Consider the following 144,179-nt stretch of genomic DNA (forward strand, 5'->3'; position numbering starts at 1 on the left):
ACCCTGAGAACACCATCCCTACAGTGAAGCATGGTGGTGGCAGGATCATGCTGTGGGGATGTTTTTCATCTGCAGGGACAGGAAAGCTGGTCAGGACTGAAGGAAAGATGGATGGCACTAAATACAGGGCAATTCTGGAGGAAAACCTGTTTGAGTCGGCCAGAGGTTTGAGACTGGGATGAAGGTTCACGTTCCAGCAGGACAATGACCCTAAACATACTGCGAAAGCTACACTGGAGTGGTTTAAAGGGAAACATTTAAATGTCTTGGAATGGCCTCATCAAAGCCCAGACCTCAATCTAACTGAGAATCTGTGGCATAACTTGAAGATTGCTGTACACCAACACAACCCATCTAACTTGAAGGAGTTGGAGCAGTTTTGCCTTGAGGAATGGGCAAAAATCCCAGTGGTGAGATGTGCTAAGCTAATAGAGACAGACCCCAAGAGACTTGAAGCTGTAACTGCAGCAAAAGGTGGCTCTACAAAGTATTGACTTGGGGGGGGGGGGGGGGGGGTGTGTGAATACCTATGCACACTCCAGATTTCTGTTGTTTTTTTTCCATCTTGTCACAATCAAAAAATTATTTTCACCTTTAAAGTGGTCGACATGTTGTGTAAATCAAATGGTGCTAACCCCCCAAAATCCATCTTAATTCTAGCTTGTAATGCGACAAAACAGGACAAACACCAAGGGGGATGAATACTTTTGTAAGTGACTATGTTCAGATGTCCTGCATTTAACTTTATGTACCGTACGCCTTTCATTTTAACTCACCGTTCATTAGCAGAGTTCAGTAATTGTTCACTATTTAGACTATATTGAGAACTTTTTTTGCTGACTGTGCAGTATGTTGCGAGTGTGTGGGCTCCACATGCATGGGTCACTCAGATCACATTCCCGGGCTGAAAACCAACCTCTGGGAGATTTCTTCCAATGTTTCCAGGGTCATTGTGGCAAACATTTCTAGTTTAAGCCACCCACTTGAGGTTTAAATCCCAATACAGACACACTTTGAGAACTAAACAGATCCGTACACAGATAGAGACATTTTAAACCCCTAAATGATTGTAGATGAGTGTCGTCGAGATTTGTTGCCACTGTTTATCTTCTGTGTAGTCGCTCCTTTATCCAAATCTCCCTTGATTTAATAGAAGTCATGGAGTATCATGAGAAACAGGATGGGGTTTTTTCTTCCAGCATCATTCTTTCCTCAGTGGAACATCCTGCTTTCTCAAGAAAGTTATGACCACTCTGGTGATCAGTGAAGTACACTGCAGGTCTTCCCAAAACGTTTCCATCCAGCACTCAATCAGCTTCCCAGAAGCAACATCCGCTTTCACAAAAAATACACATTTTAAGTTAGTGACTTGCAAAGTGAGGTTTAAAATCACAACAAGCACATTGAATTGGATTTTGTCCTAAATAGAGCTTGGAAAAAGAAGAAGTGTGAGAAGCGCGAGACACATGCACCGTCACATCGCTGTGAACAGCTGAGCCCTGTTTCCAAAAGAGTCTCCTGGTAATGGAGTGCTACATTCAGCACTGGGATGATAAATTCTCAACACAATTCGCCAAAAAGCACACGCTAAATTCTCAACAAAAAGGGAATAAACAATCAGCGGCTCCGAGTCTCACGACTGATGGATGGGTTTGTGTTTGACTGATGATACTTCTAGAAGATGAGCAGTCTGAGTTCTCTGGTCTGAAGGTAATTCATTCTCTCTCTCAAACCCAGAGCCTGCTCAAAGGGCACCAAGATTATAAACAAGACTGGCACAGATTAAACAGATGTTTATTCGCCAGCCATTCTTTTATTCATCTTTTTTAAAACTGTCTCCATTCAACTATTATTCCATCCTTGTTTCAGTTCTGTTAGTTGATCATCCATCCATCCATCCATCTTTTTTTTTACTGCCTCTATCCATTCATCATCTATCAATTATTACATTCTTTTTTGGTTTGATCAGTTTGTGGTGCATCCATTCATCAATCCATCCATTTTTTTCCACTTCTATCAGTTTATCATCCATCCATAATGCCCTCCTTTTTCATTTCTGTTTATTATGCAGGCATCTATCCATTTTTTAAACTTATCAGTTTATTATCCATCCATTCAATCATCCCTTTTTCACTTTTATCAGTTTATCATCCAGCCATAATTCCATCCTTTTTGGTTCTGTTTTATGCAGCCATCTATCCATTTTTATTTTACTTCTATCAGTTTATCATCCATCCATAAGTCTATCCTTTTTGGCTCCATCAGTTTATCTATCCATCCATCCATTTTTACTAATCAGTTTCATTCATCTATAATTCTATCCTTGTTTAGTTGACTAGCCATCCATCCATCCATCCATCCATCCTTTTGTCAGTTCCATCAGTTTATCCATCCATCCTTTTTTAGTTCAGTTTCTCATTCAGTCATCAAAAACTGATAAGAACTGACAAGTTATAATCTATCCATCCTGTTTTGATGTTATTTTTCCATTACCTCACCTTGTTTTCAGTCAGTTTGTCATCCGTCACTCATGTTTTCAGTTCCATCAGTTTATCCATCCACTCATTTTATTCGTCAGTTTTATCAGATCATCCATCTTTCCATCCTTCCAACTTTAACCATTAATATACTCATAAATCCATCCTTCTACCCCTGCTATATTCCATCACTCTATACACCAAGTCCCATCATTTTATTCATTTTTTCTTTTCTCTCTTCATAATCCATTCATCCATCTATTCATTCTTCAGTTTATCAATCTTTGCTGTAACAATTTTATGATCCATTTTGTCAGTGATCAATTTTCCACCCAACCAATTTTCGTCCATTCTCCCCCCAAACCATCCTCACCATGTCCAGCATTGGACTTCCCCATCCTTCCATCTCCATTCCATGAGTGAGAGAGAGTGAGTATGCTAATTTGTGGCGGTCACGGTTTTCTGTTCTCCATCTTTGCTTCATTAGTCTTTCCAAAATGTTATTTTGGTCGATTCAAGTCTGGTACTGCTTGTATAAAAACTCCAAGCATCGACCTTGTTGGTTTTTTAACCTATGAATTTGTGGCAACTCAAGATATTTCACATTTAAAGTTTTGGCCACTTGAATCTTGGATAGTTCGCTACCGCGGGCCTGATGAAGCCATTGTTCTACATCTATTGTCACAAGGTTTAAGAACTGTTACTAATGGAGTTTCTAATATAGCTGTTCATGGTATGAAACGGAGGCGCTATAAGTGTCCGTGTGCTTACTATGCGAATTCCACAGTGACATTTCACGCACTTTTAGAGAGAGATTTGGTGTTCAAACTAAATCCTGGGCCTATTAACAAAGAGATTGGTTCCATTGTTACAACGTGGCGCAGACAACAAAAGATGGTGTCGGCTTTAACACGCAATCCTGTGAACCTTGTAAATATATGCTGCGAACCCTGCACTAGAGAAGATAATTATCACATCCTTATGTTTGATGAACACTCAATCTATCAGAAACAAAACAGCGGACTTCGTAGATTACGTTTGTGAAAACAAATTTGATCTAGTTGCAGTTACTGAGACCTGGCTGAAGACGATCGATGATTCTATTAGAGTTCAGTTGTGCCCTATTGGCTACAAGTTTCTGGATAAACCTCGTGAGGGCTGTCGAGGCAGAGGAACTGCTCTTCTTTATAGAGATTCTCAGGGTGACTATGGCCAATTGCGGTCAGACGGAATCATTTGAGTAATCAGAATGGATAGTTGCATCATCTATTGCTAACAATCTCAGAGTCATTATTCTCTACCGACCGCCGTACTCAGAAAACCACAGGGTACCCATGAGTATGTTTTTCAATGAATTCTCTACTTACATGGCATCAGTCATTCTTACAAAAGAACACCTGTTGGTCCTCGGAGACTTTAATATCCATGTCGATGAGCCCAATGATCTTGACGCCATGACGTTTTTAGATCTAGTTGATTCATTTGGATTCCAACAACATGTTAACAAGCCAACGCACATCCATGGTCACACGTTGGACCTAGTTATTACTTGCAAGTCAAGTGCTATCATTGAAAGTTCACCAAGAGTTGGCCATTGTTTCTCGGATCACGCCTCTGTTATTTGTGACCTGAAGATCAAAAAACCTGTTGCTAAAGTAAAAAAAGTTAGCTACATGAAAATCAAATCTGTCAACATGGACCGTTTCCGTAATAGCTTGGCTTCTTCTGACCTGTGTAACAAAGTCTACAGTGAAGGGCGTAGCCCGGCAGATCTTGATAAGCTTGTTGAAAACTATGAGACTACATTGTCTGATCTGATCAGAGGTGATTTTTCTCACCAGGCAAGCCAATCAGCTGCTTGGGGCCCCCACCAGGTGGCGACAGAGAGTCGAAATTTGCACAGCAGTTGATAGAGAAATTTGCGAGTCGAGAGTGAAGAAGAATCGAAATTTGCGTTTTGAAAATTCATTCGCTGAGTCTCTCACGGGTTTCCCGTTTACAATAAGCTGTTGGGAGGAACAAAATGCTAAGCAGCCAATTGTGTGACCACATTTTTGAGTGACAAAAGTCTTCAAGCAATCAGCGCTTGCAGTCTGCAGAGGGATCCCTTCCTGCGCGTGCAACCACGTTTGCACAAATCGGAAACCCTGTAGGCTATTAACGTGCACATATTGCGTGTTGGTAGACCTCCATGGCTAAATTATTATGAAGAGAAACTATCCATCCGGGAGTGAAAAAAGAAAGAAGAAAAAAGAAGACGAGGGGAGAAGAAAGCAAGATGGTAGTAAGTCAGTAGCAATAATAATGAACAGAGACAATAGTATTTTTCCCTACCGTTGATAATGAATGATGTAGTGCAAATGGTGCTAGTCTTGTTTCACTCACGCTAGCATGACCATACTTTATTTATGTTGTTTTTTTTTTTGTTGTGGGCGGGCGGTGGTGGGGCCCCCCAATGAATTTCTGATTGGGGCCCCACTAGACCTTAGAATCGCCACTGCTGATCAACCACTACGCACCTATCAAGACAAAGAGTGTAAGAAGTAGGCCTCAGGTTCCCTGGTACAATGAGGAGATTGCAGAGGCGAAAAGACATCGCCGTAAAGCGGAGAAGACATGGCGGAAGTCTAGACTAACATCTGATTTTCTGCTCTTTAAGGAAAAGAAAAATTACATTACATTTATTATCAACAAAGCACGAAAGGCCTTTAATGCTGACTTTATGGATAATAATAGCTGCGATCAGGGTAAGCTGTTCAGAGGGATGAAAAAGCTCCTTTCACCAAAGGACAGTCTTTGTTTTCCTGATTATAATGATATGCGCTCTCTGGCTGACGATATTGGTGAATTCTTCTGTCGTAAGATAAGTAATATCCGTAAAGAATTTGATGTCTCCAGAGGTGCTGTGGAGAATAGAGACAGAGTCCCTGATGATCCTGTTGTAGAGGATAGCCAGCGATTATCTGAGTTTCGACGTCTCTCTCGTGATGATGTTCGCAGCCTCGTACGGAAATCAGCTAAGAAAACCTGCTGCCTTGATCCAATGCCTACATCTATGGTTGTGGTATGCCTCGAGGAACTTCTACCTGTAATCACATGTATACTTAATTCCTCTCTCTCCTCAGGTCACTTCCCATTTAAATGGAAAGGAGCTATTGTTGACCCACGCCTTAAGTCCGGGAAAGACATCTCATCTCATCATCTCTAGCCGCTTTATCCTGTTCTACAGGGTCGCAGGCAAGCTGGATCCTATCCCAGCTGACTACGGGCGAAAGCCGGGGTACACCCTGGACAAGTCGCCAGGTCATCACAGGGCTGACACATAGACACAGACAACCATTCACACTCACACCTACGCTCAATTTAGAGTCACCAGTTAACCTAACCTGCATGTCTTTGGACTGTGGGGGAAACCGGAGCACCCGGAGGAAACCCACGCGGACACGGGGAGAACATGCAAACTCCGCACAGAAAGGCCCTCGCCGGCCACGGGGCTCGAACCCAGGACCTTCTTGCTGTGAGGCGACAGCACTAACCACTACACCACTGTGCCGCCCTCCGGGAAAGACATTTCATTTCAAAATTTACGACCAGTAAGTAACCTTCAGTTTATATAAAAATTAGCTGATTCTGTGCTGTATTCAATCAGATACATGAGCACATGATGAGTTTTGGGCTCTACCCACTATTGCAGTCGGCTTACCGTGCTGGTCACAGCACAGAGACCGCTCTTATGAAGGTAAAGAACGATATCTTGATAAACATGGATCATCAAAGAGTGACACTGCTAGTACTTCTCGATCTGAGCGCAGCGTTTGATACAGTTGACCATCAAGTGCTATTAAAATGACTGGAATCAAGTTTCAGAATAACTGGGACTGCACTGCAGTGGTTTAAATCTTATCTATTTGCTAGATCTCAGTGCATCTGCTTCAAAGGCGGTTATTCCAAGAGTTTTGATTTGGTTCATGGTGTTCCTCAGGGTTCATGCCTTGGTCCATTGCTGTTTACGATATATGCTAGTAAACTGTTTGAAGTAATCAAGGCTCATCTACCTGATGTACATGCATATGCGAATGATACCCAGCTGTACTTCTCCTTCCAGCCAGACTCAGAGGTCAGTCAGAGGGATGCTGTACAGACTGTGCAGGAATGTATTGGTGACATAAGAACCTGGATGACTGTAGATAGGTTGAAACTTAACGAAGACAAGACCGAGATTATTTTAATTGGCACTCGGCCACAACTTGATAAAGTGAATATCAGGCAACTAGATATAGGGCATATAAATGTATCAATAATGGACTCTGCTGTCCGCAATCTTGGTTTGATTCAAACCTTACAATGACTACTCATATTAATAAGATCTGTCACTCAGTATATTATCATTTATTTAATATTAGGCAAATTAGGAAATCATCATATGACAGTACTAAATTGCTAGTCCAGGCGGTGGTTATGGCGTGAATTGATTACTGCAATGGACTCTTGTATAAAGTACCAGCTGTTCATCTTTCTAAGCTGCAGCATCTCCAAAACTCAGCAGCGCAACTTATAAGTTATACGTCTAGATATTGTCATATATCACCAGTGTTATAGGCGTTGCATTGGCTGCCCGTTAGGTTTAGAATCCAGTATAAGATTGCTGTCATCACCTTTAAAGTGCCATTCCACCATTGGATGTATTTTTTTGGCATAAAATACAATATATTTTATGACAACATGACTAGACAGAGAAATCTTTTAGCTTCAAAATGATATATCAAACATAATTTTTTGACAACGACAAGTATATTAATTTTGCGACCAAAGTCACCTACCCTTTTAATTTCCGCGCGGAAGTGAAACGTGATGTCATCGGCAGGTTCCCCTTCTTGTGTACCACGTCATGTGTGATGTGGCACAGATTATCAGCTTCGGAAAAGAAGCGAAGGAAAATAGCAAGTGATGCCCAAAGGAGACGGTCGATGGTGAATATCGGCACAGCAATCGACAAGTGGAAATCGCGTTCTATCCGCCATTGCTGATGATCTGTGCCACGTCCACAAGAAGGGGAACCTGCCGATGACATCACGTTTCACTACCGCGCGGAAATTAAAAGGGTAGGTGACTTTGGTCGCAAAATTAATATACTTGTCCTTGTCAAAAAATTATGTTTGATATATCATTTTGAAGCTAAAAGATTTCTCTGTCTAGTCATGTTGTCATAAAATAGATTGTATTTTATGCCAAAGAATACATCCAATGGTGGAATGGCACTTTAAGGCAATTCATAATTTAGCCCCAGCATATTTAAGCGATCTTATATGCATTAGGCAGAGCGCGTGTTATAATCTGCGGTCCAATTCTAGTATTGTATTGCATGACCCTACAGTTAAGTTCAAGCAAACGCTTGGAGATCGATCATTTACAGCAGCTGCTCCTAAAACTTGGAATATTTTACCTGAACATATAAGGAAAGAGGGAAATTTTGGAAAGTTTAAAAAACTCTTAAAGACACATTTTAAAGAGGCTTATAGCAACTCAACTTCAAAGTATTAGGATTTTATCATTATTATTATTTTGGTTAATTGACTTAAATTTTTTTTTTATTTTTGTATGCATTATTAACCTAGGATTGTTATAATTGCTTTTATTAGTAGTATGCTTTTATATATTATATTTTAAGTATTTTTAGTGTAATGCGCAATTAATCTCATCTCATCTCATTATCTGTAGCCGCTTTATCCTGTTCTACAGGGTAGCAGGCAAGCTGGAGCCTATCCCAGCTGACTACGGGCGAAAGGCGGGGTTCACCCTGGACAAGTCGCCAGGTCATCACAGGGCTGACACATAGACACAGACAACCATTCACACTCACATTCACACCTACACTCAATTTAGAGTCACCAGTTAACCTAACCTGCATGTCTTTGGACTGTGGGGGAAACCGGAGCACCCGGAGGAAACCCACGCGGACACGGGGAGAACATGCAAACTCCGCACAGAAAGGCCCTCGCCGGCCCCGGGGCTCGAACCCAGGACCTTCTTGCTGTGAGGCGACAGCGCTAACCACTACACCACCGTGCCGCCCTTGCGCATTTAATCATATTAACAAATGTTAAAATGCGCAATATAAGTAATAATTATTTCTTAATTCACTCACTCTTCCTTCCATCCATCCAATTGTCTTTTTATTCTCCAATCCATCCATCTTTTCTCCTTTCTACTCCATCACACATTTATCATCCATTCTCCACTCTGTTTGTTCCAGGTTAAAAAAAAAGTCTCAATCTTTCCCAGATGTACAAATAAACTGCCCACATAGGCATCATAACTCGTATAAAACAAGATGAACTGTGAGCGACTGCTCACTTACGTACTGAAGGAATAAGACACTTATTATGAATGTTGACCAACAAATAATGAACCCTGAAACCAGTGAAGAGCAGTGTCTCGCCCCAGGGATTTCAAACAGCATCAAATTCACTGTATAATCTCTTATAAAATGAACACAGATAGCATCATATTATACCCTGATGCTCAAAGGCCTTGGAGAGAATACTTACCGAGGAGTACAAACCATTCACAAATCTATCTTTTTACTTTAAAAAAAAAAAATTTTCAATCATTTGTTGATTAACATGTCATTTAGAGAGAAACACAGGGGAATAAAATGTTCATCTGAATCCACTGGAATAAATCGTACAGCATTTTACTGAAGTAAGCTGGTGAGCCTCTGACATTCTGAAGAAAGTGGAAACTAAGATCAGTACGTGCAAGTTCTCTCATTTCCTCTACATCCTTTGCTGCTGGTGTTCGCCTTTACACTTCCTTAGTGCAATACTAAGGCAATCCACCATTTCTTTTGCCTCACACTGATATTGGGAATAAAACAGCCATGCTGTCGATGACGCAAATCTGGTGCCACAGTTCAAAATCCTTTAACTGAAGTATTTTTTCATAGACAATGTTTTCTCACATTGGCAATCAAAATCAAATGACCCCTTTGGGAACAGAGTTGGGAAAGCCATCTCTCCTCTTTGTGTTTGTCTGCAAACATTTCAGTTTTTTTTTTGCCTTCACCAGGTGCCAAATCTTTGAAAACAGGAAAACTGTATTAAAAAAAAAAAGCAGGCTGAAACTCAGTTACAAATATCAAGCAGTTGTGATTTGTACACCTGTGTTCAAAATAATAGCAGTCCAACACGACTAACCAGATGAGTCACTGTTTTTGGTGCAAATTATATTACTACATGGCAAATAATTTACCAGTAGGTGTAGTAGAGTCATAGAAAACCAACAGACCCAACATTCATGATATGCATGCTCCTGAGTCTGTGTAATCGAATAATTAAGTGAAAGGGACGTGTTCAAAATAATAGCAGTGTGGAGTTCAATTAGTGACGTCATTCATTCTGTGAAAAAACAGATGTCAGTCAGGTGGCCCTAATTTAAGGATGAAGCCAGCACATGTTGTACATCCATTTCTCTCTGAAAACCTGAGAAACATGGGTCGTTCCAGACATCGTTCAGAAGAACAGCGTGCTTTGATTAAAACGTTGATTGGAGAGGTAAAACGTATACTGTAAAGAAGTGCAGAAAATGATGGGCTGCTCGGCTAAAATGATCTCCAGTGCTTTAAAATGGACAGCAAAGCCAGAGAGACGTGGAAGAAAACAGAAGACTACCATTCGAATGGATTGAAGAATAGCCAGAATGGCAAAGACTCAGCCAATGATCAGCTCCAGGGTGATCAAAGACGGTCTGAAGTTACCTGTGAGTACTGTGACAATTAGAAGACGCCTGTGTGAAGCTAATCTATCGGCAAGAAGCTCCCGCAAAGTTCCACTGTTAAAAAAAAAAAAAAAAGACGTACTGAAGAGGATACAATTTGCCAAAGAACACATCGACTGGCCTAAAGAGAAATGGAAAAACATTTTGTGGACTGATGAAAGTAAAATTGTTCTTTTTGGGTCCAAGAGCCGCAGACAGTTTTTCAGACGACCCTCAAATACTGAATTCAAGCCACAGTCCACTCTGAAGACAGTGAAGCATGGTGGTGCAAGCATCATGATATGGGAATGTTTCTCTTATGGTGAGGATACACGGGGCAACTTTTTGGGCAATGTTGCCGAGCAATGTTGCTGGGCAATTGCGTTTTGACTCTTTTCTATTGAGATTGGGCAACATTGCTTCTTTCTTTGAATGGTTTTGATAATCTCTGGCAACTTTTTTGAGATAAGCCAATCAGAACGCGAGTATCGAGTCATGTGACCTCCGGTGAGGTTCGGATCAGAAATTTCAAACAAATATGGCGGCTGCAGTGTCAGTGGAGTGAAGAGATGGAGAGACTCCTCATCTGTTTTTACGCCGGTAAGTTATTTTAATATTCTATATGGAGGAATTTACCTCACCAAAGCTCTAAAAAACAACAGAGAGCTTGATTAAATGGTCACAGCAAAAATTAAGACATCGATTTTTTTTTTTTTAGCTAACTGTAAACTGCCATTGCTAACTGTTGTTGCCCTGAAAAGTTGCCCTGTGTCTCACCTAGTTGCCCGTTGCCAGCAACTTTGCTCGGCAACATTGCCCAAAAAGTTGCCCTGTGTATCATCACCATTACTGTGGTGTTGGGCCCATTTATCGCATACCAGGGATCATGGATCAATTTGCATATATCAAAATACTTGAGGAGGTCATGTTGCCTTATGCTGAAGAGGAAATGCCCTTGAAATGGGTGTTTCAACAAGACAACGACCCCAAACACACCAGTAAGCGAGCAGCATCAGGGTTCAAGACCAACAAAATGAAAGTTACGGAGTGGCCAGCCCAATCCCCGGACCTTAATCCGATAGAAAACTTGTGGGGTGACATCAAAAATGCTGTTTCTGAGGCAAAACCAAGAAATGCAGAGGAATTGTGGAATGTTGTCAAATCATCCTGGGCTGGAATACCTGTTCACAGGTGCCAGAAGTTCTCAGAAACCGTGGTTATACAACTAAATATTAGTTTAGTGATTCACAGGAATACTAAATCCTTAAGATTTTTTCAGTTTATACAGTAAATATTTGAGTTTGTAATGAAAAATGCAGACACTGCTTTTTTTTTTTTTAACAGCCCAATGTTCATTTTTCTTCATTTTCTGTAAAGTAATTAAAATATTCATACATTTTTCTTTATGTTTTGATGTCGAATATAATGTGCAGTGCTCCCAATGCATGGAAATAAAAACTATTATAAGGATTTTGAGCTTTACTCACGTTTTTAAACACACTGCTATTATTTTGAACACAACTGTAGTTGCTGAGAAAAAAAGTGTTACGAAAATTTTCTAAATCCACCCTATATATGTTTCGCAAATACATTACGTCGGTAAACAGGAAGTCGATGTGCAACAGACCTGAAGACGGTAAACACGGTAGAGAACCCCAAGCTGAAGTTTGGTACCAAGTGGCTATGATTTGTGGTTGCTGAGAAAAAGGGTGTTTTGGACGGATGGAAATACAGAGATATGGATGGACGGACAGACAGAGGTGAGTAAACCAGTATATCCTCCTCCTTTAGAGCAGGGGTATAATAATAAAAACATTTTACAAAAATATTGTGCTGCACAAATAAACGCAGAGCTACATGTACATGGACTTTATAATTCAGACACACTGCCTGGCTATAAAAAAAAAAAAAAAAAAAAAAAAAAAAAAAGCTTTGATTACGGTACACATTCCCCATGGCACTGTTTCGACAACCTTATGTAACATCACAACATTCTCAGTGGGGTTAAGGTCAGGACTCTGTGGTGACCAATTCATGTGTGAAAATGATTCCTCACGCTCCCTGAACAAATCTCACAATTTCAGCCTTAATTTTATGCCCGTGCCATCAAGGAAGGAAAACAATCCATTGATGTGATAACCTGGTCATTCAGTACATTCAGGTCATCAGCAGACTTCATTTTATTGCCCCGTAACATTGCGGAGTCTCGACCTGACCAACTGAATCAACCCCAGATCATCACACTGCCTCCAGAGGCTTGGACACTGTGCATGATGGGGCGGAGCTTCATGATCTTCCTTCCTTACCCTGACACGCCCATCACTCAGGAACAAGGTCAATCTGGAATCTTCAGACCACATGACCTTTCTCCATCGCTCCAGAGTCCCATCTTTATGCTCCCTCGCAAACTGAAGTCTTTTCTCCTGATTAGTCTCACTAAGTGTTTTCTCATGACCATGCAGCTGTTCAGTCCCAATCCTGTGGAAATGCTCTTCATTTCATTCTTAAACAAACATCGCTACGAGTTCCACTGTTGATTTTTTATGATTTGGCTTCACCAAGCGTTTAAGTGATCTCTGATCATGCTCAGTCAAGATTTTTAACCCCCCCAACCACATTTCTTTAGTGAAGTTGACCACTCACCACTATCCTTCCAGGCTTTAATAATGCCCTGGACAGTTCTTAACCCAATTCCAGTCATTCCATCAATCTCTTTCGTTGTTTTCTTTGCTTGATCCAGGTCAATATTTTGACCTTCTGAAACACAGTAACATCTTTTCATGACCACAGGATATGTCTTCCGACATGGTTGTTCAAGAAATGAGAAGCTACTCACTGCATCAGTTAGGGATAAAAGAACTGTTGCCAGCTGAAACACTTACAGTAAATCACTGCAGTCATTAACCTTTGCTTATTTAAATCAAATACCATAATGCTTCTGAGTTCTCAATTTTCATCATTTCAGAAGCTATGGATAGCTTTTCTTTCACAGCAGATCTGCAAATAGTTCCAGCTGCAAGGCAAATCGTTAACGTTATTTACACTTAATATCAAGGCACTCATTCTAATACATGATGGTTTCCTTAGTAATTGTTTCACAACCATTCCCTAACATTAAGTTTAATTATAAAAGCATGTTCTTTAATAAATTAACATTATTTAGGAACACGCTGTGAGGAATAAAACATGCTGTTCGAGGAAAATAATCAACATTGGCATGGTAACAGTAACTCCACCACTCTGTCATTCATTATTTTCCTACAATAGCATGGCCTCAAGAGTTTTATTCCTTATTTACATAAACATAACACGCTTCCATTTTGTTTCTTCGATGTTTTTAATGGTCAGATTTTCCGATGCATCATTAACAGTGTCCGTGTATTTGCACATCTGGACACTACAAAAGTTGACATTAGCCAGCTGCTCTGATTACAAGCTGGCGCTCTCGACATTCAACTAAGTTTTCTGAAAAAGCTAAAGCAAATCAGTGTGAACTGGCAGCAGGACATAGTCCTTTACTAATTTTCACCTCAGTAAGGGTGGGATGTGCGCATAAATTTTCACTTTGGTGTCAATGTGGCAGACTGGATATGAATATGGAAACGCAGATACTTTTTACTCAATTTGCAATGTCATTACAGATACTAAATTAGAAAGTTTCCAGCTGTTATGTGTCCATTTTATTTTGTTATATGGTTCATTCTACGTATATTCAGGGTCATATTTCAGATACAAATGACTCTATTCATCATGTGGTTATGATTCGTTTCCATCCATTCATCCAATGTGTGAGATTTCATGATCCATCCATCCATGCAAGAAGATGCCATCATTCATCCATCTATTCAGTGTGCAAGGTACCATCATTCATCCATCCAATATGTAAGAAGATACCACCATATACCCATCTACTCCATGTGAAAGATACCATTATCCATCCATCCATCCATCCATCCATCCATCCATCCATCCATCCAATGTGCAAGATACTATTATCCAGCCATCCATCCAGGAAGAAAATACCACTATCCACTCATCCATCTATCTATCCAGTGTGCAAGGCATCATCATTCATCTGTCTGTGAGAACATTCCATCATGCATCTATCCATCCAGTAGAAAGATTCCATTATCCATTCATTTTTCCATCTGTCCTTCATCCAAGAAGATACCATCATCTATCTAACCACTGGGGGAGAACATTTCAAACAATCCATCCACCTTCTTGACTTTTTACCAATTTAATCTCTCATCCATCCTTCCATTTATTACAATTCTAACAACGACTTCAAATCAATCCATTCATTTACTGTAAATGCTTTCATCCATCTATGAATTAACATGCTCTACTCCATTTATCCTGAACTCCTCCATCCAGTAATTTGTCAACTCTTAAATCTATTAAGTTGTGATCCATTCATTTATTGTAAATGTTTCCAATGATCCATCTATTCTACCCATCTGTACTTCCATCTCAAAACCTCACATCAACTCTTCCACTTCATCTTTCAGTTTTTTAAAACTCATTCTTTCATCCTCCAATTCATCTTCCCATCAATCAGAGATCCTTCTTTCTATCTTCCCGTCCCTTCTTGCATTTATCTACCCTGGCATCTATTTATGACAAACCCTCCCCACTGTTCTCATATTGATCATTTTTTAATCACCCATTCTCCCAGACATCCACTTATCCATTTATCTCCCATCTCTCCATCCATCGCTCTGACTGACTCCAGTACACGTTGTTTACCGTGCACACATTTATACACAGTATTCAGTGTTTTACTTTATGTTCTACTTTCCCCATGAGGAATCAATCGCGTCTTTTTAACCATCGTTCCTTCTGTTTATGTGAAAGGCTCAAGTCGTCAATCGTTCTTGCTCTCCTGCTGGCACACACTACACTCGTTTTATGCACTTTATACTCTGTATTGCACACAAATTACACCATGGGGATCAATGGCGTCTTCTATGGCATTTATCTCTGAATTCTGTTGGAAGGTAGAGCTCAAAAATGAAGCATGCTGAAGAAAAACGTAAAAGACGACAGAACATTTTCATCTGTGGTATCTACTTTTGCACTGTAAACCCAGAACCCAAACAGGGACGTGTCTCAAAGAGAGACACTGAAAATGACTTCCACTGGGTCAGTGAAGTCCATTTATCTGACCATCAATCAATCCACAGTGCCTCTGCTCTCTTGTGCACATCCTGCACTCTAACTAGCTGCTGCGTGATCACAAAACACAATCTCCACCCCATTACAGACCGCAACAAAGACGGGATGCGTTTCTAGGTTAGCCATTCGACTGTTTACCCTCTGTGAGGTGAACGAGGGCTTTATTAAAGCGCAGCCGTGTTCGTTCTGAGCTCCTGGAGGGCAGAAAGGATGCATCAGCGTCAGCACTCGTCAGATTAGAACTGACAGGGTCGGTTTGTGCGTCATTTTCTTTACAGAATGACCAAGAACAGGAGAGACAGGGTGTCTTGTAGGCTGAACATCATTTTTCCTTTCACAAAGCAAGGGAATAAACCGACCAATATTTAACACAAAATATTACATTTTGTTTGCATATTCCTGGGAACCTTTTGCACTTTTAGAATAAAGCCTGTCCCGTTCAGGATGCAGAAAATAAACAGTGCTCTAACCGTAGGGTGCATCCTGATGGGTGTGGTCTCTTCCAGGATGGCTCCGCCCCCACCTACCATACTGAAGGAGCACAAGGGCTCACTGGACGGTTGTATGCAAATCATACAAGTGTGCTCGTACGCGTGTTTATATCCAGATTTGATAGCAAACCTTGAAGTGTTAGCAAACCTAAAGCTAGCTACGTTTCCCAAGTTGCAGGTTTGACGGATTCATAAACCTGTTCAGCCACTCGCATTTCTAAACTGATATAATTTTGCACATGAACACACAAGATATTGTCGAAAATGTCAAGCAGGTCATCGATATGTTGAAAGCCTTGAGACAAACTAGCTCTACTTAGCATTTTGTAACTATAGTTACCACGCTCCAAATTCTACTTGCGTTGGGGAAGAAAAAAATAAATAAAAATGCGAGCAAAACACTCGGACTGTAGTACCATGATTAAAACTTCCAATAAGATCAGTTTCAGCTAAACCTTCCAATGTCCCAAAGGCCTAAGACTTCATGTCCCGCATACTACCATCCCAGTATGTCTATAGCATGCCCCGCCCACACCTAATCTTTCCCAACGTGCAAAATGAACCTAACAGAGCCCAGAATGGATTCAAGGAAGTGACCGGATGCTGTTTATTCCTCTGCTGCATGTAAACACAGTTGTAGACTCGACACATTACTAATCCCAGTCCACACTCCAAACTTAACACCGAAGCCAGTCATTTAATCGATTATTTTAATGATCATATAAAACACAAAACACTTTTAGGGAAATCAAAATACAAAATATCCTCCAGGGGACAAACACTTTGCTCACTTTCCTACAGTCCAGAGGGAATCTAAAACTGCTCCGATTTCCCACAATGCACTGCTAATTTGTCCAGAAACGCTGCATTTTCAGTGGTCTGAAGTGAAGGTTGCGACGCAATAACTGATGTATTGATGTCTCTCGTGCTGTGGGCTATCTGCGTCTCCTGGGCGACCTCTCGACACTCCTGTCCTCTCTCCTCCTGGACTCCCTGTACCGGTTTTCCTTGTCCTCTCGCTCCATTCCATTCTTGTACAAGTCTCTGGAAGACACGTCCTTGCTGCTTCTCTCGTGCGATTTTGACTTTGACCTCTCTCGGCTGCGCCGGCGCTCTCTGTCTCTCTGCAAGTCACTTTTGGTGTCCTTGATTTTGTGCCAGTCATTCTCATTCTCTCTGTTTTTATATCTCTGGTCCTTACGTTCTGCCCAGTCCGGGGAGTCCCGGCGCCCTCGCACGTCCGGGGAGTCCCGGCGCCCGCGCACGTCCGGGGAGTCCCGCCGCCCGCGCACGTCAGGAGAGTCCCGCCGCCCGCGCACGCCAGGAGAGTCCCGCCGCCCGCGCACGCCAGGAGAGTCCCGCCGCCCGCGCACGCCAGGAGAGTCCCGCCGCCCGCGCACGCCAGGAGAGTCCCGCCGCCCGCGCACGCCAGGAGAGTCCCGCCGCCCGCGCACGCCAGGAGAGTCCCGTCGCCCGCGCACGCCAGGAGAGTCCCGCCGCCCGCGCACGCCAGGAGAGTCCCGCCGCCCGCGCACGCCAGGAGAGTCCCGCCGCCCGCGCACGCCAGGAGAGTCCCTTCGCCCGCGCACGCCAGGAGAGTCCCTTCGCCCGCGCACGCCAGGAGAGTCCCGTCGCCCGCGCACGCCAGGAGAGTCCCGTCGCCCGCCAGGAGAGTCCCGTCGCCCACGCACGTCAGGAGAGTCCCGTCGCCCACGCACGTCAGGAGAGTCCCGCCGCCCTCGCACGTCAGGAGAGTCCCGTCGCCCTCGCACGTCAGGAGAGTCCCGTCGCCCTCGCACGTCAGGAGAGTCCCGTCGCCCTCGCACGTCAGGAGAGTCCCGCCGCCCTCGCACGTCAGGAGAGTCCCGCCGCCCTCGCACGTCAGGAGAGTCCCGCCGCCCTCGCACGTCAGGAGAGTCCCGCCGCCCTCGCACGTCAGGAGAGTCCCGCCGCCCTCGCACGTCAGGAGAGTCCCGCCGCCCTCGCACGTCAGGAGAGTCCCGCCGCCCTCGCACGTCAGGAGAGTCCCGCCGCCCACGCACGTCAGGAGAGTCCCGTCGCCCACGCACGTCAGGAGAGTCCCGCCGCCCACGCACGTCAGGAGAGTCCCGTCGCCCACGCACGTCAGGAGAGTCCCGTCGCCCTCGCACGTCAGGAGAGTCCCGTCGCCCTCGCACGTCAGGAGAGTCCCGCCGCCCTCGCACGTCAGGAGAGTCCCGTCGCCCGCGCACGTCAGGAGAGTCCCGTCGCCCGCGCGCTCGCACGTCAGGGGAGTCCCGTCGCCCGCGCGCTCGCACGTCAGGGGAGTCCCGTCGCCCGCGCGCTCGCACGTCAGGGGAGTCCCGTCGCCCACGCGCTCGCACGTCAGGGGAGTCCCGTCGCCCGCGCGCTCGCACATCCGGGGAGTCCCGTCGCCCGCGCTCTCGCACATCCGGGGAGTCTCGTCGCCCGCGCTCTCGCACATCCGGGGAGTCTCGTCGCCCGCGCTCTCGCACATCCGGGGAGTCTCGTCGCCCGCGCTCTCGCACAATTGGTGAATCCCTTCGCACACGTTCTAGCTTATCAGGAGAGTCTTTTCGTGATTTGTTCTGTTGTCTTTGTCGGTCCTCCTGGTTTCTGCCTTGTCTCTGGCTCCTTTTGCTCTTCTCCTTATGTTTCTTTCCACGCTGGGACCCCTTTCTCCGCTTCGCATCAGAGTCTGAATCTATGGAAGAGCGGAAATAGTGACAACAATTAGAAACCAAGTGCATGACTCCAGAAAACCGAGTGAAATAAGCATTAATACAAGTGATGAGTGAGCAGCCGAGTCATCCTTTTCTTGTCACGTCACCCAATTATTTAGTAGAATACTTTAAAATTTGCAAAACACTTCAGTATTATCATCGTCATAATCTCCCAGCACGTAAACAACTCGTGAACAGTACGAGTGATAGAAAAGTGTACAGGAACAATGCTTGTACAGTCAAGTGCTTTAGTCGAGTCATTGTGTGTGTGGTGTATTGGCAAGAAGCTAATCATGAAAAACAAGTTAACTGGGGCTGTAATTTTGAATTTGTGGAAGTAAGTTTTAAAGGAACGGTATGTTCGCTGCACTGCAGTGATGGGATCCAAACGGATCTGTCAAATCACTCGGGTTATAAATTATGGTGGAAGAAACTGAGGGAAATTCAAGGAGGGGAAACAAGGTCACTTGATAAGCGTTTTGAATTAGGACATGACTCGAACCTGGTTCAGGCTGTGTGTGTGTGTGTGTGTGTGTGTGTGTGTGTGTGTGTGGTGACAGAGCCTGCTGCTGAATTCCCTGAAGAGTTCAGCCTCAAAACCAGGTCACCACTGTCGAGTTTCCATCTGCGGGTGTGTACGAGTTCAAGAGAAAACTGCAGCATATCTTGCATCCATTACTGAGTAACTTTCATCAACAGCTGGACACTAACACTCAGTCAGGAAGAGAAACGTGTGTATGAGACACCTGAAGTCCTTTTACACAACGCACTGTTAACAAGCACAAGAAGCTAATTAAAGCAAATGTGCACAAAACACACCCACCCCACCCAAGCTAAAAAACAAACAAAAAACCCACCACCACACAGGCTACTGCTAGTTGAGCTCTCACACACACACCAGACAGAGAGAACAACTCACACCTGATTCAGCACCACAACCCTTACTGCCAGCTTCATTTCCAGCAGACTGCTAAATCCCGTCTAGGGATGGCGAAAACTAAAAAAAATCTTGACCGACCACCGAGTCTCATTAGCCGGTTAAAGTCGGTTAACCTATGAGTTTAAAATTCAAGAATTGGAATTATTAGAATCTATTCTAAATCTAACCGCGAGCATCCGCACGTTCAGTCCCAGTCGCTGCCCTCCACTCACATTACCTTTTCTACAGCGCGAAACATTTAGTCAAACGCGGCACTGATGTCGAGGGGTTTGTATCGGAGCGGAGGACAAATGGCTCCAGTTTAGAGACAGTTTCAGTTGGCCATGACGGCGTTGAAAATAAAGTCAAGTGCTAGAAGAAGTACAGAACATTCAGTGATGGGAATAACGGCGTTAAAATAAAGGCTGTTATAACGCCGGGTAATCTAATTAATTAGCTACAATCGTTATAACGCCGTTACCAATATCAACACGCCATTACTGCATGGTATCGAAGTTGCTCTGAAGCCGTCACCGACTTGGCTCACAGACACAAAAGCTGCGTTTGTCACTCCCCCTCAGACACCGCTGTCATTTCATTCTCTCCCCTTCCCTCCAAAAGTCGGCATCTGCGCCTTTAGTTTGTGTGGAGAGATATGATCTGCAGTAACATGCATTGTTGGCTACAGACCGAAACATACTTTCAGAATGCACTGGCCGAGGCAGGACTAAACTCCATGTGCCTTCTAATAATAATTAAAAAAAAAAAAAAAACACACAATAGTAATTTGTAAGCTAAAAAGCCTGTGTCTACACTTTTCTTTCGCCGAGTGGCAGCTGTGTTCAACTGGGGCGGGAGGGCGGGACATGACTGAATGGGGGTTTCTGATTGGTCAGCTGTCGTCCTTACACCGCATAGCATGCCCCAAGCGTTTACAACACACAATTCCAGGTTCTCCGCTCCAAAATCGGCAGCTTCAAAATGATTGATTTTTTTTTTTTAACCGACAACCAAAAAAAAAAAAAATTAACCGGTTGACGTTGATTCGGTCAAACGGTCACCGGTTAACATCCCTAATCCCGTCACTGTTTTTAAAGCTTTAAATAACTGAGCACCTGACAGGCTGGAAATGAGCAGGAAATGAAACACTCACATCAGCTCATGTTTCCCATTTCTCCGGAACCTGATCTCTCGCCCGCTGCCCTTTTCCTCCTTTATATTACATGCCTTTAAATGGTTAATACAATTTGGAAGCAGGACTGGTGTCACTGAGGTGGTGGTGGTGGTGGTGGTGGGGGGGGGGGGGGGTCAGTGTACAAACGAATAGACGAGTGTACTGAGAGAGGGACGAGTGTGTACCTGAAGAACTGGAGCTGCTGGACGAGTCATCCGAGTCACTGGAGGAGTCTGAGTCACTGCTGTCACTGGCCGAGGACGAGGAGTCTGATGATGAGGACGAGGAGGAGGAAGAGTCAGACGACTCGACATCCTGGTTCTGAGTCATGATCATCTTTGGCGCGTTCTTCAGGTGCTCTCTTAGCTCATCTCTGTGTGCGTGTGAGAGAGAGAGAGAGAGAGAGAGAGAGAGAGAGAGAGAGATACATTAGAGATTCTCTCAGAGTGGGTGTAAACCAAAACCCCTTTAACAAAAGTCCACGGGCGCCGATAGGTCAAATAATCTAACACACGATATTTTATTTATTCTCTCCACATTCACTGTATATGAGCAATCATGCGCTCTGATTGGCTACTCTACTACTAGGATATTAACTCATATACCGCAAGGAGAGAAAAACAAAATGGCGGAGCGTGTTGCTGAACCAATCGAGGACGAAATAAAAACTCTACTCGAAAACAAAACCCAAAAAATACAAAAGAAGCAACAAAATATGGAATAAAAGTATTTGATAAGAATGTCTTTTTTTTATTTTTCAAGAATTATCATTGCATTTTCCATAAATTGCTCCTGTCATTTCGCTGGTTTGTTTACATTCTAAGCAGAAATTATTTTGTCGGACGTTTTGTATCAAGTTTTTATTTATCGAATTTGCAAAAAATAAAAATCCAGTGAATGTGGAGAGAATAAAACAGTTATTTCACTTGTACATAATCCATGTCTCATCATACATGGCTTACAGACAACTCGGTGCTACGTGCCACATCAGCTATCAGCTCATGTACGACCCGATTTCAGGGAATAACTTAAATATTTTATAAGGACACGAGTGTTTTCGTGTGAAATTCGCCACTTGTACTTTTCATCTGAGCTCCATCTGGGACATGGAGAACCAAAACCAGGACATAAATCTCTGTCACTCATGAGGAAATCAATGAATTGTTCTGATAAATTTGGGGACTTTGTTTGTGAAGGTGTCGATATAAAAAGAGGGGGAAAATAAATAAATTAAAAAAAAAAAAGTCACACGTTAGTTTGAAGATATGAAGTTTATCTTCTCGTGTTGAAAAACTTGCATTTTTCATACAAAATACATCACGGATCTGAGTGACGTATTTAAATAATACTGGCTGGTGTTGAGTGGTTTATCAAATATATTCAGATGAGTAGCTGAATGGAATATATCTGACAGACCATGAGAAAAGCCATTATTATTATTATTATAATACATATACACATTCCTTTCAGGTGTTCAACGCGTCTTTCTCTTTCAAAATTCTCTCAAAATCTTCCATATTTTGTAACGAAGCAAACCTGGTGGCCATGTTTCTTTACAAATCGTCACAGTCACTCGCTAGCGTGGAAGTTTTACATCTCCGACGTGTGACCTCATGTTGCCTTGACAACCATGCAATAACGTAAACCATATTCAACATAATGCTATGCTAACACTATTGCATGCTATCAAACCAAATGAATGAAACCCGCTAGAAGGGAATAAAACATGTTTTTATTCCAGCGAAAGTGTCCTGTATGGATAATAATTCCTGATATTTCAATCCGATGACATCACTCCCAGTGTTTTCCCGCTGACTAGACGCGTGTTGTCAAAATGGTGAACCGGTTCAAAATTAAAATTCTTTTGATTAATTTGTGTGTGTGTGTGTGTGTGTGTGTGTGTGTGCGTGCGCGCGTGTGTGTGTGTGTGTGTGTGTGTGTGTGTGTGGGCATAATATAAAGAACGTTACACAGTGACATGAAGATATGAAGTATATCTTGTAGTGCTGAAAATATTTTCAGTGAAGGCGGTTCACTGGCGCCTTAAAACCAGTTGCTCTGGGCAGATAGAGCTCATCAGCCTAGGAGGGCAGTCCACCTAGGGGACGGAAAACCCCGATTCCAAACCTCCGCTGCCTTGCAGCCATATTCATCCATGGAAAAGGCTATGAAAGTTAATCCAAACAAAATTCGGAGTGGAGACCCGAAGGCGGATGGCTGTCATTTTTGGCTTCCTTCCGGCAACTCCTGTAGCCTAGCCGGTCCCAATCATAATGCTCTGCATTCCGTTGGATCTTGCCGGGGTGGCCGAGAGGGGGGCCCTGATGACTGGGCAACGCTAGGCCTCCAGACACTTTGCCCAGGCTTGCGCCCTGGAGAGGTCACTCCAGTCTTACAATCTGAGAGAGCACAACATGGAAGACAGCAGTTACAGGTTACAGTGGGGCAAAAAAGTATTTAGTCAGCCACCAATTGTGCAAGTTCTCCCACTTAAAAAGATGAGAGAGGCCTGTAATTTTCATCATAGGTACACCTCAACTATGAGAGACAGAATGGGGGGAAAGAATCCAGGAAATCACATTGTAGGATTTTTAATGAATTAATTGGTAAATTCCTCGGTAAAATAAGTATTTGGTCACCTACAAACAAGCAAGATTTCTGGCTCTCACAGACCTGTAACAACTTCTTTAAGAGGCTCCTCTGTCCTCCACTCGTTACCTGTATTAATGGCACCTGTTTGAACTCGTTATCAGTATAAAAGACACCTGTCCACAACCTCAAACAGTCACACTCCAAACTCCACTATGGCCAAGACCAAAGAGCTGTCAAAGGACACCAGAAACAAAATTGTAGACCTGCACCAGGCTGGGAAGACTGAATCTGCAATAGGTAAGCAGCTTGGTGTGAAGAAATCAACTGTGGGAGCAATTATTAGAAAATGGAAGACATACAAGACCACTGATAATCTCCCTCGATCTGGGGCTCCACGCAAGATCTCACCCCGTGGGGTCAAAATGATCACAAGAACGGTGAGCAGAAATCCCAGAACCACACGGGGGGACCTAGTGAATGACCTGCAGAGAGCTGGGACCAAAGTAACAAAGGCTACCATCAGTAACACACTACGCCGCCAGGGACTCAAATCCTGCAGTGCCAGACGTGTCCCCCTGCTTAAGCCAGTACATGTCCAGGCCCATCTGAAGTTTGCTAGAGAGCATTCGGATGATCCAGAAGAGGATTGGGAGAATGTCATATGGTCAGATGAAACCAAAATAGAACTTTTTGGTAAAAACTCAACTTCTTGTGTTTGGAGGAGAAAGAATGCCGAGTTGCATCCAAAGAACACCATACCTACTGTGAAGCATGGGGGTGGAAACATCATGCTTTGGGGCTGTTTTTCTGCAAAGGGACCAGGACGACTGATCCGTGTAAAGGAAAGAATGAATGGGGCCATGTATCGTGAGATTTTGAGTGAAAACCTCCTTCCATCAGCAAGGGCATTGAAGATGAAACGTGGCTGGGTCTTTCAGCATGACAATGATCCCAAACACACCACCCGGACAACGAAGGAGTGGCTTCGTAAGAAGCATTTCAAGGTCCTGGAGTGGCCTAGCCAGTCTCCAGATCTCAACCCCAGAGAAATTCTTTGGAGGGAGTTGAAAGTCTGTGTTGCCCAGCGACAGCCCCAAAACATCACTGCTCTAGAGGAGATCTGTATGGAGGAATGGGCCAAAATACCAGCAACAGTGTGTGAAAACCTTGTGAAGACTTACAGAAAACGTTTGACCTCTGTCATTGCCAACAAAGGTTATATAACAAAGTATTGAGATGAACTTGTGTTATTAACCAAATACTTATTTTCCACCATAATTTGCAAATAAATTCTTTAAAAATCAGACAATGTGATTTTCTGGATTTTTTTTTCCTCATTCTGTCTCTCATAGTTGAAGTGTACCTATGATGAAAATTACAGACCTCTCTCATCTTTTTAAGTGGGAGAACTTGCACAATTGGTGACTGACTAAATACTTTTTTGCCCCACTGTACAAGTCCATGCTTGATTGGCGTAAGAGCCGGACGCCACGGGTTGTCTTCGACAGTGGGAGGGATGATCACGTCCTATTGGTCAACTACTGCCCGCCTTAAGCTGGGCAGCCCCCAGCCAGGAAGGTGTTGACCCGTCACGATCTGCCTGCTTCAGTGGGTGCCTGGAGCTTTGCACTTCTTGCTCAACAAGCGGATCGTTAAACACTGCTCCAGGCAAAAATTGGAAGAAAACGAAGACTCCAGCTCTTCGCATTGCAAGCTGGAATGTGCACACAATGCGTACTGGACTGTCAGACGACCTCCAACAAATAGACAACACTCGCAAAACCACAGTGATTAACCGCAAGCTGTGCAGGTTGAATACTGACATTGCAGCCCTGCAAGAGACCCGACTTCCAGACAGGAGATCACTGAAGGAGAAAAACTATACCTTCTTCTGGCAAGGGAAAGTGCAGAAGAAACCAGGGAACATGGGTGTTGGTTTTGCAGTTAAAAACATATTGCTCTGCATGATTGAACCTCCAACAGGTGGCACTGAGAGAATCCTCACCGTGCAAACCTCGTTTGTATTTACGCACCAACACTAACAGCCATACCTGAAGCCAAAGATCAATTCTACGAACATCTAGACAGCGTTATCAAAAGTATCTCAGCAACAAAGCATATCTTTCTTATGGGCAATTTCAATGCAAGGGTGGGCACAGATCACGAATGCTGGCCAAACGCATTAGGTCATCATGGCATAGGCAAAATGAATGACAATGACCAGAGGCTCCTGGAGCTTTGCTGCTACCACAACCTATGTGTGACGAACACCTACTTCGAGAACAAGTCATGCCATAAAGCATCTTGGAGACATCCTAGGTCGAGTCATTGGCATCAGCTTGACTTGATTATTACTAGACGCGAGTCTCTAAACAATGCCCACAATACCAGAGCATACCACAGTGCCAACTGCGACACTGACCACTCTCTGGTTGTCTTGAAGGCAAAGCTAAAACCAAAGAAACTATCATTCCAAGAAAAAAACGTAATCCAAAAATGAACATGAGCAGGACGGCTTACCCTGACAAAAACCTGGAATTCACAGAACGGCTTAAGGAGTCTCTGACCAATGACCAACCGCTCGATGCAGAAGGAAGATGGAAATCTCTTCGGAACACTATCTACAGCACTGCAGCAAAGACGTATGGCAAAAAAGAGCACAAGAACACTGACTGGTTTGAAGCTAACATCTCTGTGTTAGAACCAGTCATTGATGCCAAGTGTGCTGCACTGATCCATTACAAGCGTGACCCTAGTCAGCAAAACCTACAAGCATTGAAAGCCGCTCATAGCAAGGCCCGGCAAACTGCTCGTCGCTGTGCAAACATTTACTGGCTTCAACTTGCAGACAATATCCAGCGCACCTCAGACTCTGGTAACACCAGAAGCATGTATGAGGGTATTAAGCAAGCAACAGGCAAAACAACTATGAAGACTGCACCCCTGAAAGCTAAAACAGGGGAAGCGATTACTGACAGAAACAAGCAAATGGGTTGATCATTATCTAGACCCCTACTCCAGAGAAAACTCAGTTTTTCAGGAAGCACTTGACGTCTTAGAAGACCTTCCTGTCTTGGAGGAATTGGACTTAGAACCCACCGTAGAAGAGCTTAGTAAAGCCATTGATGCTCAGTCCAGTGGTAAAGCACCGGGTAACGATGGTATTCCATGAGAGATCATCAAATGTGGAAAACCAGCCCTGCTGGAACCACTTCATGAGCTCTTGCTTCTTTGTTGGAGAGAAGGCAAGGTACCTCGTGACATGCGTAATGCGAAAACAGTAACCCTGTACAAGAACAAGGGTGACCGCAGTGATTGTAATAACTATTGGGGTATCCCCTTGCTGAGCATAGTTGGCAAAGTCTTTGCCCGTGTGGTCTTGAGGCGTCTCCAAGTCCTTGCTGAACGCATTTACCCAGAATCTCAGTGCGGTTTTAGGGCTAAAAGATCCACAGTAGACATAATTTTCTCTGTCCATCAACTCCAGGAGAAATGTTGAGAACAGCAGATGCCATTATACATCACTTTCATTGACCTCACAAAGGCATTTGATCTCCTGAGTAGGAAAGGTCTGTTCCAACTGCTGAAGACTGGCTGTCCTCCACAGTTGCTCAGCATAATTACCTCTTTCCATGAAGACATGCAGGGTGTGGTAAGCTATGAAGGTGAAGTTTCAGAACCCTTTGCAATTCAGAGTGGCATGAAACAAGGTTGTGTACTTGCACAAACTCCGTTTGGTATCTTCTTCTCGCTGCTGCTTGACTTCACAGGGTGTCCATCTACACACCAGAAGTGACCGAAGGTTATTCAACTTGGCACGTCTGAGGGCCAAGACAAAAAAAAGTGTGCACAGTGCTCATTAGAGAAATGTCGTTTGCTGATGACGCTGCCCTGACCTCGCACACGGAAGAGGGCCTCCAAACCCTGATCAATCAGTTTGTTCATGCTTGTAATGAGTTCGGGCTAACTATTCGCATTAAGAAGACAAACGTCATGGGCCAGGACATCCGTGTATCACCCTCGATTAGAATTGATAACGAAGTGCTTGAAGTCACTGATCACTTCACTTATCTGGGCTCCATCATCACCAACAATCTATCCCTTGACTGAGAAATCGACAAACGCATTGCAAAAGCTGCAGGCGTGTTGGCAAAACTGAGCAAGAGAGTATGGGAAAACAACCAATTAACATTAAACACCAAACTCAAAGTTTATCAGGCATGCGTTCTGAGTATCATGCTTTATGGTTGCAAAACCTGGACTACTTATGCCAGACAGGAGAAACGTCTTGAAAGCTTCCACCTTCGTTGCCTACGACAGATTCTTGGCATCACATGGCGAGACAAAGTCACAAACACTACCGTGTTGCAACAAGCTGGTTCCTGGAGTATGCATCTCCTCCTTTGCCAGCGCCGTTTACGCTGGCTGGGGCACGTGTATCGTATGCAGGACGGCCGCATTCCAAAGGACATCATATACGGAGAGCTGGCCACAGGACACCGCCCAGTAGGCCGCCCAGCACTGCGCTACAAAGACTTCTGCAAGCGCGATATGAAACTCACAGAAATCGACCCAAATAACTGGGAGTTACTTGCTGAAGATTGCAGTTGCTGGCGGCACGCCATATTTGAAGGTCTCAAAAGGGGTGAAGCGCTTTACCAACAGTCAGAGGAAAGAAGACAACGGAGGAAACAGAGAGAGCAATCCCAGGTCCCCAGCCCACACTCCAAGTTCACCTGTAACTTATGTGGAAAGGACTGTCATGCAAGGATTGGACGACTGAGTCATTCCAAACGCTGCTCTCCACAAGGCTGACTTTTTACCATGGCGCTACCGTTATCTTACGAGATTGAAGGATGCCCACTAACAGTGGCACGGAGATATGAAGTTTGTCTTCTAGTGCTGAAAATATTTTCACTCAAAATACATGTATATTCACCAAAGATAAAATTCATTGCTTCATGCAACTGTATAATATTATTTCTACATCATAATTTTGTGCTGTGTTTAAACGTGTGGTAAACTGTTGTCTGAAACTTGAACAGCAGTTGCGTCCTGTTTTGAAATCCACAGTCATTTGAGCTCCCTCAAGCTCGTTAATATTCATTTTCAAAAAGATTTTATACTATGTTCATAAGACATTAACAGATGATGCATTAATAATGCAACACCTGACCTCACCTCATAACATATTCACAAGGCATTATTAAAATGCGTTCATGTTGAAAACTTTCCTTCAAAAACATGCAGTATTGCTATTTATTACCCCATGTTTTTTTTTAACGACCTTAAAATAAAATGATTTTTCTCTCACTATATTAAATGATAAACTTCAGTCCATAGCAAAATACTGAGGATTTTCAACCTTGTATATTATCCACTAACATGAACTCATAATATATTGAATAATAACGATACACAAATAAAAAGCATGACTTTCTTAAAAATCAAAATCAAAATCAATTGCTGGCAAATTGCTGTACTCCATGTGTAATAATAATACTCCAGGACATGCTGTTATTGGAAAATAGTGCATCAGGTCACCATCATTGATTGTTTTACGAGAGCAGCATGACCCTGAATGTTTTATTCTTTACTTAGATTATTTCTCCCCAACGTTGCATTCTGGAGATTATCAAAATACAGCGAATCTTGCATCCAAAACCATTCCGCATCAAAATGTCCCGTCATCCATCCGTCAACTTCCTCCATTATTTATTTTATTCTTTTCACAGATGCCATGCTAGTTCGTTTACAAAGCGATTCCTTCCTCGATTTAAAGGCAGAGTTGGTCGTTTTGGAGAAACCAGCAGATGGAAGCTAGATTTTGAAATTATCCAACTGGAAGGAAATAAATAAATAATCCCACCCTTCCCTCCAAAGCCACTCCTCCAGAACACATGAACACGCCCTGCCCGACTGCTGCAGAAGGGCGAGTCCATGAGTGTGCTGGGGGAGGAGCGGAGTATGTTGTCACGTCCCACTCCTTCATGTCTCATTCACATGTCAGAAAAACACCTAACATTCTGATAAGGAATGCAAACAACGAACATGGTCACTGTTCATACTCTCAGCTGTCAACTCGCTCGCTAGCTTTGGCGATGAGTGCGCATGAAGAGGAAGGCACGTAGGCCATCCAAACATTTTATTCAGACCAACTGAAATGACTGGACGGGAATTTTACAGTCCTCTAACTGCCACACATTACTTTTTTTTTTTGGTCAGAGTACTTTGTGTGCGTTTGTGTAGTTTGGTGTTTGAGTGTTTTGTCCGCCGGTTGTGGTGCAGCTCCGGACCCAGTTTGGGGCGTCGGTTCCCTCCAGGCCTTGGTTCGCTGTGGGTGATGCCTGTGCTCCCAGTAATGGACTGCAGTGAGCTCGTTGCTCATTTTACATCGTGGTTGTCCATCACTCTGCGCTTTAACGCTTGGCGTGATGTTCCGAGCGATTTTGCTCGGTGGCGTCGCAGCGGCTGTGCAGGCGGTTTGGGACACACCAGCGCTCTGCGTGGCGGAGCTTCTCTGCTCGCTGTGTGGATCCACGGCGTGGTGTTCGAGCGATGTTGCTGACGGCGTCACGGCGGCGGTGCTGGAGATGTGGGACTTGTTTCCGTGCGCCTTTTGGTGGGACTGTGGCTGCTACACCACGGGAATTACATCCTGACCCCTACTTGGTGGACTTTTTATTATATTTTTATTTATTTAATTTTTTCTTTCCTTGTCGATAATTGTAAAGCGTCCTTGGGTTTTTTGAAAGGCGCTATATAAATTTAACATTATTATTATTATTATTATTCATGGCCATCAGGATTAGGGATGGCAAAAACTAAAAAAAAATCTTGACCGACCACCGAGCCTCATTAGCCGGTTAAAGTCGGTTAACCGATGAGTTTAAAATTCAAGAATTGGAATTAGAATCTATTCTAAATCTAACCGCGAGCATCCGCACATTCAGTCCCAGTCGCTGCCCTCCACTCACATTACCTTTTCTACAGCGCGAAACATTTAGTCAAACGCGGCACTGATGTCGAGGGGTTTGTATCGGAGCGGAGGACAAATGGCTCCAGCTTAGAGACAGTTTCAGTCGGCCATGACGGCGTTGAAAATAAAGTCAAGTGCTAGAAGAAGTACAGAACATTCAGTGATGGGAATAACGGCGTTAAAATAAAGGCTGTTATAACGCCGGGTAATCTAATTAATTAGCTACAATCGTTATAACGCCGTTACCAATATCAACACGCCATTACTGCATGGGATTGAAGTTGCTCTGAAGCCGTCACCGACTTGGCTCACAGACACAAAAGCTGCGTTTGTCAGTCCCCCTCCAGACACCGCTGTCATTTCATTCTCTCCCTTCCCTCCAAAAGTCGGCATCTGCGCCTTTAGTTTGTGTGGAGAGATATGATCTGCAGTAACATGCATTGTTGGCTACAGACCGAAACATACTTTCAGAATGCACTGGCCGAGGCAGGACTAAACTCCATGTGCCTTCTAATAATAATTAAAAAAAAAAAAAAAAAACAATAGTAATTTGTCAGCTAAAAAGCCTGTGTCTACACTTTTCTTTCGCCGAGTGGCAGCTGTCTTCAACTGGGGCAGGAGGGCGGGACATGACTGAATGGGTGTTTGATTTGTCAGCTGTCGTCCTTACACCGCATAGCATGCCCCAAGCGTTTACAACACACAATTCCAGGTTCTCCGCTCCAAAATCGGCAGCTTCAAAACGATTGATTTTTTTTTTAACCGACAACCAAAAAAAATTTAACCGGTTGACGTTGATTCGGTCAACCATCGGTCAAACGGTCAATCGGTTAACATCCCTAATCAGGATGTAAAGAGAATTTCAAGAAATATAACAACCAGAACGTCAAGGACGTAGTCACTCTTCTAACCTGCCATCAAAACAACCCTGACGACCAAAACATCAAACAGAACTGAAATGTGACGATGTGAGAGAGGACCAACCTCCACAACAAACTGTTTACAACAGGAACAAAGGACTACATTTTGTTCCCCGAGTGAAGATCGACCAAGTGTTGTGCAGAAGGTCAGGTTCTTTCAAATAAAACAATCAGAACTGAAATCCAGTGAGAACTGACGGAGGAGACACGATTTAACTGGAAATCAACCAAGTTGTAAACAAGTTGTTTATAACAAGAAAATCAACAAAACAAACAGCCAAGTTTTGTTCCTCAAGGGAAGATCGACCCAAAACATCAATCAGAACTGAGAGAGGAGATACAATTCTAGTGAGAGGCCTGGAAAATTCATTAATTTGGCCTAATTAGGAACTCGTCAGCAAAAAAATTGACAAAAACAACCACGTTTTGTGCAGAGTGATGAATTCTCTCAAACAAAACAAATCGGAATGGAAGTCTGTGGAGAACTGACGGAGGAGATACGATTTAACGGAATTGTGGACGATGGACACCGCGCCATGGAAACAGATCATCGACCTGATGGACAGATGAGCTCAAAAATGTTTCTAAAACAATTACCGACCCTACTTTTAATTTCAAGTCCCGTCTTTTTCATTCGGACTGGCCTCCATCAGGTCGTTATTCTACTTTAAGTCCACCGTGTTATCAGTTGAATGATGACATCATCAGGCTGCGTGTTTGCTTGGCAAGTGAGGACATTTATTCAAGCAGTCAAATAGCAACTTGTCCTTTTTCCCCGTTTTAGTCTTGATATCTGAATGGAACGGTCCTGTGAAAGGTGACGATAATCAAGGTCTAGAAGACAAAGAGCCAGACTGTGGCGCGAGAGATTATTGGGCATGTCCTCAGAATGGACCAGAACCGTATACCAAAGCTGGAAAACATAAACCAGGTCGGTCCAAAACAACTGATGGGGATCCGTCACGGGATGAGACCCAACACCAGTCCAGACAGAGGCAGGTCACTGATACCTCATGGCCCTCAAGGGACGAAGACGATTAAGGATCATCAAGGAATGGAGATGGAACAGCTGCACATGGCCTACAGAGAAAACAGGAGGTTCTTACGTGAGTCCGCCGAGGCCGATGGAGGTGAAGAAATTGATGGCGAATCTGGTGTTCCTTGGGTTATCGCGAGGGAACAGGCCTTCGAAGAACACCTGCAGAGTCCTGCCGAAGAAACACGGAGCTCTGTTTACACACTTATCGTTTATATTCTGTTTATAAAGCACAAATTCATCTGGGGCAACTCACATGTCCTTGAGTCTTTCATTGAGCTTCGGAAGCCCCATGTAGGCGCACAGCTCCTGGAAGAGGATCTTGACAAAAATACGGCTGGAGGACGTCGTCGTCTCCTCGCTCATTTTCATGCACTCTAGAACCTGCGGGGAATTACAGAGCAGTTCAAAGCAAAGCAGGAAAAATAAGACCACAGAATATGCCTCGCTACAGCAACCAAAAATGGTTTCATCTTTCTTCAAGCTGGGAAATACACCACTCGTATTTTTCATACAAACTTCATCCGGGATATTGAGAACGGCAACTGGGACATAAATCTCTGTCTGTCACTCGCGAGGAAATCGATGAATTGTTTTAATAAATTTGGGGACTGTGTGTTTGTGAAAGTGTCGATATAATGAACAGAAAATCACACATTAGTTTCAAGATATGAAGTTTATCGTGTGTTGAAAAACTCGCATTTTTCATATGAAATACATCGTGGCTCTGAGGGACATATTTAAATAATATTGGCTGGGTTTGAGTGGTCTATCAGATATATTCCATTCAGCGAGCATGATACTGAACGAGTCAAAGACAAGGAGCTGAATGGAATACATCTGACAGACCATAAAAATAATATTGGCTTTTTTTTATTATTATTATACACATACACTTCATATCAGCATTCTCGAAGGCCAACGCTAGCTTACCTGCAACTCTGTGCTGTTAGCATGGCAGTCCAGTTACCTTCTAGCTGATGTAGTGCTAGCACAGGCCAATGCTAGCGCAGTCAAGCCGAATATCATTCATCATTATTATTTTCCCTGTGTAATTTACTGAGTAACTTTTAAAAATCAACATTGACAGCTACACTACCGTTCAAAAGTTTGGGGTCACTCTGAAATGTCCTTATTTTTGAAAGAAAAGCACTGTTCTTTTCAATGAAGATCACTTTAAACTAATCAGAAATCCACTCTATACATTGCTAATGTGGTAAATGACTATTCTAGCTGCAAATGTCTGGTTTTTGGTGCAATATCTCCATAGGTGTATAGAGGCCCATTTCCAGCAACTCTCACTCCAGTGTTCTAATGGTACAATGTGTTTGCTCATTGCCTCAGAAGGCTAATGGATGATTAGAAAACCCTTGTACAATCATGTTAGCACAGCTGAAAACAGTTGAGCTCTTTAGAGAAGCTATAAAACTGACCTTCCTTTGAGCAGATTGAGTTTCTGGAGCATCACATTTGTGGGGTCGATTAAATGCTCAAAATGGCCAGAAAAATGTCTCGACTATATTTTCTATTCATTTTACAACTTATGGTGGGAAATAAAAGTGTGACTTTTCATGGAAAACACAAAATTGTCTGGGTGACCCCAACTTTTGAACGGTAGTGTACACAACGGTGTGACCTGGCAGCCAAAACTCTCTCAAAATCTTCCACTTTTAATGAAGCAAACCTGGCCGCCATGTTTGTTTACTAACGGTCACAGTCACTCGCTAGTGTAGAAGTTTTACGTCTCTGACGTCTCTTTTCCAGTTTTTCGATGCGTGTTGGTATGTTTTTCTCTTGTGAAGAATATCTAATGAAGTTTTGGTCGCCTTTTCAGTTTATTTATTTTGTGCTTAAACCTAGCACTGGATTAGACTTGTATTCTCTCTTTCCCGGCCAACAAAGAAACGACTGTGCACATGCGCAGCAAAAAAGTTGTCTCATGGGATATCCGCATGAGCGCCGATGTGCGACATCGTCTTGTCTTAACAACGTGTAATATAATAATATCGCACGCTCATTCTCCATTGGGCAGAGTGGCGTAATACACTGAGGATAAGCGATATGATAATACTGCATGCCATCAATAAACCCACTAGAAGGGAATAGAACATTTTTATTCCATGGAAAAAAAGTGTCCTGTATGTATAATAATTCCTGATATTTCTCTCCAATGACGTCACTCCCAGTGTTTTCCCGCTGATAAGGCTCACACTGTCAAAATCATGAACCGGTTCAAAATTAAAATTTTTTTGATTCACTTGTGTATTTCTTTGTTTTGGGCGGATGTGTCCATATAAAGAACATTACACGGTGGGCGAAGATATGAAGTTTATCTTCTCAGGCTGAAAATATTTTCCACTCGTGATGTATATATTCACCGCTTGAAGATAAACTTCATATCTTCACACCACCATGTAATTTCCTCTATAAAAATACAATTATAAGCTGTTAAAGGCTTCTACGCATATTGGGGATCTTTTGGCCGAACACCATTTCAAATGAGGACCTTCACAGCAGAACAGGAGTGGCGCCCCTGGAGAAAACTATTGCAGCCCGCAGATGGATCTGGTTGGCCACGTATGTCGAATGACTCCCAACTCAATAACAAGGAGTGCATTAAAGTGGACGCCAGTTGGATAAAGAAACAGAGGCCGCCCCAAAGAGACCTGGCGAAGAGCAATCGAACGAGACCTAAAAGAGAGAGGACTGACTCTGGATACAGCCCCAAGTATTGCCTCAGACAGGGCCAGATGGAGAGCACTCTTCCTAACGCCTCAAGGACCACTAGGCCCAGAAGAGGATTGAGAGAGAGAGAGAAAGGCTTCTACGCTCAATGCAATACCAGGAGTCATTTACTTAGCTTAAACCGCACATGATGCAATTTTTTTTCAACTTACTTCAATAAACATACTGTTGAAATGTGCAAGTGCAAAAGTTTGAGACTAATGCTCTAATGTAAAAACTCGTGTTTTTAATGGGGCAAAGAAGTTTCATGGCTTTACGAAAAAATTTGTACGAAGTCTGTTTGCAACTCGCAGCCAAAACACATCACACTGGTTGCAAACTTACCATTACAGTTCACTACGGCAGACAGTAAATGCAAACAAAAATAGGAGGTTGATGCGTCACCAGACCACCAAATAATGTGATTTGTATGAAGAACACAACTTTTACCCCTGGGATAATGATGCACCAGTTCCCAACCGATCCGGCTTGGAGACGAAACTGGGTTAAATGTGAGCGGTGGCGGCAACGCCCAGACTTTCGCAAACACACTTTGCTATGCTCAGCACATTTTGAAGACAGCCGTGATGAAAGAAGGTATCCTGCTTTAATGGTTGGAGAAAATAAACTACGCGCCATCCTGCGAAAAGGGTCCATACCAACCGGAGACTCCATCGCGATAAAACCACCAGAAATAGTCAGTGAACACCAAAAAAGACCAAGTTTAAGCACCAGAATGTTGTCAGTAGCGAGCGAACAACCTGCATCGCATGATTTATTGTTTGTTTCACAGATTTTCATCGCAAGAAACACTATTCTTGTCGTGATGGAATAATGAATAAACATTCAGGCTGGCCTATTTATTATTCATTATGCAACAAAACCAGGTCTTGCTTCATAATGATGGCCGATTCCTCGGGTTCAAGGATCAGTTGGAAGATTGTCATTGGTGACACGATTTCTGGTGGCTATATAAACCAATCGTGGACCTGGAAAACCTTATGCAGGAGGGTGCTGGCCCACAGCAGCTTTCCTCTGGATACGTTTGTCTTCGAGGGCGGTTTTCCTAACTGATTCGAAGAGGTTGCAGCCTCGATGTAAGGCTGTGCTCCACCTTGCCTTGTCCCCGGCGATATTCACCCAGTCCTTTTCAGGAATTCCCAGTGCATACAGCTGATGCTTAAGCTGGTACTTAAAATGCTTACGTGGAGCAGCCCTATCACACTTGCCCTGATTCAGCTCTCCATAAAACACAAGTTTGGGCAGACTGGTGATCTTGGCTCCCTCAAGGACTTCATAAAAGATCAATATCACTAAAAGTTCAAATGAAAACTAAAAGCTAAGTTTCATGCCGTTATGCCAGTGGTATAGCTCGGTCACGTCACAGCACTGATCTCCATATAGAGGTCAGTCTATTACAGTTATACACACGGTGCTGCATACGACCAGGCTTGTAGTACTTGAGTTCAGGACTCGGACTCAAATCTGACTCGTGCCCTAATTTTAAGGACTCATGACTTGACTTGGACTCGGATTCGTAAATTGGAGACGAGGACTCAGATTTTTTTTTTCTTTATTTTTTGGAACATGCCATAATGTGGCATAAGATATTTATATCTACATTAATTTTTATGCTAATTTTGTGCAAGAAAATGCACATTTGCCTGTTCAGGAACAAGCGAATGTTAACGGCGCTAAAACGCCCGGAGAGACGCCCCTAGGATTGTCCACGCTGCAAAGACAGACTTTTCATGCAGTAGGAAAAAATGCACTGCTACGTGTTCCATATGTAGAAGAACTATCGAGGAGACGACCTTGAACTTCAATCGTCATTTGGTAAGACTCCACCCAGAGAAGGAAGTGACGCGCTATGTTCATTGCTCTGTTGATAGTGGGCGGGGCTTGCTGAGTGATGAACAAGCTTTTTATCTGTAGCCTGTTAACTAAGGCCCTGTCCACACGGCAACGGATTCAGGTGAATCCGATAAAATTGTTTATTGTTTCGGCCTGGCGTCCACACGGCACCGGCGTTTTGGGTGCCCAAAACGAAATCTGTTGAGAACGGGTTCCAGAGTGGAAAGATCTGGCAACGGCGCCATTGCGAAGTCGTCTGGATGAGTAGAACGGATTTGTTTACGATGACGTCACAACCACGTGCTTCACGCCGGGTAGAAGTGTAACGAACTCGATGCGAGTTGTCAACAAATCCTATAACTTGGTTCATGAAACGCGCTTACAAAATATTTTCACTGTGAATATTTATTGTGTAATGGTGCAAAGTGAGAGAGAGAGTTAGGGCAGAGTCAATCCCGCCAGCAAAAATAGGGAAAAAAAAAAAGGAGCAATCTCACCTCTTCAGATGTTGGTTTAAGTCCTACAATACATTCCTCAAAAAGGGCGTAGAACAACAAATTAAACCATCAACGTGTAGCATTCAATTTATTCTGGACCATTAAAGACGCCGCCTTCCGCGTAGAATCATACGTCATCCTCGCCGCCATATTGGATGGGTCAAAGCGGAGAATAAAGATGCCTCATTCATGTGCTGCGTTTAACTGTACCAACAGGTTTACCGTCCAAACGAGATCACATGGGATTACCTTTCACAGGTGAGACTGGAAAAATACTTTTCATTGTATTTGGTCATTATAATGTAATTTTACGAACAGATTTTTCTGACTTTGTGGCTAATATGAAGTCTCGCGCATAATAGTTTATGCGCATGCGTCCTTACTTCTTCTATTGTTCTGGTGTCTCCGAAGGGACCATCTTACAGCGCCCCTAGAGGTGTGGCAAGCGTTGCGTTGCCATATGTACCTGATATTTTACTGATCCGTTGCCCATGTGGACGCGATATTTTTTTTAATAACATCTCGTTGCCGTTGTCGTGTGGATGTAGCCTAAAATGAGGCAGTGGAGCAGTAACGTTAGTCCAATATAGTAGCAGAGACACTTTCACATAAAGGCAGCAACAGACACCGTCACATGGTGCAGCTGGAGTCTTGTTCTCGGACTCGACTCGAAATTTTCTTAAATGACTCGGACTTGAACACTGGGGACTTGAGACTGGACTCGGACTCGAGGTTTAGTGACTCGACTACACTGCACATGACAATTTACATTTTGCTTTTCCTTTCCTTCAAGGAATCATTTGATTTAAATAATGGAGTTTCAAACTTACCAAGCCTCGACTGCTACCGTTCTTTCCTAACGCGCTTCTTTCTAATACTGTTTCAGTCAGACCATCAAGATCAGTTTGTTCATCCATATCACTGTCTTGGTGTTGCGAGTGGTCGATCTTTGTATGGTGCGGACTGGCTGTTAAAAACTTCGTTTGCTTCTTTTGAACGACCTTGAGCGCCAGAGACTGGGGATTCACTCCACTCAGAATCGCAAGACATCGTTATGAAAAGGCAGACAGTGTGCGTTCTACAGACTACCGTAAACAAAGCTTTGTGAAAAACAAGCACTTGGCAACCAATGCGATGTCATTAAAGTACATCCCACCATAAAACTCCACCCAGTCCTCTGGACTTTTTTGGGGGGGGGGATATAGCTGGGGCTTTGACTCAAATTTAAGTTTGTATATTTTGTTTTTATGGATTTTCCACGTACAAGTGTTTTTTTGCGTATTGCACAGTCGGTTAAAAAACTGCTTCATATGCACTTGGATTATTAGGCAGGACTGAAAGCAGAAAACGATCAACGCCACTCACACTCCAGGGGATGGAGTCGGTGTAGAGGAGGTGTGCAAACATTCTCGCCACATTGCGCAGCTTGTTGGTCTCCAGCCTGTGAATGGTTTCGTACTGCTCCTGGAAGATGGCCTCAAAGCTCTCCATGTACTCCTTCTTCAACAAGCAGAACCTCTGCAGAGATTCAGAGAAAGAGAAAATAAATGGAGAGACTGAGAGCAGGCAATGAGATGAATAACGAGATGAAGTGCAGGCTGGATGGAGGAAAGGAGAGACGGATGGATGGAAACGGAAGATCAGAGAGACAGAAAGGAGAGGATTAAAAAAAGTGAAACATGAACCCTGTTGTCTCAGTGTGCCGTCTGAAATAAAGAATCTGCATGTTTCCTCGTACGTGATAAAACACTCAGCCCCAGGCAGAGTTTCAAACAGCTTTGTTTTCAAGAGTGTTTTAAATTCTCTGGATGCAACAGAGACGAGACCGAAGTTAGAAATGAAATAACTGGGATATGGCCGAACCAGCTGGAAATAAAATCACCAAGCAGCAACCGGAAGGTAAAAATATACTCGGAGAAAACAGTTCATGGTTCTGGGTTTCTAAAGAGAGTGAACTTTTAATCTTTCCTCAGAAGGGAAGCCATCTGCTGTTGGATCTATACAGAACCTTTTCCACCCAGAGGGAACGATCGAAGAACATGGCAGGTTCTAGAGTCAACCGCTTCTCCCCATGAGCGCAGAGATGTATATAGACATACACAGGACGACAATATATAGATGGGTGGATAACTAGACAGGACAATAAACAGATACACAAATAGGCAGGGAGATAAGCAGGGAGGCAGACAGACAGGTAACCGGAAGGAATTAATAGGAATTTAAACATCCGGGTCATGAGCAAGAAGTTACAAATAAAAGCAGAACGGTAAACAGAAAAGCACAGAAATAACTGGATAAATAGACCAAGCAGGGAGGAAGATGGCGAGGTACACAGCCAGGTTGGTAAATAAACACATTTTAATAGACTTGCAAAAATGGCAGGTAAGTAGTCATACAAACGTGGTGGGAAATGCAGGTGAGTACGAGTGACAGGTACACAAACAGATGCTTTACAGAAACTATTTAAAAAAAAAAGGGGGGGGGGGGCACAAATGAAGTACAAAAAAAATAAAATTAATCAAACCTATCATGTTGTAGGTATGTAACGAGTCACCCAATTTACGATTTGATTCCCTTCACGATATTGGGCTCACAAGTCAATTTTCCCACAATATTCCCCCCCCCCAAAAAAAAAATTTTCCCTACTCATCAACTGAAATATTCTTCTTCTTAAGAAACACAAGAACTCGTTTCATTTTCTTAATAACCACCAATACCATTTACCCACATCTGTAAAGGTTGGAGTAAAATATTATAATCGATTAATGAAAGTATTCCTTTGATTAAAATTAATTACAAATAGGCCGTTTCTTAATAAACCTTTGTACTTCCTCCATCTGCTTCTCGTTTCTTTATCTTTCAGCAGTTTGCCGAGAGAGTCTGATTTTTTTTTTTTTTTAAGGCCCCGTCCCACAATACCGACAACTATAACTACAAATAAATGGGTCCCCCCCCCCCTGCAGTTTATGTGGTCGGTGCTCACACCAGCGTGATAATGATCCCTATAGCCCAGGCCTGGGTTTATCCGTATCGCTGAGTGCTTCTGGATCGATTTTTTTTTTTTCCCCAGGCCTGGACCTGATCCGATAAACATCTGACCAATCAGATAATTGTTTACATGTGACGTTGTCCAAGCGTGTGCTATTTTTCCCCGAGCATCTTTGTACATCCTTGTTGCATCATGGAAGAGAAGTGTTGAAGATGAGCCTCAAAAGCAGCTCTTCCTCGCTGTCACTGTCAGCCACTGGGTGCTGCTGAGGGCACTGGGTGTGGGCACACAAGCAGCATTCAACCGCTACATTTTCCCAAGAAAACCAACAACCACATATTTCCCTGAGTGTCAGGACCAAGCGATATTACAGTGGGGATTATAGTTGTGGTGTTTCTGCTCCAGACTGGAACTCAATCCAGGTAGAGGGAGAGTCAGAGTTGGAGTTACAGATATATAGTTATCGGAGTTGTGGGACCGGACCCTAAACCTGTTTGTACAGCCAATTGTGCAACAGCTCTTTCCCATTTTAGATCTATTTGAGTGTTTTTGCTGCATTAGAGCTGCGTTACTTCCACTGAGGGTGAAATCATGTGCATTCCCGCTACTATACACAGGGTTTCTGCAGGCTTGAACAAGTTCAATTTAAGACTTTTTAAGACCTTTTTAAGACCATAACAGGTTAAATTTAAGACTTATGCCGCACAAAAAAAAAAAAAAAAAAAATTGGGAGAGCCTGAATTACTTTCAAAATAACAAAATCTATTATCATTCACCAATGAACTCATTACATCCCTAGGGTGCGCTCTTGCATTAATGAGGAACTAAGTTGCAGTGGAGCCAAAGACATCCCGCAAATCACTTGAGGATGAGGCATTCGATTCCGTACGGTTTGCGTATTGTAACGTTACAGTTCGCACGGAGTTCGCTGATACACCGTCTCGAGATGTGCTTGGACCTGACAACGGTGAACAAAATTGAGCGATGGCATGCGATTGCTGCAGACTTTTATGGGCAGCCTGGTGCTTCTCCGCTTTCGCGTGCGATTCCGGTGCCTTTACACCCAGGGTGCCGAGTTTGAGTGTTCTTTTGCACAATGTGCAGTACGCCTCAAACGGATTGTTTGGTACACGTTTTAACCAGTCTACGAAATCATTGCGTTCAAGCCAGCAGTCGTTAAACTTGCGTTTGCCCATTTTGCTACAAACCGTGACGATCTCCCTCGCTTCTTTTAGGCTCTACTGCCCAAATGCGCGCGTGCCATGCCCTGTGCATCACCATGCCAACCGGGCTAGACGCCGGATTCCACTGTCTCATTTGTAGTTTGCAGCGTAGCCTACTGATACTAAGTAGGCCTAGCCTATATGACTAATTATGAATATCACCAACGCATTTAACAAAAAAAAGCGAATGGGGTAAATGGACGTAAGGATTTAAGACTTCACAAAATTACATTTAAGACCTACAATGCAAAATATGCTCGTATTTTAGACTTTTTAAGGCCTTAAATTAGGATTATCAAATTTTAGACTTTTTAAGACTCCGCGGAAACCCTGTATACATTATTGTGCCCTCTGCTATCTAAACATGATTACAGCGAGGAAAAACTAAGATTAAGCAGCCTGATGATAATCATGATTCATTTTTTATTTCATCGATGCAAATTTAAGATTCTGAATCATTGCACAATTTGTTACATGCCTACAGTAGAGAGAGAGAGAGAGAGAGAGAAGAAAAGAGGAGCCTCACCCCAGCAAGAAGACCAAAGAACTTCTCGTAGGTTCTCTGTTGGGCGCAGCAGTCCAGGATCATGTTACACAGCAACTTCTGCAGAGACACACAAACACTGATGAGTACCATGATTACTCTGTATCCACACACACTGCACCATCAGAGATAAACAGCCTCAAGTCATCTAGTGCAACAGACAGATGTTTGACAGTGTAGCATCTGTTCCAGTCATTGACAGAATGAATGAATGAATGACTAAAAACAAACACCAAATCAGATAAAGTTGGGACAGTATGGAAAATGCAAATGAGAAAAAAAAAAAGCAGCGATTTCAAAAATGTACTTTCACTTGTATTCCATTGCAGACAGAATGAACCCAAAATATTCCATGTTTTGTTGGTCAACTTCATTTCATTTGTTAATATACGGTACATCCATTCCTGCGTTTCAGGCCTGCAACACCTTCCAAAACAAGTTGGGACGGGGGGGTAATTTAGGGCAAAGAATGAGGTTCAACAATGAAATAAATAATGATGTATTTTGAAACAGGTAATTGTAATCATGATTTGGTACAAAATCAGAATCCAGGAAAGGCCTGGTCTTCGAGGAACACAAGATGGACCAAGGATCTCCAGTTCGTCAACAAATCCATGAGATATTAGTGAAATGTTTAAAAACAATGTTCCTCAAAGAAAGATGGGAAGGGATTTGGATATTTCCCCCTCTATGGTGCATAATTTGAAATGATTCAAGGAATCTGAAGGAATTTCAGTGTGTAAAGGGCAAAGGGCTCAAGCCAAATCTGAACACCTGTGATCTCCGATCCCTCAGACAGCATCAAGAACCATCATTCATCTACAGCTGATAGAACCACACGGACTCGGGATTACTTTGGAAAACCTTTATCAAAAACACTTTGATATGACGTTATATCCACAAAAAGCAGTTAAAACTTTACTGTGTGAAAAGGAAGCCTTATGTTAACTGTGTCAAGAAACGCTGTTGACTTCTTTGGGCTCGGAGGCTCTGGAATGGACCATCACACAGTGGAAAGGTGTATTGTGGTCAGACAAATCAGTGTTCCAGGTCTTTTTTTTTTTTTTTGAAGAAATGGATGTCGTGTGCTCCAAACCAAAGCCAAAAAGGACCATCCAGACTGTTAGCAGGAACAAGTCCTAAAGCCAGGGTGTGTCATTGTATGGGGTTGGGTCCAGGGCTTTGAACCGGTTCAAGGAACGAAAACGAAAACCGGGAACTTTTTCTATTTCACATGGAACAGAAACGAAACCAGAAACTTTATTATTTTTTATGCTCCAGAACAGAAACGCTTATTAAAAATAATGGTAACCAGTTAATACCGGTTTTTATTTTGTTCCTCAAAGTTTCCGTAGCCTACAAATAAAAAAGTCATTCTTCTCCTGCGCAAGTTTCTATGACCCGCTGGGGTTCACTTCCTGTGTGACGTTCACTGACTGAATGGAGAGAGCGGGAGGGTGGACTACTATCACGTCTCCACATCTTAAATAAGAGGTAAATATTGCAGTCTATTGTTATTCAAAAACGTCAATTTCAAACACGATATCAAGATATTTGTCCACGTTAATGAGAGGCTCGCGAACATTAAATGACGTTAACCTCTGTTAGCCTATCAATGCATAGGGCCTGACTAGCCTTTGGTAACACACTAAACGAATTCTCTTTCATTTTTGGCACTTTTTCTGTTTGTGTAGATGGGAAGACATACTGAGAATCCAAATCGCCAACATTTGAAATAATAATTGTTTTGAATTATTTCTTGTCTTATTTAATGAAGGTTGTAATAGAATTAGCCTACATTTGGCTTAAGCTGGATGAGACAGACACATAATTTTATAGCCATTTGTTAAACAGCTGACAGGGAACGTAATTAACCGTTCCGGGAACGAAATTTTTTTGTTCTAACCGGTTCGGGAACGTCTATTTAATGGTGGAACCCAAAACCGGAAACGTTAAAATTCCGTTTCTGTTCGGAACGAACCAATCGGAAAAAAATTCTGGTTCAAAGCCCTGGTTGGGTCAGTGGCCTTGGCAAAGGTAACTTACACGTCTGTGATGGAGCCTGATTGCAGAAAAGTACACTGAGATATTGGAGCAACATCTGCTGCTTTAAACGGGACGTCTTTTCCAGGGAGATTTCAACAAGACAATGCAAAACCACATTCTGCTCACATTACAAAGGCGTGGCTGTGGAAGAAGAGGGCGTGTCCCCCCTGTCCCCAACAGAGAATGTGTGGAGGATTTAGATAATGACCCTGTACTGTTACACACCTTCAGACCTGTTTACAGCAAGAATGGGACAAAAATAACACCTGAAACACTTCATCACTCGGTGTCTTCAGTCCCTGAACATTTAAGTGCTGGGAGAAGAAATGGCAGCATTATATAAAGTGATAAATGCTTTACTGTCACAACTTTATATTTTTAAAATGTGTTTATTCTGAAAAAATAAAATAAAAATCCTGAGGTAAAACGTCAAATCATGTGCTGTTGTATTGTTTTGAGTGCAGTACAGCGCACAGATTATTTACAGATCATTGTTTTCAGTTTTAATTTCAACATACTGTCCCAACTTCTTCTGATTTGGGGTTGTACACAGCCACGACGCAGTTTTAAGCTCCTGCAGAAGTGTATCTTGTAAATGAAGTTAGTTATGAGCACTATGTGCCTAATTCCAGGTTTAGAAGATGCATTTGTTTTTATGCTCATTGCCATCTGCTTTTATTCTACACAGCAAACCATCATGCCTGCACTCTGGTGGGGTTTTTTGCCTAACTGTTTCCAAGTTGCTCACAATTGAGCGCTTCCAAGGCTTCACGATGCCTTCTTAAAGACGACACGGAAATTAATAGAGCATCATGGCTTCCGTTATTTTAGCCGTTTCTCTCGCACTCTCCGACTCTAAGCCTGGTTAATTAAATCATCCCTGAACACACTGAAGCTTGTGCGTGAGATTAAATGGCTGGGCTTTTCTCGGCCTGTGAACAGGTCACCGAGTCCCTCATTATCCGCCCTAATGCTCCGGGCATCTCTACAAAATGCAGGCATGTGGAAGTCAAGAGAAAATCTGCCTGAGGAAGGAGACAGAAAAAGGGAATCTATTATTTAAACAAACAAACAAACAAACAAACAAACAAACAAACAAACAAACAAACAAAGGGGATAATCTCTAACACCAGAGACGGGGGCTTGAACACAACATTAAACCCACGGCAACATGAAGGTAAATATACGTAATATTACTGTCCACGTGACTGCTGGAAGGAAGGAAGGAAGGAAGGAAGGAAGGAAGGACGTCAGCAAAGGAAGGAAGGAAGAATGTCAGCAAAGAAAGGAAGGAAGGAGGGAGGGAAGAACGTCAGCAAAGGAAGGAAGGACGTCAGCAAAGGAAGGAAGGAGGGAAGAACATCAGCAAAGGAAGGAAGGAAGGAAGGAAGGAAGGAAGGAAGGAAGAACGTCAGCAAAGGAAGGAAGGAAGGAAGAAAGGAAGGAAGGAAGGAAGGAAGGACGTCAGCACAGAAAGGAAGGATGTCAGCAAAGAAAGGAAGGAAGGAGGGAAGAACATCAGCAAAGGAAGGAAGAACATCAGCAAAGAAAGGAAGGAAGGAGGGAGGGAGGGAGGGAAGAACGTCAGCAAAGGAAGGAAGGACGTCAAAGAAAGGAAGGAAGGAGGGAAGAACGTCAGCAAAGGAAGGAAGGAAGAACGTCTGCAAAGGAAGGAAGGAAGGAAGAACGTCAGCAAAGAAAGGAAGGAAGGAGGGAAGAACGTCAGCAAAGAAAGGAGGGAAGGACGTCAGCAAAGAAAGGAAGGAAGGAAGGAGGGAAGGAAGGAAGAACGTCAGCAAAGAAAGGAAGGAGGGAGGGAGGGAGGGAGGGAAGAACGTCAGCAAAGGAAGGAAGGACGTCAAAGAAAGGAAGGAAGGAGGGAAGAACGTCAGCAAAGGAAGGAAGGATGGAAGGAAGAACATCAGCAAAGAAAGGAAGGAGGGAGGGAGGGAGGGAGGGAGGGAGGGAGGGAGGGAAGAACGTCAGCAAAGGAAGGAAGGACGTCAAAGAAAGGAAGGAAGGAGGGAAGAACGTCAGCAAAGGAAGGAAGGAAGAACGTCTGCAAAGGAAGGAAGGAAGGAAGAACGTCAGCAAAGAAAGGAAGGAAGGAGGGAAGAACGTCAGCAAAGAAAGGAGGGAAGGACGTCAGCAAAGAAAGGAAGGAAGGAAGGAGGGAAGGAAGGAAGAACGTCAGCAAAGAAAGGAGGGAGGGAGGGAGGGAGGGAGGGAGGGAAGAACGTCAGCAAAGGAAGGAAGGACGTCAAAGAAAGGAAGGAAGGAGGGAAGAACGTCAGCAAAGGAAGGAAGGATGGAAGGAAGAACATCAGCAAAGAAAGGAAGGAAGGAAGGAAGGAGGGAAGAATGTCAGCAAAGAAAGGAAGGAAGGAGGGACGAACATCAGCAAAGAAAGGACGTCAGCAAAGGAAAGAAGGAAGGAAGGACGTCAGCAAAGGAAGCAATTCACCAAAGAAGGAAGGACAGAAAGGGAAAAGGATGAGTGGAAAGAAGCAATGCAGAAAAGGAAGGGAGGGAAGGAAGGAAATGTCCAAGAAAGAAAGGATGGAAGGGTGAAAGGATGAGAGGAAAGAAGCAAGGCAGAGCAGAAGGGAGGGAGGAAGGAGAGGAGCAAGTAACAAAGAAAAACAATGGAGGAAGGACAGAAAGGGAAGAAAGATGGAAGGCTGAAAGAAAGACTGATCCAGAAACAGTGAGGGAAAGATAGAAAGAATACAAAGGATAGAAGGAGAAAGAGAGCCAGACATGATGGAAAACGTAAAAAAGTGTGAGTGAGAGACTGAGAGTGCAGAAAGAACACCACCATCTGCTCCACTCATTTCCATGAGTGTGTACTCCAGCATCATTCATCCCTTTACAACCCTCGCTCATCTCTCTCTCTGCCAAATACACCATTTCATTTTCTCCTCCTGAACTCTCAAACGGCCCACGAGGACCGAGCCCTGAAGCAGACGCTCATCACACTGAGGATCGATGAGAGGTCGAGAAAACACTCGATTCTCAGTTTTATTACCAATATTTAGGGGAAAAAAAAAAAGAGTCATTTCTGAAATAATCAGTAGTTATTAATAAATCATGAACACCTGCCTCTAAACAGTGATGGGAAATCACATGAGCTGAATTACTGCACGCGTGATTCTGGTTTGAGCAAAAGAGTTTTACTCAAGGTGTAGAAATGGAGAGGATTATGGGTCAGTTCAGTGCTTATTGCTCTCCGTGTGGCTGCTGTTCCTGCTGCTTTCAGGTTGTCCTGCAACTCTTTTCCAGTGACTGCTGGATGCCCTCTAAAGGTCTCACATAGCCGAAATCACTTCACGGTAGACGCCGGGAGATGATTTTGAGCCTTTCGGGGGTCAACCGGCACGCGTTCTGGGCCTGTCCATCGGAATACGCGAGAGCTGGGGAGCAACCTTGACAACTGGGAGGGCATGGCTTCCATCCCCAGACAGTTTGGTCATGTTGAAAATTGCCGTGGATCAACCGTGATGGCATCCCTGAAGCTCCAAAGAAGGCGCTCAAAACACCTGCACGACTATTAACCATTCCAGATTCCTACATCGACTGGCTCATCTAATGTTATTGCGTTACAATGCCACGATCAGACAAAAGTTTGTAGTGAAGCTTGAAAATTGTAAAAAGTAAAATCTCAAGTTTTTCAAGTTATTAATATCTATTTTTTGACCATTTTATTTTGCAAGTAATTTATTTTTGTCCTTTTTTCCTGCAAATTTATTAATGCACCACTGTTTTCCTCAAGCTTCATCAGCAAGGCTGTACATCAAGATACATACATCACATATCGTATCGCCCAATCCTACATCCAAAGTCATAGGTTCTGATTTTTTTCTCTTAAACCACAATAAGCTTAAATTACTGTGTGAATTCAATCAGAATCCAGCCGCCATGAAGCACTGATCAGTACGACGGAGTCATCGTCCCGATTTAACATTTCCATAAAATGCCCCGAGAGCCGTAATGCGATTTCCTTTTGAAACAGGAAGTCAGGGATGGATCATGTTGAACAGCACGAGTGATTTCAGCCAGGAGAGTTTGGGGAATCTATCTTGCAGTCACGTGACCGGAAAGTACACAGCCGCCATCTTGTCGGTAAAAAACACCGCTGAATACTGCTGCACTCGTGTACAAAATGGATAAATTTCAACCGACGGACTACACGGCTCCTTTTTCTAATGAACCGATAACTAGATACATGTCTAAAATAAACGACCTACAGATTAGTGACCCTTATCGTTTACCGGATGTAGTTTTCACGACCGTGTCAGTGGATATTGAACTGCCAGAGGTGGAATACCCAGACGTGTATGATTACCTCATTAACTTTCCCTCGCTGTTCAGTGGTGAAGCACTGCGTGTTTATAAATCTCTGGACAGTTATCTTTACAGAAATTCAGGATTTGTCAGCGACTCAGATGTGGCATCTTGTAAACAAGAAAATAACAATCCTCATTGGACGGGTAAGTCACTTAAGTATTACTAGTACTGATACTAGATACATCAGTAGTATCTAGTATAGCACTGAGCAGCCGATTATAGAATAGAATAAGGTAATTCCAGCTGTAATTCCAAATCGTCCGTCTTGTTTACCATGGATCTGGCGTTGGAGAGGTAGAGGCTTGGCAGTGGAGATTTGAGTGGCTGTTTTCTGAGCTTAGTCAACAGGCCGGCTCTGCCTGCAGCCTCACTTTTGCTTCCTCTCCCGACGCCGCCTCTTTCACCTGCCAGACCCGATAACAATCCACGGAGACCCCGCTGGTCTTGCTATCTCGTCCGGAATGTTGTGCATGCGATGGAAATCGCTACAAACCGTCATCTTCTGCTAGAAACCAATGTCCAGTAAGTCCATCCGGTTGTAGTGGATATTGAAGTCCGGTACAGACGAACAACACGCAAAAATGCACACAAAAAACGTGCACAGGTAGGGAGAGCTTGTAGCCGCAGCCGTTGTAGTAGAATTGCATATAGTAGGGTTTTCCAGAAGAAAAGGTAGAAGTAGAAGCAGAAGGCGGAAATGTGGCGTTTGACCGACAAGATGGCGTCTGTTACAATCTGGATCGGCTGTGACGTCACATGCAAGATCTCTATTAGCAAAGGGACTAAACAGTGCAGTGAGAGTTTATCTCAGAGCCCGTTTCACACGTGTGGGGTTTCTCACGGTCGAGTTTGGGAGGGTTGGAAAGGAACTTTATCCACCTGCGACTGTGGATTCCAAAATCTATTGGACACTCAGTTGTTTTTTTTTTTTTTTTAAAAAACACTTTCTTGTTTTCACTAAAAGTGTGGAACTGCGTGTGAAGAGCTGCAATACTCAAGCGTGATTATTTTGGTCAATAGGCAATTTTATTTCATAAGTTAAATCTTTGGCCTGAGGAAAATACTGACATTTCTCTCCCTCTCTCAGGCACGCACACTACTGTGAAGTGATGAAAGTTACATTTCATGAATTGGGTAGATTTAATTAAAAAAAAAAAAAAAACCCACCAGCCATTCACAGCACTCCCCGTTGTTGGCTTTTCTACACTTCTCATAATATATAAAGTTGACAAATATATACTGGCAACTTCACAAATAAATGAAATTTATTTTATATATATCACACACACATACATATACACACAGTGGTGTGAAAAAGTGTTTGCCCCCTTCCTGATTTCTTTTTCTTCCAAAAAATCCTGAAGAAGGAGAATGTCCGGCCATCTGTTCGTGACCTCAAGCTGAAGCGCACTTGGGTTCTGCAGCAGGACAATGATCCAAAACACACCAGCAAGTCCACCTCCGAACGGCTTCAGAAAAACAAAATGAAGACTTTGGAGTGGCCGAGTCAAAGTCCTGACCTGAATCCGATTGAGATGCTGTGGCATGACCTTAAAAAGCGGTTCGTGCTCGAAAACCCACCAGTGTGGCTGAATTACAACAATTCTGCAAAGATAAGTGGGCCAGAATTCCTCCACAGCGCTGTAAAAGACTCACTGCCAGTTATCGCAAACGCTTGATTGCAGTTATTGCTGCTAAGGGTGGCTCAACCCGTTATTAGGTTTAGGGAGCAATCACTTTTTCACACAGGGCCGTGTAGGTTTGGATTTTTTTCCCCTTAAAGGATATGGGACATGGATTTTTACCTGGGCATAATTATGTATAAAGGACATAAGAAATGCCATCTAAATCATTGCAGGGCGTCAAAAATGTGAAAATCATCACATTATTCAAGTTTTTTTATACATCAGCGTAAAACAAGGATTCGTTAATGAGCTGGGTGGTCACGTGACCCGTGACGTCACAAAAACTTTCCAAGGAGCCAGCGCTTGGGAATCTAATGTAAACAGGTTACCGAAATGGACACCATCGACAGTGACATTCCCGATGTTTCACAGAGATGTGAAGTTAGACCCTATCAATTCGAACCGATAGCTGGAAATTCACATGAACATGGATCTTGTCTTTACTCTGACGGGTCAGATGATTCTGAGAGTGAGAGTTCATTCAGCCCTCATGAAACTGAAAGCGGTCGGCTCGATAACACTTCCTGGTAAGTTAAAAACAATTCTGCTCAAAGGCTAATGATCTGTTGAAAGAAGTATTATTTTTGGATCATACATTGAAAGTTCATCATAGATCTAGCTAAAGTCCGTTGCAAGCTAGTTTTTTTTTTACTGATATTTTTGGAGATTGATTGAGATACAATGCTTCCAGAGTCCGAGATGAAAACATTCAAAATGGCGAAACGAGTCAGAATTATGATAATCAATAATTGATACACCCAAAATTATAATACTAATCCTTACCTTGGCTTTCAGACGCTTAGCGCAGAGGTCTTCAACGGGGGGGGGGGGGGGGGGGGGGGGGGGGGTGTCACGAAATCGCACCGGATCACTCATATCAACAAAAATATTCCTGCCCTGTCCCCTGGCCTCCGTGCAGGGATGCAAACAGCGCGCCTTTCGGTGGATGCCGCCTTTTTCACGGCTGAATCGCGCAGATCCGATTAAAAAAAAAATAGCGATATTAATTCATGAAACATGAAGTATAAGGATGAGAAAAAAGCAGTTTAGATCGGGAAGCTGCGCACATTTGTGCAGCCTGGTGCAAATGTGCGCAGCTTCCTGATTTAAACTGTTTTTTTTTTTTTCTCATCCTTATACTTCCTGTTTCATGAATTAATATCGCTCAGTACCTGAGTATTAATGTTGAAAGAATCCTCAGTGAAATGGTCCGAACACAGTTTGTGGGAAACAGTAGGTGCAAAGTTTTTTCAACAGGTGTTCTGTAAAGTTGTCCTACCTCTTGGATTTGTCCTACCAAGCCTACTGCACATGCGCAGGTGAGCCCACACTTTCCTCAGCTTCGGGTCCTTGGGGAATGCAAAAAACTTACTCCAGGGCATTTCCCATTGGAATTACTGCAACCATAAGCAGCACAATACACCATGATGTCCAATGTATGATGCCCAATGTACGTTAAAGACTATAAAAACAATTTTCTTGTCATCCACTTCTCCATTCATCTACCCGCTTGTGCTGTGCCCGAAAGTTTTTGTGACGTATGATCACGTGACAGCGACTCTTCTGGTTGCAAAAAATGCATATCGGAAGTCGAGCAGAAATGCCATATAATCATCACGAATATAACGATTTTGCTGAATTTAATAGATGATTTTGTATTTGTTGATGCAATTAATTCATATTTTTAATGGAAAGAAACTGATATAGCGTGCTTTTATGTTTCATGTCCCATAGCCTTTAATAATAAAAACCATTTAAAAACTGCATTTTGTGTTTACTTGTGTTATCTTTGTCTCATCTCATCTCATTATCTCTAGCCGCTTTATCCTGTTCTACAGGGTCGCAGGCGAGCTGGATCCTATCCCAGCTGACTACAGGGGAAAGGCGGGGTTCACCCTGGACAAGTCGCCAGGTCATCACAGGGCTGACACATAGACACAGACAACCATTCACACTCACATTCACACCTACGGTCAATTTAGAGTCACCAGTTAACCTAACCTGCATGTCTTTGGACTGTGGGGGAAACCGGAGCACCCGGAGGAAACCCACGCGGACACGGGGAGAACATGCAAACTCCGCACAGAAAGGCCCTCGCCGGCCACGGGGCTCGAACCCGGACCTTCTTGCTGTGAGGCGACAGCGCTAACCACTACACCACCGTGCCACCCTGTTATCTTTGTCTAATATTTAAATTTGTTTGATGATCTGAAACATTTAAGTGTGACAAACATGCAAAAAAATAAGAAATCAGGAAGGGGGCAAACACTGTCACACCACTCTGTCTGTGTGTGTGCGCGCGCGCGTGTATATAAACAGTTATCCCACAAAATTGAGTCGTACATGAGCTGATAGCCGACGAGGTGCGGAGCACTGAGCTTGAACGAAATAACTCTTATTCTATCCACATTCACTGGATTTTAAGAAAACGGAGGATTTTTATTTTTTGCCAATTCGATCAATTAAAACTTTATACAAAACGTTCGACAAAATCATTTCCACTTAGAATGCAAACAAACCGGCGAAATGACAGGAGCAAATTTGTGAAAAATGCGATAATGCTTAAAAAATATGTCATTTAAAAAACAAACGACGTTCTTACCAACAAATACTTTCATTCCATATTTTGCTGCCTTTTGTTTTTGTATTTTTTTTGTGTATTTTGGGTTTTGTTTTCAAGTTTTTATTTCGTCCTCGATTGGTTCAGCAACACGCGCCGCCATTTTGTTTTTCTCTACTCACGGTATATGAGCCGATATCCTCATAGTTGAGTAGCTAGAGTGCACGATTCCTCACATCCAGCGAATGTGGATACAGGTCCTGTCCTGTCCAACCCTCTTTGGTCTCCTGGGGGGTGGGGGGTGTCTCTGCAGACCTCCTCACCACTATGATGTAACATTTTTTGTTTGTTTGCTGCAACGCCAGGCCGGGCTGCTCGACCCGAGGGAATTCTCTTTAACCATCACTCGCTAGTTAGCATTCTATGCTCAAGCTGCCACAATGAATCCGAGTCTTCTTGTTTTACTCGGACACTTTAATGAAGAGATCGTGTCCTCACTCAAGTGTCCGAGTGGAACAAGCAGACTGTCGATTCAATCTGCGTTGTGGAACGTCACAAATACTTCTGTTCCAACTGCATTATTTCTTTGTATCTGCGACTTTTATTGACGCCGCTATGGCTGGTAGGTTGAGAAAATTCACCCACCATGACGCAAAATCCCCCACATTAGGCGGGTAGCGTGTGCGGATTTCCAACACCGGAGTTCGGTGTCCTGGAGCACAGGTTTCCAATCACGGAGCCACAAACTAGCACAGCGACCGTGTCTCAATCACGCCATCACCTGATGCATGACATGACAGTTTAATGATCCTGGGCAATTTCTAATTTCCCACTTCCTCACAAAATCACATCCTTCAGAAATCACGTTACGACAGGAAATACTGATCAGATCTGCAGCACGCTTCAACTCGCACAGCTGGGAAGTCTCTCTCTCTCTCGCTCTCCTCTCAACCTCCGTCAATTACATTATTAGCCTTAGAATATGAAGGGGTTCATTCCAAAATCCCACTTTTTAGCAATTTTGATTATTACATTTATTTTTGCACAGATGTGTACGGATATGTACACTGACAGGAATAAAGATGGAAAGGTTTTCACAGTAAAGTGTGACAAAAATAAATAAAGAATCTGAACTATTAAAAGGATGGATAAATAATAAATAATAGGGATAATAAGGATCTGAACTCTGTTATGATGTGACAAATATTTTGATAAATTCACAATATCACTTTGCTTTTCCGAGATATTGTGGACAGCGTGATAAATTTTTAAAAACAAACTTTCTTTTTGTTTGTTTAACAAAATGACACAATGCAGCTTTTGATGATTAATTCCATGGATTTTTTAAAAATTTCTTCTGATTACTCGCTTTACAGATTTCTTTCATTATTTTGATTCTACGATGGATTTTTAAAAATCATGATTAAATTATTTTATTATTCCCTTTGTACTTTATTTTCTCATTTTCTTTTTCTCTCTCTCTCATTATCTCTAGCCGCTTTATCCTGTTCTACAGGGTCGCAGGCGAGCTGGATCCTATCCCAGCTGACTACGGGTGAAAGGCGGGGTTCACCCTGGACAAGTCGCCAGGTCATCACAGGGCTGACACATAGACACAGACAACCATTCACACTCACATTCACACCTACGCTCAATTTAGAGTCACCAGTTAACCTAACCTGCATGTCTTTGGACTGTGGGGGAAACCGGAGCACCCGGAGGAAACCCACGCGGACACGGGGAGAACATGCAAACTCCACACAGAAAGGCCCTCGCCGGCCACGGGGCTCGAACCCAGGACCTTCTTGCTGTGAGGCGACAGCGCTAACCACTACACCACCGTGCCGCCCTCATTTTCTTTTTTTTTTATTTTTAATGAATAAAAACGCTCCAAAAATAATTATTAAAAATCGATATTTCTTGAAATATATTTAAAAGATGTATTTTTGGAGATATTAAAATCTTTTTTTTTTGTAAATACAAAATGTATACAAATGCATAATTTTCTTAAAAAACAAAAACCATTTCAACTGTTTTCCTTGCTTGAGCACTTGATTATTACATCAGTGAGCATGTTTATATTTATCATCCCATTGTGCAGAAACAGTCCTGGAAATAAGTGCAATATTTGCTGGGTGTCAGTTTGTTTATATCTGTTCTATCCTTCACTGCACATCAAGCTAAGAGAAACGCAATTTTGTTCTGCTGTGCACGGACTTGCTGGATGGTCTGAATGACAAATCAAGTTCACTTTGAGGTTTATCCAACACTACTGTAGCTCACAGTTTGTAATCAAACCTGTATATCATGATCGAAAAGCCTGAGAGAATCATGACAAATATATTATTTTTCCATCAGTCACCATTAAAGCTAAGTAATTTTGGAGAAACTCGAGATTTTCAAAGTATCCAAATGAAAAATTCCGCTCCCTCACTTCAGGCCTCCTTCCCAAACCACTGCTCCAGAACACATGAACGCACACTGCCCGACTACCGCTGGAGGACGAGTCCACAAGAGAGAGTAGCGCATCACGGTCATATCCAACTACTCCAAGTCTAAAGGCCAATTTATGCTGACAACTTAGTCCTCGCAGATGGCGTCTGCGTAGCCCCCCCACCTTCGCAGACGCTCTGCGTGCACCTCCCAAAAATTGTGACCACCGCAGAAGCCTCGCAGACAGCGTCGCAGACGAGAGGGCTCTGATTGGTCCACTCTACATCTGCTGTACACGCACTTCCGCTTCCCTACTTTCCCGTTTTGGTTTGTCTTCACGACCGCCATTTTTAAAAACACAAGCGAAGATGGAGCAGCACGAAGAGCGGTTGATCGAGGAAGTACGTACATCCATAAACATAGGATGTCTATGCGTACATCTATACGACTCCAGTTCTAGTCATTATAAGTAACCGGAGGATAAACGCTCCAGTAACCACACCCACCAACTACTCCTAGCGATTTCGCGACTTCGCGCCCCCTTGCGTTGTGGCGGTGAATAACATCGCGCACGCCTATTACTCCCCGCTCAACGATAAATTACAACTGTCTGCGAAAAGCTATCTGCGAAAGCCTTGTCGCAAGAGCATGCAGAGGCCTTTATTCACATGGAAGAAGACATCCAACCTTCGTGTGATAAACGTAAAATAAAAAGGAGTGCATAGGCAGAATCTGCGCAGGTAGAAACGTAGTTCATTTCATTTGGACCGAAAGAAATGATCAGACGGTGTTTTTTTTTTTTTTTAAACAGCCCTCCAACTGCTACAGATGACCGATTTTCTTTTTTATTCTCAGAGCATTTTATGTATTCATCGCTGTTGGAATGTTCAGAGAATTTCAAGTTGCCTTTAAGGTAAAGCATATTATTACATCACAAAATGGATAATTAATTATTCACCGATATTCACTGAGCCTGAGGTGGATAATTGTTTCACTATAAATACACAGGTGATTATTGAAAAAAAAAAAACCTGCATTAAACATTTTTCAAAATTCAAAAGCAGTGTGTAAGTGTAATAACTTTGCGGTGCAGACTTGTGTCACTGATCGACGCAGAGTCACATAAAATACTTTGTTGTGAAATTGATAAAATAAATCCCAACCCCGCCTTCCCTTTCAATAGTTTTAGACCAAACTTCGGAGCATCTTTAGCGCTTTTAGGAACAGCGTTTTCTTTCATCATTAGTAATTCTTCCTCACTTATGGTGACAAAGCGATTGGAGCCGTTTTGCCGAGTCGCTCGAGGTGATTACTGAGAAATAGTCTGAATCTCTCGGCCAATCAGCACACTCGATTTTCTCTAAAATCACCTGCGTGTTTATACTAAATAGCATTACTGTGATAACATAACCGTCACATAACAACAACATGAAATCTTAAACTCGGGCCAAATCAGAAAGATGTGAAGAAAGGGCTGTTAAAAAAAACAAACCTCCATTCCAGTTTAAAATACACATCCGGGTCTGAGGATGAACTTGGATGTGTTCATGAGCAGCCTCAGGATTCGATCTGCTGTTCACACAACAACGTGTCCTCGTTCAACATCTCACAAAACCTGCTCTTGAAAACGTTGTGATGTTTGCAGTCTTGTAATGCTGTTGTGGGGAACCGAAATGTAAAACAGCTGTACATGAATGAAGCAAGTGTTTAGCGCCCCCTAGTGTCCTGCAGTGTTGAAAATATTACACCCATGAATTTATGGCTACAGAGTATTTAAGGAGACCCGAGTGCTTCATCACTGAAATTCTCAGAGTGGGTCAGATTATAACTGCGAGTTATATTTCACACCCTGTAACACACACACACACACACACACACACACACTGTTTGTCTCGCTCTCTCACAAGCTGTTAACCCGTTCCCTCTCTTTATAGCTCTGTTCTTCCTCCTGATCCAGCGCTGACTCTGCCCTTTGGTTATGTGTAGCAAATCCTCCTTATATCTTCCTGTGGAAATGCTGGAAATATCGAGTCCTCGAGATAGAAGCCAACTTTACTCATCGTCTAATGCTTTTAGTGTTGATTCATCATTCATAAGTTTGTCTTTCAAATTGGTGATTAAATTCTCAACATCATGTTTTACCAGAGAAGAAAAGTTCACCAAAGCTTGTGACCTGAACACCTTCTCTCCCTCTCTCTGTCTCTCTCTCACACACACACACACACACACACCCAAGGAGAACTTGTACAGATGATCCTCGACAAAAATGGATCTTTAAAAATATATAATTTAAGGAAGGAGTCTCCAGTGTCAGTGCTTTATAATGGTTAAAAATGACATAATTGCTGGGATGTGATTAGTTATGTTAAAGATAACCGGCAGGAAAAAGAAAGAGGGAGGGAGGGAGTGGGGGAGAGAGAGGGAGAAAGAGCACGACTAAGAGAGAGGGAGGGAGGGAGGGAGAGCGAGCGCACGCGGGAGGGAGGGAGAGAGACAGACAGAGGGAGAGCGCGAGGGAGAAAGAGCAACCAAGAGGGAAGAAGGGAGAGAGAGACAGACAGAGGGAGATGGAGGGAGAGGGAGATGGAGGACAGGGAGAGGGAGATGGAGGGGCAGGGAGAGACAGACAGAGGGAGATGGAGGACAGACAGAGGGAGATGGAGGGGCAGGGAGAGACAGACAGAGGGAGATGGAGGACAGACAGAGGGAGATGGAGGACAGACAGAGGGAGATGGAGGGGCAGGGAGAGAGCGAGGGAGGGAGGGAGGGAGGGAGGGAGACAGACAGAGGGAGATGGAGGGGCAGGGAGAGAGCGAGGGAGGGAGACAGACAGAGGGAGATACAGTAGAGGGGCAGGGAGAGAGCGAGGGAGGGAGACAGAGGGAGATGGAGGGGCAGGGAGAGAGCGAGGGAGGGAGACAGACAGAGGGAGATACAGTAGAGGGGCAGGGAGAGAGCGAGGGAGGGAGACAGAGGGAGATGGAGGGGCAGGGAGAGAGCGAGGGAGGGAGACAGACAGACAGAGGGAGATACAGTAGAGGGGCAGGGAGAGAGCGAGGGAGGGAGAGAGACAGAGAGGGAGATGGAGGGGCAGGGAGAGAGCGAGGGAGGGAGGGAGGGAGGGAGGGAGGGAGGGAAAGAGACAGACAGACAGAGGGAGATGGAGGGCAGGGAGAGAGCGAGGGAGGGAGAGAGACAGACAGAGGGAGATGGAGGGGCAGGGAGAGAGCGAGGGAGGGAGGGAGGGAGGGAGGGAGGGAGGGAGGGAGGGAAAGAGACAGACAGACAGAGGGAGATGGAGGGCAGGGAGAGAGCGAGGGAGGGAGACAGACAGACAGAGGGAGATGGAGGGGCAGGGAGAGAGCGAGGGAGGGAGAGAGACAGACAGAGGGAGATGGAGGACAGAGAGGGAGATGGAGGGGCAGGGAGAAAGACAGAGGGAGATAGAGGGGCAGGGAGAGAACGAGGGAGGGAGAGAAACAGACAGAGGGAGATGGAGGGGCAGGGAGAGAGCGAGGGAGGGAGAGAAACAGACAGAGGGAGATGGAGGGGCAGGGAGAGAGCGAGGGAGGGAGAGAGACAGACAGAGGGAGATGGAGGGGCAGGGAGAGAGCGAGGGAGGGAGAGAGACAGACAGAGGGAGATGGAGGGGCAGGGAGAGAGCGAGAGAGGGAGGGAGACAGACAGAGAGAGATAGAGGGGCAGGGAGAGAGCGAGAGAGACAGACAGAGGGAGATGGAGGGGCAGGGAGAGAGCGAGGGAAGGAGAGAAACAGACAGAGGGAGATGGAGGGGCAGGGAGAGAGCGAGGGAAGGAGAGAAACAGACAGAGGGAGATGGAGGGGCAGGGAGAGAGCGAGGGAAGGAGAGAAACAGACAGAGGGAGATGGAGGGGCAGGGAGAGAGCAAGGGAGGGAGAGAGACAGACAGAGGGAGATGGAGGGGCAGGGAGAGAGCGAGGGAGGGAGGGAGACAGACAGACAGCACACAAATTGAACATGATGCTCGCTCGACCATTTAATGATATTTATGGGAAGCCCAGACTCAAGAAGGTCTGTCTGTAAAATATCCTCCTCTGTGGCACTAATGTAAGCCTGCAGTTACTAAATTAAAGATCTGCATCAGCGGCACACACACATGTAAAGCAGACGGCGCTCTCTGCTCGTCCTCTGTGCTCTCATTACACCAGATGGAAGACTAAACTGGGTCTGAATTCCCCGAGTAGCTCCAGTGCCACTTCTGGAGGAAAACATGACATCAGTTATAGTACAGGAAACGAAGGAAACACCCAGAGCTGAGGAGAAACGCCTGGGGGTTTTCACAGGTATTAAGATGACTAAACCATTAACGACTATAGATATTCATCTGAGGCTAAAACAGTTCAGTAATCAGGCGAACGTACCGTCTGGCCTTCAGGGAAGTCCATCTTGATCAGCTTGTGAGCACATTCCTCAAAGTCCAGGCTGCGAAAACAGAAAAGGAAACGAAGGTGAGCACATCATGATGCACTAAACAGCATTAATCCTGAGAAACGTTTTAAACAGCCCTCAAAAAAAATCAAAAACATTCTTCGGGAAAGCAAGCTGATTGATGACTAACTCTATTCTGCCCCTTTAATCAGGGTTCATATCTGACTTCTCATCCAGAAGCAACACCAGCAGCCTTGTTCATACACACACCTGAGTAACGTTCATACACCTGGAGAAATAAAACTAATATTCACAGGATGGGTCACTGCCAAAACAGCCGAGCGTCAGATTTCCAGGTTGAACTGTAATGTTGAAAGTGTGTTTCAAACGCAGCTCCATTAAATGCACTCACAAGCTCCATTTCTCTCTAAAACATCTGCGGTCTTCTTGACTGACGCCATGAACTGTGTCTCAATGTGAAGACCCAGAATGTATCTTCAAAATTATCATCCACACAGGACACCTTTTTGATGGAATAAAAACACGTGCTCTATTCCCTTCTAGCGGGTTTCATTCATTTGGTTCGATAGCATGCAATATTGTTAGCATATCGCTTATCCTATGTGCATTATGTCACTCTACCCAATGGAGAATGAGTGTTGAATATGGGTTACGATATTGCACGGTTGTCAAGACAACATGACGTCACACATCGGAGACGTAAAACTCCACACTAGCGAGTGACTGTGATAACTTGTAAACAAACATGACCACCAGGATTGCTTCGCTAAATACGTAAGATTTTGAGAGAATTTTGAAAAGACCCGTTGAATACCCAAAAGGAATGTGTATGCATCTCTCTCTCTCTGGCCATCCTCATGTTTGAAGGTCGATGATCCTCGGGGACGCACACGCACTCCTCCAACCCTGCCTGCCCCATGCCAAGGTAGAGCACGCGGCACCGGTCAAGCCCGTCCAGTCTTGAATGTCATCCATCCATCTCGTCCTAGGCCGACCTCTTGAGCTAGTCCCCTCCACTTGGCCCTCCAGGATACTGCATGTTAGACCTCCAGCTCTTATGTGGCCAAAATAGGCTAGCTTATGCTCCTGCAGAAGGGACTCATTAGTTCCATGTTCTACCCGGCTAACCCGTAAAATCCTACGGTATCCAAACAACTCAAATGCCTCGATGCGCTTCATTTCCTCTTTTCTGAAGGTCCAACTTTTGGCACCATAGATTGCGATGGGCCAAATGAGTGTTTTGACAAGTTTGACCTTCAGGGATTTACTGAAGGCACAGTCTTTCCAGAGTTTGGCTAAACCTTTGATGGTTGTTCAAGCTATGCCAAGCCAATGATGGATTTCCTTGCTGCAGTTAGTGTCCTGGTAGGTATACATCCCAAGGTACTTGAACAAATTGACTTGCTCAAGTAGCACCCCATCGCAGTAGACGCTGATCGCTTCTACCTCTCAGGTCGCTGCCACGGTCTTCGTTTTGGCGGCGTTGATCTCGAGGGAATATTCTCGAGACCGTATCAACCTTGTCTACCAGTTACTGCAGCTGTTCCGGTGATGTAGCAGTCAGAACATGATCATCCGCATGACGAAGGTTGTTGATTGCGTGGCCACTGACCCAGACACCCACCCAGGCTAGCTCATCAGCAGATTTCCTCATTACCTCTTCGCTGTAAAGACTGAAACAAAGCGGTGACAGAAGGCATCCTTGCTGTACCCCTTTCTTCACTCTGAATGGATCGGTGAGGGTTTATTCCACCCTCACTGCTGCTTGCTGGTTTTCATATCGGCATCGAATGATGCAGACAGCGCCGTTTCCTACGCCCATATGGCGGAGTACTTCCCACAGCTTATAGTGGTTAACAGTCAAAAGCTCTCTGATAGTCAATAAAAGCAAGGTATAATGGTTGGTTGGTTAAACTCCCTTGCCTTTTCCATGATCGTACGGAGGTTGAATAACCGATCACGTGTGCCTATTCCTTTCCTGAAACCTTTTCCGCGATTGGGGACAGGCGTTTCAATGTGTATGTAAAATAATAATATTATGGGTTGGCTTTTTTTCATGGTCTATCAGATATATTCCAGTCAGTTACTTGTCTTCGACTCGTTCAGTATCATGCTCGCTGAATGGAATCTGATAGACCACTCAACGCCAGCCAATATTATTTAAATAATAACTAAACTAGAAGATCCAGAAGAGTGGAACGCAAAACAGACCTTTGGAAGGTTCCAATATTTGAAGTTTTTAAAATTCAAAACATTAATTGTAATAAGAAAACTGTTTAGTGTTAGTACTTGATCATGAACTAGAAAAGTATCCGATTTGAGACTCAATTTTAGTTTGTTTATTCAGTGACAGACACTGGGTCACATGTTGGCAGCCATATTGTGTATACATACATATATGTAGTTAATAGCAAGTTTGAGCCTTATTGGATTTACAGACAGGTTTGAGCTGAGTGTTGAACTGGCATGACCCTAACGGGACAAAAAACAAACTTTAGACGGAGGAGGCACTGCCTATTATTTTCTCATATTTGGCACACGCCACATTTGCGCTCTTTTTCTGAAGGAAAGCAGCATTAAATCTTCATGTCATCTACAGTATGATTCCTTATTTTATATTCCTTCTCATGCATTGTGTGAACATTTCCGCATCAACACATGCCTTCATGCCACATTTGCTAATTCTGTAACATGCTTTTTTTTTTTTAAACATAAGACGTTATATATTTAGCTTTAGTGACTTCATAAACTGCAGTTATTTGAATTCTCCAAATTTCCATACATACATATTCATTAGCTTATTTCTGTCACCACAGGGTTAAAATAAGCTCCGTGGTGTGCGAATCCTACAAGTGAGAGGCTGCTGAAGAGAGAACAGATGTTTCACTGGTTTTGGCACTGAAATAGCTTCATGCTGTGGGAGATTAGGGCACAACGGCCCTCCCCTCTCCCTTTCTCTCTCACCCACCACAGGTCTGTAAGAGCCACCAGGCAATCAAAGAGCTGGCAAAATCCACCTCTCGACCACAAAAACGCAGGCACACGAGGCATTTTCAGCACTAAAATCTGTCCTGTAATTACAGTGTGCATATTAAAGACCACGCAGCCCACGTCTCTCGCCTTCACTAAACAATTCCATAATTTTCATCACTCCAATGTTCTCAAGAACTTCAACCCACCCTCCTGCCCCTTTTTACTTTTTTTTTTTTTTTACAAAAAGACATAACCCCGATTCCAAAAAAGTTGGGACAAAGTACAAATTGTAAATAAAAACGGAATGCAATAATTTACAAATCTCAAAAACTGATATTGTATTCACAATAGAACATAGACAACATATCAAATGTCGAAAGTGGAACATTTTGAAATTTCATGCAAATTATTGGCTCATTTGAAATTTCATGACAGCAACACATCTCAAAAAAGTTGGGACAGGGGCAATAAGGCTACGTTCACACTGCAGGCTGAAGTGACTCAAATCCAATCTTTTCGCCCATATGTGACCTGTATCCGATCTTTTATTGACAATATGAACGACACAGATCCGATTTTTTCAAATCCGACCCAGGCCGTTTGGATATGTGGTGCTAATTCCGATTCCTATCCGCTCTTTCAATATGCGACTTCAGTCTGAACTGCCAGGTCGCATTCATCCGACTTACACGTCATCAACAAGCCACAAACGTCACTATTCTGCGCTGAAGTAGGCGGCGGGTCTCTCAAAAAAGTTACAACAACATGGCGCATAATCACGGGCGCAGATAGAGGGGGGGACGAGTCATATTTAAATTCACCTCGTTCGGTCCCCCCCACTTATAGGGAGGAAAAAACGTCTATGCTGTCTTTCTTTGCATAAGGCAAACCTCACGGAAAAATCAAAAGACTAATTACCATTCGGTTTATTGAGGTGCACGGCAGTATATACATATAGTTGCAACAACTCACATAAAACAAAACAAAGACTGATATTCGGTTGGTTGAGCTGCGCAGACTGCACAGGTTGCGAGCTCGAGCTTGGTTGCTATGGTTACTAACAACAAGTTTGACAGGCATATCGGGGTTGGGGTTGGTTTGCTGGCAGCTTTGTCCCCCCCAGTTCAAAAAACGTATCTGCGCCCCTGCGCATGACATCAATGCAAGGGACACTTCGGGCTGTGAAGTTTCTGAATCTTCTCAATGGAAGGACGCAGAGGTTAGGGAGCTGATTTCCATTTGGGGGGATGCAGCTATTCAAGCTAGATTGGATGGGTCATATCGCAACCGGGCGGTTTTACTTCCGTAAACACTGGCCATGCTCACTGCGTGTGACGTCGTCGTATCCTGCAATGCGCATGCGGAACACTTTTAGGTCGCTTTTCGTTCATACTGAGGATCACATACAAGTCGCATATATTTGTTAATGTGAACGACCTCACAAAAAAATCGGATTTCACAAAAAAATCGGAATTGAGCATTAAGCCTTGCAGTGTGAACGTAGCGTAAGAGGCTGGAAAAGTTAAAGGTACAAAAAAGGAACAGCTGGAGGACCAAACTGCAACTCATTAGGTCAATTGGCAATAGGTCATTAACATGACTGGGTATAAAAAGAGCATCTTGGAGTGGCAGCGGCTCTCAGAAGTAAAGATGGGAAGAGGATCACCAATCCCCCTAATTCTGCGCCGACAAATAGTGGAGCAATATCAGAAAGGAGTTCGACAGTGTAAAATTGCAAAGAGTTTGAACATATCATCATCTACAGTGCATAATATCATCAAAAGATTCAGAGAATCTGGAAGAATCTCTGTGCGTAAGGGTCAAGGCCGGAAAACCATACTGGGTGCCCGTGATCTTCAGGCCCTTAGACGGCACTGCATCACATACAGGCATGCTTCTGTATTGGAAATCAGAAAATGGGCTCAGGAATATTTCCAGAGAACATTATCTGTGAACACAATTCACCGTGCCATCCGCCGTTGCCAGCTAAAACTCTATAGTTCAAAGAAGAAGCCGTATCTAAACACGATCCAGAAGCGCAGACGTCTTCTCTGGGCCAAGGCTCATTTAAAATGGACTGTGGCAAAGTGGAAAACTGTTCTGTGGTCAGACGAATCAAAATGTGAAGTTCTTTATGGAAATCAGGGACGCCGTGTCATTCGGACTAAAGAGGAGAAGGACGACCCGAGTTGTTATCAGCGCTCAGTTCAGAAGCCTGCATCTCTGATGGTATGGGGTTGCATTAGTGCGTGTGGCATGGGCAGCTTACACATCTGGAAAGACACCATCAATGCTGGTACATCCAGGTTCTAGAGCAACATATGCTCCCATCCAGACGACGTCTCTTTCAGGGAAGACCTTGCATTTTCCAACATGACAATGCCAAACCATATACTGCATCAATTACAGCATCATGGCTGCGTAGAAGAAGGGTCCGGGTACTGAACTGGCCAGCCTGCAGTCCAGATCTTTCACCCATAGAAAACATTTGGCGCATCATAAAACGGAAGATACGGCAAAAAAAACCTAAGACAGTTGAGCAACTAGAATCCTACATTAGACAAGAATGGGTTAACATTCCTATCCCTAAACTTGAGCAACTTGTCTCCTCAGTCCCCAGACGTTTACAGACTGTTGTAAAGAGAAAAGGGGATGTCTCACAGTGGGAAACATGGCCTTGTCCCAACCTTTTTGAGATGTGTTGTTGTCATGAAATTTAAAATCACCTAATTTTTCTCTTTAAATGATACATTTTCTCAGTTTAAACATTTGATATGTTATCTATGTTCTATTCTGAATAAAATATGGAATTTTGAAACTTCCACATCATTGCATTCCGTTTTTATTTACAATTTGTACTTTGTCACAACTTTTTTGGAATCGGGGTTGTAATTTGATTGATGATAAACACTAGCTGTAAATGCTGAGAATAAATCAGACGGCAGCCTTTAGGGTTCTGTACTTGTTGGCTACAAAAGTGTACCAAAAAAAAAAAAAATTAATAATAATAATCATGTTGCTCTGTCCAACAGAGGCTCACATCTCAGGAAGTTCTGAACATTTATACAGGACTAAATACAAGCTATATGTGTGAAATAAATGGATTTAGGGATTCATGATTCAAGAGGTTGATTTGTACGCTTGCACAGGACAATGGGATCACCTGCACTGACGTATCTGTTCCATCCTGCCTTTAAAGCAGACGTGGAATGAAAACCTCACTTTTTCAGTGCTGGTGTACGTACAGTTGGGTATCTGGAGCCCACCAACCTACAATCTCTGAAATCAGACACCCAGCCAGTTCTTTTTTTCTGCCTGTTTCAGTAAACATGAGCTTCAACACGCCGTTCAGATTCGTCTCCTCACAAGTGGAGCTCATTAGAATAATCCCGCCCCCTCGTCCGAGTATCTCCATTCATGGCTTGAGAACTGGCTTTGTGAATTAATATTCATGAACAAAGTGCTACCTAAAACTCCCACCAAATATTTTTTGATATTTGTGATGGTTAGTGTGAACCATACAAAAGAAAAATACAATGAATGTCCGAATGAAATGAAGATTCACCAAAGATATTTTTTATACTGAGATATTTGATTGCCATTTCTCCAATTTCAAAGTCGAATAACCTCTAATTACATAGTACGCCGTGGCTATTTTTCCACACGTACCTGCTGTACTTGGCTTTCCCAGAATTTCATAAACCATAACACAGCCGGATCACTGACGGGATTGAACTAGTTTTGTTGGAACTTGATTGAGGTAACTCATGAATAGTTACTATAAAAATGGTGATTTTCAACAAATATTCAACTTGTCCTGTCAGACAGGTAGACGCGGCTCCAACTTGTCCGGACCAAACATTCGGTTGTCCCGGACAGTCGGACGACCATTAATGTCGAAACCAGTCTAAAACCTGGAACATTAAAAAGGTTGCTGTTGTTCGCACCTGCCTTTTTGTCTCGTCACACAAACACTGTGCAAAATGCCACCCACCTGGGTAGCCTGCCCCCTCAGGGCAAACAGGGAGAGGAAAATAATTAACTGTCAATAGCAGTAATACGCTAGTTGTTGAATATGTAAGGAACAGCACACGACATGCTGTTATACGGAAGCAATACATTTAATCACACCACCCTGAACGAGTGTCTGAACATACGCCTGTGACTTGGCTTACAGTCAGAGCTACTGTTATAAAATACTCATCACTACATCCTGACCAAATATAATATCCCTTATGAAAAGTCCCGCCCACCGAACAGATTAAGGATGCCAGCAGTCCCACAGCAGAAGTTGAGTACAACGCAGCCTGGACACAGGGTTCCTGCTGCAGGGATGAGAATGGGACATTTAAAAAAAAAAAAAAAAAAACCAACAACTCTAAAATGTCTGCCAACTTTCCCACATAATATATATGAATGTTTTCAAATTCAATGATGGTTTAAAACGTTTATAAACTTGAAGATAAATCCCTCCCTCCAGATATAATTTTATATATATATATATCGTGAGCGATAATGGAGGTAACCATAACGATATATTAGATTCCTCCTGACTATCTTTGACAATTTCAGTAAAACGTACCTTTGTGCTTTTTTGTTTTGATGTGCTCCTGGATGTTTTTAGCTCCTCCGTTTCCATAATTGATCATATCCGAGCACAGAATACACAGAACCTTTCCCGGCACGTCCACTTTTCGGATATGTTCCGTCAGGCACGTCGTCACAGTTTGTGTCCCTGTCTGCACGGTAACGCTACTATCGAGCCATGCCCATCGGAAACAGTTCTTTATCCCGTTCGATTTATCGATTTCCCTGGCACGATCCTCATTTTTGCGGTCCAAAACTTTCGCCATATTGGCGAAATAACTTTGAAAACTAACCAAAATAACTAGAACTTAAGAAGTGATCAAAACCGTGTACGTATAGCTTGTTTCTCCGTAAATTGTAGAAGTGAGATGAAACTAGCGCCAAAACGTTGCCGGAAACCGTCATGAGTTGTCGTTATCATAAATATTGAAGAAAGCAATGACGATTTCCGTTATCACAGCTGCAACTAATTTTGCGATGAGCGTTGCCGAAAGATGCTGGCGGGCGGGCGGTCGGTTGGTCCTGCCTACTTGTGCCACCACAAGCCTCGCCTCGCGCCGAACCCTACCCCGAAATTTTCTCAACGGATTTACACATTTCACAAAAATTACATTTTCAGCGGGAAAAACTCGGAATTCTGCAGATCCATGGAAAATTCTCATCCCTGCTGCTGCTGACCTAAGCGTACCAACAGAAAACCATCAGAGAGAGATTTTATTGACATCTCCTGAGAGACGACGCTTTGAGAGGCTGATCATGTGATCACTGGGCATTCAAAGGCTTGACTCACTCAAAGCGCAGTTCTGCTTCAGAGGAAGGTGAAAAATCAGGCCACGGCTGCCAGAGAGACGGGAAACAAAACAAAACAAAAAAAACCCACGCACACAAAGAACAGAACAAAAAAAAAAAAAAAAATGGAGGAGTGGATAAATCGAAATTTCACTCCAGAGAAGTCTTGAGGAAAATAAATGAGCAGTGAGAATGTTTATGTAAGTCGTGTACCACAAACAGCACAACACCTTTGTGTAAAAATGTGTCTTCCAGTCTCAAGTAATAAATACATCCATACAGTGGTGCTTGAAAGTTTGTGAACCCTTGACAATTTTTTAAATTTCAGTAAAACCTGAAAAACATATTTTCACACAAGTCCTGTCAGTAGACAGAGAACCCAGTTACACAAACGAGACAGAAATATTGTACTTGGTCTTTAATTTATTAAGGAAAATAATCCAGTGTTACATATCTGTGTGGGGGGGAAAGTATGCGAAGCTTGGTTTTCAGTATCGGTTGTGAACTCCTCGTGCAGCGATAACTGGCACTAAACATTTCCGGGAACTGATGATCAGATGATCCTGCACATCGGCTCGGAGGAACTGTATCCTGTTCCTCTGTACAGAGCAGCTTCAACTCTGGCGAATTTCCTCTCATGACAACATTTCTCTTGGATTAAGGTCAGGACTTTGACTTGGCCACTCCAAAACATATAAAACTTATTCTTCTTTAACCGTTCTTTGTGAGAACAACTTGTGCTCAGGGTTATTGTCTTGCTGCATGGCCCACTTTCTCTTGAGATTCAGTTCATGGACAGATTCCCTGACATTTTCCTTTAGAATTCACTGGAATAATTCAGAATTCCTGGCCAAGATGCAACCGTGATACTGCCACCACCATGTTTCACAGACAGGATGAGATTCTTATCCCGGAACCAGTCTTTTCCTTTCTCCAAACATAACGCTTCTCATTTAAACCAAAAAGTTCTATTAGGTCTCATCTGTCTACAAAATTTTTCCAATAGCCTTCTGCTTTGTCCACAAGATCTTTAGCAAACTGTACTCGAGCAGCAATGTTCTTTTTGGAGAGCATGTCACGCACACCAGTGTTGTCTAATGTTCTTCTGATGGTGGACTCAAGAGCACTAACCAGTGTGAGAGTTGCTTAAAAGTTACCATGGGTTCCTTTATGACCTTGGGGATGATGACACACCTTGCTCTTGGAGTGATCTTTGGAGGGTCGTGGTGATCTTCAAATCTCCTCCATCTGTCTGTCATGGAGTCAGAGCTCTTTTAGAGATTGTTCTGTAATCTTTTCCAGCCTCATGAGCATCAACTCTCTTAGGTCCACAGAAATCTCCTTTTGTTCATGCTATGATACACTTCCATAAACGCGTGTTCTGGAGATCAGACTTTGATAGATTTCTGTTCTTTAAATAAATACACCAGAGCAGTAGCTCACACGGCCGCACCAATCATAAAACCAGGGAGTAAGTTTTGTGCAGACTGGTTAGATCTTCCAAACTAAACAATCAATCAAAATCCACTGAAAACTCGGGGAGGAGGAGCAATTTTTGTGAATTGTGGACGGACGGATGCCGCGTGATGGAAATGGCTCATTGGCCTCTGGCCGTGTGAACTAAACAGGGTGAACACTCGACACCTGATCATCACCCCACTGATCAAAAACACCGGACTCTAATTTCACCTTCAAATTAATGGCGAATCCCAAAGGTTCACATACTTTTGCCACTCACTGATCCGTAACATTGGCTCATTTTCCTCAATAAATAAACGACCGAGTATAATATTGTTTGTCTCAATTGTTTAATCGGGTTCTTTTATATACTTTTAGGACGTGTTTCAAAATCTGATGTTTTGGGACACATTGATGTCCAAAACCACAAAGTTCTAAAGGGTTCACCGATGCTGAAGCACCACTGTACGTCTCTCCCAGTGGGTCTGTTCCAGCTCGATATTTCTGCTTCTGCTGTACCATCAAGTGGCTCCTATCCAGCTGTTTCCCTCCTCTGGGCCCTGCAGTGTGTGTAACATGTGGACCGAGTGTGTGTACTCCCTCACCTTGACTGAATGGCCAGATAAATGGTGCGGCGAAACGAAACCAGGTTCACCTCCGTCTTGTCGAAAATGGTGACCGTGTCTTGATCTGAGGACACAAACCAAGAATGAGAGGATGAACAGAGACAGGAGGTCAATAATGGTGGTCACATGACCTATTCTCCTCTGCAGAGGTCGAGCGCACTCTAGTCTCTCATCTTGGAGTCTGTTCTTTTATTTATTCTTTCTCCACCACTTAGACCACCAACAAGGTTTATTTTTCCCCCACTGAAGTAAGTAACGAGGCCAAGCTCACACAGCCTGAACTGCGCTTTAGGGGTCGCCAGCCCACTCAACACCGATATAAATACTGTTGACAGCTGTCTGCGCATTACTCACAGGGTGGTTTACAACTCGAATGCAGATATTTATCATTCAGAACGACACTCGTCCTCTGAAAACACACCGACTTTACCACTTTCTCAGTTCATTTTTTAACCCTTTGATGCAAAACATGGGTCAAAAGTGACCCGGCTGAGTTTTTATCTTCTATATCTTTGCAATAAATTAATTCCATCATTCAGTATTCAAGGTGTTCCTCAATTAACTTGTTTTTGATCATCATACATCCTTATTTTATTTTTTCCTTTCTTTCTTTTTGAATAAAAACCCTTTTTGTATCACTACCCTTCTAATGCACAACATGGGTCAAAAACGACCTGCATTCATTTTCCAGGTTATTTCATGTGTGGCTGAGTGTTTCTATGATCTACTTTTGAAATAAATTCATTTTGTCATTTACTTTTCCAAATATGCAGTAAATATCTTGTTTTTGTTTAGCACAAATCATTTTTATTTTTCCTTTCTTAAGTTATGAACAAGCACAGCTTTTGTAATTCTACATCAAGTTTACACGCATGGGTCAGAACCGACCCGCATGCATTTACTCCAGCGTTTGGTGGGAACTGTGAATTGTGCTTGTGTCAGACATTTCACAGCTCAGCACAGCGCCCTTTGCCCATCTCATACATGCAAGTAATGTTTTTCAATTGTTCTAACATTACCTTAGAAAAAATTGATGATGTTTAGGTTCCCTTGAGAGTGAGTAGATTACTTGTCAGAAAGTTACAGTAATTACTATTAGCTACCGAGCTGTCGACATATTCTACTTTAGTTAGCTAATTTTATTGTAGTTGGCTTAGCTAACGACATAGTTAATAAATAAATAGCTGGCCCCATTCACTGCTAAAGTAATTACTTGAAACAAATTATTATAGTATTAAGACATTTAATTTTAAATCACACTTGGATGACCCATGTGTAGGAATATAAAAAGTATTTTTGTTCATAAAGTAGGAAAGAAAAAATTAAATTAATGACTTGTGGTAATTAAAAACAAGATATTTAAAGAATACTTGGAATATTCAATCATAAAATAAATTGATTTCAAAAGATAGAGCAAAGAAAAACTCAGTCAGCACGAAATAACCTGGAAAATGAATGCGGGTCATTTTTGACCCATGTTGTGCATTAGAAGGGGTGGGCATATGTTTTGCGTCAAAGGGTTAAACCTGACACAGAACCATTATTTAACTCAAATCTAGTTTATTACCTGAATTTTCATTTTGATTAATGACTCATGAAAATATCGTTTGATCTTTATCCTCGTCATAATACTAGACAAACAGATTCCACCTTCACGAATAACGTGCAGTCAGTTAGACAAGAGTATCTGAAATCTTGTATTTAAAAAGTGATCAAACCTCTTTCAGCAACAAGAACTAACAGTAAACGTTTCCTGGAGCTGCTGATTAGATTTGAGCAATTGTGTGAAAGAACTGAAGCACGGTGGTGGGAGCATGACAGTCTTAAATGTTCAAGTCAAACAAAACCCGAAAATAAACACCACTTGCTGATCACGGCACGTGACCCTGATGTGCCCTCGACGTGTTGAAATGAAAAATAAAACTTTCAAACAATTTATTCATTTTAAAAGTTATGATATTGCTAAAAATAAGCTTACCTGGCTGCAACCCTTCACACTGAAACCGGAGATGCACTTAGGACACAACTGGATCACCAGTACGCCATATGCCTTAGTAACACAGCCATCAAATACATGCTTCTTATTACACACACACACACACAAAAAAAAAAAATCCCCAGGCGCCACTGCTTGCGCTCTCTCTCTCTCTCTGTGTGTGCGTTCACTGCTTCAGCAGGGTTAAGAAGCAGAGAAAGAACTTCACTGTGCTGTAATGTAGAAGGCTTCGAATTCTAAAAACCTAATCAGAAGTTTTCTGTAACCATGCGATTTTTACTGGCAACAAAATCCGCAAATCAACAGACTTCACTTTTATGAAGTTTAAATCTCACTTGGCTCGAGAACGCATACACAGTCCTGACACGGATACTAGTAAACAATCCTGTTGTCATAGCAATGTGATTCTTGCCTGAACAGATTGCTTTTCTCAGTAAAGAAAAAATAAAAGCAGGTTACATAAAAATACGACACCACACACACCACTGTGAGAAGCAGGTGATGGAGCATTTTTGGCAGCAAAAGGGTGTGCGCATGCTCACAGTTTACTCGGGTGCGTGTTGACTGCTTCAGCGATCTTGCTTATTTTTACACCCAAACACTCGACACTTGGGCATCTTCAGGGTTGTTTACAACAATTTAGACGCGAGTGCGTATCCACTAGATCTCAGCTTCGGTAACTCATGGAGTGTGTAAGGGACATCACAATCTCAGATTCTCTCGCGTAATTTGTGCTCAGGAGTGCGATATTTGAGCCTCAGAGAGTGTAAGGTATCAGCGCCCGGGGACACTGCTGGTTTTTTTTTTTAAATAAAATCTGTACACAGTATACAGGTACAAATCTGAACAAGTTAACACTGGAACATGTCGTGTGGATATTATCTGTCAGTATAAAGTAGGGCTGCGTACCTAAACGTAACATCAGGTACAGGTACCGGTACAGAGGTTTAGGTACAGGTCCGGACCTGTACCTGAACAATTTGACAAATTATGCCGCTTTTCCACTACAAACGCGGCTGAGCCGTGCCGTGCCGAGTCGAGCTGAGCGGGGCTGTTGGAGTTGCATTTCGACTACAACCGTGCTGAACCGTGCTGGCTGGAAGTGGGTGGACACATTGGGTGGAGTTAGCGAAAGTGGGTGGACGTCACGTGATGTCGTTAAGCAGCGCAAACAGTGACATCAGTGACAGTGGCGGAACAAGTCAGAGCCGGGCCGGGGGCGGGGCAAATGACCGGGCCCTTTATTAAAGCTTATCATAACATCATTTTAGGCTACAAAATGTCCGCAACTGCGGTGTTTACCAATTTCAACACTACCGGGTGCAACTATACGTTATTTAGTACATCAAGTCCTTCAAACGAACATGTAACTCAGAAACAAAAAACATTAGGATACTGTACATGGCTCATAATAAAACATCAATAGCCTATACTGCGCACATTATTTGAAGGGCATACGAATGAGCGCTCAGAGGTTGCAACGGTGACAGGAAGAGTCAGAAATAAAAGGAGGGCGGTGCAAACCTCACTGAATGCACTGTGTTTACCAATTTCAACACTACGGGGTGCAACTATGTTATTTTGTACATTAAGTCCTTCAAACGAACATGTAACTCAGAAACAAAAAAACATTAGGCGACATACTGTACATGGCTCATAATAAAACATCAATAGCCTACTGCGCGCATTATTTGAAGGGCATACGACGAGCCTTGCGCTCCGCGAACTCGTCCACGATGCTCTGTATGTCACTGATTCAGTGATCTTTTAAGCGGTAGTCTCACGACCCGGATAGTAAACAATAAACATGGAGGACATGGAGTCGTTAGTGTTGCTGGTCTTGGTGCTGTGGCTTGTTGTCACCGACAACGCCAACAGATACTGGCAAGAGCGTATAGATGAGGCGAGGCGCATAAGGCTTCAGAAATTCTCGTAATTCGTAATTATTCTTCTTCCGGGTTTGCGGTGTTTACAGATCCCAGCGCGCTCGCGGGGCGTGTGTGAGCATGTGAGGACACTCCTCCTCACCAATCAGTGCACAGGGGAGTGTCTGCTCACGCCCCCAACCTCACTCGGCACGGTTTGGCTCGCTTCAGCCCCACTCCAAAACGGTGCGAGTTTTAGGGGCTAAGCAGGGCTGAAACGAGCTGAGTCGTGCTGGTTTTTGGTAGTCGAAACGCGAGCCGTGTCGGGCTGAAGTGAGCTGAAGCGAGCTGAAGTGAGCTGAAAAAGGGTAGTGGAAAAGGGCCATTAACGTGGTGTTCTGAACTTCTTCAATAATGACAGAAACATTAATAAACTGTTGACAACTTGTCAGTATCTTTATTCAAAGAAAACCAAACATAACTAGGTTTCCGACCTCACTTCTCAGTCACCCTGTCAGTCTCACACTATAGTTAACTTGGGACAAAAAGTCATAAGTTGTCTCACAGCAAGACAACTTGCATTCTGGCCCCCTGAAAGCTTTGTTACGTGATCCCAGACCTTACTGGTCTTCCCACGTGGCATGACAAACAAATTCACTCCGCAGCCTTTAACTTGCACGGCAAAATTACACAAAGCAACAAAGGCCGCCAATGCCAGCAAAGGAAAAATGGCTGACCTGCTTTTGAGTCTTTTTGACCAATCAGAACACTGGATCAGCCAAGCTCTCGCAATGTCTCATGAGACTGTGGTGAGAGGATCTCAAATCAAAAGATGGCTCTGCTTTCAAGTTTCAGCGCGGCATTTTGCGTCTTTTCCAGTGCTAAATTTTCGTCTTTGTGGAAGGATTTACGCATCTTCTTCAGTCACAAAATAAGCATACACTTGGTGTAAATTTATATCGGTACAGTACCGGTACTTCATGATCCGGTATTTTGGACCTGTACCAAATCGATTTTCACGGTACAGTACCGGTACACAGCCCTAGTATAAAGGAGTTTATTTTGGGGTTTTGTTTGGCTTAAAAGGGAAACATGAAATTCAGAATATGACATTCTCTAAAGCTGAATATAATCTGGGTGATGCAGAGTAAAATGGACCGGAGGTACCAGGCTGCTGGTCGGAGAAATTTCAGAAACGGTGATTTACTGTAGATTGCTGGAGACATGAAAAAAAAGTAACAAATATTTTTCCAACAGTGCAACACTACTTTACTGGTAGTAAGTTATTCACAAACCTGGTCATTGTAATAAAAAACTGCACATCAGAGAAACGTCTGAAAGTATCTTGATATGACATTATCATCATCCACCCTTGAGTTTTGGTTTGCCTGACTTTAAGAGTGTGCACCAGCACTAAACCTCAACACCAAGTCCGACAAAACAACCATGGTCAATGAATACCTTCTCCGGCTTCTGCATCTTCGTCTTCCTCCTCATCTTCCTCTTCATCGCTGCCTTCTGCATCGTCACCCGAGTCACTGCTCCCCTCATCCAGAATTTCTGTTTCGTTGAAAAAACAAGACGACATGGTCATCACTATCGCCCGCCACGAGCATTTTATGAAGGCCTCTTAACACTTACGCCCTTATAAGCCGATGGGATTTAATATTGACTTATGACGTCGTACCGTAAGTGCGATGACCCCTTCATAAAACGCTACCCAGCTTCTTTCAGTAGTCTGAGCATGCAAAGTTTCATTGGTGTAGCTTATGGAGTTTCGGAGAAAACTTGTCCAGATTGAAACGGACAGACGGACTCCATTCATATATCCCCCTGCGCACTTCATGGCAGGGGATAATAAATAAATAAATAAATAAATCCGCAAAACAAATTTGTTCCCGTTATCACTTCTTTTACAGACACATACATGGCAAATTCTATTCTATTCTCAGAGAACAGCAAGGAACACGAACACCATCTCAACCTGAGAAGTGTAAGAGGGCGTGGCCTAAAATTGTTCTGAGCATGTCGGACTAAAACAAAGCAGCACAAGGTGGTGAGAATTCACAGCAAAACTCGGCGCGGTCGGGCAGGGCCAGCAGCATCAATCGCAGTATTGAGGAGTGATACAAATATCAGCCCCTCCCAATTAATATTCAAAGGAAAGTTTATGTAAATATTGGAATGTCGTCATTAACTCAGGTTTTGTACTGAAGTGTTGAAACCTAAACATTATTAACCTCTTAAAAGTGAAACTCACACTCAAGCTTAAGGGTACAAAATAAAATGGCAGTGGGCGGAGCAAAAACGTAGCCCTGAAGCTCGAGATGAGATGCACGATATTTGATTGTGTGTGTGTGTGTGTGTGTGTGATGGAATCTCCATGCAATGGACCAATCACAAAACACGTGCTTTCGGCTCCAACGAATAAATTAAAAACGTCCAAAATTGACAAATTGGGGGGGGGGTATCATCGAGCTCCATCATGCTAATTTCTATTTTCTCCAATTTTCATTTTTGTTCTTTTTAATGATTTTTTTTTATTTAAATGTTATTTTTAATAAGCTCTTATTTGAAATCCTGGATTAAATTAATTACCAATGTTTAACTCTGTAGAGTGATTTGAAAGACCAATGTGCAAAAAATACACGACACAAATATTATGACCCAAGTATAATTTACACAGTCCTGGAAACGGTCATAAATTTATAATAAAAGGGATAAATTTCGCACGTTTTGCGAGTCACGCATCCCCAACTTACCCTTCTTAATCATCTTGTACTTCTCTTCGTTCTCCAGGAAGTCAGGATCCATCTTGAAGACATCTGTCAAAGACGATCAAAACAAAACAACCTTGTGTTACATTTGAACACGATCCATTTACAATTTAACATTTCAAAAGGACCAAGTCTCTCACAGCTCGGTGTAATCAGAGGCAATTACTCACAAAGTAGTGTGCGTGTGTGAGGCACGATTCATAAAAAGACCTTAATGTGATAATGACTGTTTCTGCACCCTGAAGGCCTGAACCACCCGCCTTTTCAATTACGCTCTGTTGTCTCTGAAGGAAAACACGCTGACACGAGCCAAATAGAAATAAACAGTGAGAGAGGCGTAAAGGTCAGAAGAGAAAATGTGAGTCTCACATGAATCAGAGATTTCACTCAGCGCCTCGTCAGGACGGAAATCAGCGACTCAACACCGCCTACGTTCTGCCCAGGTGAGTGACGTCTGGTACATCATTCATTTTAATGTGCAGAATATTTAAATATTATAGAGATCACGACAAAACAAATCTGTGTAGGACTTTATGTACGCGTCAATCTTGCTCAGCGCATTTCTTAGTGTACACCTTCAACTGACGAAAATCCAGCGTCTGACACCAAAACATCCAAATGTGGCAGTAAAATTTATTTACATTTTTGGGCAGTAATATGTCAGATTGGTTACCGGGGGAAGTTTTGGGCAGTCATGTGTGTCAGATTGGTTAGCGGGGCATGTTTTGGGCAGTAACCTATGCTAGATCGGTTACAGGGCATTTTTTGGGCAGTAATCTGTGTCAGATTAGTTATGGGGCATTTTTTGGGCAATAATCTGTGTCAGATTGGTTACAGGGGCATTTTTTGGGCAGTAACCTATGATAGATTGGTTACAGGGACAGTAATCTGTGTCAGACTGGTTACAGGGGCATGTTTTGGGCAGTAATCCGTGTCAGATTACAACCCCGATTCCAAAAAAGTTGTGACAAAGTACAAATTGTAAATAAAAACGGAATGCAATGATGTGGAAGTTTCAAAATTCCATATTTTATTCAGAATAGAACGTAGATGACATATCAAATGTTTAAACTGAGAAAATGTATCATTTAAAGAGAAAAATTAGGTGATTTTAAATTTCATGACAACAACACATCTCAAAAAAGTTGGGACAAGGCCATGTTTCCCACTGTGAGACATCCCCTTTTCTCTTTACAACAGTCTGTAAACGTCTGGGGACTGAGGAGACAAGTTGCTCAAGTTTAGGGATAGGAATGTTAACCCATTCTTGTCTAATGTAGGATTCTAGTTGCTCAACTGTCTTAGGTCTTTTTTGTCGTATCTTCCGTTTTATGATGCGCCAAATGTTTTCTATGGGTGAAAGATCTGGACTGCAGGCTGGCCAGTTCAGTACCCGGACCCTTCTTCTACGCAGCCATGGTGCTGTAATTGATGCAGTATGTGGTTTGGCATTGTCATGTTGGAAAATGCAAGGTCTTCCCTGAAAGAGATGTCGTCTGGATGGGAGCATATGTTGCTCTAGAACCTGGATATACCTTTCAGCATTGATGGTGTCTTTCCAGATGTGTAAGCTGCCCATGCCACACGCACTAATGCGACCCCATACCATCAGAGATGCAGGCTTCTGAACTGAGCGCCGATAACAACTCGGGTCGTCCTTCTCCTCTTTAGTCCGAATGACACGGCGTCCCTGATTTCCATAAAGAACTTCACATTTTGATTCGTCTGACACAGAACAGTTTTCCGCTTTGCCACAGTCCATTTTAAATGAGCCTTGGCCCAGAGAAGACGTCTGCGCTTCTGGATCATGTTTAGATACGGCTTCTTCTTTGAACTATAGAGTTTTAGCTGGCAACGGCGGATGGCACGGTGAATTGTGTTCACAGATAATGTTCTCTGGAAATATTCCTGAGCCCATTTTGTGATTTCCAATACAGAAGCATGCCTGTATGTGATGCAGTGCCGTCTAAGGGCCCGAAGATCACGGGCACCCAGTATGGTTTTCCGGCCTTGACCCTTACGCACAGAGATTCTTCCAGATTCTCTGAATCTTTTGATGATATTATGCACTGTAGATGATGATATGTTCAAACTCTTTGCAATTTTACACTGTCGAACTCCTTTCTGATATTGCTCCACTATTTGTCGGCGCAGAATTAGGGGGATTGGTGATCCTCTTCCCATCTTTACTTCTGAGAGCCGCTGCCACTCCAAGATGCTCTTTTTATACCCAGTCATGTTAATGACCTATTGCCAATTGACCTAATGAGTTGCAATTTGGTCCTCCAGCTGTTCCTTTTTTGTACCTTTAACTTTTCCAGCCTCTTATTGCCCCTGTCCCAACTTTTTTGAGATGTGTTGCTGTCATGAAATTTCAAATGAGCCAATATTTGGCATGAAACTTCAAAATGTTCCACTTTCGACATTTGATATGTTGTCTATGTTCTATTGTGAATACAACATCAGTTTTTGAGATCTGTAAATTATTGCATTCCGTTTTTATTTACAATTTGTACTTTGTCCCAACTTTTTTGGAATCGGGGTTGTATGCTAGATTGGTTACAGGGGCAGTAACCTGTGTCAGATTAGTTACAGGGGCATTTTTTGGGCAGTAACCTGTGTCAGATTGGTTCCAGGGGTATTTATGTTCAGGAAGTGTGTTCTAATAGGTTAGAGTATCTGAAGTGGTCAGTGTGACCTGACTGATTAAGAGTCCTTATTGGTCTTTGTCAGGTTAGAGTGTAAGTGTTCTTACTGAGCACATCCTCGGTGTTGTATTCGTCCTCGAGAGGAAGCATGTGCGTGAACTGGTCCTCTTCCTCCACCAGGTCCAAGCCTTCTGGAATTATGGGATGGTCCTTAAAGCCGTCCTTCCTGATAGCGAACATCACCTCGATCATGTACTGCACACGCTTATCGATCTCAGACTCGTGCAGGATGTTCCTCAGGCGTTCGAAGATAGCTATGACAAAAATAAAAACCTGATCAGAATCTACCAACGTCAAGTCCAAACGTGTCCAACACACGACCTTTCTCTAAAAATGCACCGCTATTCTAATCTGGACTCATCTTCGTATTCCTCATGCAATCCTCTCGAGTTCCTCTCAGCATGTACACCACCTGCAGCATGAACTCAAACTCCAGAGCAGTCTTGTTTTCGTTAATGACGAAATGATTTCTTTAACGCACCTTTTTTTCATGACTAAAACGAGACAGTGACGAGATAAACATAACTCTTTGATCACGAAAATATGACGCGACGTATTTGACGAGACGAAACAAAAACGTTAGTGGGTTGGCTATAGGACTATCAAAATGCATGGCGTTTCCTCCAATGGTGCGTGCAACCTGTCTGCCAAATGCTGAAAATATCAGCAATGCACCTGCATCCTGTCCTTGTTTGGCCACGCCCACCACCAGGCATGTCCGGGCACAGTGCACACCGGGGCAGCCACACACAGTTCATGGACCATCAGGAACGCCAGCACAAGGGCTTGGTGGGTGGAAAAGACGTGATGATTTATGGACATACTTTACACATAATCCAGCAGAAAATAAAACGGAATGCCTTGTAGTGGGAGACAGAGGTACACACTGTGGCTATAAACTATTAGTCTGGCTAACGCGACTGCAAAGCTCTACGAGCTACTGGTCTGGCCAAGATATTAAGCCCAACCGTTTCCCAGAGCCCGTGGTTGACCCGCCTCCCTGAAATGCCTCAGTTTGCTACTGGTTGAAGCCAGAAAAAGCTGTGACAAAGCTTAAACCAATCACATCACTCTTTCCTCTGACGTATGTGACGCGACGGGGCTAACTGGTAGATTAAACTCTTACCGAAGCCGGTCGGGAGCAAGGCGAAAACGTCCTTCCTTTCAATAAATACCTCCAGGGCTGCTCTGTGCTCCGTTTTCAATGAGAACTTGCTCCATGTTCGTAATGTTTCTAGTGAATGAAGCGCTTCCGACATACATTCTGTAAACAATCTATGGCTTCCGGTCGCAGTTCTACTACGTCACTGCCTTGAACACGCCTCTACCCAGGGCCGTTGGAGATGCTCAAAGTTGATTGGTTCCTGATTTTTCGGGAGCTTGGAAGAGCTGTAGATAGCTTGCCTGGCCAGACTAAGTTCGCAACAGGCCCTCATGTTGTGTCACGCTTAGGATGGGCGGGCCCAGGCTAATAAACTATGTGGCAAGAATACGATCGACCTCAAGAAGCATCTAAAGCTTACCATGCTGCTATTTCTGCGACGGTAAGCTAACGTGACAAGAAGTCCTGTGAACAATCATGTATATGTTTGCTAGCTTGGGTTAATGTCACTCAACAATCGGTCTGTGATGAATTTACTATGAAGTTTTCCAAAACACCGTGACCTGGCGAAAATGAACAGGACCGCTAGCTTCATGCTAAAGTTGGCTTGGTTAAGCTAACTTAAATTTAATTAACATGTCATGAGTAAAACTTGTCCTGCAGGGATTATTGGTGGGACAGCAACTGAATGCTTTGTCATACTGTATATTGAGCCATATTTGAGTTACTGTGAAACATACGGGGGGAAATGTAGCTTTTCAGACCTGTTGCTGTGCCTTAATATGTCTAAATGAGCAGCAGCACACCTGGCTACTCTAACGTTAGCAGCACGTTTAGCCATCATATTTACATTAACGGACAGCGTGGTCATCTTGACATGTTTGTGTTCATCATGACATGTTTGTGCTCTATCAGCGCATTGCGACATGTTAAACGGAGGCAGAAACACCAGTCTGTGAACAATGGAGTATACACACTAGACAGCGTTTATGTAGAGAGCATGTTATGCACAACCGGTCAACCTCGATTACAATTTCCTATCTCTGTATTGGCCTAATTTAATGTTTTAAAGTAATTATTTTTTCGACTAAAATGAATGACTAAAACTGGACTAAAATCCTTTTAGTTTTCGTCGACTAAAACTAGACCAAAACTATCAAGGATAGAATTGACTCAAATGTGACAAACTAATAAGCATTTCGTCCAAAAAATACTAAAACTAAATCAAAAATGGCTGCCAAAAACAACACTGCTCCAGAGTCGAGGCAGACCGTTACATGACAGGCAACAAATACAAGCTAGCAGATTTATTTTTATGAAAGTCCAAGTAGCAGAGTTGCATCTCATTAAGTTCACAATCAAGATGTCTGGAAGCTCTTACATCAGAGAGATTAACGAGGTTTCGCAGCAGAGCTAGCAGCCTGCAAATTATGCAATCAATTATTCACGTTCGTTCAGTCACCATAATCAGCGCTAAAATGAAGGTCAAACACATAATTGTTCAACTTTTCAAACTCGTAGCTTGACTTGTTTATCTTAAGTAGTCCCAATTAGGTTCAATATAATTGCTGCATCTATGATACTCCGAGAACAGCAGACGTTTATTTTTTCCTGCTCATTAAAAGCTCTCGGAGGATTTCAGAATGGAGTCGATGTGAAGGTTCTCAGTGTGAGAGTCACCGCCCCAGTGAAGCTGAAGACTGAACACAGTGTTGCACAGAGAGAAGAGTGTACGTGTGGGGAGGAGTTTAAACAGGCAAGGTTCTCTTCGAGGTTTGGGAACGTACCATTAATTCCGCGGGGGGAAACCTCTGTGAGTTTGAGGCCGCACTCTTTCAGGAAGCTGATGGCCACCTCCACGCTGTCATCAGTGGGCCGCTCCAAGAGCAGAGTCAGCATCTCCAAGCACAGCACTTCATGAGCCTTTTCAACACACACACACAAAAGATCTGCTGAGCTGTCTGGTGCCTATACATCCACCTTTGACTGTGCAGATGTCTGTCCATGTCTGTAAGACTGTGTGTCTGTGTATCTGTCCCTGTCTGCGTCCATCTGTCTGAGACTGCCCATTTCCATCTGCCCATGTTCATCTATGTCCGGGACTGTCCATATCTATCTGTCTGCGACTGTCTATGTCTGCGTCCATCTTTCTGAGACGGTCCGTATCCGCATCCATCTGTCTGAGACTGCCCATGTCTATCTGTCCCTATCTGCATCCATCTGTCCCAGACTGTCCATGTCTCCACCTGTATGTACACATCTATTGACATCTGTCCCCATCTCTGTGTCCACTCTCATCTGTCAGTGTCTCCACCTACTTCCTGCCTCACTGCGCTCTGCATGTGATAAAACTAATGATGTCCACTGATGGTTAGATTAGTATCCAGCCTCTCGTCCGCCCATGCAGTGAGACAGATAAATCACGTCTGCGTGCAGCACTGAAGCTGACAGGACGTACCACGTTCTGATTGATGAGGTGAGCCACAAACTTGGAGGCAGTGAGACACTGTTGCTGAAAATAAAAAGAAAACAACATTTTAGAAAAGAAAATGGGCGGAAAAAAAAAAAGTGTTTAAGACAAACATTTAATGCAGGAATTTATTGATGTTATCCACAGCTGGTGCACGGATTCTCAGAAAACAGACTCCATACACAGCATACAGCCTTTTAGACTGGATCATGATACTGCTGCAGTTACTCCAGCCCATCGAGGCAATCGCCAAGATACATTTCATATCCTCAAAACATTTTAGTGCCACTACGACATCTGCAGTGAAGATATGGGTGAAATATACAATTATAAAGTACCGTCTATCGGTACAGGAACAGTGTTCGAGCACGACTGTGTGTGGTGGTGGTGGGGGACACGACAAGCGACAATGATTCAGAGACATTTACTTTGTCGTTTCTCCTGTAGCCTTTGCGGAAGTTGAGGATGAGTCTCTTGAGGATGAGCTCTCCGGTCTGAGGGAACTTGGAGTTGATGATGGCCACCATGGCGGCGTACACGTGGGTAAAGATGGGAGAGGCACTCTGAGCCTGGAGCACAGACCTCGCCAGCAGACCTCTGAAACACGCACACAGAAACTGAAATAAAAGTTTTCTGGTATGAAAAGGTTTAAGAATGATGAATAAACACAAAAAAAAAACCCAAAAACCTGCACTACAAAAGTTGCATTAAAAGACAAACTAGCATCAAACCCACTCATGTTAAAACCACAAAGTCCAGACTACTAATATTTTTAGCTTTTCGTCAACATGTATACGTCTGGGCGGCACGGTGGTGTAGTGGTTAGCGCTGTCGCCTCACAGCAAGAAGGTCCTGGGTTCGAGCCCCGTGGCCGGCGAGGGCCTTTCTGTGTGGAGTTTGCATGTTCTCCCCGTGTCCGCGTGGGTTTCCTCCGGGTGCTCCGGTTTCCCCCACAGTCCAAAGACATGCAGGTTAGGTTAACTGGTGACTCTAAATTGAGCGTAGGTGTGAATGTGAGTGTGAATGGTTGTCTGTGTCTATGTGTCAGCCCTGTGATGACCTGGCGACTTGTCCAGGGTGAACCCCGCCTTTCACACGTAGTCAGCTGGGATAGGCTCCAGCTTGCCTGCGACCCTGTAGAAGGATAAAGCGGCTAGAGATAATGAATGAATGAATGAATGTATACGTCTTTAAGCTTATTTACAATGCAAGGAATTAATTAGTATGTTAGTGAAACTAAATGTTAATTATTTTCCTAGTGCTAGTGAGAACAGATTCACGAATCTCGCCATAGCATTAGGGGGAAAACGTATCGTATAAAACACTGACTCTACTGTTAAATTATGTATAAATAAATGCAGACATCTTTACGAGTCACTTAGCTCTCTTTAAAGATGACACTTTGGAGAAAAATGACCCCAAATACAGTCAGCCATATTTCGGGGGGGTGTGTTGCTTTCTTTTAGCCTTGTACTGGAACTGAAGGTTAATACCTTGAATTAGATCTGCAGATTTAATTCATTTTATATCGAACATCACCTGCATTTAATAAAATAGGACCGCGGATCATCTCAAAAAAGTGACGCCACCACAGGTCGAGCACCGCTGCTGGCTGGCTGCAGTACAATTTTTTAGCCCCGCCCATCCCCATGAGTTTCAATGGCAAAAACAGCCTTTTATTCCACGCCAGTTTTCCCATATAACTGTCTTTCCACATATAAGGGTACTTCAAAAAGTTCTTAGCCTCCTTCGCTCCGAAAATGTCACAGGAGAAGGACTGTTCTTGCATTATTTTTCAACGCAGTCTCCTTTCACTTCAATGCACTTGGTCCATTGATGTTCAAGCGTGACTATCCCTTCTCAGAAGGAGGTCACATATTGAGCCTCCAGAATCTCCTTAACAGCGTGGACAACTTCATCACACTGAAAACGGTGACCATGTGAGTGGAGTTTCAGTTTGGGGACAGATAGAGGTCAGGTGAGGAAGGTGCACGGGGCAACAGTTCAAAGCCACATTTGGCTGCTTCTGCCCCTGTGCTGTGTGGACAGGTGCATTGTCCTGGAGGAACATCACGCCAGCTCCAAGCTTTCCTCTCCTTTTTTCTTTGATTGCGTCTTTCATTTGAGTTTTTGTAGAGAGTGATATAAGACTTTATAGTGTCCCAAAATGAGAGTTACACCCCTGGTTTCCGGGTGAGAACGTTTTCAAGTACCCTCGTACAGTTAATTCTCCCGATGCTGATATCTGTACATTTTGTCATAACCTGGCTCTATGGTTGTGACAAAGGAGGAGAACACTGTGATTAACAATTTAACCAAAGGAATTTATTGAGCATGAATAAAATAAAAAGGAAACTCGAGAAAATGCAGGCTACCACATCACAGGGGGGCCTGTTCCTGATACAGAAAGAGAGAGACTGAATGAATGCAGGCCTAATTTATAGACAGGGATTAATGAGGCCCAGGCGATCCCTATCAACAAGCTCAACCCACCAACACCAGCCCTGTGTCTGAAATCGCTCCCTACTCACTACACAGGACACTATATAGTGAGGACGCCATTTTGTAGTGCTGTCTGAAACCTCAGTGAGGATTACTACACCCTATATAGTGCACTCAAAGTATCCCACAATGCATCACGAAAAGTAGTGTACAACAATGGTCACTAACCAACCCAATATATCCCATCATGCATTGCGGTCGCGCTGAAAGAAATCAAATTAAAAGTCTCAGATGTGATTTAATAAAAGGCAGCAGTAAAGAAGAAAGCATTCAAGCTTGATTTAAAAGAACCGAAAGCTGCAGGGACTTTGTATTGATTAATGTGTGAAATGCGCTCAGTATAATATGGATTTATCACAAAAACACACGCGTGTTTATTATTTTGAAACCCACCAGCCGACTGATCTGGCACGTTTTAATTGTGCAACAGTAATGACGTAAATACCAGCGCGTCCGAAAGAGCTTTTACATTTTACTAATGAGCTCACTATATAGTCCTCTATATAGTAATTCCCTATATAGGGAGTAGTGAACGAGTGAGTGATTTCAGACACAGGGCAGGACTCCTGCTGGATAGCAGCATGGGTCACCACTTTTTTTTTTTTTTTTTTTAAATCCCCCCCACCCCAGAAATTAGTTTTTAAAACATTACACTACTATAAAGTAAGGCGGTGTGGATCTGCTTGGGAATGACGTGATTGACAGGTTTCCTGGTCTGTAGACACCCAGCTAAATTCACCATGGAATCTGCAGTCATACATTTACTTATTTGTACTTTTCAGGACACGTGCACTCATACAAAATGTCTGCCTTTTCTAATAAAAACGCTTGAAACAACTTGTGAAACATCGCGTTAATGCATATCGCTCCCATAATAGCAACATTACTTCAGTATTAACGAAATACTCCGGAAATCTGCACAGAAGTCATTTGTTTGCCAGTGAGCTCATCCTCTACCAAGAACATGAGGATGGATTTCATACACAGATGTCCCAAACATTAAGCTTTTAACCTCATGCACTGCCAACAGTGGTCTAAACCTCCTGCTCGTCCTGAAACCAAAGCTCACCTGTCGGCGAAGATCCCGTTCATGTCAAAGTGATAAATGTCCTTATTAGACACGTCTGTATTAATGAAATATCTCCAGCTGAAGATATTTGAGGTCTCTGGCTAGATCGAAGATTGATTTCCACCAGGAATACATTCTGTAACAAGCTGGAAGGAGGCGGGTCGACCAAACTGCCTCTCGTCCGTTTTTAACAGTCAATACGGCCTTTTTCAGCTACATTATGAAACCCCTGTAACTATTAACAAACCTATAAACTTCTCTTACTTGTAACTACATGAGAACTTCAGCAAACCAGTTGTTTGGCGTAGTTTCGTTACCTGCCGCGGACGACGTTCTCCTGCAGCAGCTCCTGGATGATGTTGGCGATGTTGGACACGTTCACTTTGTTGATGAGACCGTTGATGGACTTTTTCAGCGCTTCCCAGCTCATCCTCTGGTGCGCCAGACTGAAGAGAAGAAAAAAAATAAGCCAGGTAATATTAAAAAATAAAAAATTTGTACGTCTGAGAGTCAGAAATTTGAATAAACTGACGATTAAAATTTCGGTTTTGAATTAGAAAACTGAGCAATCAAACATGCCAATGCCCACCCACCACTCAGCATCTCACCATTCACCCAATTCACTATTAAAATTTGCAATCACGGGTTCACGATTCTATTTTCCTGCAATATTTTGGGGAAAAAAAAAAAAAAAAAGTGAAATGAAAATTTTATCCCCACGCCAGAAAAAAAAAAGCAATTTTTTTCCCTATTTCTATAACTTAAATATTCCTTATGTTAAATTAAAAAAATATTTAATTTTTGAAACAACCAAAAATAATTATTATTTACCCACATTTGTCAAGGCTGGGGTAAAATAATACACTATCCGCAAAAATATTCCTTTTATTAAAATAAGTTAATAAACAAACAGGCCCTTTCTTAATAAACTTCTCTGGGCATTTGTACTTCCTCCATCTGCTTCGCTTTTCTTTTGTTAAATTTATTTGTAGTCAATCACATAACAGCTCCTTCCCTTTTTAGAACCGTTTTGTTTGTTTGTGTGTGTGTGTTTTCCAGAGACTGGAAAAATAATGGACAAAGCCCCTGTGATGTCACTCATAATAGGATTTCTGAAAAGCGGGTTTGAAGCTCAAATAAGGACGCTATGTAGCCTGGGAAATCCCATGCTGCTTTGCACAATCGTTCCGATCTGAAAAGACAGCATGGAAACTATGGTCTAAAGGCTCGCCTGAGTTAGGGAGCCAATCAGAGAGTGGGGAGGGGTGGAAAGACGGTGACGCATACTCCTCGACAAACGGAAGCTTGTAGTTTATTTGGGACTGTTTACGAATCACATTTAACATGGCGGCGAGCGATACGAACCAAACTAACCAAACCAGCTTCTCTCATATTTGTCTTGCACAAACGGCAGTAATCGTTCGGTGCCATTGTTTTCCTATTTTTGTTTTGCCTTCTCTCTTTCCTTCTCTTCTTCACTCTAACTACGTCACCGGGTACAACTGCCATGATTGGCCATGGGCTACGTATACGCCAAATGATAGACATTTGCAACGTCCAATAAAAGGCTGTTGACAATCGTAAACCACACCTCCCCTACGAGAAATTCAATAGGCGGATTCCAGACCATATTTGACTTGTGATATGGTCTGGTGTTAACCAGACTAGACGCTATGGGCATCGCCATCTTGGCAGTGCCTGACTCCGCCTAACTCCTGGCTCGTCCATAAATGGAGAAAGGGGTGGGGATAGTGAAGCCTGGTTGTTGGAATAGTACGGCTGGAACACGCCTACTAACCTTGAAGCTAACAATCTAGCTATGCAAGCTAGCCAACAAGCTACTGGTTAAACGAAAAGAAGCCGCTCCATTAGATACAGACCTCACCAGTTTACAAAAAAAAAATCAAAATCACCGCCACTGGGTGTGTAACCAACGGATAAAATTCGATCAAGGAGTGCGGTCTTTTCAATCTTAATAACTGTTAATTAAAACATGAGCAAGAATAGTTCCCCCTGACAGCTGAGATAACTAGCGTTAGCTTGGTTAATAGCTAGCTTGCGAGCAATATAGCGAGCTAGGAGTGGCTGAGATCGATAGCAGCTACTGTTAGATGGTCAGTCTATGATGGTCACATACGGTAGCACAGTGTATTTGATATGAAACAACTGACCAAACCTGCAATTTAGTTCAGAGACGCGTCTCTTGGTGAACAACTGACCGTTGCTGCATGAATTTTCATGCTGAACGGATATTATTTCTGTCAAACTCCAAATGGATTGTTTTTTTAGTCACTCAAGTGGTCAAATAGTCAGTCTGAGCATGGGGTTGGTTTTCTGCAGGAACTGACTCACTTTTGGAGCCAGCCTCAAGTGGCCATTCAAGGAACTGCAGACTTCAGCACTTCTACATCATTGGCTTCACTTTTCAGGACCGGAGCTTAGCGCTTGGTGTTTTTACAGCATTAGTGTGCTGCAACTTCCGTCTAGGGTGAAGTCATGAGCACTCCCACTATTATACTTTATTGCGCCCTCTGCTGTCTAAACACAATTACTGCGAGGAAAAACTAAGCGAGTCTCCTGAGATAAGCCTGATGATAGACGATTCAGTTTTTATTCCATTGATCCAAATCGTCATAAGTTTCTACTGCGATTTATCGTTGCACAAGATCCTGTTACATGCTTACCATCCACCATTCCACGAGGGCAGACCATTTTAGTTTGGTTTGGCTTCCACAAACATTTATACACAGCTTCAGGGATAAGATTTATCAATGAGGCCCATTGCTCAGATTCATCGTGATGACCCGAATCATTTTATTCGATAATTACTGTAAAACTTTGTGTCATGTGGCAGGAAGACCATTTTCCGAACCTTAAACTACCAGAAATGAGGCACTGGCTCTTTCTGTGTTGTCGTTGTCCTTCATTGCTCATGGGATTTGAACCATCTGTAGCTAATTATCACCAACAAGTCCTCAGGCTAGAGCACAAGGACTCCGCTGCAGCTATAAAAACCCGCCAAGTCCCGGGAGAATTTTGTCACGTCCCGATTCCAATCAACTCCTTCAATGAACTCTTTATAACACCTTCACTGTGGACGTCACACTCCATTTCCCCAGCCTCCAAAACGCCTCTGGACAGTCAACCAATCGAGTCCTGCCTAAATGTTTTTTCACTTTTTACCACTTGATTAAATGAGGGGTTAAAAGGACAGGCATGACCATCGTTTTAAAATTTTAATACAGATTCTTGCCCTGGAGAAAAATGAAATGAGTGAGAGATGAAAGTTTGAAACTGCAGGTCATAAAATTCAAGATGGAAGTGTACCGGTAGAAGCCAAAAGCATTTGAGCCCAAGGGCATCAAATTCATTTCAGCCAACAAGCCACATTAGACTGGGGCCAATCTCAAGTGAGCTGGAACAAAAAATAATCCATTTCGTTAGCATTAACATCAACATGTCAGATTCCTCTCAAACCTGCTCTTGTCGGTGACTTGGGATAGCATCATGCGCAGTTTGGCCGGGGGGATGTACGCTCCTCCGGTGCGGGTCAGGATCGGGTCAAGCTCCTCTTTCCTCTTTTTAACTGGAGGCTCATCACTTGGGGGTTTGTGTCTCTGTGACGGAGACGCAGATCTTCCCCTCCTCATCCTGGACCTGTCTCGATCTCCGTCTCGCTCACGGCTGGAGCGCCGATCAGAACGCTGGTCTCTATCGCGATCCTGAGATCTGATGAGGCAGAGTGAGAAGAGAGGTCAGTGCTACGGAGAGAGCAGTAGTGGTAGTAAACATCATAAATAATGATGACATAAAACACACACGACATAAGCAGGAAGTGCAGCTGTAAAATAAAAGTGTAATTAAATGAGCTTTGGTCATGTATTAGAACTGATAAATAACGATGTTAACGGGTTCTGAACAGCTTACTCAGAGTTCACTGGTCACTGATTTATAGACAGTCAGTGTGTCAGGAAGTGTCAGGAAGTGTCTCTCTCTCGCTCTCTCTCCCTTCCATCCCCATCCACCTGGACACACCCACCAGACGGACAGAGACCAGCCTTTCCCATTTGCAAAGACATCCTCATTCTCTCTCTCACACACACACAGCAGTGGCGGCTGGTAGTCTTTCAAACAGGGGAGGCTGGTCGGTTACGATATTTCCAGATTTTAAAAGAAAAAACACATCAATTTTGCCCATACTCTTGCCTCTGATCTGGCTGATTGTTGGCAGCGTCACAAACTGTGAAATAACAGGTTCTTTTGGCCCATTAGCCTACTGTCCAATATACATGATGGTGGTGTTGGGGGGGTATATTTTAACATTTTATATTTTAAAATTGTGGCATGTTGTTTAAAAATTGATCATTATTGAAATCTTTGTCAGGAACCTCAGCAGTAACAGCAGAGTGTTCTGGAATAGGCACAAGCACTGACCTTGGGGAGCCAAACATAGAGCTGGGGGCCACACATTTCATTCAATGACACTTTCCCTATATTTTACTTATTTTGACTGAGAAATGTTTTATTGACAATTTTGATAACCCTTCACTTTTAATCCAGGTCTGTAGTGTGAAATGTTCTCGGCTGTGTTTTTGTTTAAAAATGTTTTCCAAATTGTAGCGGTGTTTAATTCATATCCAGAAAAATATATATTCCAATATAATATACTCAGCATAAACATTTTAAATAGATTCTATATTTTTGGTCCATCCATGACATATTACTAAAGTAGCCTATTTACTGTTGTTGATGTGGGTCACTTGCTTTTAGCCAATTCACTTTCTCATACCAGGAGAGCTGAAAGGAGCGAGTATTCTTCCCTACCTTTTTCACCAAGTCAATTTGAGGCGTTGGTCTACCCTGCTCTTTAATTTTTTCCTCGAAAGGAAGACTGGCAAATGGCTTCGCCAAAATTAAATCAGCAATGCTTGGCATCCGTGCGCAGCTTTCTTGCTAGCTGACTAGCCCCCTCAAGTTCAAGTTCAGTCACTCAAATAAACGAAATTTCTGGAACTAAGATAGCAAACTTGACAACACTATATTTACACTTTATTTACAATGAAAATATATACAAACTAAAAAAGCTGGTAGAAACCGTATGTAATGAATGAAATCGAAATGTAAGCTGATCTCTTACAATACACCACAGCACTTGCGAATCCGCATGGGACTGAACTGAAATTCACCGCTGCCTGTCTATATTTGAAACGAGCTGTCAATCAAAGAAAATATCCGGCCGCTCTCACCAATCACCAGTCTCCTCGCGGAAAGCTTTGCCATGTCCCTCCCACTGTGAGGCTCGGAGTCCGTGGGCGGGTGTTTTCGCAGTATTTGTCCAATAACCGTCTTGCATTTTGAGATTGAAAGCGCAGAGCTCCCAAATGCCATTGAAGTGCACTGAGGCTGGGCTGCATCGCGCTGTCACGAGGGGGAAAAACTCACGCGCACATTAGGCGAACTGGGGAAAGTTATAACGGGATGATTTCGCACTGTAGTTGGTTGAGCACATATATTTCTATGATTCTGGATCTGAAATAGCAATGTTATAAGGTCGGCTATAACATAAGCCTAGCGCAATTCATCCTACACGATGTTCGTCATTTTTAGAGGAGGCTGAGCCTCCCTCGTTGTCTTAGAGCAATCGCCCATGACACACACACCACCACTGAACACCAGACACTGCCACATCCACAGACACGTCCCATTCTCCCTAAACACCACACATGCCTTCGTCATCAGACACGCCCCTAATTTTGCTTCTATAACAATATCTCATCACGAACCACCATGGGACTGGTTGCCTGAAAAGGAGCGTCCCCAATTTCACCCAGACACATCCCCAATACCCTTGGGTACGCCCCCAAATAATAATTTATTAAATCAAATGTGATTTCGTAAAAGGCAGCAGTAAAGAAGAAATTATTCAGGCTTGATTTAAAAGAACTGAAAGCTGCAGGGACTTTGTATTGATTAATGTGTGAAATAGGGATGTTAACCGATGACCGTTTGACCCATGGTTGACCGAATCAACGTCAACCGGTTAATTTTTTTTTGGTTGTCGGTCAAAAAAAAAAAAAAAAAATCAATCGTTTTGAAGCTGCCGATTTTGGAGCGGAGAACCTGGAATTCTGTGTTGTAAACGCTTGGGCCATGCCATGCGGTCTAAGGACGACAGCTGACAAATCAGAAACACCCATTCAGTCATGTCCCGTCCTCCTGCCCCAGTTAAAGACAGCTGACAAATCAGAAACACCCATTCAGTCATGTCCCGCCCCAGTTAAAGACAGCTGACAAATCAGAAACACCCATTCAGTCATGTCCCGCCCCAGTTAAAGACAGCTGACAAATCAGAAACACCCATTCAGTCATGTCCCGCCCCAGTTAAAGACAGCTGACAAATCAGAAACACCCATTCAGTCATGTCCCGCCCTCCCACTGCCACTCAGCGAAAGAAAAGTGTAGACACAGGCTTTTTAGCTTACAAATTACTATTCTGTTTTTTTTTAATCATTATTAGAAGGCACATGGAGTTTAGTCCTGCCTTGGCCAGTGCATTCTGAAAGTATGTTTCGGTCTGTAGCCAACAATGCATGTTATTGCAGATCATATCTCTCCACACAAACTAAAGGCGCAGATGCCGACTTTTTTTTTTTAAATCGCGCAGATCCGTTTTTTTTTGGGGGGGGGGGGGCGCGCGTTGGAGTGTCCGATTGTAATTTCAAGGTGGATTCTGTATTAAAATTACTAAATAGGCGGGTGCCGTTGCAGTCCATGAGGCGTGGGGGGTGTGGGAGGAGGGCAGTGGATCGGGGGGCTGCGCGCGTTTGCGAGGAAGCTGCGCACATTAAATTTTGCACGGCTTCGGCGCAGGTGTGCGCGCGCGGCTTTCTGATTTGCTGTTTTCTTCTCGTGCTTGTACTTCCTGTGTTTCGTGGACTGTGGCGGCATTTGCTTATATGCAGAATTTGCTTTGATGAAGTTGTGGTCGGACGCTCCAACGCCCCCCTTTGGGAAAGGAAGGTCGGATCTGCGTGATTCAGCCGTGGAGAGGGCGGCATCCGCCAAAAGGCGCGCCGTTTACATCCCTGTAGTAATTCCAATTCTAGAATTTTAAACTCATAGGTTAACCGACTTTAAACAGCTAATGAGGCTCGGTGGTCGGTCAAGATTTTTTTTAGTTTTCGCCATCCCTAGTGTGAAATGCGCTCAGTATAATATGAATTTATCACAAAAACACATGCGTGTGTTAATTATTTTGAAACCCATCAGCCAACTGATCTGGCGCATTTTAACTGTGCGACAGTAACGATGTAAATAACAGTGTGACAGACGAATGTCCGAAAGAGCTTTTACATTTTACCAATGAGCTCACTATATAGTAATTCCCTATATAGGGAGTAGGGAGTAGTGAACGAGTGAGTGATTTCAGACACAGGGATGGTCTTACCACAGACAAACCCCATTTCCCAGAAATGGCCTCGTTCAGAAACGCCCCTTCCCCTGTCATCACCCAGACATGTGCCCAAACACACCCATACAACCCCCCCAACCTGTTCAGAAATCCCCCCACTGATTTGTACATTCCCACAAGAACACAGGCATGGCCTCATCCATGTTCACATCCCATTCCCCCAAACATCCAGACACATGAACAGGAAGTAGAGCAAATCAGAGAATGGAGGTGTGTTGAACTCCATTTGCCCTCACCTGCGGGCTCTGTCCGTACGTCTCTGTGGAGATGGGGATCTGGAGCGAGAGCGGGAATACGACCTTCCACTGCCGTTCCTGAGAAAGCAGAGAGGACACAATGACTTACTTTCCCCACAAAAAACCCCCTGAAACCTGACATGCTGATGCATTCGAATGTGCTCCACATCTACCTGTCTGCTGAAGAGCTCCTGCGTCTGGGTCTGCTGCTCTCGTCCTGAGCATCACGCTGCAACAGCAAGAACACGCATCAGAGAGGAACATGCGACACATCACAACAGAAAGAGGTATAGTGTGTGTGTGTGTATAAAAGTCATGCAGAATTAACAGCTGTGCTGACCTTGATGTGTGCCACGCTGCTCTTCATCCTGTGCATCACAGCATTGTCACTGTCCTCCTCACTGCTGCTGCCGCCGTCTGAGCCGCTGGACCTGGACGAGCGTCTTGGTGCCTTATCTAGTTCCGCTTGTGTACCCGTGTCATCTCGTTTTCTCTCTGGAGAAGGGCTACGATGCTCTTCAGCTGCAAAACAGGTGAGACATTACATTACAGGATGTCCTGTGATTAAAGCACGTTTACCATTTCCAGCCAATATCAACTAACTAACTTATCGAGCATGCTATCTAGAGGACATTTCAAAAATGACCTCAGGGGACACCACACTTCCTCAAGGCTCTCAAAACGTACAGCCTGCGGTTGGCTCTCTTTATTCTATAGTCGAGATGGGCGCCCCAGGTCAAGTCAGGGGAGATGATTACTCCAAATCACTTGAAAGACTTGACACCCTCGACAGACACAGGGGTTCATCCCGATGGAGTTTTTCCTTCTCACTCCCCCATCATGCAGCCTGGTTGGTCGGGCGGTCAGCACTTACAGACAGGAGAGTACACGGAAACTTAGCGTGCATTCGGTTTTATAACCAACTTCCAGATGACTAACTTCAATACATCGACAAACACAGCGGGGTAATCTTTACCGAGAAGCACAAACAGCCTTGTACAATACCATCCACCTTCCTGAAGAGGGCGTGGCTTAATTTAAACATCGACACTGCCGAGGGACAGAGGACGCCCCGCGGGTGGCTGGGTAACATGGTCTTAAAGCTAAAAGGTCACAGGAGGAGCAGTGAAAGGTCAGTTCCTCAGAAACGAGGAGCACATTAAATAATGATCAAGAGCAAAACATTTCTGCTGGGAAGAAAGCCCTAACACACACACACACACGGCACTTAGTCTGCTTCATAACATATTTAAAGCTTTATTTATAGGCTCCCCTGCGCTTTGGTCCAGAGTGGCTGTAAATCACAGGTAGGTGTGTGAATAACGAGCAGTGAAGTGGAGGTTTAACGATGACAGACCTAATATCATCCTGAACAGCTGATATTTAAGGAGCTGTATTTTAAATCCTAAGACTGAGAGTAGGCATGGGGTAAAAACACAAAGGACATTTTGATTTGTAGTAGCTTGAATGAGGGGACAGTTCCAGAGGATGATCAGGAAATAAAGGGACGGGAGACGCCACAAGAGGGTGGGTGATATGACTGACGGACTGAATAATTAAATAAATTTAAATTTATTTAAAAAAAAAAACCTTATCAGGATTCGCAAAGGTATTTCCACAATATAACAAAGGTTTTTCCAAACAAGGGCCAACAAAATATTGTCACTGTATTTTTATTTAAAAAAAAAAAAAAAAGTCTGAAGACACTGTATAAAGTCTACAAAAATAAATTAGATACACACACACACACACATATATATGCTATTTACCAGCTTAAGGTCAGTCCATATGGTGCAATACCGTGACCGGGGCCCTCTGGGCGGAGGTCAGTATTCAAGGCCGAGGTCACGGTATTTCACCATACGGACCGACCTTAAGCTGGTAAATAAGATATTTATTTTTTTCTTTACCAAATTCTAACAGAAAACGAGAGCGCCCGAAAGGGAAAACCGAGCCGAGCCGCCATTTTGAATCCTCATTCACGGCTGTAATGCAAATGGCTTCCTCCTCGGTATACAAGTGCACTTCCATGGCAGGAAAAAAAAAAACTACATTTTGCCGCCTATGTCGTCCCCTATTTATACAAATAGGAGTCATTCAGGATTCAGCCATGTTTTTGCTCAGCGTTAGCAACAGTTACAGGTTTTTAGCTTTCTCCTGAAATGTTTTCTTTTATTTCTTCTTCCTCAGGGTAGTAAAACTCGCTTTCGCTGTGAACACTGTCGTTATCACTATCCATGCTGTAAAATTAATGCTATTCTCCTGAGAAATGCTGGCAAACATTTATAAGATTTTTGATAATCTGATAAATAAATCTTATAAAAAAATTAAAAAAGATAAACGTCGACAAAAAATGCTACGTTTGTTGTTGTGAACGAATGAGTCGCCAGAGGTCCGTAACTGGGGTCCGTATCGCAAGATACGGACCCGCTCGCCAGCCAATCAGAGCGCAGGATTTGATGGAAATAGGACCGGAAAATATCAATAACACTATTTTGAGAGAGAAAAAAAAAAAAAACTCAAAGGGAGAAAAAAGCTCCAATTTTTTTAAAAGCATTTTTAAAAAGGTCCAATATCTAACAAAAAAAAAAAAATAAACCAGCTTCATCATAAAAGAACTAAAATAATAAATAGAAATATAATGTGATCTCAGTGTCATTTATCATGGCCCCAGACGCCACAGAGTTTCTTCTCCACCTGATATCAGGACTAGTATCCCAGTATTGATCTAAATTTTTAAATAAACAAATAAATACATATTGCTGTTTCTATCGAGCATATTTGCAAATGTGGATAAAGTATTACAAGTGAAACATATAAGTTGAGACTGTTTGAATTTTTTTTTTTTTTTGAACTGTTCAGCTTTGGGTGTCCAAAATAGCCAAGTAGTATATATATATATATATATATATATATATATATATTTGGTTGGTTAAATAAATAAATAAATAAATAAATAAATAAAAATAAAAAATAGAATGAAAGTCATTTTTAAAAAAGGGAAAATATTAGGGGGACATTTTTATTTTAATTATTACATCAACACCTAATCGAATAGAAAAACTAAAAATTAAACAAAAAAAAAATCAATAAAATACTTGGCAATTAGTTTCATTCCAGATTAGTTGGACTGTCAGAAAGCACGCTGTGGCACACTACATCACTTCACTTTGAATAAAAACATGCAACATTACAAATAAATGAACCAAAAAACAAAGTAAATTAATTAAAAAAAAATCCTCCTCATGTGTAGAAACTCTACCTTCCAGTACACTCCACTGCTGGACTCGTGCCGTTTTCACGCGAGTAATATTTCCACATGGAATCATTTCTCGGAAAGCGAGAATCTGTGAAAGTGCAATGTCCTGATCTGAACCAGGATGATTCACAGAGTTGTGGAGAATGATGAAGAGGGTTTTCTTTGACCTGCATTACTTTCGACCCGGTATAATTCTCCGCTTGATGGACAGCGCGTTTCCAGACCAACGATAGGTGTTCAAGCCACAGGCATTTACCAGCTCAGGTCACAGATAAGGGGTAAAACCTGTCACAAAGAATAGACAGGATGGTATGCGTTGTAAAAGGTGTGCGCGCGCACGCAGGGTTCCCACTGGCGCTCGTCGTTGACGAACATAATCCATCAGTGACGAAGAGAAAATGACTAGCAGTCGTCACAGTGACGAATGTATTTATCATCATCATAAATCACCTTTTCTAGAAATCCCTCTGTTTGCTGAAATCCAGCCCCAGTGAAGACACGGCGGGAAGCCAGAGTGTAAACAACGAGCACATGCTTGTGACCAGTAAAAATCGACTACACATGATGACCACATGGGCGTCAAGCTTTTTTCACCAACCCCAGTGTGTCTTAACTGGCCTGGTGTGGTGATGTCATTACGTCTGCATGAACCGAACAATGGTGCAGTCTGAGCTGAGAAAGGTTTTGGGCTTCTTGAAGCGCTGAAGATGTTTTAAGGGCTGAAACAGACACGGGGGAGACGCACTCAGAGCCCCGACCGTCCCCGAGTACATCGGGCAGGGTCCGTGATACAGGGGTCGGGTTAAAGAAAAAAAAACAGCAGCCACAAGTGCTGTCAGCTGGCAAGCGACCTAACGGAGCTACGTTTTGGGGCTGTGGCCCCTGGGTATTTTTGCCCTTTAAAAAAAAAAAAAAAAAACTTTAAAAAATAAAATAAAGATTAATACAAACCCACTGACTTGGATGTCATCTGGGATTTTGAATGCTGTAATATACTCATGTAGGTTACAATGTGTGTCTCTGTGAGCCTAAAGGAGAGAAGTGTGAGTGAGAAATGGTTTTATTAAACTGATGATTAATTTTATGAGTGATATTAAGTCAGTTGACACATGCTTCAGTTTCCTGAGACATTATGGGTGATAATAATAATATGGAAATAGAAACTGAAGTGAACGACAAATTTAACAAGAGCAGAGCCAGAATCAGTAATAAAGATGTGATAACCTGTGAATGTGTGCAGGTGATAATATTCCCCTGTAAAGTTAAATATAAAACTCGCCAACCAAGGGATGCTAATCTCCCTTAAAAAATACAAGCCCCAGGAAAACTGGACTGAGCCCCCGGCCCGCTCAGTAGCTAGAATCGAAACGGCCCCGCGGCGAACACATGATGTAAACCACGGTGTCGTTCTGTATTCGGTTCGTAAATCGACAGGAAATTCAGATTCCTTCAGTGTTGTTTGTTCCAAGATTCTTCTGGACTCTGTTCAATTGTAAATCCAGTGTTGTGTTGAAGTCTCAAGGGAGTCCTCCGGTGTTCTCCACTATCGTTAATGACTCGGCGGCCCGCCGAGTCATAACGGCTAGAGGAGCTATTACCGCTGACTCATAAATGCACCGCCGAGCCTTAATTTTTGGCCGCCCAGTCAAAAAAAAAAGTTTACTTCAAAGAAAAGTAAAAAAAACACGCCAATACAAACACCAAAGTAATTCTCTGATCACAGATCGTTGATGCGCTTTACTTTACAATAGGTTCAACAGAGGCCCTTAACGCTTGCTCACTCACTTGTCACTACGCATGTGTAGTGCGGCGACAGAGGAGCGCATGTCAGTTAAGTGGCTCCGATTGCCTCAGACCTCCGAGAGGAGTACGGTGGAAAGAAAAGACACACATGCCGCTTTTCCACTACAAACGCGGCTGAGCCGTGCCGTGCCGAGTCGAGCTGAGTCGAGCTGAGCGGGGCTGTTGGAGTTGCATTTCGACTACAACCGCGCTGAACCGTGCTGGCTGGAAGTGGGTGGACACATTGGGTGGAGTTAGTGAAAGTGGGTGGACGTCACGTGATGTCGTTAAGCAGCGCAAACAGTGACATCAGTGACAGTGGCGGAACAAGTCAGAGCCGGGCCGGGGGCGGGGCAAATGACCGGGCCCTTTATTAAAGCTTATCATAACATCATTTTAGGCTACAAAATGTCTGCAACTGCGGTGTTTACCAATTTCAACACTACCGGGTGCAACTATGTTATTTAGTACATCAAGTCCTTCAAACGAACATGTAACTCAGAAACAAAAAACATTAGGATACTGTACATGGCTCATAATAAAACATCAATAGCCTATACTGCGCACATTATTTGAAGGGCATACGAATGAGCGCTCAGAGGTTGCAACGGTGACAGGAAGAGTCAGAAATAAAAGGAGGGCGGTGCAAACCTCACTGAATGCACTGTGTTTACCAATTTCAACACTACGGGGTGCAACTATGTTATTTTGTACATTAAGTCCTTCAAACGAACATGTAACTCAGAAACAAAAAAACATTAGGTGACATACTGTACATGGCTCATAATAAAACATCAATAGCCTACTGCGCGCATTATTTGAAGGGCATACGACGAGCCTTGCGCTCCGCGAACTCGTCCACGATGCTCTGTATGTCACTGATTCAGTGAGCTTTTAAGCGGTAGTCTCACGACCCGGATAGTAAACAATAAACATGGAGGACATGGAGTCGTTAGTGTTGCTGGTCTTGGTGCTGTGGCTTGTTGTCACCGACAACGCCAACAGATACTGGCAAGAGCGTATAGATGAGGCGAGGCGCATAAGGCTTCAGAAATTCTCGTAATTCGTAATTATTCTTCTTCCGGGTTTGCGGTGTTTACAGATCCCAGCGCGCTCGCGGGGCGTGTGTGGGCATGTGAGGACACTCCTCCTCACCAATCAGTGCACAGGGGAGTGTCTGCTCACGCCCCCAACCTCACTCGGCACGGCTTGGCTCGCTTCAGCCCCACTCCAAAACGGTGCGAGTTTTAGGGGCTAAGCAGGGCTGAAACGAGCTGAGTCGTGCTGGTTTTTGGTAGTCGAAACGCGAGCCGTGTCGGGCTGAAGTGAGCTGAAGCGAGCTGAAGTGAGCTGAAAAAGGGTAGTGGAAAAGGGACAATACTGCACATCAAATGAAAGGTAATTTTGTGTAGAATTTAACTAAAAACAAAGATATTCTATTCAATAAACATTTCAGTAACGGAGTGACAAAATAAATGTGAAGTCGGCTCCCAGTGTCAGAATATTTTGCACAAAAGCAGCTACTTGCGAAATAAATAATATGCAACTTAGATGTCAGGAAATGGCATCTGAGGGGTTTCTTATTTCAAAATTTTCTGGTGCGAGGGGAGACACCCCCCTCGCGAACCCCCCGGCGACGGCCGCTCAATACAACTGCCGAGCTATAACTTCAGGTAGTGGAGAACACTGTTCCTCATATCTCTTTAGAATAATTCCCTGCTAAAATAACCTTCAGTGAGCTCAAACTAAAGAGGGTTAAGGGTTGTTTTACAATCAGGGTACAAAGTTTGTGTCACAGGGGTCCAAAATTTAAATCGATTCAAACTGGTTCTGGTACCAGTTTTTAAGTGAAGGACAGGTTAAAGAACAGATTTCAGGTAATTTTTTGACGTGTGTATGGTAGTTTTGTGTAATCTGCTATAAGATAAAGAAGATGAAGTGTAGCTTTAAGCAGGGCTGGGAGAAACAAATGAAGTGATTCTCGGAGAGGACTTTTTTTTTTGACAATTCAGTAGGGCTGCAACTAACGATTATTTTAATAATCGATTAATCTGTCGATTATTTTTTCGATTAATCGATGAATCGGATAAAAAACAAACAAAAAAGCATTAATTCCCAACCCTTTATTCAAAAAAAAAAAAATTCACAGTGCAAAAAATCTTGAGTGCAAAAACATGTTGATCCTTGATCATCCCTGAGCAGTACAAAAAAAAAAAACAATAATAAAATATATATATATATATAGGCTTTTTTAAAATAAAGTGCACAAAAAGAGGTATATATTTTTAAAGGGATCTGAGTGGTTAGAACAATAAATAAATTATAAAAAAATAAAGAAAAATACAAATCAGAAAACACTCACAGATGCACAAACTCATACACACACACACACACACACACACACACACACACACTCACTCCCTCCCTTTGCTCAGACACTTTGCATTGCAATGCAAAAATGTGAGCATGTCCACATGCTCCTGACTCAGGTTCGCTCTCTTCTTGGAGGCTATGTTTCCTGCTGCAGAAAACAGACGCTCAGATGGTGTTGAGGTGGTAACACACTTATTCGTTTTGTTTAGCGTGAAATGCTCCCACACTTTAGATGATTTTGGTCGCACTGGTTTCTCCGCTTCCGGCATGTTTCTAAACAACTCCGCTCCGAGCTCAACTCTGCTTGTTTGGCTGGCATCCAGCTTAATGGTGCATTACCGCCACCTTCTGCTCCGGAGTGTGAACTCCGCGCTCAACTCAAACCAGAGACTTTTTTAATAATAGAACGACTTTGTTCAAACGGTCTGTGACTTTGTAATCGCGCGACACGACGAATCGATAATGAAATTCGTTGCCAACACTTTTAATAATCGATTTTTATCGATTTTATCAATTCGTTGTTGCAGCCCTGCAATTCAGAATCCACTACTTCCATAGTGCTTTTAAATATAAGGCTGTAAGCTTTGTGTTAGTTGTCTCTAATATTTATGTCCCAATATCTTGACCACATTTTAGGATGAAAATAATCATTTTAGATATGTTATTTTATATTGAAAAATTAGCTGTCTCGGAGAGGACTTTTTTTGACACAATTCCATACTAATTTGATCAAAATAGTCTGAAAACTTACTGGCATTCAACATTAAAACTTAACTATGTTTCCAATGATATGGAACCAAATATTTGTTTTATGGTATAAAGAATGATGTAAGTGCATCCCTTTTGGAGCTACCTGTGGTCAAAAAAAGCACTTTTTCTAAATGACACGGGTAATTTTGCTAAATATGACATATATTGTCATAACCTTATCACCAAATTTTTTTTGCATGGTAAATAGAGCTATCACAGGGCTACAATAAACAACCGAGTTTATTTAGTCAAGCCTTTTGATATTGAAGATAAGTGTTATGGTGATGATACACGGGGCAACTTTTTGGGCAATGTTGCCGAGCAATGTTGCTGGGCAATTGCGTTTTGACTCTTTTCTATTGAGATTGGGCAACATTGCTTCTTTCTGAATGGTTTTGATAATCTCTGGCAACTTTTTGAGATAAGCCAATCAGAACGCGAGTATCGAGTCATGTGACCTCCGGTGAGGTTCGGATCAGAAATTTCAAACAAATATGGCGGCTGCAGTGTCAGTGGAGTGAAGAGATGGAGAGACTCCTCATCTGTTTTTACGCCGGTAAGTTGTTATTTTAATATTCTATATGGAGGAATTTACCTCACCAAAGCTCTAAAAAACAACAGACAGCTTGATTAAATGGTCACAGCAAAAATTAAGACATCGATTTTTTTTTTTTAGCTAACTGTAAACTGCCATTGCTAACTGTTGTTGCCCTGAAAAGTTGCCCTGTGTCTCACCTAGTTGCCCGTTGCCAGCAACTTTGCTCGGCAACATTGCCCAAAAAGTTGCCCCGTGTATCATCACCATTAAATGTGATTTTTAGCTTGCGTACCCTGATTGTAAAACAACCCTTATTTTAGCTTGATGGTGCACAGACGACTCCAAAACACGTCTCTCTGATTAGAGTCTGGAGTTGAGCCCAAATTTCATCTGTAATGGAGAGGCCTCGCTGTATCTGTACAAATATTTGAACTGTACCGGTGTGGTTGGTGTAAACCTGTATTAAGTCCACTTTCATAACTCGGTAACTAAGGAAAAGTGAAGAATACTGATTTGACTTTACTTTTTCAAGGAAAAAAGTGGAGAATGTGTTTCAGAACCCGGGGGGGAACGCTGAATTTGTCTGGTTGAAACTGAACTAAATTAGGACTTGAAGTGCAGAGAAGATACAGATCATCTGATAGAGATCACTTGATAATCTCATCAATGTCAGCAAGGGTGCCAATTTTTATACTCACAGGAAGTAACAGAGGATTTAAAGTGCGAATGCAGGTCAGACTGAAGCATCATTAAGAACAAGTTTATTCATCACACATACATTTGAGAAATTCCTCTCTGCATTTAACCCACCTGAAGCAGTGAACACACGCATGCACGCAGCAACGAGCGCACACACACACACACACACACACACACACACCCCTGCTGCAGTGGGCAGCCACACTACAGCACCCAGGGAGCAGATGGGGGTTCGGTTCCTTGCCCAAGGGCATCTCCATGTTAACCTAGCCTGCATGTGTTTGGAGGAAACCCACACAGACGCAGGGAGAGAACATGCAAACTGCACACAGAAAGGCCCCCGTCGGCCACTGGACTCGAACCCAGAACCTTCTTGCTGTGAGGCGACTGCTGGGGTGGGTTTCCCAAAAGCCTCTCAACACTAAGAGCATCTTAACCAGGAGAGAGAGTGTTCATTGTGATGCTTGCTTGACCATTTAACGATCTTTGTGCTACGATGCTTTTGGGAAACTCGGCCCTGACCACTACACCACCGTGCTGCCTATTCAGACCTACTCGTAAACTTTCCTGGGAAGCAATCAGGAGGAATCGTGTGCGAGGAGCGACTGAGAAATGAAGCAGGTGTTTACGGTTTGTCCCGAGAAGAAAATTCACCACAGATGAACACCACAGCAGACTGCAGACGAGTGAATCCACAGCCGGCTGCTGTGAATTACAAACAAGCTCAAGTGTTTGGAAATCTACTTGATGGAATTTGTCCCCCACCATATTGTGTCTAACAGGACGTCCTGGGAGGGAGGGAGGGAGGGAGGGAGGGAGGGGTTTATCGAGGCTCTGGGTTCGATACATCTGTCTATCAAACTTACACAACACCCGACACAATTATGGAAACTGCTCATCATGTGAGGCGTAAAACATTTAAATCGTAATCAAGTCCATAATCTGCTCCCTCAATAAATAACCAACCTCTTCTATCGAGACACACAGTCGTTGTGTATTGTTCGGGATGATCATTTTCCTTTTCAAAAAAAAAAAAATCGCCAATTCCGATTTTTTTTTTTTTTACCTTTTCTGTCATAAGAGATGGGAGAAAGTTTCCATGTACTGATGATACAGTTTTGGAGTTCTGAAATCCATAAAAACAAAACACAAGCAAGACATTTTTTTTTCAATTTCGACATAATTATAGACTTTCAGGTTCAAAATGGGAGCGTGAGAGAAAGAAGTTGAAGAAATGTGTGGTATCGCCTCCACTGAACGACATCAAAATGAAATAAGCCATCATGTCCAGGTTCGACATTAACGGTTTAAATCCACTCGTCCAGTCGGAACAGCGATTCCACAATTTCAGCGTTTTTCCCCCCCGATTGTGGAAACTCACCATCCCATTTAGTACAACTAGCATCATTCCTGTCCTACTGCGTTTCTAAATAAAGTTCCCGGTGTAGAGCCGATCTACGGAGCTCCCACTTTATCTGTTCTGTGAATCGGCCGACTGAACAACGCTTCAGAAACTCTTTTAGCGAAAGGTGGGAATTATTATAATGTGGAAATGGACTGCTGGAGCGCTGCACCTGCTCTAATCCTACGATAACATCATCAGTTTCAGAAGAATCAGAGCTCGTCTCACCTCTGCTCTTCACGGGCTCGTCTCCATCGCCGTCGCTGTCCTCTGAAGAGCTTGAGCTCCTCGTTGTCCTCTCAGGATCACGTGCTCCTCCTGGACTGGAGCGCTGGAGGAACAGAGAGCGTGAAAATGAAGGACAGCAGCCGAAAAAAGGATGAAAGGTAAAAAGAAATCAGGTCAGTTCTGCTACAGTATTGCTGAAGTGCTTGGGTCAGTGTGCTGAAAGAGGCTGAACGACTGCATCTGCCAGTTTAAGACCAGTGGGACCAGTGCTGCCAATGTACACTGTCACTAAGACTTGGAATTTGTTTTAGACCCCTTTAGTTAATTTAGTTTAAAAAAAAAAAAAGCCTCGTGACAAATCTGGTGACTTTTTAAACAGATGTGAGAGACCATCCTGAACTCCATACGGTTCTCCAGCGCACATCACAGCTGCTGACAAACGAGAGAGAGCAGGTTCACTCAACATCAACATGTAATGCCTGAATGAACTACGACCCCAACCCATCGCCATCACCCCAACCCATCGCTCGTCCGTCGCCGTCACCCCAGCCTGTCGCCGTCACCCCAACCCGTCGCTCGTCCGTCACCATCAACCCAACCCATCGCTCGTCCGTCGCCGTCACCCCAGCCTGTCGCCGTCACCCCAACCTGTCGCTCGTCTGTCGCCATCACCCCAACCCATCGCTCGTCCGTCACCGTCACCCCAACCCATCGCTCATCCGTCGCCATCACCCCAACCCATCGCTCGTCCGTCGCCGTCACCCCAACCCATCGCTCGTCCGTCGCCGTCACCCCAGCCTATCGCTCGTCCGTCGCCGTCACCCCAGCCTATCGCTCGTCCGTCGCCGTCACCCCAGCCTACCGCTCGTCCGTCGCCGTCACCCCAGCCTGTCGCCATCACCCCAACCCATCGCTCGTCCGTTGCCATCACCCCAACCTGTCGCCGTCACCCCAACCCATCGCTCGTCCATCGCCGTCACCCTCAACTGCTGATCACAATTACTCCCTTTCATTAATCACCATTATTCCCAAAACATCAAAATCACTCATCTCCATTATTTTTAGGGATGATTTTCCGTGATCAAGGAAAAACACGGAAATCACAGAATCGCTTATCTGAAACAGAACTGACAGTGAAACAGAAAACAGGTTTTTGTTGTAGGGCCTCCGATTTTCCGCGATCGCGGAAAACGGACGGAAATAGCAGAAATTGGGGTCAGAAACGGAATTCGTGCTCAGAAACGGAATCTACGGAGCCCCTCTGGTGACATGGGTGAAAAAAATATATATATTCCGTGGCCACGAGTTAATAACACGTGGGAAAGAGATCCTATTCCGTGGCCACGACTTGCTTAATGCGTGGGAACGAGATGATTATTGGGTGGCCATGAATTAATAACACGTGGCCATGAGATGATTCAAGTTCCAGCCTGATGGGATGATGTCCAGTTTTTGAGCGGCCGTCAATTGTGCAGTAAATCCAGGATTTATCCTGTATGATGAAATCTGTAACTTCCCCGAGGTCAGCATATTGTCTACGTTTGAGCCCGTGCTTTCTGAGCAGCCGAATTAAGTGTCTCTTGCTCAGAATTACTCCATGTCTAACTGCAAGTGATTTAAGGATATCATTATAATTCATTCCTAGATTAAAATAAAACGAAATCAGATCAAACTTGTCCATATTTGCGGCTGAAGCTACTGATGCCAGAAAGTCAACAGTCTCAGTGATGGAATGGCTAACACTTCTCATGGCCACGTGTTATTAATTCATGGCCACCTCATAATCATCATCTTGTTCCCATGCATTAAACAAGTTGTGGCCACGGAATAGGATCTCGTTCCCACGCGTTATTAACACGTGGCCACGGAATATTTTCAAGCAAAAAGGAAGTCCTCATGCTGTATTATAATGGTGATCTTGAAGGCAGATTTTGAACAGTCAGATTTCCATTAGTAGTTTGCACCAAGGCTTTTCAGTTAAACATTATATAATAGCAACTGATTATTTTCATGATTTAATGGTTTATGTTAGGGATGTTAACCGATGACCGTTTGACCGGTGGTTGACCGAATCAACGTCAACCGGTTAATTTTTTTTGGTTGTCGGTTAAAAAAAAAAAATCAATCGTTTTGAAGCTGCCGATTTTGGAGCGGACAGCTGACAAATCAGAAACACCCATTCAGTCATGTCCCGCCCCAGTTAAAGACAGCTGACAAATCAGAAACACCCATTCAGTCATGTCCCGCCCAGCTGCCACTCGGTGAAAGAAAAGTGTAGACACAGGCTTTTTAGCTTACAAATTACTATTGTTTTTTTTTTTAATTATTAGAAGGCACATGGAGTTTAGTCCTGCCTTGGCCAGTGCATTCTGAAAGTATGTTTCGGTCTGTAGCCAACAATGCATGTTATTGCAGATCAGATCTCTCCACACAAACTAAAGGCGCAGATGCCGACTTTTTTTTTTTTTAAATCGCGCAGATCTGGGGTTTTTTTTTTGGGGGGGGGGGGGGGGGGGGGGGGGGCGTTGGAGTGTCCGATTGTAATTTCAAGGTGGATCCTGTATTAAAATTACTAAATAGGCGGGTGCCGTTGCAGTCCATGAGGCGTGGGGGGTGTGAAAGAAGGGCAGTGGATCGGGGGGCTGCGCGCGTTTGCGCGGAAGCTGCGCAATCAGTAGATCAGAATGTGCACATTAAATTTTGCGTGGGCGCGCGGCTTTCTGATTTGCTGTTTTCTTCTTGTGCTTGTACTTCCTGTGTTTCATGGACTGTGGCGGCATTTGCTTATATGCAGAATTTGCTTTGATGAAGTTGTGGTCGGACGCTCCAATGCCCCCCTTTGGAAAAGGAAGGTCGGATCTGCGCGATTCAGCTGTGGAGAGGGCGGCATCCGCCAAAAGGCACGCCGTTTGCATCCCTGTAGTAATTCCAATTCTAGAATTTTAAACTCATAGGTTAACCGACTTTAAACGGCTAATGAGGCTCGGTGGTAGGTCAAGATTTTTTTTTAGCTTTCGCCATCCCTAGTTTATGTTCTTAAATAAGAAGTTATGTTCCGAAGAATGATTTTCTACATAAAGAGTTTTAAGACTTGTGCATTATTAAATGAATAATTTACAGGCAAAATGTAAATTAAACTAATAACAGAGTTAACTGTTAGATAATGTGAATCATTTAAAGTATATATTAAATGGACACTGTCACACACTATGTTAGACCTGTCGTTGCACTGAAAACATTGTAAGCATAACAATGAATAAAAGTTTGAAAAACATGGATAAAATGATAACGGAGATTGTTTTATTTAAATGTACATGTATAAAGAGTAAGGATAACCATAAAAGTATTAATATACAATATAAAGTTTTAAAGAAAATAGCAGGAGCCAGTCAACAATCAAGTTAACAGCAGTAATTAACTAGTCTTAAATAAAAAACATTTTCAGTGAAGTGAAATTTCGTGTTGATTCTAAGGTGCATTAAGATATGAGACTGTGTACAGAACGTTTAAAGCTTTATATGAAGTTGTACGACAGCAGGCCAGTAAAGCAGGATTACAGGCATAGATGCACAAGGACAACAAACATGCAGATGCCTCCCAACACCAGTTACCTGAAACATAAAATTTCATGCATTTATTACATGTACTTAAGAATTCTGATTCTGCATTATATATTTGATATGTTGAAAATCTAAAAATGCCAATTTAGTTGTCATTTGAGCATATAACTGAAACAAATTGTCTGAAACGGAATTAGCCATTCTCTGAAACGGAATTTAATGTTTTTTGAAATGGAAAATAGGAGGCTCTATTGTTGGCATCCAGTTTCAAAACCTGAGAAATTCAGTCCACGCAGCGATACAGCAAGGGTTTTGTTTTTTCTTTTTTTGGCAAAAAGAAATCAGAGCACAGCGTTAAACGGGTTGCCAACATACTATTAACATCCCACCATGTTGTAAATGAGGCGAGGGCTCGTGATCAGTGTGCACGATGATCAGATAAAAAGACATCCAGGGATTATAAGCGGGAACGCTTCACGCCAGAAAACACACAGCAGCTCACAATGCTGATGTACTGATGTCAAATCCGCATCTGACAGGACCAGTTGAATATTTGTTGAAAATCACCATTTTTATTGTAATTATTCACGAGTTCCATCAATAAAGTTCCACAAAACCAGTCCAATCCCCTCAGCGATCCCGCCGTGTTATTGTTTATGAAATTCCAGGGAAGCCGAGTACAGCAGGTACGTGTGTAAAAATAACCATGGTGCAATATCTAATTATACAGTAGCTTATTAGACTTTCATTGAAATCAGAGAAATGGTGATCGAATCCCTCAACGAAAAAAATATTTGTGGTGAATCTTCATTTCATTCGATTTTTCTTGTGTATGGTTGACGTTAACCATCACAAATGTAAAATATTTTACGGGAATTTTCCAACAGTGCTGAATTCACTCATGGTTTATTTTCATTCACAACGTGACTGTCATCATCATGTCCAACTTTTCTTTAAATTAATTTATACTGCAGGTTTTACTGGATTAAAAGGATAGTTCGGGATTTTTGACATGAATCTGTATGGCATCCCCATCAATAGTGTTGTGCAAACACACTGACTTACCCCTGACAGCATCCTGTGAGTCCAGTTCTTGTCCAGTTTTGGTCCAGACGAAAGTAGTCCGGCAAGTTTGTTGGGGTCACGAAAGTAAAACGTTTTTCGTCTCAAAACAGTATGTGTTCAAAAGAGTGATATATTTGCATCACAAAACCGTTGTCAAATAAAAAGTCAGACCTCGAAATCGCTTGGCACTATTTTCTCTCCCTCGGTATCACTGCGCGCTGCCGCCAGGTGACAGCCACGGCTGTTTCATTCATTGTTCACTAGTGATGGGAATTTCGGCTCTTTTTCGGGAGCCGGCTCTTTTGGCCCTTCTTACTATAAGGAGCCGGCTCTTTCGGCTCCTGAGATTTTATTTTTGATTTAAAGGAATACGCCACCCCGAGATGAAATTGAATCAGTCCCTGCAGTCCCTAGAGTTGGATGAGTGAGCCAAAGCGTTTTGTAGCCGACCCAGCCATTGTCCTGATCTATAAACGCCCCGGTTAGCTTAGCGTAGTCACTGTAATCAGGTGTGTCCAGCTAGCATTGTCGTTACAAAAGTGAATTAAATAACTCAAGATTGTTTATAATTATTTCTCATGACTTGTACAGTCACATCGAGTACACATATCAATGCAAATTAACACGAAGGGATTTACTAGACCAATTTATATCTGGAACTATTTTCAGCCACAGCACAGGCAAAGCACCGCTGCAAAACCCGTTTTCAGGCGCTGCGCGGTGTCTTTGCGCCTTCCTTTTCCTACCTATTCCTTTAATTGCTGCAATTAACTAGTTAATTCTGATTCTATTTCTCCTCTGTTATAATCTGTCCTGCTTTTGAAAAGATCCTCTCTGGGGGGACAGATGCTGCCACTATACACATCCTCCGTGCCATCACGTGTGTAAGCCGTGGATAGAGTGCAGCCTTGGTCTCCCACCAGCTTAGTGGGTCTGCGTTTCGCTGTCACCTGGCGGCAGCGCGCAGTGATAAGAAGGGAGAGAAAATAGTGCCAAGCGATTTCGAGGTCTGACTTTTTATTTGACAACGGTTTTGTGATGCAAATATATCACTCTTTTCAACACATACTGTTTTGAGACGAAAAACGTTTTACTTTCGTGACCCCAACAAACTTGCCGGACTACTTTCGTCTGGACCAAAACTGGACTCACAGGATGCTGTGAGGGGTAAGTCAGTGTGTTTGCACGACACTATTGATGGGGATGCCATACAGATTCATGTCAAAAATCCCGAACTATCCCTTTAAGATTTACCGTATTTATCCTTATAGAAGCGCCCTCCCTATTTGACGCGCCTCCACGATTTTCAGAGCTAGAATAGTATTTACCAACCATTTTCTTCATTTAACAAACTTTAAATCCAACAAACCACAACAGAGACGTTCAATTTCACCGCTGATTTTTTTTTTACCGGAAATCGCGTTAGTAAACATGGACAGTATAAAATACGGACATTCACTCTGCTGCGGATATCAATACGGGTGGAGACGTACCTTTTGTTTGCACCACTCTTGTACACGTTTACGGTGAACATTAAATGTTTTTGCAGCTAAGTGTTTGCCTTTCTGCTCTGCCAGTTCTACAACCTTTAACTTAAAACTAGCGGTGAAGGATCGTTTTGAGGACGACATTTTGTTTTGTGAGCTCATAAACATCGACGATGACGTGAATTGTGACGTCACTACAAATAGTTTACTTACCAATGTTATCCTTATAAGCGAGCTGGACATTGTTTAATTGACTTTTTGGACATATAACTGTATTTTCATGTGTTTCAAAATAAATGTTTTAAATTCCGATGATGGGCAGCACGGTGGTGTAGTGGTTAGCGCTGTTGCCTCACAGCAAGAAGGTCCTGGGTTCGAGCCCTGGGGCCGGCGAGGGCCTTTCTGTGTGGAGTTTGCATGTTCTCCCCGTGTCCGCGTGGGTTTCCTCCGGGTGCTCCGGTTTCCCCCACAGTCCAAAGACATGCAGGTTAGGTTAACTGGTGACTCTAAATTGAGCGTAAATGTGAGTGTGAATGGTTGTCTGTGTCTATGTGTCAGCCCTGTGATGACCTGGCGACTTGTCCAGGGTGAACCCCGCCTTTCGCCCGTAGTCAGCTGGGATAGGCTCCAGCTTGCCTGCGACCCTGTAGAAGGATAAAGCGGCTAGAGATAATGAGATGAGAATGAGATTCCGATGATTTTGTCATGTTCGATTTTTGTCATTTAAGGGTGGAAATTGACGCTCCCCCTTCATGTTTTGCATCGCGCCCGGGCGTGTTTATTAGGATAAATACGGTAACTTTATTTCCTCCAGAAGCTTTGAATTTGGGCGAGTCTAACTCTTAAACCTGCAGATCAGTTAACGGGTTAGAACACACACACACACACACACCATAATGGGGTGTTGGATAGTTTTCGTTTATTGTTACAGTTAAAGTTTGAGTTTTATTGAAAAATTATAAGTAATTAAAGCATAATGACGATGATATCCATCCCTGCTTTTTGATTAACAAAGCTTATCACTTTCCTTTCATTGAGTTCATAAATACTGTACATCGGAATAAAAAGGTTCTGGTCAGGACGAGTGAAAAATCTCACTGCCGTTCCGACTGGATTAAAGAGTTAACGTCGAGCCCTGACACAATCTCTCATTTCATTTTGATGTCATTCAGTGGAGATGATACCACACATTTCTCTCACTTCTTTCTCTCACTCTCCCACTTTCAACCTAAAAGTCTATAATTATGTAGAAATTCAATACAAAATTTCTTGCTCAAGTTTTGTTTTGATGGATTTCAGACGTAGGTCGCGTTAACCGACAATTGTCCGTCATTGACGGATTTTTTTTTTAGCTATGACGGAAAAATCTGAAGGCCGTCGGTCATTTTGACGGATGTTTACCGTTACCATTACCAATAACAATAATAGCAGCCTAATAATAAAACATAATGAAACACACAATTGAAATGATTGGCAAGTTGTGGCAGAGCTTTCTTACATACAGTATACATAGTCTTCACTGCCGTCACTTTCTTTTTTTTTTTTTTTAATTTTTTTTTTTGGGGCTTTTTGCACCTTTATTGGATAGGACAGTGTAGAGACAGGAAATGAGCGGGAGAGAGAGACGGGAAGGGATCGGGAAATGACCTCGGGCCGGAATCGAACCCGGGTCGCCCGCATTCATGGTATGGCGCCTTAACCACCTGAGCCACGACGCCCCCACTGCCGTCACTTTCAATCTGAGCCGACGTTGCGGCAGTCTTGATGTTCAGTGCATAGGCTACTCATGTATATATTGTAGCCACTGCGCAAGGCTGCTCCCCCCATCGCACTCCTGACCGCGCTCTCACTTTTCTAACCACTAGCACAGTGAGATGGATTAATGTTTCCCTTCTCTGCAGAAGACGCGTCATTTTCGCTCTTAAAAAAAAAAAAAAAGAGATGCATTGGGTTGTTTGTGTCATTTCCCTGCCTGTACAATAGCGTTCATTTAGGCTAGTTGTTTTCTTGTTTTTAAAATGAAACAAATGTCGATCTATTGTATTCTTCCCCAGCAAGCTTAGGAAGCTTAGGAACATCACTGCTCGAATATCTGCTAAACTATCATTTTAATGAGAGCACGGGTAGACAAACTAACATTTAAACATAACTTCGTTTTATTTAAGACCTTCCGTGTCAGGTTCCAGGCTCCGCCGAGCCGAGGCTCTTGCCGGCTTCTGATCACTTCTGGGAGAAATGTTTCCCGACTTCAGAACTTTGGCTGAAGTGGCGCTGGTTATTCCAGCCTCCAGTGTCACAGCAGAGCGCGGGTTCAGCCTTCAGAATAAAATTAAAACGTCAATGAGAAGTCATCTGTCCGAGGCAAAGATGCAAAATTTAATGACAATTGCCTCGGCAGCAGTCTCCGTTGACGACTTTGATTATGCACAAACGAGCTCCCAATTTAAATCCATGCGGGCCAGAAGGAAGGTTTGAGCTCACGCAAACAGGTCAAATTAGATTGTCACTTAAATCGTTGTAGTGGACCGTTCATATTTTAACTGCAATTGTTTTGCTACGTTGTAAAATAACATTGTTCATATGCCCGTTAAGGCACAACAGCCGCAGTGTTTTTAGCGGAGGGAAAATGGGTTCACAAGTGACCGAACGTCAGAATCTCTGTTCATCTTTTTGCATCATAAATACATAAATACATGATTAAATAATACAAGCTTGTTCTGTGAATTAATTTTTAAATGAAAATGAGTCCATGAAAACACAAGTTATTAAATATATAGCATTTATAGCCTATATACATTGTCATTTAAAAGCTAAAATAAAATGATAGATAATAATGGACAATGACGGAATTTTTACGACCCTGTCCGTCAAAATGACAGACAATGAAAAAGTCTAACGCAACCACTGATTTCAGAACTCCAAAACTGTATCATCAGTACATGGAAACTTTTCCCATCTCTTATTACAGAAAAAAAAAGCTGAAACGGAAAAATCATCTCTATAATCTAGGGCTGGGACGATTATCTGACGTAATCGACACTGTCGATTATAAAAATTATTTGACGTGGAATTTTAGTGTCGACACATTGTGTAAAACCACACAGGGTAACTGTTCATAGAACATAAACGGTCCTATTTGAAAGTTCCGGTTTTATCAATCGTCTTTGGTTTCGCTGGATACAAACGCAGAGCAAGGGCTGGGATGACACATTGACGTAACTGATTACATGAAGAATTTGCGTCTGTGTAATCTACTTGAGCAACATGGCTGCGTCTACCAGCAGTACAACGGAGCGTGTGGAGCAACACATGGCACAAAAGGCTCGCACACGGTCCTCCAAAGTTTGGGAATACTTTAACCTTGACACCAACAGTGGGGTCGTCTGCAGACTCTTTAAAGCGCATCTGGCATATCACTCGAGCACGAGTCATGCAGGAGCACATGAAGAGGAAACACCCTGGTGCAGCGAGTCAAGATGGCAGCAAAACTCCGTAAGTTCTGTTTACTTTCTTTGCCTCTTCTCCACCCAAGCCTGGAAACGTTACCACAGTCAATCCACTGATTGGTGCAATTTTTTTTTACATCATACTAAATTCTGCACCGCTACTGTAGCTGACGTTAATAACGCTGTTTTAGCCGTTTTATGTTTTCTTTCTGTTTACTTATTCCGTGAGTGAGCCAAATTATCATTTACAACTATTTTCACAGAATGTAGCTTCCTTGCTCACTGATGGAAGCCTAAGTATGAGCTCCCTTCGCCAGTGACGATAATGTTTCTCTAGTTTTGAAATCATTCCATCTTTTAGCAGCTATAGGCTGACTGAAGCAATTTATTAAGTAAAAAAATATTGCAGTGATCATTAACTTCATCCTAGAGATAGAAATCCTATTGAATTTGAGGACCAATATCTCTGAATACGTGCATGACATATCACAGCAATAGTTTAGAAATTATAATATCAGGTTTCAAATTTGCTATTGTCATTATTCATGTGCATTATGTTAATCTTTTTTTAGGAGCAGACAAAGCAGCGTGGGGGATTTTTTTCATAAAAGGACCTCAAATCCCTGCGATCCCCAGATGGCTGCAGACCTTACTGACAGCATTTTACAGATGATTGGAAAGGACATTGCACAAACAATACTAATTTAAAAAAAATTATTTTACTTGACTTTTGGATCGATTTTTGTTACTGTAAGGGGAGGGGAGAACAACAGATTTCTGCACTTGCTTTTGTGTCAAGATTATTTTATTCTTGTATTTGTGACTAATTTTTTCATTGGCTTTTCTGGCACTGATATCTCTTAAGATTACCTTTGAATTACAGTACCACTTTATTAATTGTACTTAAGTAAGGTCTTGCTCTTTGAGTTTGGAAAGTGTTTTGTTAAAGAATAATGCTTAGGTGTGGTGTTTAAGAAATGTTTTAATAAATATTGAAACGTTAAAATGTGATCTTGTTCACGAGTGAGGGAAGGACAGAGCGTGAGGTCGACAGACGGATCGGTGCAGCCTCCACAGTGATGCGGTCGCTTTACCGGTCCGTCGTGGTGAAGGAGGAGCTGAGCCAAAAGGCGAAGCTCTCGATTTACCAGTCGATCTACGTTCCGACTCTCACCTATGGTCATGAGCTTTGGGTAATGACCGAAAGAACAAGATTGCGGATACAAGCGGCCGAAATGAGTTTCCTTCGCAGGGTGGCTGGGCGCTCCCTTAGAGATAGGGTGAGAAGTACAGTCACTCGGGAGGAGCTCGGAGTAGAGCTGCTGCTCCTCCACATCGAGAGGAATCAGCTGAGGTGGCTCGGGCATCTCTTTCGGATGCCTCCTGGACGCCTCCCTGGGGAGGTGTTCCAGGCATGTCCCCCCGGGAGGAGGCCCCGGGGAAGACCCAGGACACGCTGGAGGGACTATGTCTCTCGGCTGGCCTGGGAACGCCTTGGTGTTCTTCCCGAGGAGCTGGCCGAGGTGTCTGGGGAGAGGGAAGTTTGGGCTTCCATGCTCAGACTGCTGCCTCCGTGACCCGGCCCCGGATAAGCGGAAGATGATGAGACAAGACGTTAAAATTTCAGAGTTTTTTTTGTGTGTGTGTGTTGGATGGGGCAAATTGTTGTAACAAATAACTAACTGGAAAATAATCGCAATAAAATTATTAGGTTAATCAAAATATTAGTCGAATAATTGAAAAAATAATCACTAGATCAATCGTTTAAAGAATAATCGTTTGGGACAGCCCTACTATAATCCCAACAGTCACCAGTTCGTCGCCATTGTTCCCTTCCAGTGATTATCCTTACTGACTCACTCATCACCATTATTCCCAGTGATCCGCAGTGTTCGTCCCACTCTCGCACTTACTTAGGTTAACATGGGGTGACCTTGGGCTGAAGTGGCCCTGAGCGAGGTACTGAACCCCTGACTGCTCCCCGGGCGCTCTAGTGTGGCTGCCCACTGCTCTGGGTGCGTGTGTGTGTTCACTGCTTCAGATGGGTTAAATCCACAGGATGAATTTCACTGTGCTCGAGTGTGCATATGACAAACAAAGGTTTCTTCTTCATTCTTTAAACTCTTTTCTTGGAGATGCTCACAAGTAATAAAAGCAACCGTTTCCTTCATGACGGCTCCTCTTTCTCAACTCCAGTCACTGATTCCTTTCGTCTGAAAAACTGACATGAAGCTTCGCATTGTGTGAAAGTGTAAAATGTGAATCTGTGACCAAAGAGGACTTAAAGACATCTACCACCATCACTACTCCGACTGTGAGAGCTCTGCTCAGTGACCATCTTAATTCTGCTCCCGGATTTGTAAGTTGTGTTATGCTAATGATCACAGAAGCGTAAACTAGCGCATGACATCACCTCAGGACTGTTTAAAAACTGGCATAACTCAGAGCTCATCAGTGTCTCTCCTGAGACCTACAGGATGGAGGGAACCTTTCTCCACCCAACACCTGCTTCTGGATACTGCACACTCACAAACAAACACACACACCGTGCTGTTCTCTTTAAGGAAGCTAAACCCGCCTGTACACCACATTAAACTGTCTCACAGGTTCTGGTGCACAATTAATCACAACGTAATACAATAAAGAACCAGAACAGACTCAGATCTCGATATCAGCACCGCAAAGACCGACCCAAGTATTTAAAACTTTATAAAACAACAAGTGCTAATCCTCCTCAGGCGCCATTACCCAAAGCAGCGCGCGCAGTGTGTGTGTTAGCTTCATGCTAACTAGCCGAGGCCCAGAATAACACCGCTGACTGACTTTAACAAATTATTAAAACCAACACCGCGACACGCTGATAAAACCTCACTGACACTGTATAACCCGGACAGGACCCGAGCAGTATACCTCATCTTTGGAGGGAGAATTCAGATCCGTCACCGCTTCGTGTTCCGCCGCCATCTTTTCCTCTCTCTCGCTCTCTCTTCCGGAAGTGACGCTACGGCAGCCCGCGAGGTACCTTAAAGACAAACGCGTTTCAGGCCAAGGCTCCACTGAGGGACACTCAGTGCAGAATACAACACACAACAACACACAAACCTATCTCATCTCATCTCATCTCATCTCATTATCTGTAGCCGCTTTATCCTGTCCTACAGGGTCGCAGGCGAGCTGGAGCCTATCCCAGCTGACTACGGGTGAAAGGCGGGGTACACCCTGGACAAGTCGCCAGGTCATCACAGGGCTGACACATAGACACAGACAACCATTCACACTCACATTCACACCTACGCTCAATTTAGAGTCACCAGTTAACCTAACCTGCATGTCTTTGGACTGTGGGGGAAACCGGAGCACCCGGAGGAAACCCACGCGGACACGGGGAGAACATGCAAACTCCACACAGAAAGGCCCTCGCCGGCCATGGGGCTCGAACCCGGACCTTCTTGCTGTGAGGCAACAGCGCTAACCACTACACCACCGTGCCGCCCCCATCTGAATTGTTTTGTTCAAAATTCATTGTGGTAATGTACAGAACCAAAATTAGAAAAATGTTGTCTCTGTCCAAATATTTATGGACCTAACTGTATCCTGAATTTAATCACAGTTATCACAGTTTGATGACAAATAGTATGTACACACTACAAAAGGGCACAGGCTGCCATTTACAAACTCATACAGACAAACTTAATCTCATGCTTTTATTGTTCATGAAGAACACACATTCTCAGATGAGGTCTATACCGTTTCTGGACAGTTTTATACTGTATATGCAAAAGAACAGACACTAAAAAACAACAACAATAACAACACTGCTTCAAGTTCAGCATGATTTAAACCATTTACACCAGTGTCACATTTTATAGTTTTTTTTTCTCACGCTTTGTAAAGGCTCACCAGTGAGCATAACATGAACTTGTCATGCCTACAACAGCTGAATGCGGCGATTTCCATGTTGCTCAGCAAAACGCTTCACATTACATGTATAGTTAGCTAAATAATGTTCTCCAACCTGATTTTTATCCTCTCAAAATCAGCATCGCAACTATGCTAGCACTGTTCATTCATTATAATTTCATTTCTTGATAGATAGTTAATCAGCTTTTACCTCTGTCCTCCCGTGTCTCCTTTCCTCGCGACTCCTGGCTCCCTCGCTTCACGCCTCTCAATTTTCCAAAACAACCAATCTCTGGCGTTATCTCGTGCTGCATTCGCCGCAGTCGGACATTGGAAATTTGTGCACGTAAATGTCAAATTGGCCGTAATTTTTCTTTGAATTCATCACTGCCAACTGGGGTGGCAGCAGGGGTGGCAAGGCTTTCTTTTAGGGTGGCATTTGCCACCCTATGCCACCCCAGTAGATCTGCCCATGATGGGAGGGATGAAGTCCTGCATCAATCACTTGTAGGAACTGGCACACCAGTATCTAAATGAATATGAGTAAACACGAACATAGGAAAAAACATGACAAGTGCCAGGGACGTAACACCCCCACCCTTTAAGAACAAACACCAGTTTGTTTACATCAGCAATTACATTTTCTGAACCCTTCTTACATTTAATGCAAATATTGTATTCCTGGAGTATCAGAGCCCACCGCATAAATCTCTGGTTGTGGTTGTACATATGTGACAAAAAAAAAAAAAATGGATTCTGATCAGTACATACTGTAAGGCCCTGTCCACACGGCAACGGATTCAGGTGAATCTGATAAAATTGTATAAAATACATTCCTCAAAAAGGGCGTAGAAGAACAAAGTAATCCATCAATGTGTAGCATTCAATTTATTCCGGACCATTAAAGAATTCTGGAGGATCTCAGAATGTTGGCGTACCGGCTTCCATCTACCCCCATTCATTCCTCTTTCTCTCCATCTACCCCCATTCATTCCTCTTTCCGCGTCTCCATTCAAAAAACGAGCACGTGATTTAAAGGGACTATATCCATAGGATCGGGAGTGAGAAAGTGTGTGCATGTGACAGTGACAGGGTGAGTGACAGGGAAGAACCTAGGCTCATGCTCGCCCTGAATTTCTCTTAAAGTGAAGGCAGAAGAACGTTCAGCGCCTGGCCAGGCTTTCTATGTATTAATTTACATAGACGTTTTAATATGAAATATAAATAAGTGTCTAAGACATTACATACTATTTTACGCTACTGATTAATAATCAAAACTTTATGTGGCTGATGCTACAGAAGAAGGGGTTTATGCGCATGCGTCCTACTTCTTCTATTGTTCTGGTGTCTCCGATGAGACCGTCTTACAGAGCACGTAGAGGTGTGGCATGTGTATTGCATCGTTTTCAGCAAGCGTTGCGTTGCCATATGTACCTGATATTTTACTGATCCGTTGCCCATGTGGACGCGATATTTAAAAAAAAAAATCTCGTTGCCGTTGTTGTATGGATGTAGCCTAACAGGAAGAGGGCTGGATCCAACATACACGTCAAAATATTGGAGAGCCAGTAAAAGAGCCAAGGCTTCCTGTTCAATGGTGGAATACTTCACCTGATTCTTGTCAAACTTGCATGAAAAATAGCAGACTGGATGGTCCACTCCATCCAGGTTCTCCTGCAGCAGTACTGCACCAGCACCTACACCACTAGCATCCACCTCCAACTTAGGTGGTGTTTACATTAGACCGTATCAGTGGATCATCAGATTAACGTTTTTAAAACGATTCGCGTGCACACAGCAACGCCAATACACGATTCGCGTGCACACAGCAATGCCAATACACGGATACGCTCGGCTCCGCAGGCATCCTGCGCTCCAAATCACTCCGCCCTGAACAGCGAGTGCCCTCTGGAGGGTGCGCACTCCGGCCCTGCGCAGCTCACAGAGCGCGCGAGTGAAGCGCACGAGCAGTGATTCGGGACAAATAGCAGGAAGTGAAAGTCTGCGCCATTTTTCAGCAGTCGCGACACATGACCAACGTGGCATGACCAACGCCAGCGAATCAGGAAGGTGGATGTCACAGTGACGTTGTCCAATGACGACGTCAGCTAGAGCTCAGCACAGCGTATCCTCGTTCCTCAATGTTTACACAGCACCGGATCAGATACGTAATGGATTGAATACGTGGGCCCTGGCGGATTCAAGTTGTTCCGCCTGTGGAGTCGTTTCCCGGTGTTTTAATGTGAACGGACAGTGCATCCACAACGAAAACGAGACGGATACGGTCTAATGTAAACACCAACTTAAAAGGGCGAGTGAAATCAGCAGCAGAAAGCACAGGAGCATGACATTTTACATAACAAAGACATGCAGGTTAGGTTAACTGGTGACTCTAAATTGACCGTAGGTGTGAATGTGAGTGTGAATGGTTGTGTGTCGCCCTGCGATGATCTGGCAACTTGTCCAGGGTGAACCCCGCCTCTCACCCATAGACAGCTGGGATAGGATCCAGCTCGCCCGTGACCCTGTACAGGATAAGCGGCTACAGATAACGGATGGATAAATTACAATCAAATTTGTTCAATATTATCATCGGAATCGCTTCTAATGTACAATTCTGCTTTCAGTGTAACTAAGTACATTTCCTCAAGGACTGGTTTTTTTTCAGCTGTAAACTAAACAACATGACTGTACTGAGATAAAACACATTATACTTGTGTTAATATTGACAATTTTATAAAAATCTGCATTTTATGGGTTAAAAATGGCTCAAAACGCCATCTACTGGTTAGAAACATCCTCAACGTTGCAAGTCTGACGCTGACGTTGAGTCAACCCTTTGGTACTTCTCTACTACCCCTTTTCAACCAACAGGGAAATGGGTTCTTGAACCGGTTCTGTTCAAGATTCTTTGAACCTTGGTGCCGGTTAGCAAGCCAGGCCACATTTTCACCAGCTTTGAGCGGAGCCGTTGTAATCAAAGATATGTCATGAACGGAGGGCATTCAAAGATATGTCATGAACGGAGTTAGCACTGTCGCCTCACAGCAAGAAGGTTCTCGTTCGAGCCCAGCAGCCGGCAAGGGCCTTTCTATGTGGGGTTTGCATGTTCTCCCCGTGTCAGTGTTGGTTTCTTCTGGGTGCTCCGGTTTCCCCCACAGTCCAAAGACATACAGTTAGGTTAACTGGCTACTCAGAATTATCCACTGGTGTGAATGTGTGTGTGAATAGTTGAGAGGAGAAAACCTTTATAATAATCCAGTAGAAGGCAATGGGAAACCACTACTGTAATTCTTCCCGAGAAACTTTGATGGCTGAAGCCGTCAGAGCAGACCTGCCATCAGGCAGAACACTAACGAAGAAGAAGCTGCACAATTCACAACAGGAGTAAACAGTAGTGGGAAGACGGCAATGTGCATTTATTACCTGCAAGCTTTTGTTCTGGTATTGCAGATATTAGTTTTTGGTCCATTTTTTTCTGAAGATGTATCCTTTTCTGTTACATTCTCCATTGCTGCACTCTGCTTCCTCTCCAAACTAATGACATGCCTACACCCTCAGAAAATAAAGTATATTATTGTACCTTTAGGGGTACAATGGCTTGTCACTGGGGCAGTACCCTCTAAGGTGCTTATTTATATCCTGCATATATACCTTTATAGACTGATAAGGAACACATATGTGCCGTTTTGGCCCTAAAAAGGAACACTTATGGCCCTTTTCCACTACCCTTTTTCAGCTCACTTCAGCTCGCTTCAGCTCACTTCAGCCCGACACGGCTCGCGTTTCGACTACCAAAAACCGGCACGACTCAGCTCGTTTCAGCCCTGCTTAGCCCCTAAAACTCGCACCGTTTTGGAGTGGGGCTGAAGCGAGCCAAGCCGTGCCGAGTGAGGCTGGGGGCGTGAGCAGACACTCCCCTGTGCACTGATTGGTGAGGAGGAGTGTCCTCACATGCCCACACACGCCCCGCGAGCGCGCTGGGATCTGTAAACACCGCAAACCCGGAAGGAGAATAATTACGAATTACGAGAATTTCTGAAGCCTTATGCGCCTCGCCTCATCTATACGCTCTTGCCAGTATCTGTCCGCGTTGTCGGTGACAACAAGCCACAGCACCAAGACCAGCAACACTAACGACTCCATGTCCTCCATGTTTATTGTTTACTATTCGGGTCGTGAGACTACCGCTTAAAAGCTCACTGAATCAGTGACATACAGAGCATCGTGGACGAGTTCGCGGAGCGCAAGGCTCGTCGTATGCCCTTCAAATAATGCGCGCAGTAGGCTATTGATGTTTTATTATGAGCCATGTACAGTATGTCGCCTAATGTTTTTTTGTTTCTGAGTTACATGTTCGTTTGAAGGACTTAATGTACAAACTAACATAGTTGCACCCCGTAGTGTTGAAATTGGTAAACACAGTGCATTCAGTGAGGTTTGCACCGCCCTCCTTTTATTTCTGACTCTTCCTGTCACCGTTGCAACCTCTGAGCGCTCATTCGTATGCCCTTCAAATAATGTGCGCAGTATAGGCTATTGATGTTTTATTATGAGCCATGTACAGTATCCTAATGTTTTTTGTTTCTGAGTTACATGTTCGTTTGAAGGACTTGATGTACTAAATAACATAGTTGCACCCGGTAGTGTTGAAATTGGTAAACACCGCAGTTGCGGACATTTTGTAGCCTAAAATGATGTTATGATAAGCTTTAATAAAGGGCCCGGTCATTTGCCCCGCCCCCGGCCCGGCTCTGACTTGTTCCGCCACTGTCACTGATGTCACTGTTTGCGCTGCTTAACGACATCACGTGACGTCCACCCACTTTCGCTAACTCCACCCAATGTGTCCACCCACTTCCAGCCAGCACGGTTCAGCGCGGTTGTAGTCGAAATGCAACTCCAACAGCCCCGCTCAGCTCGACTCAGCTCGACTCAGCACGGCACGGCTCAGCCGCGTTTGTAGTGGAAAAGCGGCAATAGTTACCTTGAGGTCCAATAATGAGCCCTAAGAGGTATATTAGTGGAGATTGTACCTTGGGGTACAGAAATGGGCTCCTACTGTACCCCTATTTCTGACAGTGCAATGATGTCATCACCGTTTGCATGGAAAAACAGCTATATTTCAGTTCCAGCTGGGAACCAAATTTTCAGGTTCTGAACCCATTTATTTTTGGTCGAAATGTTCTGAAAGGTTCAAAGTCCAAACAGAACCCATTCCCTGTTGGTCGAAAATGGGTATCAGTCATGAAATTTTTCTCTATTACATGAAAGGATGCTTACGCCCTTTAATCAGAGATAGGCAGCCCACTCAAACTGCACTTATTTTCAAATATATGCTGAACGAGACTCATTGTACATCGGAGTTCATGCCCAATATGACATTAACTAATAATAATAAAATAATTAACTAATAATAAAAGAAAACAACTCTTACAATATGCTGTAATAAGAGTTATATGAATATGCTCTCTATCTCGCTCTCTCTCTTTCATCAACAGGATTCTGACATCTCTGCTTAATATTTTCAGCCCGGGGTAAACTGTGGATAACTGAAGCTGCGGTTACCAAGTCACTGTACTTGGACTTTACTTGAGTATTTCCATTTTATGCAACTTTATACTTCTATTCCACTGGGCAGCACAGTGGTGAAGTGGTTAGCACTGTTGCCTCACAGCGAGAAGGTTCTGGGTTCGAGCCCAGTGGCCGATGGAGACCTTTCTGTGTGGAGTTTGCATGTTCTCCCTGTTTTTGTGTGGGTTTCTTCCGGGTGCTCCGGTTTCCCCCACAGTCCAAAGACATGCAGTTAGGCTTATTGGCGACTCCAAATTGCCCGTGTGTGTGAATGGTTGTTTTCCAAGCTCAGGAATGGGAGGGTTGTGGCAGGAAGGGCATCCGATGTAAAACTATGCTCCAATTAATATGACTTGTGGATCAACAGGGTCCACATGCACCCTGATCTGGCAACAGTGCTGGATCAGCAGGAAGAAGATACTTCTACTCCACTCTATCACAGAGACAAATATTAGTCTGAGAGCTTTAGCTAGTAGTTTCTTTTCAGATTAAATTTTTTTCACTCCCTTCCTGTCCAGTAGAAACCGTGTATCTTCAAATCTAGTGATTCTGAACGTTTGTGATAAACTAAAGGATTAAGTGTTCCTTTGGGGGTTGAGAAAATTGTCCCACTTCTTAAGCTAAATAAACTTTATTAGTATATATACGCAGGTGATTCTAGAAAATCATGTACACTGATTGGTCGAGAGATTCAGACTATTTCTTAACAATCACCTCGAGTGATTCAGCAGAATGGCGGCCAATTGCTTCATCACCACAAGTGAGGAAGAATTATACATGATGAAAGAAAACACTGTTCCTAAAAGCACTAAAGATGCTCCAAAGTTTGGTCTAAAACTATTCAAAGGGAAGGTGGAGTTGGGATTTATTTTATCAATTTCAAAACAAGGGGCGGCACGGTGGTGTAGTGGTTGGCGCTGTCGCCTCACAGCAAGAAGGTCCTGGGTTCGAGCCCCGGGGCCGGCGAGGGCCTTTCTGTGTGGAGTTTGCATGTTCTCCCCGTGTCCGCGTGGGTTTCCTCCGGGTGCTCCGGTTTCCCCCACAGTCCAAAGACATGCAGGTTAGGTTAACTGGTGACTCTAAATTGAGCGTAGGTGTGAATGGTTGTCTGTGTCTATGTGTCAGCCCTGTGATGACCTGGCGACTTGTCCAGGGTGTACCCCGCCTTTCGCCCATAGTCAGCTGGGATAGGCTCCAGCTTGCCTGCAACCCTGTAGAAGGATAAAGCGGCTAGAGATAATGAGATGAGATGAGAATTTCAAAACAAAATATTTTATGTGACTCGGTGTAGATAAGTGACACAAGTCTGCACCGCAAAGTTATTACATTTACATACTGCTTTTGATGTTTTAAATAAATTATTTTTTTAAATTAATTTTTTAGTTTTGAAATAATTACCTGTGTATTTATGCTAAAACAATTATCCGCCTCAGGCTCAGTGAATATCGGTGAATAATAATCTCCACTTTGTCTCTGAATTGTTAAATAACCCTCTTGGTTTAGCTGGAAAATGCATTGTCACAAAGATGAAACCAGCTGGTTTTCTGCACTCATGAAAGTATGTGATATGTGGTTCCGACAGGACAACAATGCTACAAATATATGATGATCTTATTGAATATGATGCTTTGTTGGAGTTTAAACTACCCAAGAGTAGACCAATAAAAAGTCGTTAAAATTTGCTCAACAGTTAACAAGTACAGCAATAGAATGCAAAATACACATTAATGCACAAGTAATATTAATCCAAAAAACATCATATATCACAGTAAAACACTGACAGGGGCCATTTTACTGCATGAGTACTTTATTTTACTTGTACTTTTCAAGTACATTTTACTGATAATACTTCGGCGACATACATTTACTGAGGTAAGGTTTTGAATGCAGGACTTCTTCTTTTTTTTACTTGTAATGGAGTATTTTCATAGTGTGGTATTAACACTTTTAATTAAAGTGCTGATGACATGTTTTTGACATCTTTGGCGATGTTTTATAACATAAAAAGTAATTCCCAATGACCCATATATTAATTCACGAAGGCGCCTATTTTACAAGTTATGATAAAAAACGCGGCTATTTGGGCAAATTTGACGGGGCTGCAGCACCCAGGAGACGAAAGAGGAGGAGGGGCTATATGACGTCAGCGAAAGAATCTTCCTCCTCACTTACCAGTTTGTTGTTGATGTGAGAGGTGTTCAGTTTATCATTATTATTATTATTATTATTATTATTATTATTATACATTATTATAATATATATATAGTTATTATGCCTTCGCGTTGTGTTGCCGGCTTTTGCTCCAAAACCCACAAGGATGGGGTAAGTTTATTCAAGTTTCCCAGAGATCCCGAGCTGCATGCGAAGTGGGTGAAGCAAGTCAGGCGCACTCGTGACAAGTGGGAGCCCTCACCAACATCTGTCCTGTGCTCTGAACACTTCGATTTGGATTGTTTTGACACCCTTCCCAGCTTAAAAGAATCTCTTGGGTGTTCAGTTCAGCACAAACATGTGCTGCTACCATCAGCAGTGCCTACAGTATTCCGGAGGGGGTCTACTAGTAGCTATGCCGGATCCAGCAGTCGCCTGGGACAAGGCGACTCCTCCAAAGACAGTCCAACTGTCAGAACATGTGTTGAGAAACGACATAAGATAAAGGTACGTAGAGCTATAGAGTGCTCCGACATGATGCTAAAAATAGCAACACTGTGGTCTGCACGGCCATCTTGGAAGTGACTCGCTCCAGAGCGCTCATAGAGTACACATCATAGAGTACACATTCATGATAATCATAAATGTAATCATAAAGTCGGCGTGATATCAGTCATGTATTTGCTTGTGAAAGCTTGTTTCTCAAAGCAAACACTGAGGGAAAGCTAACTTAGCCAGACAAGTAGGCTACAGATTGTCATTTGCTTATGCTGATGTAGGTTATCAAATATTTTGCTTCATTCAAGGATAAAACTAAGAAGCCATAAACTAGAAGACGTGCCTGCCAATATTATCCTAAATGTATCACGGATCAGGCATAGTCGTAAGCTTATTATGTTAGCCGTTTGCATGCTCCATTAGGAACTATGTATTCAGTGTAGCATATGGCTTACATGATATAAGCAGTGTTTACACATGCAAGACAACAATACACAATATTAAAATATTGATTCCGTAACATTTGGAACAAATACGGGTTGACCTACCAATTCTTGTTATCCAACCTTGTGGTGTTCAATGCTGGGCTGTCTGCCTGTCCGCTGTCCATCTCGGGGTCGGAGTCGCTCTCAGATTGCACAGTAACAGGTTCAAACCTGTACGGTTGGATGCACCCGTGTTCGTCATCACTTGATTCTTCCGATCTATCCCACTCACAACACAATTCTAGACTCCCAGAAGAGGAAGAGCTAGAGAGTTCACCGGTGTTTTCATGCGCCATTTCCATTGAGTAGACAGCCAGTGAACCACAGCGTGTTCTTCCGCTGACGTCACAACATGGCCGCGAGCCACGGACCCAGTTTTCTTACGCTGTGCAACTAAAAATTGGATATTCGCGTAACAACAGCTTCTTTTCACGTAATTATAACAGAAATCTAACATGTTTGCCATGTTGTATAGTTTATTTAAGAAATTGCATAGAGTCATGTTCGTGTCATCAGCCCTTTAAATCAAGGATCTGAGTACTTCATTTCCACCACTGTTGGTTAGATCACATCTCATCATGAGTTTCAACAAACTACACACTAAGAACAATAATGATTACTATTTTGACTTTGTTTTAGCTTTGTGATGTTCTCTTGTGCATTTTTATGTGTGTCAGAACAAAACAGAAACCACATAAGAAACCATGTGAGATACTGAACGACTCATCAAGTGTGTGATGATAATCTGGAGCCTGTAATGTTCTCCTACTTGATAGCTACATTAACCAAGACAAACTGAAGAAGCAAACTTAAGACACTGAACATCTTGATAGATTGACTTGAACTGAATTTAGGTGAAGGTTTAAAATTAACTTTAAAAACTTTGAATAAAGAATATTGTCACTATCTGGACTAGCTGAAATCCTTTGACACATTGAGCTGCCAGTTTATTAGTTACTCGATCACTTTCAGTCGGATATCTAAATTATATCTGCATTAATGTATCCTTTAGGAAAAGTCACATACATTTTACATGTTATCAGAAGCTCTTTCCATGTTTGTGAAACCATGTTATGTTCTACCACCACCATGAGCTGGCCTCGTGATTAGCATGTCCACCTCTCAACCAGGAGATTGTGAGTTCTATTCATGGTTGGATCATACCAAAAACCATTATCAAAATGGTACCTACTACTGCCATCTGGTGAGGCACACTGCAATCCTGATGCGAGTAGGGAGTCAAACTCTCATGGTTACCAGAGGACCAGCCCCCCCACTGTTAAAGTCCCTCTCACACCAGAACCTGGTCTTCACAAGCGGTCTCCTGTCCCAGTACTAACCAACTCTTTAAGGTGTATGGGTGCAGCGCTGAGCTCCATTTCCATAGGCCCTGGCCTCTCGCCTATACAGCTAGGGTTACAGTGGGGGGCGGGTCCTCTGGTAACTGCGAGAGTTTGACTTCCCCACTCACATCTGTATTGCAGCATGCTTTGCCAGATGGTAGTAGGTACCATTTTTTATGATTGTCTCTGGTATGATCCAACCATGAGTAGAACTTGCGATCTCCCAGTCAAGAGGCAGACACGCTAACCACTAGGCCAACTCGTAGTGCCCCCACTGTAATCCTATCTATATTTTGGCGAGAGGCCGTGGGCTATGGAAGTGCAGATCGGTGCCACCCAATGCGCTAAATGCCTGGTTAGTACTGGGACAGGACACTGCCTGGGAAGACCAGGTCCTGGCACGGGAAGGACTTTGATGCTCTACCACCATCACCATCATTGGCTGCATCACAGACAGAGATGAGTCTGCCTATCGAGCACAAGTGAGAGCCCTGACATTGTGGTGTCAGGACTAAAGATCATGGGCATGCCCCCATCCACATCGACGGAACAGCAATGGAGAGAGTTGGCTGCTTCAGATTCCTGGACATCAATATCAGTGAGGATCTGGTCACACCACACAGATGTAGTTATGAAAGCAGCGAGGCAGTACCTCTTCTGTCTCTGGTGGCTGAAGAGGTTTGACATGGACTCCAGGATACTCACCAACTTCTACAGGTATCCTGAGTGGCAAAATCACAGCCTGGTGCAGCAGCTGCACTGCGCTCGACCACACAGCTCTGCAGAGGGTGATCAGATCAGCACAACACATCACCAGGACTGAGCTGCCAGCCATCCAAGACCTCTCCAGCCAGTGCTGCAGGAGCAAGGTACAGCAGATCCTCTCTGACCCCAGCCATCCCAGCTACAGACCTTTCACACTAAGTGGTCCAGGAACATCCGGAACTGAACCAGCAGATTCAGAGACACTTTCTAACCACAAGCCATCAGGCTGCCGAACTGCTGACATGAACACTTGCACACACCCCATACAAAATGGAATACACTCATCACAATGAACGGATGCTTCCATCACACAATCAGCCACTTTAAAGAAACTCATGTAGACACTAGTCACCAAACTGTACCAGTCTTATACCGCACTTATTATTACTTTATTTACACTGTATATCACATATTGCACTGCACTGTTGTGAAAATTACTTATATGCCTTATTTCTATTACTATCTTACTTCCGTACTTATTTAATTTATTATAGGAAGTCGAGTTGGCTCTGAGCCTCAGAATTTCATAACTCATCATGATGTATATATTGTGATCAAGTAAATGGCAAAAAACTTCAAAATTGAAATTGGAAACTTGATATTGCACAGATGAACTTGAGTAAACACATCATGCAATCACAAGGGAAAATAAATGAATCATATGAATCAAATGAATCAAATAAATGAACCACATGCCCTTCAGGTGCAAAATTAGCATGTCAAAAAGAAATGAATCACATTAAAGCTAGACGGCCTTTCGATTTCATAAAATCGGCGAAATTTAGTTCCGTCTGAAATGTGGTCATTGTGATATATGTTTATTTCTGTAATATCTCACAAAATATCAGGCCATTCTGTGGCTGGGAAGTTATTTAATTTGAGGGGATTAAAGCAAATAATGTGCATGAAATCGCTCGCTTGGCGCAGTCAAGCAGACAGAGGAAGTCCGTGTGCGCATGCGCAGGTTTACCTTCTTCTTCTTCTTTTGGGTTTTACGGCAGCTGGCATCCACAGTGTCGCAATACTGCCATCTACAGGTTTCCCTTTGAGCGTGCACTGACAGTTCCATCATTCTGTCGCTAAACGAACAGCTGATCACACCGAGGTGCTCGCTGAGCGCCCATATTTATTAGTTTGGTCCTGCGTTTCCTTTCCTTCGTATATAACATAACGTCTTTTCTTCTCGCTTTCTGTTACTGTAGTCGCTCTTTCACGTTTCATTCGCACACTCACATCCTCCATTTTTCTCTCCTGTTTCAAATTTGTATCCCACAATGCCTTGCATGAATGGGGAAAGCCCACCACGTCATGCATGATGTAGTATCTTGTATTTCATCATGGTGAAGCAGGAAAAAATAGCGGAGAATTTAGGGCCATGTGGCTTCAAAGTCATTAATTGTTCTATTAAAAAAACCTGATAAAATTGGAAGTCTGTGCTTCAAATTCAGTAGCTTTTGGTCACTAAACAAAAATAATTGGGTGTCGGGAAAATTCTTTTTATGATCTACACTTGAAAAATCTGAAAGGCAGTCTACCTTTAAGCCATGAAAAACCAAATGCTTTAAAAATGAGAAAATAAAATAATCCTGTAAAAATCATGTGAAAATAAATCAATCAGGTGTAAGCATTTTATTTATGTCCAAAGAAATGAATCACGTTAAAAAAAACATGTAAAAATAAAACACGTTTCAAAATACACTGCTTGTGAAGTGTGTAAAACCTCATGTGTAAATTTCACACGTGTATCATGTGATTATTTACATGTGAAGGTCATGTGACTTTTCTTTAAGCGTATACATTCTCTACAGTGAGATGCCAGTTTATTGATTCTATTTTCAGGTCTCTAAATCAGATTTTTGTCCAAATATAACCCCAGCTCTATTATTTATTTACTTGCCAGGAACTCTGAAACTCATCATGATTTAAAACTCATAGGCAACGGTTTTAATTTTATGCACATTTGAAATTTTATATGTTAAAAAACCCTCTGTAATTTTCTTCTGGTCCCAAGAAGTATTGTTAATAAGTAATAATTAAAATAAGTTAGTGCGGATCATGGCGAATTTCTGTTCGGCTATTTTCGTGGCCACTCGGAAGGTGACATCATTTAAGCCAAACAAACCACCTGAGTTGAGTCCACTTCCGTTTACTTACATTGCCGTTTGGCTTGAGTGCAGACGTGCATTCGGGAATTTCCAAAGAAAAAAACCCATGCCTTATTGTTGTGCAGTGAACTGTAGCAATGGGACCGGTTCAGGAAAAAGCTTTTACCTTTTTCTGGAAGAGGAGATGAGGCGGAGAGAGTGGATTGTGTGCCTGAAGCCAGAGGATTGTTTTTTTCCGGAAGAGGAGAAGAGGCAGAGAGAGTGGATTGTGTGCCTGAAGCCAGAGGATTGTTTTTTTCCAGAAGAGGAGACGAGGCGGAGAGAGTGGATTGTGTGCGTGAAACAAAATCAAGCAGTCAAAGAAGAAACGGAGCAGCAACACTCAAGCAAAAAGGAGAAGATTGGAGGTAAACATTTTTACTTTTGCTTGCAATTGACAAGTCAAGAATCCTGAGGGATCCTGTACAATCATTGTGGAAATGAGACAAAGGGATATTTCCTCGCTTAGAGTCGGCTATAAATAGTATAATGCCACGGATGGCAGGCTAATGTGGCCTACCGGCGCACTGTCCAGTAATCGTTCCCTATATCCACTAGGGAGGGCGGTTTAATTATTCTTCAAAAGGGCTCTTATTTAGTATTACGACAAAAGTAGGAATTTATCATAACTACCAGGATAAATCGTTTGGGCGTGAGTCTTGTTGAGGTCCGGGGTCACCGCGATCAGAGTCGGCCGAGTCGCTGTCCGATTCCGAGGCTGCACGGTCAAACCAGTGAGCCACATTCACCGATTGCTTCACAACAGCCATAGGGTCATACATATATGGTTTCACCTCTCCATATTCAATTTGGAGAGTTCCTACTTCAAAATCGCTCTTGCTTTCAGACATTTTACACAACCTCTCACGACCAAAGTCCGTACACGTGTGCTCGGTTCGCAGGTAAACACAGAGCTGCTCCCGGTCTGTTTGGCTTGAATGTCGTCACGACGACGGTCCCCTGGCAGTGAAAGTGCGCATAAGTGAGATGTAAACAAACCTTTGGAAATTGGGCAAAACAGTATATTTTAACTGTTTTATTCAATTTTAGGGTGTAAATTAAACAAAAGGAAGATTGAATTTGCTTTTTGGGTTGTTCTTCTAGACAATAAAGTTGATATTCTACGTTTCACCTCGGACCATTGCCTATGACCTTTAATATGTTACTGTTATCTTCATTATTAGCCCGATGTTGTAGTTTTTTGTTGATTTACTTTGCACTTCCATAAACAGAGGGCATTATTAAGAGCAAAAAAAAAAAGCTTTTAGTGGGAAAATATATTGGCATTTAGACCGTTGTGTTCCTGAGATGTATCTCTTTATTTTCTCGTGCACTTTGTTGAAATTAAAAACAGAAGTGAAGTGCATTTCAAAAAGCCAGCTGATTAAAACAAACACATTGCCTCCACACTGAGTCATCAACAGCTTGGGCTCACTGAGCAGCAAACACACCACACACACCACACACACCTACTTCTGATCTGGTTACACACACACACAGAGCCAGTGTGCAGATGATGCTTCAATATGAGACGTGAAAAATCAGACAGTTAATTTACTGATAAAAATCTCTGATTATAGATGACTTCACTCTCATTCTGGTAGATTTACACGTTTTATCTGGTGTGTCCTGTGTGTGAATGTTGATCACTAGCTAGCTAGGAAAATAAGTCTCATCTCATCTCATCTCATTATCTCTAGCCGCTTTATCGTGTTCTACAGGGTCGCAGGCAAGCTGGAGCCTATCCCAGCTGACTACAGGCGAAAGGCGGGGTACACCCTGGACAAGTCGCCAGGTCATCACAGGGCTGACACATAGACACACACAACCATTCACACTCATATTCACACCTACGCTCAATTTAGAGTCACCAGTTAACCTAACCTGCATGTCTTTGGACTGTGGGGGAAACCGGAGCACCCGGAGGAAACCCACGCAGACACGGGGAGAACATGCAAACTCCGCACAGAAAGGCCCTTGCCGGCCACGGGGTTCGAACCCGGACCTTTTTGCTGTGAGGCGACAGCGCTAACCACTACACCACCGTGCCGCCCCGGAAAATAAGTCATTTTTTTATTCATAAATTATAAAAAATTTCTTGTATTGTTCATTGATCCATCCATTATCTGTAGCCGCTTATCCTGTGCAGGGTTGCAGGCTAGCTGGATCCTATCCCAGCTGACTATGGGTGAGAGGTGGGGTACACCCTGGACAAGTCACCAGATCATCACAGGGCGACACACAACCATTCACACCTATGGTCAATTTAGAGTCACCAGTTAACCTAACCGCATGTCTTTGGACTGTGGGGGAAACCGGAGCACCCGGAGGAAACCCACGCGGACACGGGGAGAACATGCAAATTCCGCACAGAAAGGCCCTCGCCAGCCGCTGGGCTTGAACCCAGAACCTTCTTGTTGTGAAGCGACAGTGTTAACCACTACACCATCATGCTGCCCTTATTGTATTGTATTGAATAATGTATTCACATTGGCTTACACCCCTAACAGATAGCTAGCTAGCTAGCTAGCTAGCTAGCTAGATAGATAGATAGATAGATAGATAGATAGATATAATAACCTCCACACTTCTCTTCTGGAAGGCTTTCCACTAGATTCTGGGGCATGGCTATGAGGATTTGTGTTCATTCAGCCACAAGAGCATTAGTGAGATCAGCTGCTGATCTTGGTGAGGAGTAATATCTGGGGTTCAGTCAGTTCATCCCAAAGGTGTTCAGTGGGGTTGAGTTCAGTCAGGGCTTTGTGCAGGACACTCGAGTTCTTCCATCTTCACTAGCTTTGGTAAACCATATCTTCATGGAGCTTGCTTTGTGCACAGGAGCATTGTTGTGCTGGAACAGGTTTGGAGCCTTCAGTTCCAGTGAAGGGAAATTGTAATACTGCAGCATACAAAGACATTATGTACGATTGTGCGCTTCCAAATTTGGAGCAACAGTTTGCAGTTTGGGGAAGAATCACATATGAGTGTAATGGTCAGTTCTCTATTTTCTGTTTATCCTGAAATGATGCTGCTGGAATTTTAATTTCCCTGAGAGAACCCGCCAAAAGGGATCAATAAAGTTTTATCTAATCTAATCTTTATCTAATCAAACCACAAACATTTGGCCATATCGGATAGATAGATAGATAGATAGATAGATAGATAGATAGATAGATAGATAGATAGATAGATAGATAGATACTTCACATTTCACAAACTGTTAATTCAGTTATTTATGAAGATGTACAGTGCAGTGTCTTGCAAAAGTATTCATCCCCCTTGGTGTTTGTCCTGTTTTGTTGCATTACAAGCTGGAATTAAAATGGATTTTTGGAGGGTTAGCATCATTTGATTTACACAACATGCCGACCACTTTAAAGGTGCAATTTTATTTTTGGTGACACAAACAATAATTAAGATGAAAAAACAGAAATCTGGAGTGTGCATAGGTATTCATCCCCCCAAAGTCAATACTTTGTAGAGCCACCTTTTGCTGCAATTACAGCTGCAAGTCTCTTGGGGTATGTCTCTATTAGCTTAGCACATCTAGCCACTGGGATTTTTGCCCATTCCTCAAGGCAAAACTGCTCCAACTCCTTCAAGTTGCGTTGGTGTACAGCAATCTTCAAGTTATGCCACAGATTCTCAATTGGACTGAGGTTTGGGCTTTGACTAGGCCAGGGGTGTCCAAACTGATCCATAAAGGGCCGTGTGGCTGCAGGTTTTCATTCCAGCCATGCAGCAGCACACCTGACCTGGCTCATTCAATCAACTGAACTGTCTTCACACAGTCAAATACTTGCAGCCACACCCACCTTTGATTAAAGGGTGGGTGTGTCAGTTGATTGAATAAGCCAAATCAGGTGTGCTGCTGCATGGCTGGAATAAAAACCTGCAGCCACACGGCCCTTTATGGATCAGTTTGGACACCCCTGGACTAGGCCATTCCAAGACATTTAAATGTTTCTGTGGCAGCGGGGGCGTGGCCAAGCAGCAGTCTGTGAATGGAGGGCGGGGTTGGGGAAGGTAAGTGGTTAAGTCATTCCACCTGCTGTCAATTAATGTTTGTGTGTCTGTTTGTTACAGGGACGGAGCATAAAAGGAGAGAGAGAGCAGAGAAAGGGAGCTCTCTCCCCAACCACAATGCATGTGTGAGTGAGTGATGAAAGAAAGCAAGCAAGCAAGCAAGCTGAAAAGCCCGAATAAAAAGTATTTGTATAAAACATCAACTCTCATCTGCCGTGCTTCTGTGCTCCACCCACATCAGGAAGTGTTACAGTGGTGCCGAAACCCGGTAGCACAGAAGAGAACCACCCCATGGAGTCCTCGCCATTCGAAGAGCTCATCCTTGCTCTCGCTACCGCCCAGCAGAACCAGCATCAAGTGCTGATCGCCCTCCAAAAGGAGCAGGAGCAATGCTTTGAAGCCTTGATGCTAGCCCAGCAGGAAGATCGCCAGGTGTTCCGGCACCTGCTTGCGTCAGCAGGGGTGTCGACCACCACTGCCACCACCCTCATGAAGGTGGGACCGCAGGATGATCCAGAAGCGTTTCTTGCTCTTTTAGAGCAAGCAGCCGAGGCATGGGGGTGGCCATTGGAGCAGCGCGCGGTGCGCCTTCTCCCACTCCTGACTGGCGAGGCACAATTCGCAGCGCAGCAGCTCTCTGCTGACAGCCGGCTGGTCTATGTGGCCCTAACGAAAGCCATCCACTCTCCAGAGCACCATCGCCAGCGCTTCTGGACGCTGGCATTGGAGGAGGTCGGCCGGCCATTTGCATTCGGCCAGCAACTCTGGGACACCTGCTGGCGGTGGCTGAGGGCGGAAAACCACGACGCTGACGAGATCATCGATCTGGTGGCACTGGAGCAGTTTGTCTTTCAACTTCCGGAAGGAATGGCAGAATGGGTCCAATGTCATCACCCGGCATCACTGGAGCGAGCCATCGAGCTGGTGGAGGACCATCTGGAGGCGGCTCCTACGGCAGGCAGACAAGGTGTCTCCCCTCGTTTCTCTTCTCTCTCTCTTTTCTCCCCCTGTCTCTCGCCCCCCTCCCCACCCTGTTCCCCTGCCATGGAGACGGTGGCTGGCTCCTCCCCAGCTGGCCCATCGCACCTGTGGTGTCCTCCCCTCTCCCTCTCCTGTGTCTGTGTTGTCTCCCCCTCAGGTGAGTGACACCCATAACACCAGTGCAGAGGGAAAGCCTGGGCCGGTGTGCTGGCGCGGTGGGGAATCGGAGCATCTCCAAGGTCAGAGCTCCGCAAGGGAGGTGGGTGCTATAATCCGGATCCCCGACGTGCCAGAAACCGCCCCCAATCGGGTTGGAACGTATCGCATACCAGTGAGTATTCAAGGGGCTACATATCATGCTTTGGTGGATTCCGGTTGTAATCAGACCTCAATTCACCAACGCCTGGTGCAAGGTGAGGCATTGGGGGGAGCACAAGCGGTGAAAGTGTTGTGTGTGCACAGGGATGTTTACCATTACCCTCTAGTGTCTGTCCAAATTCTATTCTAGGGCCAAATGCATAGAATAAAGGCAGTGGTTAGTCCCTGTCTCACCCACTCGTTGATTTTGGGTACTGATTGGCCCTGGATTTAAAAACCTAATGGAATATTTAACACGCAGTGGGTCCTGCACTAGTAGGTCACAGGAAGATCTCGGTGTGGCGTTGACTGGAGAAACTGTCGCAGAGCCGTTTACATCAACACCGTGTCAGAGTGAGGAGCAGCCCACTCCTCCTCCCTCTCTCAGGGATTCCCTTGGGGATTTTCCGTCAGAGCAGTCGTGAGACAAGATTGAGGCATGCATTTGACCAAGTGAGAGTAATCAATGGTCAAACTCTTCAGCCAAGTGCAGCACCGACCTTCCCCTATTTTGTCATTATTAAAGATAGATTGTACCGAGTGATGCAGGACACTCAAACCAAGGAACAAATAACCCAGTTGTTAATCCCAAAGAGCTGTAGGGAACTCGTGTTCCATGCGGCTCACTTTAATCCCATGGCTGGACACTTGGGGCAAGATAAAACACTAGCCCAAATAATGGCCCGGTTCTATTGGCCAGGGATTCACGGGGATGTCCGTCAGTGGTGTGCAGCATGCCGTGAATGCCAATTAGTAAATCCCGTGGCCACTCCAAAAGCACCTTTGCGCCCTCTTCCTCTAATTGAGACCCCTTTTGAGCGAATTGGGATGGATCTCATCGGGCCATTAGAGCGGTCAGCACGTGGATATCGCTTTATTTTAGTTCTAGTGGACTATGCAATGCAATATCCGGAATCAGTGCCTCTCCGCAATATCTCAGCACGCAGTATTGCAGAAGCGCTCTTCCACTTTATCTCCTGGGTCAGGATTCCAAAAGAAATCCTGACAGACCAAGGCACTTCGTTTATTTCACTCACACTGCGCGAGCTGTATGGGTTACTGGGGATTAAGTCTATCCGCACCAGTGTCTATCATCCACAAATGGATGGCTTAGTAGAGTGATTTAACCAGACACTCAAAAACATAATCCGTAAATTCGTAAGTGAAGATGCGCGTAATTGGGATAAGTGGCTCGAGCCCCTGTTGTTTGCAGTACGAGAGGTCCCGCAAGCCTCCATGGGGTTTTCTCCCTTCGAATTATTATATGGGCGTAAGCCGCGTGGCATTCTGGACATGCTATGGGAAAATTGGGAGGAGGGAGCTTCACAGAGTAAAAATGAAATCCAGTACGTTCTTGACCTGCACGCAAAACTCCACACCCTCACGCACCTAACCCAGGAGAATTTACGGCAGGCACAAGAATGTCAAAGCCGGCTGTATGACAGGGGCACGCGCCTTAGAGAGTTCACACCGGGAGACAAAGTGCTCATATTATTGCCCACGTTGAGTTCTAAATTAGTCGCCAAATGGCAAGGGCCCTTTGAGGTCACACGGCGAGTCGGGGACGTCGACTATGAGGTGAAGCGAACGGATAGGGATGGGGCACCGCAAATCTACCACCTCAACCTTTTAAAACGCTGGAATGAGGGGGTCCCCATGGAGTTGGCGTCGGTAGTCCCAGAGAAGGCGGAGCTGGGGCCGGAGGTAAAAAAGATAACATCTCGGACCACCCCGGTCCCTTGTGGAGACCACCTCTCACCGGCCCAACTCATGGAGGTAGCCAAGTTGCAGAAGGAATTTTCCGATGTCTTCTCACCCCTTCCTGGTCGTACCCACCTCATAGAACACCACATCAAAACGCCCCCGGGGGTGGTAGTGCGTAGCCACCCTTACTGCTTGCCCAAACACAAGAAAAAGGTGGTTCGGGATGAACTCAAGGCCATGCTCAAAATGGGCATAGTCGAGGAGTCCCACAGTGACTGGAGCAGCCCAGTGGTCCTGGTTCCCAAGACCGACGGGTCGGTCCGGTTCTGTGTGGACGATAGAAAGGTCAATGTGGTGTCTAAATTTGATGCATACCCAATGCCTCACATTGATGAGTTGCTTGATCGGTTAGGTGCTGCTCACTTTTATTCGACACTGGATCTAACAAAGGGATATTGGCAGATCCCCTTGACTCCTCTCTCCAGAGAGAAAACGGCCTTTTCCACACCGTTTGGATGACACCAATTTGTCACCCTTCCTTTTGGGTTGTTTGGGGTGCCTGCTACATTCCAGTGGCTTATGGACAGGGTCCTCCGCTCTCACGCTGCCTACGCAGCCGCCTATCTAGACGACATCGTAATCGACAGTAATGATTGGCCACGGCACTTGGAACACCTGAGGGCTGTTCTAAAGTCGCTGAGGTGAGCGGGCCTCACAGCTAACCCAAAAAAGTGTGCGATTGGGCTGGTGGAAGTACATTATCTGGGGTTCCACTTGGGCCATGGGCAAGTGCGTCCCCAAATTAACAAGACCGCAGCAATTGCGGCCTGCCCAAGGCCCAAGACCAAAAAGGAGGTGAGACGGTTTTTGGGGCTGGCTGGCTATTATCGTAGGTTTCTACCTAATTATTCGGACGTCACCAGCCCACTAACCGACCTCACTAAAAAGGGGGCTCCAGATCCAGTCCAGTGGACGGAGCAGTGCCAACAGGCCTTCTCTGAGGTAAAAGCTGCACTGTGTGTGGGGCCACTTTTACACTCCCCTGACTTCTCTCTGCCCTTTATTTTGCAGACTGATGCATTGGGCAGAGGGCTGGGGGCTGTTTTGTCCCAGGAGGTGGAGGGTGAGGAGCGCCCCGTGCTGTACATCAGCCGGAAACTCTCAATGCATGAAAGCAGGTACCGCACAATCGAGAAGGAGTCTCGCCATCAAGTGGGCAGTCCTCACCCTCCGAAACTACCTGCTGGGGCACCCTTTCACTCTCTGTTCGGACCACGCGCCCCTCCAGTGGCTCCACCGCATGAAGGATGCCAATGCACGGATCACCCGTTGGTATCTCACCCTCCAGCCATTTAAGTTTGAGGTGATCCACAGGCCGGGGGTGCAGATGATGGTGGCGGACTTCCTGTCCCGTCGGGTGGGGAGTCAGCTTCAGGCCGGACGGCTTCCCGGCCTGAGTCGGGCGGTGGGGGTATGTGGCAGCGGGGGTGTGGCCAATCAGCAGTCTGTGAATGGAGGGCGGGGTCAGGGAAGGTAAGTGGTTAAGTCATTCCACCTGCTGTCAATTAATGTGTGTGTGTGTGTGTGTCTGTGTGTTTGTTACAGGGACAGAACATAAAAGGAGAGAGAGACCAGAGAAAGGGAGCTCTCTCCCCGACCACAACACGTGTGAGTGAGTGATGAAAGCAAGCAAGCAAGCAAGCTGAAAAGCCTGAATAAAAAGTATTTGTATAAAACATCAACTTCCGTGCTTCTGTGCTTCACCCACATCAGGAAGTGTTACAGTTTCCCTATGAACCACTCCAGTGTAGCTTTAGCAGTATCTTTAGGGTCATTGTCCTGCTGGAACGTGAACCTTCGTCCCAGTCTCAAACCTCTGGCCAACTCACAGGTTTTCCTCCAGAATTGCCCTTTATTTAGTGCCATCCATCTTTCCTTCAGTCCTGACCAGCTTTCCTGTCCCTGCAGATGAAAAACATCCCCACAGCATGATGCTGCCACCACCATGCTTCACTGTAGGAATGGTGTTCTCAGGGTGTTGGGTTTGTGCCACACATGGTGTTTCCCATGATGGCCAAAAAGATCAATTTTAGTCTCATCTGACCAGAGAATCTTCTTCAATGTGTTTGGGGAGTCTGCCACAAGCTGTTGGGCAAACTCCAAACAGGTTTTTTAAGCAAAGGCTTTTTTCTGGCCACTCTTCCATAAAGCCCCGCCCACTCTATGGAGTGTATGGCTTAAAGTGGTCCTATGGACAGATACTTCCATCTCCGCTGTGGATCTTTGCAGCTCCTTCAGTGCTATCCAGAGGTGGAAAAACTGGATTGACAAAATAATAGTCCTGCTTAGGTTTTCCTTCTGCCTGTGCTCTCAACACAGGTGATTTCACCAATTAGCTCATCAACCTGGCTTAGGGGATGTGGTAATTAGGATCAGCTGGTTCATTGAATTGGCTGGAGCAAAAATGTGGCAGGGTTTTTACTTTCTGCACCCGGGTTTTTCCACCTCTGGTGCTATCTTTGGTGTCTTTGTTGCATCTCTGATTAATGCCCTCCTTGCCCGGTCTGTGAGTTTTGGTGAGTGGGGCCTTCTCTTGTCAGGTTTGTAGTGGTGCCATATTCTTTCCATTTTGCTATAATGGATTTAATGGAGCTCTGTGGGATATTCAAAGTTCGGTATATTTTTTATAACCCAACCCTGATCTATACTTCTCCACAACTTTGTCTCTGACCTGTTTGGAGGCTCCTTGGTTTTCATGTTGCTTGCTTAGTAGTGTTGCAGAGTCAGGGTCCTTCCAGAACACGGTGAGTTATACAGACATCATGTGACAGATCATGTGACACTTTGATTGCACACAGGTGGATCTTAATCAACTAATTATGTGACTTATGAAGTGAATTGGTTGGAGCAGCTCTTATTTAGGGGTTTCATATGAAAGGGGGTGAATACTTATGCACACTCCAGATTTCTGTTTTTTTTCATCTTAATTATTGTTTGTGTCACAATAAAACAACAATTTTCCCCTTTAAAGTGGTAGGCATATTGTGTAAATCAAATGGTGCTAACCCTCCAAAAATCCATTTTAATTCCAGCTTGTAATGCGACAAAACAGGACAAACACCAAGGGGGATGAATACTTTTGCAAGACACTGTACCAGTCAAACGTTTGTACACCCCTATTCTACTCATTCATGGACAGGTTTTTCTGTATTTCCTAGATTGTCGAACAGTACTGAAGACATCAAAACTATGAAATAACATCTGGAACATAGATGGAATTATGTGGTCAACAAAAATGTGTTAAAAAACAAAACATGTTTCATATTTTTGATTCTTCAGCGTATCCAGTGTTTACCTTGATGACACTTGACACACTACTGGCATTCTCTTAACCAGCTTCATGAGGGAGTCACCTGGAATGCTTTTCAATTAACAGCTCTGTCTCGTCAAAAGGTTATTAATGGATGAGTTTCTTGCCTTCTTAGACCCCGTCCACACGTAGCCGGGTATCTGCTAAATCGAAGATATTTTTCTACGTTTTGGCCTGTCATCCACATGAAAACACATCAAAAACGAATATTTAAAAAAACTCTGGGCAAAGTGAAGATTTTTGAAAACTCCGTGTATGCCTTTTCGTGGAGACAGAGATAACCGGAGTTTTGCATTTTAGAACATCACAATCTGCGACAAAAAAATGACAACAAATCTGCCCTGACGTCAAACGTGCGACCTTTGTTTACTGCAGAAGCCAGATTAAGCATGGACAAAGAGTAATGGATCGGAGTAGTGCCTTGAAAGCGTTAATTATTGTGCAGGTGCTATTTACATGTTTAATTTTCGAAGCCCAACTACTGATAAGATTCCCAATCAACGTTTTCTTGCGTCTTTTGAAGTTTATACTCCAAAATTGTGTTTAGAAGCAATTCTGTCTCTGAGTCTGTCCAGACGAACGAGCTTGGCACCATGTTTTATGTTTAGGCGGAAGTGACGCCAACAGAGGGCTATTCTGATGTGATTAGGGGGTAGGATTTGGGGAAATAATGCCATCTACAGGTTTGGAATGCTTATGAATGTGATTGAAAATGCAGATGTTCGGTTATGTGTGGAAGGGATTTTTTTCGAAGACGAGGTGGTGTGGATAAAACATTTTTATAAACGGAGGGGGGGGAATGTTCGGTTTTAAAAATACCCTGCTACGTGTGTACATGGCCTTAATGCGTTTGAGATCAAACAGTAAATCGTAAATAATAACAATACAGTCAATAGCCCTATTTCCACACCACAACTGGAGTAATCCATATTATGTCCAGAACTGCTCAAGTAAGTAAAGAGAAACGACATCCATCATTACTTTAAGACAGGAAGTGACTTTTAATTACAACCCCGATTCCAAAAAAGTTGGGACAAAGTAAAAATTGTAAATAAAAACGGAATGCAATAACTTACAAACCTCAAAAACTGATATTGTATTCACAATAGAACATAGACAACATATCAAATGTCGAAAGTGAGACATTTTGAAATTTCATGCCAAATATTGGCTCATTTGAAATTTCATGACAGCAACACATCTCAAAAAAGTTGGGACAGGGGCAATAAGAGGCTGGAAAAGTTAAAGGTACAAAAAAGGAACAGCTGGAGGACCAAATCGCAACTCATTAGGTCAATTGGCAATAGGTCATTAACATGACTGGGTATAAAAAGAGCATCTTGGAGTGGCAGCGGCTCTCAGAAGTAAAGATGGGAAGAGGATCACCAATCCCCCTAATTCTGCGCCGACAAATAGTGGAGCAATATCAGAAAGGAGTTCGACAGTGTAAAATTGCAAAGAGTTTGAACATATCATCATCATCTACAGTGCATAATATCATCAAAAGATTCAGAGAATCTGGAAGAATCTCTGTGCGTAAGGGTCAAGGCTGGAAAACCATACTGGATGCCCGTGATCTTCGGGCCCTTAGACGGCACTGCGTCACATACAGGCATGCTTCTGTATTGGAAATCACAAAATGGGCTCAGGAATATTTCCAGAGAACATTATCTGTGAACACAATTCACCGTGCCATCCGCCGATGCCAGCTAAAACTCTATAGTTCAAAGAAGAAGCCGTATCTAAACATGATCCAAAAGCGCAGACGTCTTCTCTGGGCCAAGGCTCATTTAAAATGGACTGCGGCAAAGTGGAAAACTGTTCTGTGGTCAGACAAATCAAAATTTGAAGTTTTTTATGGAAATCAGGGACGCCGTGTCATTCGCACTAAAGAGGAGAAGGACGACCCAAGTTGTTATCAGCGCTCAGTTCAGAAGCCTGCATCTCTGATGGTATGGGGTTGCATTAGTGTGTGTGGCATGGGCAGCTTACACATCTGGAAAGACACCATCAATGCTGAAAGGTATATCCAGGTTCTAGAGCAACATATGCTCCCATCCAGACGACGTCTCTTTCAGGGAAGACCTT

The 144,179-nt window shown here is 43.5% G+C and overlaps 1 protein-coding gene across 2 annotated transcripts; it reads right to left on the minus strand.

Annotated features, from left to right (window-relative positions):
• Window positions 1-16,597: 16,597 nt before the first annotated feature.
• On the minus strand, window positions 16,598-117,778 carry cwc22 (CWC22 spliceosome associated protein homolog). 2 transcript variants are annotated; one of them, XM_060928961.1, is made up of 21 exons: window positions 117,704-117,778; window positions 105,236-105,338; window positions 94,545-94,726; window positions 94,378-94,433; window positions 94,205-94,282; window positions 89,975-90,226; window positions 86,815-86,943; window positions 83,355-83,523; window positions 82,915-82,968; window positions 82,244-82,379; window positions 79,402-79,608; window positions 76,632-76,694; window positions 75,331-75,429; window positions 69,988-70,072; window positions 59,548-59,608; window positions 42,058-42,135; window positions 38,685-38,837; window positions 32,501-32,628; window positions 32,315-32,416; window positions 20,903-21,090; window positions 16,598-18,605 (listed from the first exon to the last, which is right to left on the minus strand). In XM_060928961.1, exons 1-21 carry the CDS (start codon window positions 117,755-117,757, stop codon window positions 16,837-16,839), a joined length of 4,146 nt encoding a protein of 1,381 aa, XP_060784944.1. In that variant the 5' UTR covers window positions 117,758-117,778; the 3' UTR covers window positions 16,598-16,836. The 2 variants fall into 2 exon arrangements, with proteins under 2 accessions (XP_060784944.1, XP_060784945.1); XM_060928962.1 differs by lacking the exon at window positions 117,704-117,778 and adding an exon at window positions 98,415-98,491 and having other exon boundaries at window positions 105,236-105,324.
• Window positions 117,779-144,179: the final 26,401 nt, after the last annotated feature.

The sequence above is a fragment of the Neoarius graeffei genome, chromosome 9 (genome assembly GCF_027579695.1).
Source record: "Neoarius graeffei isolate fNeoGra1 chromosome 9, fNeoGra1.pri, whole genome shotgun sequence".
Classification (NCBI taxonomy): domain Eukaryota; kingdom Metazoa; phylum Chordata; class Actinopteri; order Siluriformes; family Ariidae; genus Neoarius; species Neoarius graeffei.

Coding starts and splice junctions, on each gene's coding strand:
- cwc22 (XM_060928961.1), bottom strand. CDS start 117,757: ATGGCGGCGGAACACGAAGCGGTGACGGATCTGAATTCTCCCTCCAAA. Junction 90,227..94,204: donor CGTACGGACAGAGCCCGCAG/GTGAGGGCAAAT, acceptor CTGCCTCATCAG/ATCTCAGGATCGCGATAGAG. Junction 82,969..83,354: donor GCTACAGGAGAAACGACAAA/GTAAATGTCTCT, acceptor TTTTATTTTCAG/CAACAGTGTCTCACTGCCTC.